This window comes from Myxocyprinus asiaticus, chromosome 32, assembly GCF_019703515.2.
Source record: "Myxocyprinus asiaticus isolate MX2 ecotype Aquarium Trade chromosome 32, UBuf_Myxa_2, whole genome shotgun sequence".
NCBI lineage: Eukaryota > Metazoa > Chordata > Actinopteri > Cypriniformes > Catostomidae > Myxocyprinus > Myxocyprinus asiaticus.
This window is the reverse complement of record NC_059375.1, coordinates 3,203,956-3,348,134: the sequence shown is the minus strand read 5'-3', so window position 1 is coordinate 3,348,134 and position 144,179 is coordinate 3,203,956. Positions and strand designations below refer to the sequence as shown.

Here is a 144,179-nt window from a genome sequence, read left to right as displayed (position 1 = left end):
AGGGTGTATCGAATTTCGCTGGTTTATAACATAGAAAGTATTAAACCAGCAAAGTGCGCAGAGCTTGCCATTCACACATCCGAAATCTTGCATGGTGTCACATGACTTCAGGAAAAAAAAAACAGTTTCTCATTTCTTAAACAACCATGTCGGAAGACATATCCTGTGGTCGTGGAAAAGAACGACAATGCCAAGATTCATCTGGCTCAAACTGTGAAAAAATGGTTCAGGAAGCATGAGGAATCATTCTCACACATGAATTGGCCACCACAGAGTCCTGACCTTAATCCCATTGAAAGTCTTTGGGATGTGCTGGAGAAGACTTTACGGAGTGGTGCAACTCTCCCATCATCAAAACGATCTCGGACAATAAGTAATGCAACTCTGGATGGAAATAAATGTTGTGATGTTGCATAAGGTTGTCGAAACAATGCCACGACAAATGTGCGCCGTAATCAAAGCTGAAGCCGGTCCAACAAAATATTAGAGTATGCTACTTTTTTTTGGCAAGGCAGTGTATCTCGCCACTTTTAAAAGACGCGGTGTCAAGTTACAACTCTGGAAGGGAGAAGCAATTATCTTTCATTCAGCTGCTGCCTGTGTTGCTTTGAGAACAAACATGTCATGGATGCGTTCTTTCGCCCATCTGTGCTATTATTAATTGTTGGTGTATGTAAACATAGGACGTCTTTCACGATGGATGTCTTTAACCATTTCGGTGTGTTTCCGGCGATGTGCACCTCAGCGCAGCTTTAGTATGAGTGTGCTTTAATGTGGTACTCGCTCTTGGTGGGGCACGTGGTGAGTTGTTCGTGGATGCCGCGGAGAATAGTGTGAGCCTCCACACGTGCTAGGTTTCTGCGGTAATACGCTCAACAAGCCACGTGATAAGATGCGTGAATTGTCTGTCTCAGACGTGGAGGCAACTGAGATTCGTCCTCCGCCACCCGGATTGAGAGCGCATTGAGAATTGGGCATACCAAATTGGGGGAAAAAGGGACAAAATCCAAAAAAACAAAAAGAAAAAGAACAATCAATACAATGCAGTCGATAAACTTCCAACTTCCAACTACAGACTAAACAGTAACATGATTAGCTATTGGAACAAATAAGCCTATAATACATGACAGGATGGTAGGTGTGTGTGTGTGTGTGTGTGTGTGTGTGTGTGTGTGTGTGTGTGTGTGTGTGTGTGTGCGCGCGTGTAAGGAGAGTAGGAGGGCACAAAATGGCGGACGTGGCTCTCGTGGAGAGTATGTCACTTGATGTTTCTGGCCAGAGAATGTGACCGCGAATGTGGGCGGAGAGACTGATTAATGGAGTCTGCCTGTTTAACGCGTGTCTCCGCTGGTACGATAACTTAGGGACAAAGCTGGGCTCTATCGGCAAGTTATCTGCTCGCCAAATGTGTGTGCGTGTATGTTTGTGAGGGGTTGTGTGTGTGTGTGCTGTTAGTACGAGAGAGAGAGAACAGAGTGACGGCACTGAAGCTGGTTTTAGCGATCGTGGGAGAGATGGCAACCATTAGTTTTATCAATCAGAGACGCAGTGAACGGCTCATAATCCGCCCGCTGCGGTTGTTGGTTCTTTAAAGGATAAACTCAGTGTTAAGGTCTCATCCATGATGGTGGAAATGCACAAACAGCCCAATGTGTTTGGACAACAACACAGCAAATCTCATTTGTGGTAACAGCAAGTTACAATAATACCTTGAGTATTATTAGCAGCAATGAGTGGACTCGGCAGTCCGTAAACTGTACTAGCAACAACTTTGATACACAAGAGTAACACACTATAATTATCTATCTCTGCCCAGAGTGAGGATGTGGGTAGAATGTGTGTTCGTCCATCGTTTGACTCTGACTCGGTTCCTTGAAGCTCGGGTGATGACGAGAGGCCGTTTCCTCGATCTGTCGGCAGGCGGTACGGCAGCTGATTCTCGGTGGGTTGGCAGAGAAATCAGCGAAGTCAACTCGTTTGAAGAAGGAAGAGAAATCTTTTTCACTTCTGCAGGCAAAAGGGTGAGAAGCAGATTGCTCGCCGGTCTCCTTCGGATCCGTTAGAGTGCTTGGTGGAACACGGAGAAATCTCAGCTTGTCCAGCGAGATGGAGATTGTATGGCCAAAGTTCAGGTACGTACCTTACTTCCTTGGACAACGAGGTTACAACTGGGAGCAGCAGGGCTGTAACTAGATATACTGTTACTGGAAGCAAAGCTTAGAAGGATCTCCGAGGTAATCTCGATGAAGTCATGGTTGAGGGACACATTCTGTCATGCATTTCATCCAATAGGAGTTGAGAGTTCGATCCTTCAGAATTTCAGACATAGGTGTAAAGTGAGCACGGCTTGAAGGGATCTGTAGTCTGTTTTGGACTCCCTTTGTTTGATTTTGGCACTGTTTGTGTTATCAGGCTTTGAGTGTTCCTACAGGCCGCAGTCAGGCTTTATGACTGTATGTAGGCCTGCTGTTCTCTCCTATCTGAGTACATGAGGCCCAACATTCCCCCCTTTGGTCTGAAGAGTTGGTTGTTATCCAGCATCTTTAGAGCAACTGAAGGGCCAAACAGTTCCTGTAGGTTCACAGTAACCTGTGAATTACGCCGTCTGTGTCTTCCTGATAGAAAAGAAAATGGTTGCACAGTCCATACAGTTCATAGAGTTCACAGAGGCTTTATCGTCTGGGCAGAGATTGAGGCACATCTGGGCATAGAACTTCTAGCTAAGTCTAAAACTACATTCATCACACATAAAGACAAACATTCCAAGTTATAGGTAGGCACAGCATTAACCATAACACAAGCCTTTGCTTTTCTTTGGTCATAACACAAAATCATAGTAGAACCTGACAATGGATAATAGGACCAAAATGTCAGAAGAAAGGAAAGGAGGGTTAGAGGTTAAAAGGCTTATCCTTGGAAATGATTGGGGTTAACCTGTGGTATGGGCTCAGACTGGTGTGTAAAATGTGGCTGTACAAGAAGGAGGGAGTCCAGTCTGGCCTGTAGGTTTTGAATGTACCTGTACATGGCGTGTGCAATAATTGCCGTGATGATCCAACCACTAAGGAGGAGCCCGAGGGTGACAAGACTGATAGGGTGTTCTTTGTAAAATGATGATCTGCTTATATGACTAGGAAATATAATGGTCAAGCCAGTCGGTTTGAGACTGAACTTCACTAATTTCATCCCTTCAGCATGAAGCTGCTGTTGAAGGGTGTCATCAGCGGTGAGGTTGTGACCTCTAAATGCATCCATGATCTCAATTTCCACATCATGTTTGTCGACGCTGAGATGATGGAGGACAATATCGTCAATGTGCATGATGGCTCCTTGGGGAACTGTTAAGAACACCATCTGGTTTGGTAGCGTTAGTTTAGTGGCTGTTTCATGGCAGTCGTATGACATTTGATCTTCGGTGGCTGGTGTGTTAATGAGCCAGCGATAGCCTGCTTGCTCTACCTTTGTCTCTGTTCCTTCATCTTTGACAGACATGGTACCTTGTCGCCTCTATAACAAAAGTGTTGCTTGGACAAACTCAATGAATGTCCTTTGTCTTGGTACACATGGTTAGGTTAGGGATAAGGTAGAGCGAGGGGAAAACCAACATTCAATATGACTTTAGTTGGTATATATTCTGATGGGTAGATTGAGGATGAATCCTATTCCGAGGTTCTGAGGATTTACATAGATTGGAATTGCACTGCCAAGACTATATGCCAGGTATATCTGTGAAGGTTGCACAACGGAGGTAGTAGCAGATCTAAGGATTTGTTCAACAAGGAATCCTTCCACCACTCTGAGTGGTGCTAGGAGTTAGTGCATGCTGACGGGATGGGTTGAGGCATGCATCTATCCTTATGGCGCTACTGTGTTATGTCTTCTCCCCTTTGGAATGAAAACGGCTTGAAGAGCTTAATCTGATTCAAATGAACCCATTTGTATACCGGTGTTGGGTTTGGTTTTGAGACCCTGATGTGGTAGACTACTGGTGAGAGCTTTCCCACTATCTCGAAGGGCCCTGACCAACTTGGTAGGACCTTTTTAGAGATTCCTGCCGGTTTGGTGAACCTGAAATAGAGTACCTTATCACCTACTTGGTACTCACAGTGAGATGCTTTCCTGTCATAGTAGGCTTGGGAACCCTTGATGCTGGCTTCCAAGTTCTTCTGGGCCCATGTGAATGTGGCCCAAAAATGGTCTCGCAGGTCTGTCACATATAGGTGCGCCGTATAGGCGGTTGCAACACTGACGTCTTCGGGGTGGTACAGAAGGTGTAGTGGAAGGGTCATTTCTATTCCAGTCATCATTTCAAACGGTGTGACTCCTGTGGAGTGGTGCGGAGTAGGCCTAATGGACTTGACATAATAGTCATGGTGCATGAGGTGAAATGGGTGCCTCGATCCGAATCAATGGAAAGGGGTAGCCCCCAGCAGCTGAACACATGGTTCAGCAGCAGGACTGCAATTGTTGTGGCTGTGTCGTTAGGGGCAGGGAGGCATTCCAGCCACTTGGTGAAAGTGCAGGTAACCGTGAGGAGGTACTTGTTACCTCATGAGGACTTGGGGACTGGTCCAATCCAATCCACCTGGAGGTGGGACCACAGGAACATGATCCCTCGGTTCTGGAGTGGGACCCGATCCAACGGTCTGGATGGCTGGAACTGGCTACAGACCAGGCATCCTTTGATATAGGAACGTGAGCTAGCATCACCCCCCTATGATCGATTGGGACAACCCAGTGAGCTGGTCCCAGGTCGGTTTGGGTATAGACCAACAAACCTTTCTCCAGTTTAAGAAGCGGCTGGTCTTGAAGCAGAGCATGTAGCTCCTTCGACTCACACGGTGGGGTTTGAGAGGCCCCTTGTGTTGCAGGGTTTACTACCCACTCCTGCATGGTGATCAGATCTGCATCACCGGGTGTCTGTCCCAAGTGCAGAGTCTGTGGGCAGGTCTGCAGGTCTTCTCGCCTTTCTTTTGCCTGACGACAGGTGATTGTGTTTACTGCATATTTTTGGGTGATTGGAAGCCACTCGTCTCGGAACTCCCAGGCCGTGCCCAGCTTGGCTAGGTGGTCGGCTTCATCATCACCATCTTTGTCAGGACTGGAAGATTGGGAATGACCTTTGACCTTTTCCAGTACACTGTCATTCCCAAGTCGGTCTAAAGTCGATCGCAAGCCAGGAAGAGTTCAGAGTGCTTGACTTCCTTGTTTCTCGCATTCCTCGTGCCGTTCTCTTTCCATGTGGGAAAGTGAGAGATAAAACTATGACGAGCATAGTTTGAGTCAGAACAGATCATCAGTTGCTCAACAGTCAACTTGGCGGCTTGCATGAGCATGATGAGCACTGCTGCAATCCGTGTACTGGCTTTTCTTGTTGCCCAGTCGGTAGTTGTTTGGTTCGATGATGTTGCGGTTGAACAAAACAATACCGGCTCCTGCCTGAGTCTGACTTTCATGGCAGAATAAACAGCCATCCATGTAGACCCTTGGGAGGTCTGCGCAGGTATTCTCATCATAGTAACGATGATTTGGTGAGAGCAGCGGAGTGGTGACAAGTAAGGATTCTGGGATTGGTTGCCCTTTGCAGTCACAGTGTTGGCATTCAGCCAGACCCTGGCCCAAGGCCATTTTATGGTTCTGGGCATACTTGACCTCAATGTCATAGCCTTGCAGTGCCATCATCCAAGTGGCAATGTGGCTGTTGGATACCCGCCCCTCCCTCAGCCATTGGCTATTCAGGATAGTGACAGGTTGGTGACAAGTCTCAGTGACTGTCTTCTTACCCCCAATGTAGCTACGGAAGTGTTCCACAGCCCATACGGTGGCCAGGAGGGCCTTTTCGCATTCAGAGATCTTCATCTCAAAAACACTAAGAGGTCGGCTCGCATAGGCAATTACACGTTTGTCTGTGTCTTGTTTCTGTTTCAGGGTGGCACTGAGACAGAGGGACGAGAAGCTTGCCTTGAGGTGAAACTCTTTATCCTTGTCTGGGTAGGCCATACAGGGCACAGAGCTGAGCTTGTATTTCAACTGGAGGAAAGACTGTTCCTGGGGCTCTCCCCACTCGAATGTTTTGTCTTTATGGAGTAGTTCTGTGAGGGGTCTGGCTATCTCTGCATAGACCTCGATGAACTGTTGGGAGTAGTTGCAGACATCTACAAAGCTTCTGAGTTCTGACAAACCTGTCAGAGCTTTGATGTCGTGGATGGCACGAGCTCTCCCAGTTTGGGGTTCGATGCCATCTGCACTCACTGTTAGGCCCACGTACTCAACCTTGGTGCGGCACCGCTGGCCCTTTGCTAGTGCAAGCTTGGCTCAAGCGGTGGAGAGTTGGTTAAGTACATGTCAGATCTCGGTCAAATGTTCCTCAAAGGTCTGGTTCCTTATGAGGATGTCATCCATGTAGATGAGGTTACTGTGGGCAATGGCTTCACTCGTGGCCTTATCGAGGAAGATATTGAACTCAGCTGGGGAGTTCGAATATCCAAATGGACAACGGTTCCAGGTGTACTGGTGGTTACCAAAAGAGGAAGCCAGCTTGTACTGGTCAGCTGGGTCGACCCTCATTGTCCACATGCCATTGGCCATGTCCACAATAGAGAAGAAGTGGGCCCCTTTGACCTTGGCCAGTTCTTGGTCCAAATGGATCATGGGGCAGCAGGAAAGTGGTACCTGCTTATTCAGAGGGCGAAGGTCAATGGTGAGATGCTACTTGCTGGTCGGCTTTAACACTGGCCAGACAGGCGAGCTGTAGGTTGAGTTGCATTCCTGAATGATTTGCTTTTGCAAAAGCTGGTTGAGGAACCCTTGGATCAAGTCATAGGCAGCCAGGGGGATTTTGTACTGCCGTACAAATGTGGGTGGTGCATTTGGATCAGTTGGAGTGTAAACGGTGTGGAGGTCAGTGACCCCACAGTCATGGGAATCTAGAAATCATGAAAGAGTTTCCAAAGTGTGTTTCTCTGATCCTCTGTTGTTAAAGCATCTTCTTTGGCAAGCTGCTCATTGACCTTGGCCTCAAAGCCAATGTAGGGTTCCTCTGGTGAGGAACAGGTTCTGTCATCACCAGGTATTGTGTCTCCAGGTTGAGTCACAAGAGAGTATACGACCATGTCACCTCTGGTGCCCAGGGTAGCGCTGCAGATTTGTTTGCCTTGTAGTGCTTCATGGTGGGCCACCGTGATCATTTTGGTTGGGAAAGTGGACAGGACACCGTCCAGGTTGTCGTCCCTGGCTAGTGTTGGAGGTCATTCTCCTATCACTGGCAGTGTCAGTTAGAAATCATGAAACGAGTTATTGACCAACATCCCTAGCGGTCGCCACGCCGTCACCTGAATCGGGACGTGCGTCAGGTTCTGAACCAACAAGTAGGTTAAGCGGTGGCTCAACTTGAGCAGGGGCATACTGCAGACGGTCAGATTGAGTTCCCAGAAGCGGGGCAAGGGTTGGAAGAACATCTGTGGGCCAGGTATGTCCTATAGGGATCACCAGGCAAATGGGAACATCTGCTGTTCATGCGGGGATAGTCATATCTACCTCGCTAGCAACACGGCACACTTGGGGAATGGTCTGGCCGGATATCATGTGTTCTACCTCAATGGTTAGAGATTGCTTTTCGGCCCAGGCTTGAGACCACATAACCTGGTTGACTGTGTCCAACTGAGCACCTAGTTTGACCAGAAGGTCCGCCCCCATGAAGAATGGGGGTTGGAGTTGAGGGACTACACATGAAATGCATGATCTGCCTTTTCCCAATCCGTACGGAGAGGGAGCATACAAAGCCACTTTGAGGAGACTTTGTGGTGACCCTTTGTAGTCACCACAAAGTCACTTTGAGGAGACTTAGTGGTGACCCTGCCGAAAGGATGCGGTGACTTCACGGTGTGAAGAACGAAGGAGGACTGTGTAGACACAAGTCATCATATAGCTCCTGGCTCATAGCTGTCTTTTCTGACCAGAGCACTACAAGCACTTCTGGTGTCGCTATGCAAAGTAACAAGCACTATTACAAAGTAAACTTTGATGATAATGGGGGGGTACATAGTCTAGTCATGCTGACCGGGGGTCAGCGCCTTGTTTGGTGGCCCTGGTGAACCACGGAGCACGTCAAGTTGCATTACTTCCTTCGTCAGGCATCACCTGATTATACCTTCCATTTCCTGTCTCAAACCTTGTCCTCTGGGGGGGTTCTTGTCTTCCCAATCGCCTTCTTGTTTGGGTTTCCATTTGAAACGTACCTTTCCTTTCGGCCAGTGAACGATTTGCCCCTTTTGCCCGTTGTGATCCTGGGGATGTGTCTGGTCACCACCTCCCTGGTTCTGTTGCCCACCCTGCTGGCGAGTTGGTCAGTGCCCCTGGGGTCCTGTTCTAACATTCACCTTAACGCGAGGCATCTCGTTGTCTTCAAGCGCTAGGTCAGCATTTTCTGAGGCTTGGATCCCCAGGACTCTGGCGTCACCTTCGTGCCCTCAAGCAGGGTGCATGCACCAGTTGTGCATACATTCTGATTTCCTGCATGGTAGGGTTGCCCATTCTGCAGTGCATCATGATGTCTTATCGCACGCTTTCATTGAGGCTGTGAAGGAAGAGAGACTTGAAAACCCAGTCCTCCTCCAGACCTGGTGCGTTACATCCTTGAAAATACACGGTTCTCAGGCATCTGTAATACTCGCGTGTGTGTCCCTGGGTTTCCTAGGGGCATATTTCTACTGTTTGTGCTAAAAGGGCTCATGCCTCTTCTGCGCGATGGCAAAAGCACCCAGGGTAGTGGAGGCTTCATCGGTATACGGCAAATACTCCTCACATAGGGCTTTACACAGAGCAGTGTAGCAGTCTCGGGTACCAGTCGGTAATGTTTCCATGAACACATGGACACTCCTCACCATGGTCTGTGGGCAAGTCACCGAGTTTTTTACAAGATGAAGCATGAGGTAAGTCAACAAGGCAGTGCTCAATTTCTCTGAGATAATCATTAATGTTTGAATCTCGACTACTCGGGTCAAAGCGCTCTATGTCCCTTGCGAGGGACTCGAGTTGTCGAGTGTGCAAGCTTTTGTGTCGGTATGACCGCGTCATCCGAAACACCATAGTCACTCAGATCAGCTATAGCGATGAGGATGACTTCTCCTTCGTGGTGGGGATGGAGTCTTGTCGACGCGTGGGGGTGGGCCCCGTGTTGCATACAGCTCCCTGGCTAATGGGGCCCTTGAGCCACTTACACCACACTGGGCTCGGAAGTAATGTTGACACAAATGCACAGGTGAGAGGCTTCAACCTGTGGCTTACAGGTTACTGTTATGCAATGTGTAAATTTCACTGCAACCTCTTCTCTCCTTTGTGGATGTTAATTAGGTGACCTCACATCTCTCTGTAACATCAAGTCGAAAGCGTTAGGAGTTAAATAACAACAACAGCAGTCTTGGAACAGACTATAGTAAACTTACTAACCCCTAATCCACTCTGAGCACTTTCACACCACACTTGCTTAAGCTTGGCAATTTGAGAGTGAAGTTAATTGTCAAACAGAACCAAACTTTGAACTAATTTAAGTTATTACTTTGGATTCTCATGCATACACACTGTGACAAAATTGGCACGTAGGATGCCTCACATGGGGCACTATTAATGTTGGGCACTTCATTCAGGAGCAGGTTTGGTTATAAGCAATAATTAATAATTATCAAAGATAATTATTAATTATTAAAATCAATAGAACATTGATTAGAAACTTATTAATCTTATTAATCCTTCAAATCAACAATCATCAAAGATAACCGTCAATTATCAAAATCAATAGAAAATTAATTATTATCAAAGACAACTATTAATTATTAAAATCAATAGAACATTGATTCATAGAATCAACATTAGCTTATTATTGCTATCAATGATCAAAATCAACAGAATATTAATAAGGATTAATATTGCCGGGACACCACCCTGGAATCAGGGACTAATAACCTGACAGTATAGCAGTCTCAATATAGGATTGTTCTCTTAGGAAAATCAATGTCCGGAGAACATCGACATTAAAAGGTAAACAATGAAGGTTTGAATCCAAGCACTGACATCCCCTGCCAGCCTTTGACACAGGTGCATGCAGAACAATACCAAAACACTTCTTTTTAAGTATAACAAAGTTTATTGATGCAGTAATATCAATTAATAATCAATACAATGCAGTCGATAAACTTCCACACAACTTCCGTGTGTTTGTGTGTGTGTGTGTGTGCGTGTAAGGAGAGAAGGAGGGCACAAAATGACAGACGTGGCTCTCGTGGAGAGTATGTCACGCAAGGTTTCTAGCCAGAGAATGTGGCCACCAATGTGGGCAGAGAGACTGGTTAATGGCGTCTGCCTGTTTAAAACGCGTGTCTCCGCTGGTACGATAACTTAGGGACAAATCTGGGCTCTATCGCCAAGTTATCTGCTCACAAAATGTGTGTGCGGGTATGTTTATGAAGGGTCGTGTGTGTGCGGTTAGTACGAGAGAGAGAGAGAGAACAGAGTGAAGGCACCGAAGCCGGTTTTAGCGATCATGGGAGAGATGACAACCATTAATTTTCTCACTCAGAGACGTGGTGAACGGCTCGTAATCCGTCCGCCGCAGTCATTGGTTCTTTAATGGATAAACTCAGTGTGCCAGTCTCACCCGCGATGGCGGAAATGCACAAACAGCCCAACGTGGTTGGACAACAACACAGCAAATCTCATTCTTGGTATCAGTAAGTTACAATAATACCTTGAGTATTATTAGCAGCAATGAGCGGACTCGGCGGTCCGTAAACTGTACAAGGAACAACCTTGATACACAAGAATAACACAATATAACAATCTATCTCCGACCAGACGTAAACCTCTTACTTGAGTCACATGAGGACGTGGGTAGAATGTGTGTTCGTCTGTCGTTTGACTCCGACTCAGTTCCTCGAAGCTCGGGTGATGACGGGAGGCCATTTCCTCACTCTGTTGGTGGGCGGTACGGCGGAGAAATCAGCGAAGTCAACTCAGTTGAAGAAGGAAGAGAAATCTTCTTTCTTTAATTCTGCAGGCAAAAGGGTGAGACAGGGATTGCTTGGCGGTCTCCTTCGATCCATTAGCGTGCTCGGTGGAACATGGTGAAATCTCAGCTTGTCCAGAGAGATTGTATAGCCAAAGTTCAGGTATGTACATTACTTCCTTGGGCAACAAGGGAGCAGCAGGGCTGCAACTATACGCGGCGCACACTGTTGCTGTTTACACTCTCGATGACGTCATGGTTGAGGGACGCGTTCTGTCGTGCATTTCATCCAATAGGAGTTGAGAGAACGATTCTTCGGAATTTCACACATAGGTGTAAAGTGAGCAAGGCTTGATGGGATCTGAAGTCTGTTTTGGACTCCCTTTGTTTGATTTTGGCGCAGTTTGTTATCAGGCTTTGACTGTATGTAGGTCTGCCTTTGTCTTCTATCTGAGAACATGAGATCCAACATAGGCAAACTAAATAAATTGATGAAGGACTTTTTCTGTATTGGTAGAAAAAATGCTTTGAAAACTGTGGTATCTCTCCTTCTCAATATGAACTGTAGAAATGCATGAAATATTTTACAGTGGCATTTTTATACTGTTGTGAATGGATGGGTTATGAACGTTTTGATTGATTTGTGACCTCAGGATAAAACAATGCTGTCAAAGCACTTGGCAAATAAATGTTGGCTTTAATGTTATGTACTTACACAATCACCTCACTTCATCACTGAGTATATACAGTTACAATATCTAGTTTCTGACATTTTGCTTTAAGAGTCCCATCTTGATACTGTTATAAAGTATAAGTGTTTGAATAATATTTAAACAATTGTATAGGTATAAGCTTAAGTGTTTGTAGTTGACTGTCACACTATTATTATAATCTTACAACCTAATGGTTTTAATGAAACACCATCACCCAATGTGAATATGGCTTATGGTGTTTAAAATGCAAATTCAATGTTAAAATTTAATGGCATTGGACAAACATGCAATAATGGCAACAAAGCTGTTAGAAATTAAATCCAAACTACAATGAAAAAGTCTTGTTTTAATAGCTGTTTTTTTATTTTATTTTATTTATTGTGGCTACTTTCTGCCATCACCATGTCTTTCTATCACCACGCCTCGGTAGTGACCCGCTTGAAGGTTTCCGCCTTGTTGCGGCATAAATCCTGCATAAATCCCTCCCACTTGGAGGTGTCTGCCTATTTGCAGCATTAGCCCCTTCCACTTGGAGGTCTCTGGCCTGCAGCCATACATACTTGGCATTTTCTGGGTGAAATGTCCATGGAGGGGTGCCAAAAGTGGGTTGAGAATCGAGTTGTTTTCAGCTGTACAGGCTGTTACACAGTAAAGAGGAATGCATATTTTATAAACTGTACCTCCCAACCCAAACCCCAAACCTAAACCTAACCAACATTGGAATAATTATGTAATGTTAGAGGGGAAAATGCAACCTCCAAATTGTGTGTCACTGATTAAGCGAATACGTTTACTTCTAGTTTTCAATGCGGGATCCGAATCCGGGTTTCACATGCTGCTGGCGCTATGTGCATCCAGTCGCCACACTAGGGAAGGCAAACAAACTTGAGCCGATGGGAGATGCCGCTTCTCAGCGTGTTGGCATAATGTGGGCCATTATAGGGTACTGGAACTCTAGGAAATAACTTGCAGACTTCCTGTGATCATGTTGGTTTCTTCAAGAGTTCTATGTCACTCGCAGGGTTTCTGAGTTGGCCACATGGTGACATGAAATGCTTGGATGGGCAGTATGTCATTCTTCCCAATGGAAAGGATGTATACTACCTTTAGGTGGGAAACATATATTTTCACAACATAAATTGTACTCATACAGTAACAAATTTAGCTGTAAAGTCATATTTAGTTCATAATCCAAATTTTGAGCAGGGTCATTTTTTTCTTTCTCATATCCAATTGACCATGATATACGTGGGCTTCAAGCTGGTGATCTGGACTTCATCTGAACACCTCAAAATGGATATTCCATTTGACAAAGACAATGCTGAAGTGCAACAGCTGCAGAATTTTTTACTTTTTACACACGCTACCTACATCAGTTGATGATTTTGCTGAGAAGATAAAGCTCTGTCATTAGTACCTGCAGACTTTGAGCTAGTAGAAAGGATGAGAAATGTAGTCTACAGTAAGTACGGCAACATAAAAGATGTTTCACAAATATATTTGTTATAAATTGTCTTCTTTTGAAACTAAAGTTCTCTCATCCTTCTCTTGTCCTTCAGATCATGGCTATTATTAACAGTGATTGTATCGGAACACACTTCACTTCTACTGGTCAATTTTAACATTTATTATTTATTTATTGTGACACGTTAAACAAGAAAAAAAATTAATTACTCTGCTAGACCTTCAAATATGGATGTATGCTTTCTATGATGGTGTCACTGCGATCCACTCTCTAAGATTACAGCAATGCAAACGGGTATGGAGCACCCAATGACATTTAACTCAATATCTCGCTGGTCAGACTATCCCTGTGCTCACAGCACAGAGGCTTAGCTGTAACCAATCCATCAATCTTACTTTACTCTTTCACACTTACACCGCATGAAGAAAGTACACTTTATTCTTGATCTTTTCCAGTAGATTTCCTTTGACCTCATGCCAAAACACATGCTTAGATTAATGCTGTCTATATAAAATAAACTGTTATTATGTTGTTATTATTAAAATAAAATTCTACAGCTGAATCCATTTAACATAATCTGGAATACCTTTAGAGTATCACAAGAATCACATTTTGGCACTTTAGCTTTTAAAGGAACCCAAAAATTTAAATTCTCTCATCATTTACTCACCCTCATTCCATCCCAGATGGATATTACTTTATTCTTCTGCTGAACACAAATAAAGATTTTTAGAAGAATATCTCAGCTCTATGGTTCCATACAATGCAAGTCAACAGGGTCCAAAACTTTGAAGCTTAAAAAGCACATAACGGCAGTATAAAAGTAATTAAGTGGTTAAATCTGTGTCTTCAGAAGTGATATGTTAGGTGTGGGTGAGAAACAGATCAATAGTTATGTCATTAACTGCATACAAATCTGTGCGCTGTCACAGTATGTACTGAATTTGGTGAAGGATGCACTTCTTGGCCGGTAAAACATTACATTCTTTAGGTGTGTATGCGAGTAGTATGAATAGATAATTCATCCAGGGAAGTTGATATTGACCCGTGACCCGAATATATGACATTAAACAACAATCATGGAAATAATCCACTGGTTTTGCTACACAAGCACCATTTTAGCACAATGAACAACTTTCTTGGTATATATAATACCTACAGTTGAAAAGAGCCATCCAATTATCTATACCAAAACTAATATTAACTAATGTGTTAATTAGATAAACATTGTTTTAAGTTCTGAAGTAATTATTCAGGACAAGGAAACAACCATACTAAACTAAGAATAAAGAAATAAATTAAGAAAACAGCACTTACATTTTCTAAAACAGTATCAATGTGTTCACAAGTTTTCACTGTATGATTATAAAACATTAATATTTTTAAAGTTACTAAAGTTATCCAGCCAAGAGCAATAGTCTTGTTTTCTTGTTATTGTTGATTGATTAATATTAACGGCATAGACAGGCAGGTCTATCAGGCTTGTATACATTTACTTTAGACGTGACTGATTGTGTTTTAATTAATGACTCGTGTCAAGACAGGCATTTTACAGTGTACCATCACACAGTCACACTGGCGCGTATCTGCATTACCGTGATCGCTCTTACCACACACACACACACACACACACACACACACACACACACACACACACCAGAGGTGGAAAGTAACATATTACAACTATTCTCGTTACAGTACTTGAGTAAATTTTTATACTTTTTTTAAGTATAAATAAATATTAGTACTTGAGTTGATTAAAAATTAAGTATTCAACTTCACTACAGTTATTTTTCACCACAATTACAAAGTACAAAAAAATACATAATATTTCGGAATTTTTTGGGAAGAAGAAAGCTATAAGCACTAAATCTGTTTATAAACTAAAATGCGCTGTGCCCGCACAGCAGCTCTCATACACAGTGTCCTCTCTTCTATAGCTTCTTCAAGACTTTCTGCATCCTCACTATACAAGAACTGTAATACTGTGATTTTCTGAATATTTCATTTTATTCTGGAAAGGAACCGTTCATTCAGGTACGAGGGAACCATCTGAACACGTTTAACCACTGATCAGACTTCACTTGTTTTTAAGGTAGGCAATATTTTAACTGTCAAACATTAACACAATGCAGTTTGACATATGTGGGGATATCTTGTTTACGTGCTACTAAACAAACAAACTTTTAAATACCTTGGAAAGATAATAGTGTCGGAAATTAACGGGGACTCGGGGCAAAAATACCACCGAAATTGACAAATATATCCCAGAAATTCAAAATATGCTGGCAAAAAATGCCCACGCAACGTGTTCTCGTGTTTTATTAATAATATCTGATGTAGTTACAATTACATACATTGCGATCTTCTTTTGACTTTTTTGAACATTATTTTTTTCCTGCCATCTGGTTCCTCCCACCATCTCACGCACAGATGGGCTCATCTCCGCTTTTATCAATCCGCATCTGTTCGGTATTATGCTCCTGTGTTAGATTCTGTAACCGTTCGCCGCTCTTATTCAAAATAAAATGTTTCTCTCACTCAAGATGCTGTGCTGTACTGTACTTACCTGCCCTGTCTCACCCACTAGATGCCAAAAGTGTGCAAGGGATGGATGTTATATAAAGAAGGTATTAGAAATCACAAAACATAATATAACCAAATGCTACAATTTACTTAATAATAATATCTCAATATGTTAAATAACCATAATGTTAATTAAGACTTTATTATTACAACTGAAATACAATAAAACATATACAGAATCAATCATATCTCTCACTAAACACTGTGTGATTTTTATTTTTGCCTTATTTTATTCAGTTGGCATGTAGGAGTTGATAACAGTTTGCTTTATAATCTCATTCCATATCTGGATAATTGCTGCAATATCATAGAGGATAAATTTCCTCCTCTATGATATTGCATTATATTAGTTTTATACAGTATGTTAACTTAATAGCCAAAATACTTGGACATACGTGAATGAGAATAAACCTGAAATAGGAATGTGTTTCAGTCACAATGCAAAATGATGTAGTTTAGAGACGATTTAGAGACATTTAGAATATTACAAATGGCTATTTTTATTTAAATAAATGCTGTATTCTTAAAATGTTCTGTTTGTCCAAGAATCCTCTTGCAGCAATGCAGGTCTTTGGCATTTAGAAGCTGCTAGTTTAGTTTAGTTTAGTCTGTTTCTCAAACTAGAGACTGTGATTTACTTGTCTTTTTGTTGTAACAGTAATGCATGGAATAGCCTTCATCTCTCTACAACAATAGACTTCAGGAGAAAATAGAATTTCAGGAGAAATGTGTTACTTTTTGCTATATGACTATATGTCTAAAACAAACTTTTAAATACCTTGGAAAGATAATAGTGTCGGAAATTAACGGGGACTCGGGGCAAAAATACCACCGAAATTGACAAATATATCCCAGAAATTCAAAATATGCTGGCAAAAAATGCCCACGCAACGTGTTCTCGTGTTTTATTAATAATATCTGATGTAGTTACAATTACATACATTGCGATCTTCTCAAATAGCCTTCATCTCTCTACAACAATAGACTTCAGGAGAAAATAGAATTTCAGGAGAAATGTGTTACTTTTTGCCTATCTTTAAAACCAAAATTTGACTTGCAAGTGTAAAGCAAATTGTAAGAACTCAATACCTCAGCAAATGGGGAAAAAAACACACTGTATTGTGATTTCTGCATGGTAGTGCAACCATTTTCAATTATTCTAATAATAAGAAACATTTCTTGAGTACCAAATTAGCACTTTCCAAAATGTAGGATTGCAGGGGATGAGTGCTTTATATTCATGAGGAAAGCAATACCTGATTGGCCGAAGAAACTATAACCCAACCCTTACCCTACCCAAAAACCTAACGTTATCCAAATAGGTATAATTTATTTCATAAACATGAATGAGTCTTCCCCTGCCATCCTGCGTTTTGGAAATTTGTGCACAGGGGAGCCAAAATACGGATATAAAACATGATCTTTAAGATTATCATTATTTGTGTAGTTTATATTTCTACCCTCTTTCCCTTTTGACCTGTTAACGAGATCGACCTGTGGTTGTTTTGCGACTGATCTGTCAATCGAGACGCAATGAGCACCCCTGTACTACTCCACTGGCATACTGTTTTTGGCATGCTATATAGTAGGGAAGTATGGATATTCTGATCCAGTGCTTTTCTTTTCTTTTTTTTTTACCGTAGATACCCACTTTCAAACAGCTCCCCTAAGCACTCTTCTCTCCTAAGAGTTCTTCTTTTGTTTTTTCCGATTCGTATTCTTCGTGCATATCACCACATACTGGGCAGGGAGGAGAATTTCTAGAAAAAAAGGCTTAAATATTGATCTGTTTCTCACCCACACCTATCATATCACTTCTGAAGATATGGCTTTAACCACTGGAGTCTTATGGATTACTCTTATGCTGGCATTATATGCTTTTTGGAGCTTCATATTTTTGGACCCAGTTGACTTGCATTGTGAGGACCTTCAGAGATTAGATATTCTTCTAAAAATCTTTGTTTGTGTTCAGGAGAAGACAGATAGTCATAGACATCTGCAGGGCTGCGTTTTCATATCACGAGTCCCTGGGCTACCATAACTTGGGGAACCCCCACATCACCCCACTGAGCCATGCATCACGGAATATGGCCTACACAATAACACAAAGTCCAATGGGTGCTGTGACATCACTGACAATAACAACATCATCATGTTGACACTACAGCAGCCTAGGCCTTTAGCAAACGATCCAGCAATCGGATGGCAAATGGGCTATCAAAGCATTTGCACAATATTTCGGATACCATTGGGAAAAAATACAGAAATGCAGACAGCACTGCACGTATAACAAAAAAGAAAACCCATCCATTTTACCAATGCTGACAACAAAAGGGTGTTCTCCTGCTTTTCGTCGAGGCTAAATCCTTGATTAAATCCTTAAAATCCAGTGCAAAGGGCTGATCATGCTCAATGGACAGTAAGGTCAACCTGTTTAATCTGTTCTCCCGAATAGGTGCCCGCATTCTGTTCTTAATAATGCTTAGCTTGGAAAAAGATCTTTCTCCTGTCACATTTGAAATGGGGAGAGTTTGGTAAATTCTTAGTGCCATATTCACATTTGGATATACACTTTGGAGTTGGTTCTCTCTCAAAAACATCAGCAGGTTCCTTGCTGACAGACTTTCAGTTGTGTCACAAAATTTAATAAATTGGACAAGCTCGTCTTAGAAAACATACTGTAAATCTGTGTTGTACTTTCTTTGACGTGTGCGACTTCCTTCACGTAACCCTGTGATAGACAACCCATTGAGATTGGCTAAAATAGTCACACGTCTCTCTGTGTAAGTCTTGTGTCTCTCTTGAAATGCACTTGTTAGCTTGTCTATGATGACTAAAAATACTTCAATATGAAAATTTTCAGCCCCAGTTAGAATTGTGTCGGGTGTACTGGATTCATCTGCCCTCCTTTCTCTCTTCACCTGCTGAGTGACCAGTGACCTGTATTCATGTGTTGGCATGATTTCCTTTGCCTGCGTCTCGAGAAATTCAAACTCATCATGTAAACCCCCCATGTAATCACAGTGATTGTAACAGATCAACAGCTGTAACAAGATCCACATCTACCTTTTGTAGAATTGTACTCATTGTTTGAATTCTTTGAAGAACTTTGTTCCACAGTATACTCAAGAAAGCTCTCTCCAGTCTGCTCATTTTGTGAGTGAGACTTGTCGCGGGTAAAAGCATTCTGTGTTTCGTCATCTGATATGCTTATTAGAGAATTCAATATATTCTTGTAATTCAGCTAGAGAGCGTTGGTGCGCTTGTTCAATTTGGACTCAAGTCCATCCATCAAAACTTTCTACTAGTGGGGTGATCCAAAGAATTTTTTTTTTTAAAGTTACTGCATAAATCTGAAAAATGTGGTTGTTTCAGCACAACAATTCACACTGCTCATTCCCACAAATTTAGGGAATGGGCTGCATGTATCCAGCCCGCCAGTGGATTTACTTCTTGAATACGGGCCAAAAGCCCTTTGTAGACACCCGACATGTTTGAAGCATTGTCATAACATGCAATTACTTATGCCAATATTAATCTCCTGAAGTGCCCCGGTGACAGACTGAAAAAGAGATTCGCCAGTGTAGCTGTAAATTGAAAGGAATTGTAAAAAGTGGACAAATACTTGGCCTTCCTGAGAGACATATCGAATTATAAATGTGAGTTGGTCACTGTGATTTAAATGGGGGGTTGAGTCAACAATTAGATGGAAATATTTCGTTTTCTGCACCATAAGAATGATTTCGGCTTGGACTTTTTGTCCCATTAATGCAATAAATTAGTCATATATAGTGTTGGATAAATAAGAGGTATGTCCAATTCCTTTTCCATGTATCTACAAATGCTCAGCAAGAAATGGATCAAACTTAATGAGTTGCTCAGGAATCCTTAAATAATTGCCATTATTGGGGGAACTGAGTACTTTGTTTCCTTTGTGAAATGCAAGGACTTTACAAGACAAGAACTTTATGACACTCACAATGCGTTTGAGGACCTCTTGCCAATGCTTCCCCTCCTTTTCACAGCACTCTTACAGTTCACGATCAATTCCGTGCTGTTGTGTGCACGCTAACCATGTGAGCATTGCATATTGATGAGGTTGTCCTGATTCGTGCTCTTCTGCCTTACATAAAGAGTGCTTCCAATTGTAAAATCCAGCATGAGAAAATGCTAATGGTGTCTCATTGAAAAGCTGACAAAAAAAGCAAAACACATTCCCAGTCGAGGGAGAATAACCAACCTCTCCCGTTCTATACTCTCCACATAAATGATATAGTAAAAATAAAGTTTTACTCTGCTCTCTCTTCTGATTTTTATAGCACCGCTGTGGTGCCTTGAAGTGGACATCCTTGTTTTGACAAGACAAGGAGGCCTTAACCCCTTTGTAGACCCAATAGTCTCACAGGTTTTCAGTTATGGGTCCCCAACATGCTACATCAGTAGACACCACACCTTGAGTTATATTGTTTTCCGAAGTTGGAGATGGCTGCTGGATAAAGGGGGGGTTTGCTGTTGGCACTTTCAGAAGCACTAGAGCAGTAGGGTTCCAGAGAAGCACTTCCAGCAGCATCTGCACCAGGGCAGAGGGGTTCGACTCCATCAGTGGTGTTAAAAGCATTAGCATCTTCGACATTAGGTTCAGTGGCAGGGCTAATCACATCAGAATCTGCAGCATCAAGGCAAGGTTTGTCCACATCATCAGCAGATTTTTCAAAGAAAAAACAAATTAACTTTGGATTTTTAGACAGAATTTGCTCTTCTCTTGGTTGTTTTTGGATTTTTTTAACTCTCTTTTGATGACCAGACTCAAAAGAGAGGTTTTCTGTCCGAAAACCTGTTGATCACATGAATCCCGCTGTACATTGATATTCGTGACAAAATAATTTGAGTTTATGCTTGCAACATAGCATGGCTGTGTATCGCGAGATGGGTAACGATGATAGGTGTGTTAATATGATAAAACTCATTAAAAGGCGATTAAAAAATCCTAATGGCCGAGGCCTGTTAGGCCCCCTAGTGGCGGAGGCCCGGGGCTGCAGCACTTGTAGCCCATTGGATAAATGTGGCCCTGCACATCTGGGATGTCATGAGGGTGAGTGAGTTACAGATGAGAGAATTTTGAGTTTTGAACTATCCCTTTAATCTTAGATGATCTTGTGGTCCCACAAAAACATCAATGAAAGAATAACTCAGTGGAAAAACTGTATTTTGGTAACATGTTTTTACAAAAACAAAAAAAGTATGATGCCATTTATTTTACAAGACTGTACCGTGCGACAGTTTTGCTTGCATTTGCAATTTAAAAATATGATATGCGATGAGAAATTGTAACCCATTCGTATGTGTGCGCGATAAGTGTCATTTCTGCCTACGAGGAGCACTGTAACAAAGAACATGTAAAATGTTCTTCCGTGATTTATTTGTATTCTGACATTATTTTCATGGAAATTAAGCACATATCCCCCCACTTCTCATTACCGTAATGTGTTGTTCGTCATTCTCATTATTCTCAATCGTGATTCTTATTAGATTTGTATTACTGTAATACAGTCATTAAAGTCATCCTGTCCGGACACAATGATTATTATGAAAAAAATGCATAAATTAATTCTACCATGATAAATACTTCTATTTAATTAAAGGTGCACTCAGTAATTGTTTGAATATGACGTCTTACACTGACACCTAGCGGCTTGGATGCAGCATCATTCAAACGCAATAGTTTTCATTTACAGATGCCATTGTAGAAAATCACTATTCACAGTTAGCCATGATTACTTTAATCAATGAGTGTAAGTGTCAAATAACAGGACGCTTACTGAGATTAAGTGAGTAGTATTTGGCTGGTCATGTGATCCTAACATCGTGGCCCCCATGAGGAGAACCTCTCCATGTAGAATAAAACAGCTTTAATAGGGTCACTGATATGACTGGAGTCTTCATCTGATGTGAGTGCTCATGATTTTATACATACAGTTCAAAATAACAATTAATTTCTTTAGAAGTAAAACTTTTTTAAATGAGGAAAAAATTACTGAGTGCACTTTTAATATGAAAATGTCATAGTCCTAAAGATTTTCTTAATTTTCTTTACTCAAAACATAATTTACTATTTTTTTACATGTACTCAATAGGATTCTCTGTGGTATCATTAATTTACATTGGAGTGAAGACACCATGAACTTTTGTTCTGACTCCAGTTTCCTTCTTCTTGCCTTACAGTGCACAAATACCCTGCACAACATGGTACAGATGCGTTTAGAGTTACTGAACCTCGTTTCTGCTGACATAGGAGAAATATTGCTGAGCTACATGCCACTGTCAGAGCTGTGCTATAACTCTATATTGATCATTCGTCAGTCAAAACTCTGTCTACAATTGTAAAATTGTCATATTTGTAACTGTTATGACATAAATCTGGCATGTGCAGGAGTATTATATAATTAGTAGTGTCACGGTAAGTAGTGCTAGCGGCTACATTTGAAGTGCTTGTATTAGTGTCAGAACTAAAAATAATCCAAGACACACTCTACAGCACAATGCAGAAAATGTTCTTTCACACTTGCTCAATCCTTGGCTATGTTCAGAATCAGTGTTGGGTGCAGTGGTGTCTCTACATTAGGGGCAGGCAGGGCTGCACCCCACCAGATGCATGGCATAATCTTACATTTATTTTAAGAAATAATACATTTTCTGCATCTTAAACTTGTTTTATGTCCACTATACAATAAAACAGTAGAAATTATTTTGAGAATTTCTATCATTATTAACCCTCCTATGGTATTTAAAAAGGGCATCTCCCTTTGGTATTCACAGTCATTTTTGACCGGAAGGGTCTTTTTATTTATTTATTTATTTTTATATGATGATGATAATAAAAAATAAAAATCTTCCCTGAAGAACAATAAAATTATGCATTTCTTTTGGGATTTTGTGCTATTTTGTTCTTATTTACATGTACATTTCTACATTTTACTGTTAATTTGCATATACAAGCAAATGTTTGAAAAACAAAATCTGAACCTACATTTCTGTAAGTTGAAACATGAAGAAAATATGAGAATGTGACATAAATTGGAGGCAGATTGCAGCCATCTGGTGAACAAAATATAAATAACATGTCATGCCAGTAACATTTTTTTTTCAAACACATTTTTTTTACTGTGAATACCATAGGTGTCACTTTTTTTACGACCACTTGGACTTATCAAATCAAGCCCAATTTATTTTTGAATGTTCAGATGGCACATGGAGGAAAAATCTTGTACTGCTCAGATAAAGGAAACCATTTTTATTAAATGAGGAAAATGTATTTCGGTAAAAAATGACAGAATATCATAGGAGGGTTAAGGTATGATGCATTAAATCCATTTAATCATTCTCATTTGCTACGCATTAGGCTAGCCCATCGTCCTCAGTGTTAATCAAGGGAGATCTGGAGAACATGCAACAAGCATTCGATTATAGCCTATGGGGCACTTTGCCTTTGTCCCTTAGCCAATAAAAAGCTTTGATCACAAGTATGTCAAGCTGACATAGTCCTCCGAAGTTACCACTCTTCAGTGCAGACCTGCGTAGTGAAATTCACTGGTAAGTTTTAAAAGCAAATTTTATTCTAATGTGTTGCTGGTTGGTTAAAGCGCAGTGGTCATTTCAATTAAGTGTATGCCATTGCTTTGAGGGGTTGTTGATGCATTGGTTTGTATTAGATTACAATAACTGCAAAATATTGCAAGTCTTTCGTTTTGATTCGTTTTGGTATTCTGTTAGTGAGATAATATGCACAACTTTTGCAGATTAAAGCACATACATACATGAACAAGTTCACTGAATTGTTTCAGTATGCCTGATAGCATTGATGAGAACACATCCCTGAAGCACAGTTAATACATTTACTCCACTAAAATAACTGAGAATTCTGCTCTAAATGTAATGTTTGCACTTTTAAATGCAAGTACAATTGACAGAAATTATGCGGCACTTTTTTCGTGCTTCCTTTTTTTATTATTATACTTTATTGCGGTTTATTATTAAAGCAATTTCACACAAGCAAGAGTGCTGTATGTCCTGCTTTCAGCTTGCGGCCAAATCACAGCCATGCTGATAGATAGACAATATGCGAGACATTCGTTTTCAAACTAAAACTTATTAGTGTTCAACATTCTGTTGAATTAATTTACACCTACAAATGTTTCTTTTTTTCATGTTTACCATGCATTCATCAGAATTCCCATACTGTGCACAGTATACTGTACATACTATGGTAATATGCTGTTTTAATACGTAATATGCAATTCTCTATGTTAGTATGCAAATGTGAATGCTTGGCCAACACATTGCTGACACATTTCGAAATGCAACAGCGCATGATGTTAGCTACGAACGTCTGTGTTCACATACTTGCGTAGAGTATGTTTCAGGCCTAACATTCACCCTTTCTCCAGTTGGCGCAGTTGTTCACACATGCCTCCACTAAAGGCCGTATTACACATTTCACATCCAAGCAAGTAAGAAGAACCCAAGGCAAATGTCTGGACGTGTGGTAAGACCCTGTTAACTCATGCTTAGTGAAGCCTTTTCCTTAAATCCACTGAAGCAAAATGACTTCAGATACATCAAATCATTTGTAGGTTATGACATTTACATTCATGTTCTTGATGTTTAGCAGTTTACAAGAATGTTCATATACAGTTGTACACAAAAATGTGGTTTCCACTGGCCAAATTATATTATTTATTAAAAGTGAAAACATATACTTCTGCTAATTTTTATGCACAGTTACTTAAAACAAAACCACCCCCCCCCCTTCTTTTTCTTCTTTTTTTCAATTTTCTGACACTTAAAAAAAGAAAATAAAAATGGTTAAAAGTGAAAACTTACATTAAAATAATAAAATAAATAATAAAATTACAATATTATAAATCAATACAATTAAAACATTAATAAAGTAATTAAAATTATGAATACAAAAATTAAGAGAAAATGTGACAAATGCATCTTCCAATTTTTTTCGCCAACCATAAACTTTAAGACGTGAAAGGCTAGTGTTGTGGAATAATCTTCCAGACTTTCATTTTTTTATTTTTTATATATATTATTGGAAAGCAGTGGGTAGATCACAAATATTCAAGAGTTTTGCTTTGAGACATTATTTATATGAAAGTTAAGTACTTTTTCCCTAATATTCACCAAAAAAATTGATATACTTTAATGTGAATCCTGTATGTTGAGGGGTGCAGCCGCCGTGGATCGGACTTGTTGGTCCAACACATCCCACAGATGCTCAATCGGATTGAGATCTGGGGAATTTGGAGGCCAGGGCAACACTTTGAACTCTTCATCATGTTCCTCAAACCATTCCCGAACAATGTGTGCAGTGTGGAGGGCACATTATCCTGCTGAAAGAGGCCACTACCATCAGGGAATGCCATTGCCATAAAGGGGTGTACCTGGTCTGCAACGATGTTTAGGTAGGTGGCACATGTCAAATTGACGTCCACATGAATGGCCGGACTCAGGGTTTCCCAGCAGAACATTGCCCAGAGAATCACACTCCTCCACTGGCTTGTCGTCTTCCCACAGTGCATCCTGGTGCCATCACTTCCCCAGGAAAACGGCGCACACGTACACGGCAAAAGAAAATGGGACTCATCGGACCAGGCAACCTTCTTCACACTGCTCCAAGGTCCAGTTCCGACGCTCGGGATAGCCTTCATTGCGTTCGCACATTGATGAGCCTTGGGCACCCAACACCCTGTCTCCGGTTTGTTCCTCCTCAGACCACTGTCGGTAGGTACTCACAGCTGCTGACCGGAAGCACCCCACAAGCCTTGTCGTTTCAGAAATGCTCTGACCCAGTCGTCTGGCCATAACAATTTGGCCCTTGTCAAAGTCGCTCAGGTCTTTACTCCTGCCCATTTCTCCTGCATTCAACACATTGACTACAAGAACTGATTGTTCGCTTACCATCTAATCTACACAGACCTTGACATGTGACCTTGTTTGGAGATGATCAACGTTATTGTGAGTGGTCATAATGTTTTGGCTCATCAGTGTATATCTGTCTACTACAGATATCAGTCATCATAAGATATATCATTCTCTTGCAGATTTCATGAATTGACGTTGAATGCAAGGAGTTTCATTTGATACAACCTGCCTCAATTTCAGGGCAAGTTGTTACATTAATAGGAAAGAAGGAAAATGTAGCTCACAAAATACAGTTTGAACAGCATTAATTAACAAATAGTATAAAAATACTGTTTGTGTGTTTATTAGTATTTTTGACATTTATATATGTTGTGTTGCTGTTCTCTTGCTAATGCTTTTATGTTACAAACAGCCACAGCTGTACACAAATGGACCAGGACACAGATAAAGGCTCAAACTCAAAACAGAGGATTCTGCCACCAAGTGGAGAGAAAGACATAACAGCTTTTGGTTTTTTTAAAGCTTTGCATATCTGTCATATGTTTTTTAGTGTCTATTTGTTCTTGTGCATCACTGTAATTTTGCATTTTTCTAAAAAAAAAAAATGTAAGGAAATACCATGGTAGATTAAAGACATTATTAACAGAATGGCTACAGAAAGGTAAACAATCTGACTGCTCAACATCAATTTATCATTTCAATGAGAATTTCACTCATTTAAAGCTGGGGTCATGTTGAAGTTACTGATTTTCAGATTCACAATGAATGAGTGCTGCTTCTGTTGACACAAAAGTATTAGACAACACTTTTAAAAGATTAAACATTAAAAACAATAATATATGTAAATTATGTCAGTTATATAGGCTACAGAGTACATAGTGCTCTTTACTCACACTTCCCAGCAATACATCATCTTTACTGTTCTTCTATAAATTAACAGATTCTATATTTCTATAGGCATGTTCACACTAATCAGTGTTTGGTTGAAAACTGTGTTTTCCATTTCCTTACATCATTGTTTCCAAAGAGTATGCTGTGCTAGAAAGCGTTTTTGAAAGTCTCCGCTTTCGGTGGAGGAAAACGTTCCAGTATGAATGAGAGGCACAGCTAAACGTAGCAAAACCCATACGTTTTCATCCAAAAACATACGAGTGTGGACATGACCTCAGTCCACTTTAGGCCACGTCCACACTAGTCCATTCAGTTTTCAGTTTCCGAATATCATCGTTTTCCGAAGTTTGTGGTTATTGAAAGTGTTTTAGAAAGTCTCCGTTCTTTGAGCTGTAAACATCGTGAAATGAATTTTTAAATGAAAACATAGTGTGGACTTGGCCTTAAGGCCGATTTATCCTTCTGCATTAAATCTATAGCATAGCCTGATATGCACTTTCACAATGCAGACCACAACAGCTGTAATTGACCACTGTGAGAGTCTGTCCCACAGCATGATAAAACAAAGATATCTGATCGCATTTTCTCCAAGATTATTTTAAGATTTATCCATCATAAGATTGACAGTGGATTTGGACTCATTTTAAATAGAGAATCTACCGTTTTATATCCTGTTTTTGCTTCACAATTCACTTATGTTACAAGCTAAAATGCGACAAAATGTCTGTTTACAACTTTAAACTCTGTTTTTTTTTTTTTTTTTGTCTGTTTATTACAGGGCTCTCTGGAATACTCGAATCTGACTAGCGGTCTAATATTTTTTGAATAATAACTGCACATCCGGAGATTGTGACCCCGTTTCCACTTGGTATTAAGATGCGTCTCAGGTGATCCAATCACGTGTGGTCAGGCGAAACATCGCTGTTTACACCTGGTCACTTAAATGCATCTCCTGTGACCACTTGTGTTCAGATTTGGAGGGGAGGTCTCTGATTTTATGATGACATACATCAATCACTATCTCAGTGTGTTACTGCAAGCACAACAAAGTCAGAAAAGACAAAGAAAGTGCAAAAAAAAAAAAAAAAAAAAAAAGACAAGTCACCCACATGCAGCTGAAATTGAATCTAAGCGCAAACGCAACATTTCAAGCTAAATTATTTGTTGTTTTAGTGTAGTACCTGTGTCAGCTGAGCATCAGATGTGTGTGCTTTTCATTTGTCTTGCTACACATTGGTATCAAACACACTGAAGGAGATTTGTAATGGTCCCATGCTTGTGTATGCATCTTCTTTTTCAAATTTCTCGTAACCGGCAGTTTAAACTCTTCTTTTAATGCAGTGGTAGATTGACAGGTGAAGGGTGGCACAAGCTGCTGTCTGGGATGCATTCAGGACAAATTAGCTTTTACACCTCAAATGCGATGTGGTCTTACGCGTTTTTGTCATATGATCACAACACCTTTTAGACCCCGTCTACACCTGTATTTAACGCTAACAATTAGTAATCTGATCACCTGAAATGCATCTTAATACCAGGTGGAAACGTGGGTCTAAGACATATCAGACCGGTCATCCGTGTATTGAGAGTCATCTTTCCTACTTCTTGTATCACTCGGCGAACTCTAAGCTAATAAAATAACTTCTACTCAAATCAATGTTTCATGTCCATTAATTAAGCAATTAGATTTGTAATAAGTGGGACAATGAGCAGTCAGATGGTCATTTTCACAAAATAAACACCAAGAGAATTCCAATGCAAAGCGATTTCTTCTTACATGATTGCATAATTTCAGTGCAAATCCAAATTTTATGTGCATTTATTTGATATGAAGCCACGTAATAAGATAACGTACAGTCAGCTGGTTGTTATCGCAAAATAAACTCCAACAGGCTGATCAGGACCCCAACGTGAACCCGACACGCCATTGATGTAAGTGAAACCATATTTGTTGTATTTTACTCAAGAACTTTCGGATCTGTAAGATGTTTTGACTGCATGTTTGTCAGTATCATGTAAATACATTAAAAGCTTTTAAAAGGCTACAGTAAATAATCATATTTCTAAAGTTATGAAAAAGCACTTGTTTAAGAGTTGGTTATATTGCCTACAGTATATGCATAGTAAAGCCCAGCTTCAAGAGCAAGCATATATGTGTGATTTAAAGCATTATTTTTAAATAATTAGTTTTTGGGGTGTGCATGTAAACGAGCATATACGTAGAGCAGAGATGCCCAAACTAAAGCCCACAGGCCAAAGTTGGCCCATGATGACCTTTGTTACTTTCGGCACACGGCCCTCAATCAAGTTTGATTTTTGGCCTTTTGTCGGAGAAAGTTTGGGCATCTCTGATGTAGAGGCTATGCTGTAGGTTTGACGCAGAAGTACAAACCGGCCTTAATACGTTTTTGTTTGAAAACGCTTTGATTTTGCTACATTTATGTTTCTCATCCACACAAGAACGGCGTTTTCCTCCACCGAAAACAGACGTTTTAAAGCGCTCTCCATAACCACATACTTTGGAAAACGATGTACGGAAACGGAAATGGCCATTTTCACATTTAAAAAGATTAGTGTTAATGTGGCCTTAGTTTGAGCTGAAGCTACATAGCATAAATTGTTTTTATTATAAATCTGATTAATTTTAACAGGGGGGGGGCTGCTTGTTGCAGGGTTTAGGTTGGCTAGGCCAAACAGTGGGAGCCTGGTGCGGTGTGGACAATTTAAAAGCTTCCTCCTTTTTGTCATCGCAGCACTGCTGCATGAGGGTGACAGCCGGACCAAATAGAGCTTGTCCAGTTTCCACTGGGGCTCCCGCAATGCGCCTCTTCTCACTGTCGGGCAGACCGGAGAGATTCAGCCACAGTGCGTGTTCATCCGTGACAGAGAGAGCCACTGCACGGCCGGAGGGTTGGACAGTCTGATGGGCATTACGAAGAACGAGGTCATTGACCTCGTGGGCAAAGGAGAGCAATGTTTGGGAAACAATGCTCTACACTGACCTGAAAGATTACATGAGAGTGCCATCTCTTGGTGACGGCTGCATTCAACAACATTTGTGGCCATAAATGTGTCAGAATTGTGCAGACATTATCTGAAGATTAAAATATAAACATGCATGCAAATGTAAATTAAAGTGCAGCCACTCACGAGTCTGTTAAATGTTTGAAAAACTTCTAAAAGATTAACAGACCATTTTTGACATCTCTTCCTTGTCTTATTATTTGATCAGAATGCCAAGAGTTAAGACCATAACTTAACACTTGTATTTCATTCCAAACATAGCCTTATTATTGAACTGATCCAACTTGTAATCATAAAGCTAACCAATCAGAATGCACCTTCTCGATCTCCAACTCCTAACCTCTCTTTATTAGTTTGACACGATTCTATCAAAACACACCAATCTCACATGAATTCACTGACATAAAACAAATGAAACACCAGAGATTTGCACCAGATTCTCACTTTATTGGCTGAATTCATAAGACTACAAAAAGAAACAAAATCTCCAAAATGTCCTTTAACTGGACAAAGTGAGTTTGCAATTTGCAAAGTGGCCAAAATCACTCAGACATCTGTGAGGAAAGAAAGAAAAAGAACGCAATAGATTTCTGCGCAAGCTGTAATAGCGATGGCACCCACTTTACAGACATTCACACTCCTAAATCGCACATGCACCCATGATTTTAATCTACAAATAAAAAGCTACAAACTGACATTCGTACTAGCAAAAAAAAAAGAAAAAAAAAAAAGGCCAAAACAAACAGAGCATTTAAACAGGCCAGTATAATTCACCTAAGAGTGGGCAGAGATTGCTCAAGGAAAGGATGTGCCAAAATATGTGGTATCTGCCAAAATGTGCAGGGTGCCGTCAGTAACAACTGTAAACAAACACGCACTCAGACAAAGTTTCACATTAAAGAGAGTGGCAGTGATTTACACTATTCAAGGACACTATCATCTCCGTTCAGATTGCTTTAGAGCTAAAAGGGAATGGAGCAGCCTGTCCCCACAGCGGGACAAAAAGCCGGACCCTGAGGCTTCATCTGAAGAGAAGTGCGTCACTTGGGTCCAATAAACATCCCAAGAAGGGTTATCAAGTTATGGCTGAAGATGTATTCGAAAGAAAAACAATCAGAACCTCTAAAAATGCAGCAAAATATGCGCAATTACTAGGAAAAAAAAAAATAAAAAATACATTCTCACACAAACTCGCACCACAATGAGACCATTTTCGATCAACACACACTTTTAGATGTTTCACATACAGACCAACACACTCCACAAGGGCATTTCAGTCTTCCACACATACAGCAATCTCATCTGGATGGAGACAGCTCTAAAAAAGCCCTGCACTGATTTGGTGTTTGGGGTGGAGGAGGAGGAAGAGGAGAGGTAGAGTGAAGGACAGGATGGATATGCGTGTTGCAGTAGTTGATGTTATTTCTTGGCTTTGCCGCCCTTGGCTGCATTTCGTGGTGGGGTCACGGGTCTGCCGGAACCAAATCCACCCGCACCACTGTAGGACAGCATCTTCTTCTCAGCCGGTTTCAGAATCTGATGGAGACGGAGAACGCAATCTACTTACCAGGTACAATGCATAATAGAGACGATCATAACCAATGTGAGAGCTTAAGCAGACCTGAAATGAGCACATGAGGGTTTCGTCTACGCTCATCATAGCACCTGCGTTGTCAAACTCCCCGCAGTAGTTTGGAGCTGAGAAAAGTGTGACTAACTGCCTCTTAGCGAAGAACTCGTAGCCATCCTCCACCACCTGTTACAAAGCAGAGGATTTATGGTTCAAGAAATCTGCACAAAAAAGGCCATTCAATTTACAATCTTTCTGGTTTAAATTAGGGCTGGGTATTGATACAAACTTCCCTATTCGATTCACAAGATCTCACTTTCATTTGGATTACATTTTGATTCTGATTCATTTGCGTAAATTTCAGATATATTATCCATTTTGCTTAAGCTGGCACCACACTAGCAGACTCTAAACAACTTGCGGAGATCTTGCTCTGTTCAGTCGGAGGTACGGCACACTTGCCGATACAAAATGGTGGAGGGATAACGACTATTTACAAAATTTGTAAATGTGTATCTTGGTGGTGAAACCTCTGACTGGTCTCAACAAAACTCCACCTTTGACGTTGACCCCGTCGCAATCGCCAATTGGCCTTCTTTGGCCCAAGAATTATCGGCAGGCCAAAGGCCATTGGCTCCGAGGAAGCACATTAAAGCACCGCATTTGGCCCAACAGCTGAAACGCGGCTAATGACCCTCATTCTGTTTTGATTAAGCATTATCATTTCCAACTACACAATCTATATGGGAGCAAGGATTTGAATCTCTTTAATGATTTTAATTACAAATAATTTTTATTCCAAATAAGACTCCAATTTAAAAAAAAACAGAGGCAAAAACAACAGCTAAATCCGGCGTCACACTAGCCAATTTTTTTCCAGTGATTTTCAGGTGTGAGCTTCATTTACATAACTGCCAGCCAGTAGGTGTGAGATGAAGTGTGCATTAGCGTCTGCCAACATTTTCATCTGCAATTGCACTCAGCAACATATCACAAATGCAGATTGTAATCCCCAGTGATTGTCACCAAGCGTTTTTCTCTACAAAATGACTAAAGAAATCAGAAAGCGGAGGCACTATAGTCTGTTTTTACTCATTGAAAGTCGCATATGGACATACCCGTTCTACGGCAAGCCTGGAGGGGATAAATACACAATAACATACTTTAACAAGGTAAGGTTTCCATTAATAACATCCTAAATCACTTTTACAATTGTGTGTGCTCACACAGTACTCCCGTTATTTCGGCGAGCTAAACATGACGGAATTAGAGAGAGATTTGCGCTAAGTTGGTATTAGTGTTGTCACGGTAACAATTTCAGTAGTTGATACTAGGGATGGGCATATTGGTCATTTTGTCTACTCGAGCACAGAGTACTCGAGGGGAAAAAGACATGTACATATAATAGCATGTCTGACAAACGTCTTTGGCTGCTGCATTGCATCTTGTTGTTCCAGTGTATCATCTATTCATTATTATAGGCTGTTATAAAATAATCTGTTACAAAATTTACAAAAGATTGTATAATCAAAATATAATGCATCATATTTTGTCATTGTGAAGATTCGCTGCCCAACTCAATGAATGTCCACAATGTGCGTCTGTCTGTTCTTCCTTCAGGTTACCGTAGTAATCTTAGTAAGCGCGCACCAGTTTTTTTTAGTGACTGTCTGAACGTCTATTTTCAAATCACGGATGGCTTAACAGGAGACGCCATAACCATCGCGTTTTAATATGCGTGTTAAATTAAAGTTCCGTTTTGAAGACGCTGCATTCTGTTGCATTTAGCTGTGCTCTGTCTAGCTGTTTGAAACACTCTCCTGCTGTATATGTGCTGCTTCAGCACGCTGAGTCCACCGCCACACGCCTGGTGTGTGTGTCCCCAAGTGTTCGCTCCTGTGGGGAAAGCCGCAATGCCCCATATTGTTGTTGCTGTAATGATTCATTAAGCGTTCCATTCAACTCGGTGTCGGAATTTCCACATTTCATTTGGGGAAAGTGCAACGGAATGACAATTTGTCAGACTTCTAACTTGGAAACTCGTGCGTAAATCTTCAACTCCCATTTCATCGAGATGCAGGAGTGTGTGTGTTACTTCACGCAAACGTGTCGGCACCCAGGGCAGGGATTACAGTCAGCGACACACTTTCACTTCTATTAAATAATATCCATTAATGAGTCAAAGTTCTTACATGAAATGATAAAACGTGTGACAAGGAGGAGGGCGGGGCTGGGCCGTGATGACACACGCCTGGCCCTGAATTGGGCTAACCAGCCGGAATGGGGATAAAGACGAGCCAGAGGCACCAGTTCGAGGGAGAGACACATGAGGCTGTGCTGAGTGTGCGTGTTTGTTTGTTTTATGTCCTCTATTTCAGGCATTTAGCTTATATTTTGACTCATGCTTTTATTATGGGGTTTGTTTTTTGACGGAAGCTTCACTTTTCTGATAAACAGTTTGCGGCACGGCCCAGTGTGATTATTGAAGACTTAAGTCACGTCTGAAATCTCATCTCTTTACACTGTCCTTTGAGTCTGACAAATGAAATGTAGGATACAGTTTTGGGAGTGTTTGTATTTTAGATTACTGGTGTTTGTGAACGTGGTAATTTTGAAATGTTATGTTTCACATTTTATTACTTTGAAGCACTCTGGTCAACTCTGTTGTTTTATGCTATATAAATGAAGTTGAGATTAAAGCGCAAATGCTGAGATTGAATTCTATAAATATATAGTTTACATGTGCTGCGTTGTTCACAATAGATTAGTGCTCTGCTTTGTCTTCTCAAACCACGTGAATGATTCTCAATATCTGTGGAGTTTCCAGAGTATGAGCAGTCGGATTTATACACAGTACGCAGCTCATCTTCGCTAAGATTGCAGCCTTCAGTGGTTTAATAAATCACACTAGGACATGTCACTTGGATTAATTGTCCATTTCAGTGTAAAAGGAGTAACAGAGCACACATTCAAATTAAGCATGTGAGCATTTTAAAGCTGTCGTGTGTCAGTCATACTGCGTGCTGGTACCGGATAGAGTCGGTGCTCAGTACTACCAAAACACTGGTATCGTTACATCTTTTTTAATTTTAGTAGCGACTTGGTCCCGAAGTACCAGTAATTTTGACAACACTAGTTGGCATGTCTGTCACACACCATTTTGTATTGCAAGTGTGTCATACCTCCGACTGAAGAAAGTGAGATCTCAGCAAGTGCGACACCTTTTGACTAAAATTGAGTTGTTTTGAGTCTGCTAGTGTGGTGCTGGCTTAAGAGAAAATTCAAAAGAAAAGGAGGTAAACAATTTACCTCAAAAAGGGAAGAAACTAGGATTGAGAAATCAAACAGTAAAATGTGTGGAGATCAGCCTGCCACAACATCTACATCTACTCCGCCTGCTGTGCTCAAACCCAGGCTTTATGCTCTGCCTGTTGACAATGATTAGATGATCAGTTTGATTGGTGCAGAAGTGGGTGTGTCAAGAATAACTGGAGGTTGATCAGGTCTCCAACCACTCAATGCTGACTACTAACACTCAAACAAATCTAAAATCAGGTGAGCACGTAACACTGGTGAGTGAAATCTAAACATTTACCGTAAAGTGGCTAATTACAGACATTTTTTGTAGCATAGTGCATATTTGGGGGCACATGTGTGTGATTAACTCACATCGTAGTGGGTTGCGCATAGAATAGAAGACTGATCTTGGGATTTTAAGAATCGTTATTGTGATTAAATAAATTGTTTAAATACATGATCGCATTTAATCAGAAAATCTATAATTTTACTCTGCCCTAGATCAAATGATATGCAAAGAAAGAAGAAAAAAAAAAAAAAAGGCAGCTTTCCATGTTTCAACAATTATAAACTCATTGCAGTGGCTAGACAACTTTTATGAATACTGGTTAATAATGTTTACTGATGAAATGGGTCTATAAATTGTAAAACATTGCTGAAATACCATGACCAACATGATGCTACATTCCTTTAAGGTACATTAAGTACATTTCTTACCTGGTGGGCCCTGCATATGAGGTCCATGTCATGTTTGTGGAGGAATTTGGCCACTACATCAGAGCCAAAGGTGAACGAGACACCACGATCATTCTCTCCCCAGCCCATGACGTCTTTATCTGGATCAGCCCAGAGCAGATCACAGAGCAAACCCTGATCAGGAACATCTGTGGGCCTCATCACACGACGGATCTGCTCCATAGACTGCAGGTCTGGAGAAAGACCTGGGAAACAGATCATTTAACTGTAGTTTATAAAGAATATTTTTACTTCACCTGGACTAATTATTAACTAATTCAAGAACCATAAGTCCACTATGCGAAGGTCTTGCCATTTGGCTTCCAAATGTTTGTTTGCGATTTCACACCAAGCAAGCTTCTGTTGGCGAAAAACAAGTTTAAATACTAAAAAAAAAGGTGTAGTTATTAAAACCTATAAGATCATATTTAAAACCTATTTTTTCCACACACAACAAAAAAATAAATACTGATTCAGGCCTGATTTTGTAAAAAACACTTTTCAAAAGAGTATATTTTCCAAATGTACAGGGAATTCCTTTATGCTAGTAGGTGCTTTATAACAAAGCTCTAATCTGAAGACATTAACACTAAAAGATACTATCCATACTGTGCACTTTAAAACTTGACACCTCACCAGGTTAGATGTGCAATGACATTAGTTTTCCTGTGATTCACAATCGATTGCAAAGTGGCAAGTTTGAATATGTGGAAGCACAAATAAGATTTGAGGCAAAATTCAGTGAATACCTTACATTGTGGTCTGTTCCTCAAACAAAGCTTTCTGGGGAACAGACCCTGACCCTATGGACTACTTTTACAGTGCTTTTCAAAGCTTGAACTGAAGATAAATCACTTTTTTATTTAATAGTAGCCTATATTAATTTGTCATTTATTTTATAATTTGTAAGTATTAAATAAAATTAATCTTTCAATTTAAATAAATATAAAAATATAAAAAGTTTTAAGCTTTTAAAATCAACAAGCCTGCATGTTCTTGTTGTGGACCTATATGAATTTACTTGTGCATTGATATATCAGCTGTTTTATATCAATTTGTTTCCAGCAGTCCTAAGCTCTCACAGCATTCACTGTGTTTCTTCTTGCTGTGTAAATGTCTTAAATTTCTTCATAACTGTACAGCGATCCCTTGTGCTGTATTAATATGTTTTAATTCTTTGTGATTTTATGGTTCTCATGTGCTGTTTAAATGTATTTAAATTCTTCATATTTTCATAATGATCGGCCGGTAAATCCCGCCGACTCCACAGAGAAGTGAATCATGCTCTCTCGCCACATTTCAAGTGATTTAATGTTCGCTGCAAAAGTCACTTATTCATGTGCACGTGTGAACTAATCATAAAGTCAGGATCAAAGCCTGAGTTGACAAAGTTGATAAGCAGTGACATGTTACCAGTTAAGCCTGATTGGTTTGGTTTTGTCACCTCAAATCCAATCCTGTAACCCTGAGTTTGTTTAACTAGCTTAAAGTGTAGACGGGGTCTTATTTTGCAGTATATCAAAGGCTAATGCACGCTGCAAAATGAGCAAATTTTCAGTGGATTAAAAAATATTTTCACAGACTTGTGTTATTTTCAACAATGTGCTTTTGTTATATGTTGGATCAGTTTTACTTGGTGAATTCTGTTTAGAACAGGCTATTAGGTTTACTCTTATTGGTCATGCACTGCCCATTTATTCAATTATTTTAAATAAATATGCCTATAATGGCGAATGTTGATTCAGTGAATGCCTGTCATATTGTATGTTTAATGTAAAATGATCATAATGCAAGCACATCAAAAATATGTCCCCCATTTTTCAGCAGTTTTTAGTATCGGATTCAGCTATTGGAATAATAGAAGCATTTCAAACTGATTTTTTTTTACTTTTAGACTAGTCGATTACAAAATTTCCATTTAAACCTCAGTGAAATTAGTCATTGCTAACATCCCTACACCAAATACCATTCAGCCATTCTGAGAACCTGACTACTAGAGCAAAACATCATGGGCTGAAACCTTCATAATGGCAATGCAGAGCTGATCTTGAAATGGGGCAACACTAAATAAAGGGCCTCAGAAAAAGACTCCCTGAAGTAAAGACAGCCAGTAAAGTGGGTTAAACCAGAACCAGAGGAAAGATTTTTCAGACCCCATGAAATCATCTTAGCTTTAAATTAGCTAAGCCACCTCTGTAAATTTACCTCTTGCCATATACACTGATCAGCCACAACATTAAAGCCACCTGCCTAATATTGTGTAGGTCCCCCGTGTGCCGCCAAAACAGCGCCAACCCGCATCTCAGAATAGCATTCAGAGATGCTATTCTGCTCACTACAATTGTACAGAGCGGTTATCTGAGTTACCGTAGACTTTGTCAGTTTGAACCAGTCTGGCCATTCTCTGTTGGCCTCTCTCATCAACAAGACATTTCCATCTGCAGAACTGCCGCTCACTGGATGTTTTTGGCACCATTCGGAGTAAATTCTAGAGACTGTTGTGTGTGAAAATCCCAGGAGATCAGCAGTTACAGAAATACTCAAACCAGCCCATCTGACACCAACAATCATGCCACAGTCCAAATCACTGAGATCACATTTTTTCCCCATTCTGGTGGTTGATGTGAACATTAACTGAAGCTCCTGACCCATATCTGCATGATTTTATGCACTGCAGCCACACGATTGGCTGATTAGATAATCACATGGATGATTGTTGGTGTCAGACGGGCTGGTTTGAGTATTTCTGTAACTGCTGATCTCCTGGGATTTTCACACACAACAGTCTCTAGAATTTACTCCAAATGGTGCTAAAAACAAAAAAAACATCCAGTAGTCACTAGACATCTCATCAACAAACAGCGAATCAGACATGCGCACCAACAGCTTTTCTTTCGTCTCGTCAAAATATAATCAAATGCGTTTCTTCAAGCCAGCGTCTACTGTATGTCTAGAGTTGCCAACCATCCCATATAATACAGAATCATCTAGTATTAAAGGGAACAGAATTGTGTTCCGTGTTAAATCAATAGCCTACTGGTCACAGTTTGTACCGTATTTTAGTGCCTCACACCCAAACAGCTGAAAACGTTTCTGTACTTGAACCAGTGAAAGTTAATATTTACAGGTTAGAAAACAAATTGAGAGAAATGGACCTGAAACAAGCACCTTTCAAGTGAGCTCTGGGAGAGCCCTTCGTCAGCTGTTGTTAAGGTACATGGACACTACACTTGACAGAAGCAGAAAGATCAAGGAAGATCAATGACAATCAGCGCAAGTCTTCTGTCATGCTTCCCATTAAAATAGAAAAATGTAGGTGATAGAGACATTTACTAATTGACAAATAATACCGTGTATAACAGCATGCTCAGATTCACAAGCAAATATCACTTAAGCTTATTTAACTCTGTAAAGCTTGACATATGAAAGAATTGTCAGAAAATTCACATTTTTGTTTTTTTTACATTAAACTGTTTTTACCATTAGACAAAATATAAAAAGAAACTTTTTTGTCTCATATTTCACACATTAGGCTTTAGAGGTCATTTTTCCTCCATTTAGTTTCTCAGATGAGTGTTTTTAATAATTGTTTTTCTTCCACAGCATTTACATGTTTATTTTCTGACACATTAGTTAATTAAATCTCTTTTTCCTGTCCTTTTGATTAATTTGACTTAATTTACCATATACATTCATATTTTGCTTTGTATTTATTATTTATATAATTTATTTGTCTATTACAGCATGTCATAATTGAAATCTGAGATACCTTTTCCCCTCTAAAAACAAATGTAATTTTCTTCGATTTTAAAATTATAACAAGGTTTACCATTTAGTCTTTCAAGAGGAAAGAATAATATTATAAATATAACACTTTGTAAAGTTTCTGTCAGATACATAAGAGTGCTAAAGGCATATTTAACCATTAAAACCTTACGTATCATATTTGATGCACATAATTTCAACTTAAACAGTGCTTTGAAACAGCGACAGCCTAGTTTTAAAAAGCAAACATTTGTCAAAAAATGTCAATAACTTCAATTATAATGTTACCTTGAATTTTTTAAATAAGCCGTCATTTATCCCAACATCGTGCAAGTCTGCCGCCAACTGACCAAAATATCCACTAGATGGTGCCATAAACATGTGAAAATGACATGGCATAGGTATTGTACACAATAATGTAACTTATACACTACCTATATAAACTTGAGTAATTATGAGCGGACTTCTCTAGTGTTAATGAAGTGCAAAATGCACCACTGCCTATTCACAAACTACTCATTTGTTTATGCAGCAACACACATAGTGCACTTCTCCGTGCGGCGCAATTCTTCACATTGCTCCGTGATGGCGCCAAACTTGAACTCGGAACACACTTGTGGAAAATAGTTTGTTAGAAAATGCAGTGACTTTTCCAAAACATTCCATTTTAACTTGTTTTTCCATGACATTCCCAGGCCTGGAAAACCCCATTTCTAAATGTCATGATTTTTCCAGGATCACCATTACCATCCAAAACCTGCCATTCCTAATATTCATTTCATTAAATCTCATCCTGCTGTGGGTTAATCATCAGAATAGGACATAATCACAATTTTACTTTGATTAATTGTGCATTTGTACCTTCAATTTATTTTAAATATGTCAAATTCCGTGACATTGTATTGTAAATTCAGTTATTATAACTGGATTCAGTCCGTGTTTTCCACATCGTGGAAGTCATAGGGCCCTACATATATATATATATACACACACACACACATACATATTTATAATTTACAGATGGCCTCTTCTCAGAAAAGACCAAAATTTGATGAGGCAAATTAAACCCTATTGGTTACTGAAAGCCCTTCGATATCTCCCATCCAAATTTCCTGTTTCAATAAAACGTATGTCAGCAAAGGAAAGAAAACTGTGCTCAAACCATTTCACTGGGTCTTCACTAATGTAGATAAACGAAATTTAGAAATGTACACAAATAATTCAGTAAAAGGAAGAAAATGCTTACCTCCATGACAGCAAAAAATCTTTTCATCCACAATAGCAGCTACTGGTAAACAGTTGAAACAGTCTGTGAATGTCTTCCAAAGCTTGATGTTATAACGCCTTTTACCTGCCAAAAGACACAAGCAGAAACCAAGCTAAACACATTAGGATAGAGCTGGGTTTTGATACAGATGTCCCGATTCAATTCGATATCGATTCATATGGGTAGAAAGAAAGAAAATTAAGAAATTCTCTCCCAGCTAATGCTCTTTATTATACAGGGGACCTTCTAACTACATACATTATGAAAATAGTAATTTTACAAATTTGCTTTTCTTTTTTCCTTCATGACACATTTGAGCTTTTTAAAAATTGTATATTGTTATATTACATTTTGTTATATGTTTATTGTTTAATGCATAATTTAGAGTATTTACAAGTTTACATTGATTTGTAGAACACGTGCTAAAAATCGGTACTGTCTCTAAGAAAACTGTCAGTTCTGTAAAGAGCGTATATTAATTAGAGAGACTCGAATGGCTTCTCTACCTCATCCGTGCAATTTGTGACTTAAATGTTTATTTTTTGTTGTTTTTGATCAACAATTGACTTTAAAGAACAGAAAGGATGTTAAAAGGGAATTTTTATTGAAAGTATTAAAAGATTTTATGACAAATGGATTGCGTGTATCTCATCTTTGGACATACATTACACGGAACAAGTCAAACCAAACCTTTACTCAACACACAGTGAAAGGATCTTGCTGCTAAACTTCACTACACTACGCAAACACTGATGAGTGAAATCAGAAAAATTTCCAGTCAGTGGCCAATCACAGACATTTTACTCGCATTGCGCAGAATTTGGTCGCCAGTGAGTGATTTACTTGCATTGTAGAGACTAGAGTTGCGCATTCAGTAAAAGATCGATCTTGGGATTTCAACGTGCACTCAGTAACACTTGTCTTTGCATCATCGTGGACTTAGTGACACCTAGTGGCTTCGATACTGAAATGATTAGTCAACGTTATTGACAAAAAATTGTCAACAAAAATTTCCGATGCTGAATAGTCGTTTGATGTCATTTAACGTAACATGAGAGCATATGTAACTAATGATGACGCATGAGAGCAGTACTACAGCTCACGCCTGACTGAGGAGAGGAAGAAAACACAGCTCAGTCCAGACGCACTCTAAACTTTCACAGCTTCAGGTGATGTAGATCACAAAGTATGAGGGAATTATACAAAAATACCAAATAAGTAAATACAGAAGCACTCTAGTTGTGGAATAAGTAGAGCTATTGCTCCACATAACACTTGCGCACAGATCATGTAAATAACTACAAACTCAGAGACTGGCATTTCTCGGTGCGGTCAGCGCCTCTTCTATGAGTTGTGTGAATGTCCCAATCTAAGGGGGAGAGATTGAAACTGCATCCGGCTGATGCACACTGTCGTGTGGATGCTCGTTCCTCAAGAGCGCACGCTTAATGCAGCTAGATTATAACGTGATGGCTCGTGACTCATTGAATCATAACATGTCACTGTTCATTTCTTATCATGAAGAAAATTAGCAATACGCAGTTCTATAAATACGAGAGAGTTTGCTATTTTTGTGAGTTACAGATGGATTGAAGTGAACATAAAGGTGAGAGGGTGGTCTTTACCCAATTATACACTGCAACAAAATACGTTTTTGATTTGTTTTGGCTTGTTTTCCAATATATAAAATCTAAAACATCCTTTAAAACAACGTACATTTACTTTTGCAGCTATACTGCAGAAGAAAAAATTGTTATCTGAGAATGTTGAATATATTAAAAATACAAATATTTTAAAATATCTAAAAATCCTTTTAAAAAATATGCATTCACCTGAGAAGCAGCATATCAGATATTTAGACTTGCTTTTAGAGAATAGATCTTGAATATAAGTATATCTGATCTTTACTGCACTCGCAGAAGTATAACCAAGTGAAAAAATACACTTATATACAATATACACTTATATTTAAGATACATTCTCTTAAAGAAAATCTAAATATCTTATATGTTGCTTCTCAAGTAAATGTATCTTGTTTTATGGATTTGACAATTTTAAATGGAAAACAAGACAAAAAACACTCTTCACCTCATGCGAGTGCTCATGATTTACACCTTTAAGAACGATATAGAAACCATCCAAATGAAGTTTGTACTGCATCGAAAAATCGATATTTTTACACAGTCCTATGTTAGAACACTCCACTTGCATGTATCTACAAGAAAACACTAACATAAACATACTCACATTCATCATAAAACCCATATATCCGGTTGATGGAGGCACATTCATGGTTTCCTCTGAGAAGAAAGAAGTTCTCTGGATATTTGACCTTGTAGGCGAGCAGCAAGCAGATGGTCTCCAGCGACTGTTTGCCTCTGTCTACATAATCTCCCAGGAACAGGTAGTTACTCTCTGGAGGATATCCTCCATACTCAAAGAGCCTGAGTAAGTCGTAGTACTGACCATGAACATCGCCTGGAAAAAAAGACACCATCTTGAGTTAGTTCAGATGAAATCAGCCTTTAAAAAAAACATGCATTTAAAACAAAGACTGAACAGTGCAGGTAAGGTTTGGCAGAACTTTACCGCAGATCTTGAGTGGCGCCTCCAGCTCCAGCAATATCGGCTGACTGAGGAAGATTTCCCGAGATTTCAGACACAATCCTCGGATTTCGTTCTCCGTTAACTGAACGTTTTTCCCAGGCCTGGAGCCCTTCACTAAGAAAGAACAAGATAAAATATACGAATAAATAAGTAAGTTATTCTTAGCTGTCAGACATAAGGGATATTCAACCTAACACAATCCGCATAAGAAAATGAACATAGGAAAAATTTGACCATTTACAGACAAAACCCATCAATACACTCTTCTAATTCTGATGAAGTGTGTTTATTATATATGTGTGTGTGTGTGTGCATTATCATGTCTTGCGTTTCTCGTGATGGCGTTCAATCTGGTCACGTGTTCGAATGTGATGCGTCTCCACTGATCGTTCTTTGTCAAGTCTTCATCAGTGTAGGAGCTTTATCATTAAACAATAGGAAGATATGTACAGCTATTCCATCACATATGTACGACACTACCGCGATTTCAGGAAATTAATTCGATTAATTTCAAACAATATGAGAATAGATTATTAGTACCGTTGATTAATATAATTATTAGTAAAGTTATTTCATATAAAACCATATAGTTAGTGAGAAAGTATAGAGGTTTTTTTTTACCCTCCAAGAGGCGCTGAATGATCGAGTCGATGTTTAATTTGTCCGATTCAGCCATTTTGTCGCTCGCTGGAGATTAGCCGGCTTAAAGCCAGGAAACGAGACGAGAATCCGCCCAACACAAACACACGACAGTTACTTAAAAAAATCTCCTATGTACAAAACTTTCACACTGCTGGTAGTATTCCTGAGTTTATATTAAGGTTATATTGCCGCAAATGGTCCTTCAGCAGTTCGTTGTGTGAGGTAAACTCGCACCGCGAGCGCCGACCGTTGTAGGAAACACTAAAAGGGCGGGGCATACACGGAAGCGCGTGTGTAATTGGGTGTTTTCGGCTCATGACGAGCGCTTCAAATCTCCAACCCGAACAGCCTATTGGATATTCTTCGCGTCACTCATTTTCTATTTTTTTCAATGATTAGAATCGTGTTTATAAACGCATTTAAACCAAAGTTTTCTCGTATGAAATCATACTGAGATGTAAATCCAAGTCACTGGACCCTCTTCGTCATGTTGCCGGTGTAAAACTTACATCTTCTTAGGTTTATTGTTTATTCACTTCATTAACACCGATTCTCAAGTTAGCAATACATTGATAGGTAAAGAGATAGGCACCAATCAATATATTAAGAAACGAAAGTCCAAAATAAACCTAACGTTCAATCTTTAAAATATACAATCTATTCGTTCATTCAGACTACGGAAGTAAGCGAAGATATTTGCAAAGATGTTTCTATATTGAGATAACAACCTCCACGCTTTTACCGTTGGAGAGAGCGTAACGGTCAACTAGCGTATTACGACAGTAAGCCGCCGTTTGCGGATACCATACAAATCAATGGGGGAAGCCGTAAACTGACACCTACTTGTCGCAAAATCGTCCGTGGCTACCCTTATAAAACAACTATTTTATCGTAGTAAACTCCACACATAGTTCAATATAAATTGATTTTTTAGTGTAAAACATGTTTAGTATTGGCGTACAGGTGGTTAATGTATTAAGTTATTAACTGTTTCCTCACAAAAGCAGTTTATTCAGCGTCAGGGAGAATCTCTTCCATAGACATCTATTGAAAAAGAACGGCCTCTTGTCTCCTCGCCAGTGTACCGCCCATAGGACCGCTGCGTTATGCTGTTCTATGTTAATCTTGTAGGCTCTTCTCCAGACGGGCTCTGATATTTGTCCTCGAAGAATGACGCAATTAGACAGAGACCGCTTGAATCGTGTGATTCATTCCAAAGTGAGGGAATGTGACAAGACTGACAACGCGAAAAACTCACCAAAATCGACGATTAAATGGATTAAGACAGTAAAAAAATGAAAGATGTATTTTGTATTTGAATAGCTGAACCTGTTTGAACATGAAGTTGGTTAATAAAGACATCGAGAAGGATAATGCCGGGTGAGTGTTTGAGAACACATGGGCTGTGTGTGAAAACATAGTGAGCTGCCTACTTATACGGCACTTTTAGTGCATTTATAGGTGCGTTCCGAGTCAGCTGACTGCTTACCATGGAAAAATGGTATCAGATCGTAGTACCACGGTACTTTGGTGTATACCGTGGTACTGAATGATTACCATAGTCATGTACCATTATTTAACATGGCACTCCTAGGTGCTTCATAGTGGTACTTGTACTAAATACATGGTATGACCATAGTACTATGTCAGTATCATAGTGGAGCTGACTTTTACTGAAAATATAATCATCAATATGAATAGCAAAAAGGTGCCAGCAATGACAAAAAAAACAACAAAACTAAAAACATACAGTATACACTATAAAGATAAACAGACTTTAATGATCCTGTGGACACTGATACAATTTGTTTCTTCCTTTGGTAGCCATGTTTGTCTATGTCTGCCCTTTTCTATGGCTAACAGTGACTAAATAGAGATGTCAGGTTTTGGGACACAGAGCGAGTGTCAGCTTAGTGGTTTGTTGGAGCTTTCTATGATGGCTTTATCACAGGGAGTGTTATTTTCTGAACACGCTCATTATATGGCTGTGGACATAATGTAATAGCAGGTACTATAATTAAACTAACGAGTGTGTTATGTGTAAGGCAGCTTTACAGTGATGATGGACTATTTAAATAGCCTACTACTACTCTCATTTGATTAAGTAGTATCTAATAATATGTCTAGTATATGTCTCCAGTTACAGTGGCAAGAAAAAGTATGTGCCCTTAGCTGGAATTAGCTGGTTTTCTGCATTAATTGGACATAAAATGTGATCTCATCTTCATCAAAGTCACAAGTAAAGACAAACACAATGTGATTAAGCTAACAACACACACATAATTATAATCTTTAATGTCTTTATTGAACACATCCCTTTAAACTTTAACAATGCTGTGGAATAAGTGAGAGCCTCTAGGCTAAAGATGACCAACAAAAGCTTATTAGAGTCAGGAGTTGGCAAACCTGGCATCCAATTAATGAAACGAGATTGGAGGTGTGGGTTAGAGATACTTTGACTTATAAAAGCACTCAAACATTTTGAGTTTGCTATTCACAAGAAGCATCTGCTGATGTGGACGGTGCCTCACAAAAAAAAAAAAAAGAGATCTCAGAAGACCTATAATCAAGAATTGTTGTTATCTCGAAGAGCTTAGATATTCAGCTGTCCACAGTTAGACAAACTGTCTATAAATGGAGATGATTTAGTACTGTGGTTACTCTCCCTAGAAGTGACCGTCCAGCCAAGATGACTCAAAGGGCACACTGAGAATGCTCAATCAGGTAAAAAAGAACCCTAGAGTGACAGCTAAAGAATTGAAAGTATCATTGGAACTGGTTAACATCTCTGTTCATGGGTCTTCTATACAAAAAATATTAAACGGCATAGTGTTCATGGCAGGACACCAGGAAGGAAGCCGCTGCTTTCCAATTAAAACATTACTGTTCGCCTGAAGTTTGCCAAAGACCACCTTGACACTCCACAACGCTACAGGGAAAATGTTTTGTGGACTGATGAAACTAAGGTTGAATTGTTTGGGAAGAACACGCAGCACTACGTGTGGCGTAAAAATGGCACCACATACCAACATGAAAACATCATCCCAACGGTTAAGTACGATGGAGGGAGCATCATGATTTGGGACTGCTTTGGGGCCTGAACTGCTTGCCATCATTGAGGGAAAAATGAATTTCCAAGTTTATCAAGATATCCTACAGGATAATATCAGGATGGCTGTGCTCCAGCTGAAGCTCAGTAGAAGTTGGGTGATGCAGCAGGACAATGACCCTAAACATTGAAGTAAATCCGCTACAGAATAGCTTAAAAAAAAGAAAATCCACCTTTTTGTGTGGCCCAGTCAGATCCTAGACCTTAACCCAACAGAGATGCTGTGGACTGACCTCAAGAGAGCCGTTTACACCAGACATCCTAAGAATATGGCTGAGCTGAAGCTGTTCTGGAGGAAGAATGGTCCAAAATTCCTTCTGAACGTTGTGAAGGTCTAATACGCAGCTACAGGAAACATTTGGTTGAGGTTATTCTTGCCAAAGGAGGATCGACCAGTTATTAAATCCAAGAGTTCACTTACTTTTTCCACAGCACTGTTAATGTTTAATGGGATGTGTTCCATAAAGACATTAAAGATTATAATTATTTGTGTGTTGTTAGTTTAAGCACATTGTGTTTGTCTTTACTTGTGACTTTGATAAAGATGAGATCACATTTTATGACCAATGAATGCAGAAAACCAGCTAATTCCAATGGGTTAACATACTTTTCTTGCCATTGTATGTCTATCTCACTCATCTAATTTGTGTGATTCAGATGACTTCTGTATGCTTTTAAGGGATCATGTTCTATACATATAATGTTAGTTAAGGTTTCTTACACAAAAAGGTCTTAATTGAGTTTTTCATGACTATTTTGTACCATCTCTCTGACCCTTACAATAAAATATGCTTTTGCTACTATCATTTTTAGACTTCTAGATGTAAATGTCCTATTAAGTTTCTTGTTACATTGGCTCCAAGTTTCCCAAATGTTAAATAGCTTGTTTTGTCTTCCAGTCAGGTGACGCTCATACCTGAGGAGGCAGAGGACATGTGGCACACCTACAACCTGCTGCAGGTGGGAGACAGTCTCCGAGCCTCCACCATCAGGTGAGACCCATACACGTTCATTCATTGACATGTTTACCACACAAACCTAAATCAACAGATTACGGTTTACAGTATTTTGCTCATCTACTCACTCAATAACGAGATTGAACTGATGTCACACACAGGAAGGTGCAGACGGAGTCATCCACAGGCAGTGTGGGCAGTTCTCGAGTACGCACCACACTCACTGTATGTGTGGAGACCATCGACTTTGATTCTCAGGCCTGTCAGCTGAGAGTGAAGGGAACCAACATCCAGGAGAACCAGTATGTGAAGGTCAGAAGTCACAATGGCATGGGCCTATTTCATTTTGCAAGCAACATCATTTCTGGAAATTTGCTTAAATCCTTAGAGACCCAAGCACAGAGATTGATGATATATATATATTTTTTTTGGGGGGGGAGCCACTCATTATAAAAGTCTTGATTTTTAAGCATATTTTGTTTTGGGGTGAATTTGTGTGACTTCAGAAAACAATGGCAGTCTAGGGGAAAATCTTGATTTTTAAGCACATTTTGCTTTGATGTGACTATTGTTTGACTGTAGCAAGCTGTGACATTCAATATGCAAGTTTTTCCAACCAAATCTGATATAGAACTGATCAGAACTTTATATAGTTCAGAGTGTCAGCTACTGTAATATGTGTTTTTATTTATTTATTTTAACAATTTTTAATAAATACTTTCAAATGCCTATCACCCCTCTTGGGGTATAGGCTGCCAACGAGGATGATGGTGATAGATTTGGTCGAGAGCAGGGTGGTCTTGACCACAGTCTTTGAGCAAGGCACTTAACTCCAGGTTGTTACAGGGGGATTGTCACTATAATAAGTGCAATGTGTGTGTGTGTGTGTGTATATACAGGTGCATCTCAATAAATTAGAATGTCGTGGAAAAGTTCATTTATTTCAGTAATTCAACTCAAATTGTGAAACTAATTTTTTGAGATAGTGAATTGGTGGGTTTTTGTTAAATGTGAGCTAAAATCATCACAATTAAAAGAACCAAAGACTTAAACTACTTCAGTCTGTGTGCACTGAATTTATTTAATACACGAGTTTCACAATTTGAGTTGAATTACTGAAATAAATGAACTTTTCCACGACATTCTAATTTATTGAGATGCACCTGTATATATTTGTGGCTTCCAGTGACCTCTGGCTTTCACAATAAGGTGTCATAAATCGCCTTTCAGGAGAGCCTTCTCCTCCCAAGGCTGGGATGTCGTTTGGTCTTTTTGGCATTTCTATAGCTAGCAGGTTTTACAAGAAAGGGTTGCTAGCCCCACGCAAAACCCTACTCATTTCACACATAAATAAAGATGAAAGCCAAAATATTAAATGACATGGATGAATATTTACTGAGTAATCCACTGTTTTGTAGAGGGGGTTCAAAATGGCAATTTTAATCAAATTTTCACCACAGATAAAAAAATAACTTTAGAAAGGTGGCATCATTTTATTTTTACAAAGATTGGTAGGTCTGTTACTAAAATCAGTTGACTTTAGCAATCCTTGTTGCATTATATGACAATGGTGACGGTTCAAAAATGGGAAAAAGCACTTTTCGTGTTCTTTTTCCAAAGTTGGCGTGCTTGTACCTCAAGAAGTATTTAAGATATCTTAATATCCTTTTAGATTATGGATCAGAACAAACTTTTCTTTGGATATCTTCATTATAAGGCTCTATAAGGATCAGTCCGAGAGATATGGGGATCTCAATGTGGCTCCATGAGTAAATTATTGAATTGCACCCATTTTCAATGGTCGAAAACCAAATGTGGGTCACTTTGTATGAAACTGAGACTTATTTTATTTAAAGAGGAATGTCTGAAGAACAAGAAATGTTCCTTTATTTATTCAACTTGACTATTTCAGTGTATTTTTGGCATTCAGACGTTGTTAAAAATTGGTATGTTCTATGCAATTGTTTTGATAGAGGGAAATAAGATACAGTTCTAGTTTCAACATTATTTGTACTTCAGACATTTCTCTTTAAAAGACCAAAAGTATCAGCTGTATGCAAAGTGACCCACATTTGGTTTCTGACCAATGAAAACGTGTACAATTCAACAATTTACTCATGGAGCCACATTGAAAGCCCCATATCTCTGGGACTGAACCATATAGAGCCTTAAAAATTCAGATACCAAAAGAGAAGTTTGTTCTGAACGAGAATCTAAAAGAATATTAAGATATCTTTAATACTTACAGGCACGGCAACTTTGGAAAAAGATCACAAAGTGCTTTTTGAACGGTCACCATTGGCATATAATGCAACAAGGACTGCCAAAGTCAAATGATTTTAGTAACAGACCTAACAATCTCTGTGTAAAAATAAAAAAAAATGATGCTGCCACCTTTCTAAGGTTATTTATTTTTTTTAATCTGTAGTTTTGCTCCAAAATCACATTTTTATTTTTTTTTTTTTTTTGTTTTCTTCCCAATTTGGAATGCCGGACCAATTTGGTTGCTTAGGAGACCTGGCTGGAGTCACTCAGCACGCCCTGGATTCGAACTCGCAGCTCCAGGGGTGGTAGTCGGTGTCAATATTTGCTGAGCTACCCAGGCCCCCACAGAATATACTCTTATAAAATGTATATAGGTATATAGATGTGCATCAAAAAGTCACATGACTTTCCCTCAACAAGCCATGTGAATACATAATTCACTCAGAGAATATAATCAATATCATCACATGTTGCTCTGGTTAAGTCTGATTAAAATGATTGTCTACTATTGCCTCCCAGAATTGTGTTGCACGCTTTCACTCCCAGAAATAAGGCATCTACATCTGAATGCTAGCAAACGGATGGATTCAAATGTTCATCAAGACATTTTTTTTTCTGCACGCTCTAAACTGCAAGTCATTTATTATGTTTCTTCTGCAGATGGGTGCCTATCACACCATTGAACTGGAGGTAAACAGGAAGTTCACACTCGCCAAAAAATGCTGGGACAGTGTGGTGCTGGACAGAATTGGTAATATACTCCTTTGTTTTTAGCTTCTTTACTTACCAGAGTTGCTGTTGTCTGCCTAAAATACTTTCACTTGATATTTAATGAGACCTAGTATACAGCGTTTTTTCAGGATTTTTGGCTTTTAAAGGGTTAGTTTACCCAAAAATAAAAATTCTCATCATTTACTCACCCTCATGCCAACCCAGATGTGTATGACTTTCTTCTGCTGAACACAAATGAAGATTTTTAAAAGAATATTTCAGCTCTGTAGGTCCATACAATGCAAGTGAATGGTGGCCAGAACTTTGAAGGTCCAAAAAGGAGATAAAGGCAACATAAAAGTAATCCATATGACTTCAGTGGTTTAATCAATGCGATCCAGTTGGTTTTGGGTGAGAACAGACCAAAAAAGAACTCCTTTTTCACTGTTCATCTTGACAGCAGTCTCCTTGGCAATCATGATTTCAAGCTGGATTACATTTCCTATTAGAGGTAGACAGATATATTGATTTTACCCATCAATCGGTGTCGATACTTGCTTTTTGGAACTATCGTTATTGGCAAAAATCTATGCCGATAATTTTTATTCCTCATCAATAAACCTCATCTGGTGAAATATATACATATAAATTCTTTGTCTGGTCAATATAAAGACTGTAATTTGGTGAATACTTGCATATAGAGCATTGTAAGTTAGACAAGTCTTTGTCATTTCAAAATAATTCCCCGGTATATTTTGGACTTGTTGAAAGTCCACCATTGTATGCAAGTGAATGGTTTCCAGAACTTTGAATTTCCAAAATCAAGATAAAATCAGCATAAACATAATCCATCAGACTCCAGTGGTTTAATCCAGTGATTCTCAAGTGGCGACCCACCAAAGTAAAAAACATAACCTGTTTTTAATGGATCCTGGGTCACATTTGATCTTGCATAGGTTTTTTTTTTTTTAATGGTCTTCATGGATAGGGGCAGTGACATTTATTTTTGTTGTTGATTTCAAAGAGAACATACATTACACAGGAGGAACACTGTCCATAATTTATCTATAAATCTTGGAGGTCCAGACTTTAAAGCCTTGGGTCACATCAGTATTGTGGTCTGTTCGCAAGCAGCCAATGAAGACCAGAGTGGCGGGTTTTTTGAAATTACGTAGGTTACTACAGGAAGTAAGTCTGGAATTACTAGCAACTCCATTTGTCGTGCACTTTGACTTTTGAAACTTTGCAGACTTTTTTACATTCACAAACATCTATATAATACTCTACTTGAAAGGTAATATTTGAAAAACCAAAATAGGTGCTCTTTAAATAAAAATGGTTTCCTTTATCTGAGCAGTACAAGATTTTCCTCCATTTTCCATCTGAACATAAAAAAATAAAGAAATTGGGCTTGATTTGATGTGTAAGTGGTCGTAAAAAAAAAAACCAAAAAAACAACAACGACACCTTATGGTATACATGGTCAAAATTGGCAAATCATTAAAAACGAATGGGAAAGACCAAAATACAGAGCATTTTTGTCATGATCTGTCAGATACAATCAATAAATCAGACACAATGCAGAAAAAACCTACAGAAATTACAGGGTGAGAATCTAAAACATCCTCAGTGCAAAACATACACACCCACTTACACACACACACACCCAAGAATGAACTGGTGTGACAATAACACAGAGCCTTTTTTTACATTTGTCAAAAAACAAAAACAATAAATCAGTCATAATGCTAAACACACATACTCAGAAATGAAGGGGTGAGATGAGAACACATACACACAGAACCAGGGCATTAATAAGTGGAGCTCTACAGCCATCTTTTGGTCATTGTTGGCATTACAATCATCTGTTGTTTTCCAGCTGATGACAGCAATCTGATACATTCTCTCACACACACACACGTTTGCAAAATACATTTTTAATATAGAAAGTTTGAAATTGCAAAGTGTGTACTCTGATTCTTCTGTTTTATATTTGAATAGAATTTTTCAAATGACATTATTATGCATTTACTTTGAGTTATTACATTTTTATGTTTGAAGTAAATTATTGGTTGAAAAATGTTTATTCTGTGTCTTCTGTTTGTAACACCATGGTCAGGTTTGATTGCAATCATAATGACATTTAACTGCAAAAACTGACACTTCAAATCAATTTAAAATGCTAAACTTTGACAAATAATAGTTTGATAATGTTTAAATATATATCTAAATGCAAATCTTGTGATAAAATATAAAATTAGGTTACAACAAGCCATCAAGTCAAGTCAACCTTTATTATAGAGCACATTTTTAAAACAACAGAAGTTGACCCAAAGTGCTTTACAGGTCAAACAAAATGACAGGGTGATATAAAAACAGATTGATTTAAAGTTAAATATAAAACATAATAAAATAAATAAAAACATTTAAATACAACATCATGTATTTATCCATTTCAAACTGTTCAATGATCTATTGAAAAGCTACAGAATAAAAATATGTTTTTAAAGAAGATTTAAAAATGGCTAATCATGATGCTGACCTTACATGGAAAGGGAGAATATTCTATAGATTAGGACCTATCACAGTAAAGGTACGATCATCCTTAGACCTATAGCGGCAACGAGGAACCCTCAATTGAAATTGATCAGAAGACCTGAGCGCTCTGGTGGGGGAGTAAGGGTGTAGAAGGTCACTGATATATTGGGACACCAGACCAGATAGTGCCTTGTAGACAGAAATCAGAATTTTAAAATCAACCCTGAATTTCACAGGAAGCCAGTGTAGTGATGCTAAAACCAGGGAAATGTGATCCCTCTTTCTTGACCCTGTTAAAAGCCTAGCTGCCACGTTTTGAACCAGCTGTTGGCGGGATAACGCAGTTTGGGGCAGATCAATGTACATTGAGTTACAATAGTCTAACCTTGATGTGATAAGTGAGTGGATCACAATTTCCAAGTCTACACATTAGGTGGCTACAGCACCAACTGGCTGTTACTAGCGTGACATGGTTTTCAAGTCATGTTATTTATATTTTGTTCACCAGATGGCAGCAATTTGCCTCCAATTTATGTCACATTCTCATATTTCCTTCATGTTTCAACTTATAGAAGTGTAGGTTCTGAATAAAAAAAAATATATATATATATATATAATGTATACAAATAAGCAAATATATATATGCAAATTAATGGTAACATTTAGAAATTTACATGTAAATAAGACAAAATAGCATGAAATCCCAAAAGAAATGCATAATTTTATTGTTCTTTCTACAGGGAAGAAAATGTTTTATCATCATAAAAAAAAAAAAAAAGAAGGGGGTTACACATCTGACCCTTCCGGCCAAAAATGACCGCGAATACCAAAGGGAGATGCCCTTTTTAAATACCATTGGAGGGTTAACTACATCTAATTACAAGTTAATCTGTTGATGACATCAAACCCATCTCATCACTGGTGAATTTGAACTCTGATTCCCTGTTCATCTACAGACCAAGCATGTGATCCCGCTCAGAAAGCAGATGTGGCCGCTGTGGTGATGCAGGAAGGTCTTGCCAACTTGGTGCTTGTGACCCCTGCCATGACCTTGCTGAGAGCAAAAATTGAGGTCACTATTCCCCGCAAGAGGAAAGGCAGCTGCACACAACATGACAAGGTAATATTACAATCTGATATTATTCAATATTTTTTTATGGGAGAATGGATGCAACTATAAATCTAAGGGCATCATAGACCTGTTATTGCTCCATCTCGCGTGGCTAAACGCCACTTGCCCCATAAGAAGTTGGACGCTGTCCACACGGGGCTGCTATCTATTTAGCATGCCAGAGTCTCGTTCGTTATCAGACTTAACCAGACAAATTGCTCCACCAACTAAGAACAGCCATGTACCACCACCCACAGAATCGAGAAAGAGCTATCAATCTGTCTATTCTTTCTGTGTCCGGGAAGTCTGACAAACAGACTATTCCATTGTTTATTTGTGTGTTTGACTATATCGAACGATTGGCAGTTACTGACATTTGCAAAATTATGTAATATTAAGTTCACACAAATCCATATTCTTCTGGTGATATTGTATGAATATTAATTACACTGCTAAGCTAACCAAGGATGTGCCTAGCTTGAATTTACAGTGGCTCTGTTTGAACTGGAGTCCTCCATACTTCACAGTACACTGCCTACTATTTAAACAAATGCATATGTCAAGATATGATGTACATGGTGAACAGTGACTCTGATGTGTTTACTTGCAGGCATTAGAGCGCTTTTATGAGGCTGTTATGCAGGGGATTCTCAGACACTTCAGTTTTGATGGTGAATTTCCTAGTTTTCTCATTTCTGATTTCAGAGAAGAGGATGAACAAATGCTGATGTTGTTGTTTTTTTTTATGTATGTGTTTGTCAGTGGTGAAGTGTATTCTGGTAGCCAGTCCAGGCTTCGTGAAAGATCAGTTCATCTCGTACATGTTCAAAGAGGCAGTAAGACAAGACTGTAAAATCCTGCTGGAGAACAGACCCAAATTCATGCTGGTTCACTCCTCATCCGGACACAAATACTCACTAAAAGGTCTCTGACTTCCTCTCAGCTTTTCTTAATTCACCTTTTAATGTTCATTGTAACTTTAAAGATCCAATAAAATGGTTTGACAAACATAATTTTCTGTCCTGTGTTGACGTATTTCCTATTTGAACTGGAAGTTGTTGGACATATTAAAGAGCTATTGAACAACATATTTAACAGCCAATAGCCTTTAGTCTTTAGTTTGTCACATTCTGGCAAAACCATGATTTGCTGCTTCCTATTGCTAGTCGGTGAAAGGTGGAATTAGGGGGAGGGACATTCTCTCAATAGAGAGCATTTAAATGGACAAAAAAATTGTATGCGCCCGTCAGTGCAAGATGATGTCATAAATATTTTTCTTTTGTTTTACTGAAAGAGAAAGACTGCAAATCTGCTAAAAGTGTGTTTTGTCAACATATATGTTAGCTTCAAAGCTAACAGACATGGACTAAAAGATTTCATGGGGTATTAAAACCTACAAATATAATGTTATTTCCACAGAAGTTCTGTCTGATCCAGCAGTCACAGCTCGATTGTCTGACACAAAGGTTAGATTTTATTCTTCATTTCACGGATGCATAATGTTTTTATCATTCTGTGAGTACAGTGCGGTGTTCATTTGTTCTGTGTGGTTTTCTCTGTGTTTTAGGCAGCTGGAGAGGTGAAGGCTCTGGAAGACTTTTACAAAATGCTTCAACAGGAGCCTGATCGAGCTTTCTATGGGTAAATAAAATCACTGCTGTTGAAATCATTGGAGGTCAACTGATATTGGATTTTGCCCATTTGTAAAGTGGTGTAAAAAGCTTAGTTTTTCATCATCGGGCACAGACGTGGAGGCTACAAGAGTCCAAATTGAATGAAATCCCAGATGCAGTTTATTGTGCAACCAAAAACCCAATAACAACCAGAAAAAAAATGAAGATTTGGTGAATAACGTGGTGCTTTTAACCATAAACAAGCCTGAAATACATGCACACTCACACTCTTACAATCATCTATAACTTATTACAATATAAACACTATAAAGTAGTGCTGTCAGTTATTTAAAATATTGAATCATGATTAATAACATGATTTTTCATAGTTGATAGTTAATCGCAGATTTTGAAATAGCTGAAATTTGACTTTTCCTGTCAAAATGCATTTAGTTCCTTCATAGAAAAGAAAAGAAAACAGTATGTAACATTTAACATTTTCCAAACAAAGCCTTCCACAGTATAAAGTTAGAAATATACTAAAATAGTACCAATTCAAGTAACATTAAACATTTCCCAAAGTATAAGTGGGAGGTTGACAAATTAAAATACACTCACTGAGTACTTTATTAAGAACACCTGTTCATGTGATTATCTAATCAGCCAATCGTGTGACTGCAGTGCATAAAATCATGCATATATGGGTCAGGAGCTTTAGTTAATGTTCACATCAACCATCTTAATAGGGGAAAAATGTGATCTCAGTGATTTGGACCGTGGCATGATTGTTGGTGCCAGATGGGCTGGTTTGAGTATTTCTGTAACTGCTGATCTCCTGGGATTTTCATGCACAACAGTCTCTAGAGTTTACTCAGAATGGTGCCAAAACATCCAGTGAGCGGCAGTTCTGTGGACGGAAATGCGTTGTTGATGAGAGAGGTCAGCAGAAAATGGCCAGACTGGTTTGAGTTAACAGAAGGGCTACAGTAACTCCGATAACCCCTCTGTACAATTGTTGTGAGAAAAATATCATCTCAGAATGCACAACACGTCGAACCTTGAGGTGGATGGGCTACAACAGCAGAAGACCACGTCGGGTTCCACTTCTGTCAGCCAAGAACAGAAAGCTGAGGCTTACAGTGAGCACAGGCTCAGCAAAACCGGACAGTTGAAGACTGGAAAAACTTAGCCTGGTCTGATGAATCTCGATTTCTGCTGAAGCACACAGATGTTAGGGTCAGAATTTGGTGCGAACAGCATGAATCCATGGACCTAACCTGCCTTGTGTCAACAGTCCAGGCTGGTAGTGGTTGTGTAATGGTGTGGGGAATGTTTTCTTGGCACACTTGGGGCACGTTAATACCAATCAATCATCGCTTGAATGCCACAGCCTATTTGAGAATTGTTGCTGACCATATGCATCCTTTCATGGCCACAATTTACCCATCTTCTAATGGCTTCTTCCAGCATGATAATGCACCATGTCACTAAGTAAAATTCATCTCAAACTGGTTTCATGAACATGACAATAACTACGTTTCCATCCAGGGATTTTTTGCGAAACAAGTTTTAGCGCGTCAAAATAAATCTGTTTAACTCTAGCGCATAAACTCTTTGTCAATACTTCAAATGTTGCAAAAACTGGTTTGGAAACCATTTTGTTATTAACGCAATAATATAGTCACATGACAGAATTTACCCCAATCGTTAGCCTGTGTTAATCATGACGACAAGGAATACATCCTTGAAAGCCAATTTATTGTACGTGATTATGGATTGATCTGAACGGCATAAAGATCCGATCACTGCAAGCATGACACTTCCAGGAGTGCCAACACAAATATCTTGTATCAAGACATGCACATTGACAGATGTGCACAGAGAACAAATAAATGGCCACTGTTTGTGATTAATCATGGTAGTCATCTATTTATTTATTAAAGCTGCTTTTCCACACCATTCAAAATAATAGACGACGGTCATGGAATTAGCCCACAATACAAAAAAACATATCATTTCTGTGCACAAAGATGTTTTAAATACAAAATAAATACACAATACTAGGAGAAAAACATCAGTGTGCTTTTTTGGAACACTAACATATAGCCCAATTCTTACTTTTGTTTATCTTACTTTTGAAAAAATGCCGGTGAAATTCCCTGTATTAAATAAAATAAATTAACAAATGAATAAATAATTAAATAAAATAATTAATGACCGAATGAAAAAAATTTATATTTTTAGACCTATATATGCCTTTTCTTTACACAAACTTAAATTACCCGTACCCTGTTCTGTAGATGAATAAAGTTGGCTGAATGATATTTTCAGAATGTTCTAGACGTTTTCAAGGCTATAAACTATCAGAACTATTTTTCCAATGCTGAGATCACTTTCAGAAAACTACCTTTTGAACATTTTAAAACGTTTAAATATTTGAAATCTAACCCTCTTTACCTTGGATCACATTTGCTGAGCTTCTTCAGAAAATGTAAATTGCATTATGACGCTAAAATTAATTTTAGATGACAATCAAGTTCAGTTGGTCGTTAAAAGTTGCTAGACAAATATGCGGGACATAATGCAGTTGTGATGGCAATGCTTTATATTAGATGATTGTTCAAAATAGCCAATTGAATATCAGGAATGTATCATATGTAAACCCTGATACACCGCATCAATGTTTCTTTAGTAGCTGTGCACACAGCATTTACACATCGATGGATGGTCCTTATACTAAGACTGAAAGTTTCCCCTGCTACTTGGTGCACTTTTCCAGCTTGAACAGGGCCATGAAGATTCGCTTTCGGGTCAGAACCGGTGGCAACCTGTGATAGGCACAACATCAGGACCAATATTACAGTCCTATCAGAAGTGACAGCTGCTCCCTTTTGATTGCAATTCCTCCTCTTCTGATTGCATTTATTTGTGAAATTAAAATGACAGTAAGCTGATTCATTTCAATGAATTCTCTCAATACTCTCCCCATTTTACCAAAACTTCGGAGGAAAACAAATTAGGGACATCTGGGAGGCGAAACGTTCACAATTAGCGATAAACACACATTTCTGTATAGAAACGGCTTAAGGGCAGATTTCTTTTGCGATAAACCAAAACTTATGTGACAAAGTGTTTTTTAGGCATGACGTCATCACTCACACCATTTTTATCGATAAAAGTTCATTTGAATGGAAACAGGCAGAAATGTTTTACGCATTTTCACTTTGTCGATAACAAAATGGCATGAAAACTGGATGGAAACTAGGCTAATGAGTTCACTGTTCATCAGTGGTCTTCCCAGTCATCGGATCTGAATCCAGTAGAATAACTTTAGAATGTGGTAGAGTAGGAGATTCTGCAGCATGAATGTGCAGCTAACAAATCTGCAGGAATTGCGTGATGCAATCATGTCAACGTGGACCAGAATCTCAAAGGAATGTTTCCATGCTTGTGGAATCCATGCCATGAAGAATTTAGGCTGTTTTGAGAGCAAAGGGAGGACCTACCCAGTATTAGTATAGTGTTCCTAATAAAGTGCTCAGTGAATTTAGTCCTTGTAGTTTGCGTATTCATTGCAATGGGCATTAATTATCATAAACTCTTACCACAATATTTATAGTGGCTATCCACTTGGCAACAGCAATCGTAAAGCCACATTTACATGATTTCCCCTTTTGAACTCCACATGAAAAGGGCTTCCAGAGAATGTCTTGTTTTGTAAGCGCTGGCATTGTTCACATAATGATACTTTATCCGAATTGTCTGGAATGCGACGCCAGGGAAATGCTGGTCCTTCACTCCAGTGGGTCATCTGAATGTGGTTTATCACATCTGGGTTAGTTTTGTACAAAAAATTACAGTTAAGAGGTGCTTTCTCCATCACTTGATCACTGACATGGAATCGCTGTTGTCTGTGTGTTTGAGGTGTGTGCATCAGTATAAAGACCCCAGACAGTGCAAAGTTTCCGCCCTATTCCAGCCAGTTTTTAGCATTCACACGGAGCTCAGAATGTAATGTGAAGATTGGTAAATGCGTTAATCACGATTTAAGTAAAATGTACACAAACATTTTAAACCAGATAAAGTTTTTGTATTAATAGTCTATGTATTCACCAAATGAAGGATTTTTACATACATTTACATTCACCAGATGACTTGTTTGATTATTATTCATCAGATATGAAGTTGGAGATGAGATGTTCTGAAGAGACATGTTTCCGTACGTGCAATTTTATTTGCATGTCCTCGCTTTAAATTATAACACTTGATTATTATCTGTTTAAAATATGTGTTAAAGTGTGGATATAAATATGGATGAATATTGTCAATGATGACCGATTTTAGGCACAGTAAATGCTCTGATATACTTCATATGAAATCGAAGAACGAATGGGTATGATGTCATATAGAACAAAATCTGGCCAAAAATAGGGTGTTTTAGCATTCGTTTCGGTGGTTTGTAGCGTGTCGCCTGGGTGAACCTTTAGGAAAACTTCTAACCGGCTGCTAAACTGCTACTTACTGCCATTGGTCTATGTCAACTTTGTCAACAAGCTCCACCTACAACTTTGTTTCCGTTTTTCAGTCAGTATTCTACATGAACACGTGCAGAGTTATTTGCGAGCTGGTGCAAATGTACCTACATCAGTACGATCGTTCACATAGAGACATTTTTCCAAGAACATGTCATGCGTTTATTTATTTATTTTAATTAGTCTACAAAAGGAATCAAATCTACTCCGATACTCTCAAGTGCACATTCACTCATGTGCCATCTGAAGTGAAGTCCATTCACACATTTGCCCAAAGGAAGATATGCCTCTATCACCATTGTTTTGTCTGTATTCTGAATATGAACACTCTTTTATACACCCATCTTTGCAGTAGTATCAGTGTTATCATAAATTACAGTAACAGAGTGTAATCGGAGCATATTATGGCCGCGTATTAGCGTCATGAATTCACAATGTAAACAAGACAAATTAAACATTTTCTACTGTGCATATATTACTTTAAATCATCATCGAGTGGTTAAAACAACTTCTTTTACTGACTTCATGTGAATTCTACTCATAGAATGAGGCATGAAGTCGTTGATAACACATTTTAATGTCACATTATTTAAGGTTTAACGGAGCGTCCTCATGTTTAAATGTAGTTCTAAATGCCACCCACAGTGGTGTGGAGGGTATCTGAATGTCTGCAAACAGTATACTGTTGCTCGGCTGTTTAGAACTTCTTTTTACCCCTGAACGAAGAAGAACTTCTCCGGAAGTATATTGGGGCCTTAAATCCCATCGAGGTATCAGTAATTGTTTATATTTTACCTCCAAAGGTTGCAGTCGTTGCAGCCACAACCCTCCAACGCCATCCACAGGGGGAAAAAACTATCATTGTCTATTTCTGCCAAAAGCAGATAGTTCCAAAAGTAGCTGTCTGCACCGATTAATTGGCAAAACCAATATATCGAGTTGACCTCTAGGAATAATTTCTGAAATTCAGTAAATTCATGCTTCAGGTTAATCAATGACGTAACATCCATGATGTCACTTCTGAGAGTCTGTGCATCAAATAATCAACAGCTTTTGTTCTGTGCAGGTTGGCTCATGTGGAGAAAGCGAGTGAAGCTTTAGCCATTGACATCTTACTGATCAGTGACAAACTATTCAGGTACTTTGAAAATAAATAAAGCACTTATACGTTATCACAGTATTTTATAGTGTCAGATTGAGCAATACATCAGTGAAAACATCCTGTCGTTATTGAGGTTCTGTCTCTTTTTATAATTAGGTATCTGTCCCCTTTTTGTTACGTGTAAACTGAATAAAACTATCAAAATCTTCAGTATCATGCAAGCCTCGAAAATCGGTCCTTTGATTACAGCAGAAGGTCTCTGCAGATTAAACTTGCCAAGAACCACGCACAGGAAGAGCCGTCTGACTGACATCTAAAGTGATAAATCACAGCTTATTTTATTAATTGATGATTAGGGGCAGGGGGTTATTTGAGATGTATTATACCACAATAAATTACCAGCTTATAAACAGTTAATTTAAAGAATGGTGTGGCAATTGTGTGATATATCAGCATTATATCGGCCTATCGGTCAACTTGCTCTCTGGATACCAGCATGGGCCATTAAAAAACAACTACATATCAGTCGACTACTACTATAAAGTAAATCTATTAGTGTATGATGCCTTGAATCTGATCAGCCAATGAAACTCAAGAAATGGAGATAGCAAACAAGCAGTCGAAGTGGAGCTCCGTGATGGCGGAACAGTTCATTCAGTTTTGGCAGGTCAATTAGTGCCTCTACAATGTCAACGAAAAGAGTTAATAGGAGTGTGTGAGTTTGTTGTGATCGGATCAACTCGTCAGTCGAAGTATAGGTCTATAATGGGTGTTTATTAACAATTATGGGTGTTTCCCAATCTGTGGGCATTTTGAAACCGGGATGGGCATTTCTATACTATCCAATGAAAGTAGGCAAAATGCCCATCCCGGTTTGAAAGCACCCACTGATTGTGAAAAGCCCATTTTTATTCTGCAGAGACATACATTTCTGTCGGTCAGGTAGTGAGTGATTCTTTGTCATTTGGTGTGTGACGCCCAGTTTTTATCTGTATCTGTGAGACGTACTCCTTTTGGATTTTAAAAGTCGTGTAGTGTAAATGTAAAATTTTTTTCATTTTTTTATTTTCTTTTTAATGGCAGGCATCAGGACATAGCCACACGCAGCCGTTATGTTCGGCTGGTGGACAACGTCAGAGACAATGGAGGAAATGTCAGGTATCTGCTACATCACAACATGACTTTTACGTCATATTATAATGCTACCTGTGTTATGGAAATATTTAGCACTTGACACAAATAATAACTCATCTTTTTTTTTTCTTCATTGCTTCTGTGGAAGAATGTTCTCAAGTCTGCATGTATCTGGAGAGCGTAAGTTTAGTTTTCAAAATTTTCCAGAAAAACATTTGACATTATTCATTTTGACTGATCCGTGTGGTGTGGTGTGGTTTGTCTTTGTAGAGTTGAATCAGCTGAGCGGTGTGGCAGCAATCCTGAGGTTCCCCATCGCTGACGTGTCTGAGGCTGAGGACGACAGCAGCTCTGATGAAGACTAATGTTATCATCATCTCTCTGCTTTCATGGGTCTCATGCTAAAGAGATATTATACGAAAGATTGGAGACACGTCACATTTAGGACTGCATGGAGTTAAGACTCCATAATTGCCTTAATAAAGAATCTGAAAGCAATTGAAACATGACAACAAAAAAAAATTAATGTGTCTTAAGAGTAATTATTAAGCCGGAAAGCACTAAAGAATACTTAAATGCCAAACAATACTTTAATAATCCATTAGCCATAAAACTAAAATCTTTTGTATGTACACAGTACTTAAGAAACATAGAATTACACCCATTCTGTGACAGTAGAGTTAAAGAAAATAGTTCACTAATTTCTTAATCTTTCATTTATCAAATTAACAAATAGTGATAGATGGATTGATAGTTTCTAAGCAAAAGATGGTTTTGCATCACTATGTAGCAACTTCAGCTTGTAATTCGTCCCACACTATTTGTTCTACAAACATGAATGTACCTCAAATTATGCTTTTTGTGGAGAGGTGCAATTTGACATGAATCATAGAGATTTGAGGGGGAGCTATTTTGACTGGCAAGTAAATCAACCCAGAACACCCTAGCAACTGCATAACAAACATGCTTAAACCACTCAGTAAAACTATTTTTAGGTAAAAGGTATTTACATGCAATAATCAGAAGTCAGTGTAACCTGGAAGTACTGGAGTAGATGGGTTTCCAGTATCTTACCCTGAAGGAAGCAGCAGTGATCTGTTGAGTAATGTGAGATTAGCTGAGCATGTACTAGCATTCATGCCAAATTAAAGTGAATGGTGCAATGATGCATACCAAGTTTCATCTTGGTATGCCAAACTGTTGGTAAACTACAGCGTTTTATGAAACAATTGCAGTGTGCAAAGACATTGGATATCGTTCAATTTAAAGAGATCAGTCCCAATATTTAAGGCCAAATTATTCAAAAGTTATAAGCAAACAAAAAATGTGTATCAGGTCATTGTGGTGATGCCATATACCAAGTTCCGTTTCAATATGCCAGAGTGTTGCAAAGATACACAAATTTACACTTATATTTCTGCTCATAACTTCTGAACCGTGTGGTCAAAAAACTAGATATTTTTTCTTGGATTCTGTGGCTCATGTTGAATGCGTACCCTGATTCCAATTTCTGCCCAATTTTTTTCCTTCAAAATTTTTTTTGCTACTACAAATTTTGTCAAGTCTTTCCCAAATTTGGCTCAGATGATCTTCAGAGCAAGACGCACAGAATCTCACATAGGTGATGGCAAGCAGGCTAAACACAAAGTGAGGCTTTAGCTAGGCAACACTTTGGCGTATTGAATCGAAACTTGGTATATTTCATTGGCACCATGACCTGAGGGTATCACCAGTTTAGGGCCAACGCCACCTATTGGGGAGAAATGTGGAAAAGGGCTGCTTTTGCTTATAACTTTTGAATAAAATCATTGTGGCCTAAAATCATGAGCTTGGCCTCTTTAGATTCCTTGGGTCATACAGAGTATGATGATGTCAATTTCCATGGCCGGCAATGTTGTCCGTTGGACATTTTGTTGTAAAATTCTTTATTTAAACAATGCTTTGGCATATCGAGACAAACCTTGATGCATATCAATATCACCATGACCTAAAAATGTCTTAGCAGTTTGGAGACAGCACCACCTAGTGTTTGCAATGTTATAAATAAATGCTTATAACTTTAAAAATCTTTGTCTACAATCATGAGTCTCCTTAGCAGTGGCGGGCCGTGCATTTAAAGTCTAGGCCTTCAGTGTGATTCATGCCATTAAAAAAACACAGTTTCACAATGAGTAAGACACCCTATGCCTTTGGGCATCATACATTATTTTGCAGCTAATAATACCAATTGACATTTTAAAAACAAGTCCACGCACGAAAGCCAGAACATGACACTTAATGCTCAAGCAAGCCTAATTTTAACTGCAGCATGACTGTTTTGTGAAATGAACATCTCCCGAACAGACATTCAAAAATCATAATTTTTCATATGCATCTACCAATGAGGTCTATAATACCTGGAAAAATCTATCTAATAATATTTGCGATTTAAATGTTGCTTGCAATAAATTTCATTTCGTCAGGGTACACGGTTATGCTGCGTTCCATTCAAGTTGGATGAGGGATATTCCTACCTGATATCTCCGACCATAAATGCATTCCATTCCCCGATATTCGGAACTGCAATGCTCCCGTTAGCTTAGCAGGGGTTTGACTCTCATTAGAGATGTCTCCTAGCAACCCAACTGATAAACAATGCTGCAGCACTAGCATTTGTGCTTCAGGTGTACGATTATTAAAATAGATTTTAATGTTTTATACACCTGTTTCTGCAGGCGTTTGTTAAACAAGCTTTAATATCATGTAATGTGGAAACAAACTCATTTATTGATATTACTTAATAAAGTGAATGTTTATCACTTTGTATATCTCCCTGAGTGTCGACATGTTTGTGTGACATCATGCCCCTGCATCTCGGTGAAATCGGAGTTGAGAATTTCTGCACGAGCCTACAAGTTGTAATTCTGACTTCAAGATGCATTCCATTGCACTTTTCCTAGTAGGAAGTTGTAAAATCCGACTTTCCGAGTTGAATGTAATGCAGCACTACTTTTCAAAACATTGATCCGACACTGAATGCTCAAGCAGCCTAATTTACACTTAGAAAACTCCTGATGTTGCTATAACAATGCAAAAAGCACTTACCAATTTACTTGAAGTGAAAATCAGCCCTCCTTTCCTGTTTCATAAATTAAGCAATCACATGGTCATGCAGAACATCTCGTGTTTTTAAATCCATAAGGATCTCTTTCTCAACGGCAATACCAGCAGTGATGACAGCCGACTCGTCAGACAGCTTGATCTCGCGCTCTTCGCTTTCAAATTACGTACATCACTTAAAGCGTGACTGCGTCACTCAAGGCCAGCTAGAAGGCCTCGACCGGGACATATCCTAAAGATCACACCCACCAAGAACCAATAAATCAATCTGATTGGCTGATGAATCTGACAATCTGACTTTAGTTGCTCATTCATTTGCACTGTTGAGGGATTCTGTGGAAAGGCCGGACAGGATGGAGCTCAGACTCACGTGCGGCATGTGATTTGTGAAACAGTTGTCACACTTTGCTTGTAAATATCAAGGCATAAATTCTGACTGGATAAACTGTTTGTTTTTCTCTATTTGTTTGTAGATTAATTAAGAGTGGAAAGCGATTAAAAATACATAGGCAAAAAGGTGACTGAGAATGAAAGAATGAAAAATATTTATTTATTTGACATGTTACACCAGCAGAGAAGGCCCTGAGAATTCGCCACTGCTCCTTAGATATTGTATGCCTGAAATAATGCTTCTGAAATCACTTTTTTGGGCATTATTTGACTGCTTCAGTACTAAGGAGCTATATTACTACTAGTATTACCATACTCTTACTGTACCATAAAGTACCACCCTATGGTGACCAAAAATACTGTCTAGTTAGGCAGCTCACTAGATTTGGGGATGCGTGCATATCAGAGTACCATAGTATTACCATCTGCAGCAATATTTTCGTTATTGCCTTTGACTTCATTGTGTCATGTTCTTGTTGCTTTACATGTTCATTGTACTTTAATTTTAGTTAGTTTAAAAAAACAAAACAAATATTTTGTGTTGTAACAACAGCTTTTAAAAGACTTTCAAGTCCAGCTTGTTTAATTCACGTATTTGTATAGTATTGTCTCATTTTTAACCAATTTCACATCAATGTATCTGTATTTTTATATAAATATTAAAGATACACAGATGAGCATTATGACCACCTGCTCCGTTGGTCCAGCACATCCCACAGATGCTCAATCAGATTGAGATCTGGGGAATTTGGAGGCCAGGGCAACACTTTGAACTCTTCATCAATGTTCCTCAAACCATTCCTGAACAATGTGTGCAGTGTGGCAGGGTGCATTATCAGGCTGAAAGAGTCCATTACCATCAGGGAATACCATTGCCATGAAGGGGTGTACCTGGTCTGCAACAATGTTTAGGTAGGTGGCACATGTCAAATTGATACACACACACATACATTTCAGATTTCAAATATGTAGCACCTTTGAAATAGAAAAAAAAAAATCATATGGTTTAATAACATTAATGTTATAAATTCCAGGATACAGTTTTATCAGGGTTTAAATTTTGAACCTCAGAAGGTAAAAGGGTGTTTAAAGCTTATCATTTGACATTGTATTGGCACTTCCCTAAATCAAAACACAAATACATCTTATTTCATTTCAAACAATATGATGCCACATACTTGTTAAATAAATAATTTAACACTATTTTCAGAGCTTTCACAAGTACCATTGCTTTACCATAATTTGTTTAGACACGGTGCCACTGTAATACCATGGTTTTCTACTATATGTATGTACATATAGAATGTACATATGTACACCTCATGGTATATGAACATAGTATCAAAATACTGTAGTATTACCATACTCTTACTGTACCATAAAGTACCACCCTATGGTGACCAAAAATACTGTCTAGTTAGGCAGCTCACTAGATTTGGGGATGCGTGCATATCAGAGTACCATAGTATTACCATCTGACATCCTCAATGTACCATGGTACCACCAAAATACTTGTTTTTAAGGGCTCTGCAACATGCATTTTCCCACAGTTTGAGTATCATCTAATCAGTCTGAGATTTATTCACTGGGGCAGTGGTATCCCTTTAACCAGGTTAAGTCCTCTAGCACACCCCAGTGTAAGTACAGTATAGAGAGGATAACCATGATGTGCATGATCTGGTGACTGTTAAACCAGTAGTCAAACTGCCCAGGACTAAAACGCTCAGGCAGGCGGGAAACATTCACCAGTCCTCCTAGCAACGCCAGAGTATCCATGGTAAGGTAGAGGCGAAGGGAGGCAGGGCTTCCTCTCCCTGCACCAATCAGACGCAGCAAGAAGAGAAAGAAGCGGAAGAGCGCCTGCCAGGTGAACGACTGAAGGCGGTGCATGTTATTCCGTGCTGTGACTGCGCAGTGAACACCATAGCCGGAGAGAAGGAGATATGCTAACATCACTGCACGGTGGGATGAGGGGTAACATAGAAGAGTGATGTAAATGATGGGCAAAGCACCTGCAAAAACAAAAGTACAAGGACATTTAGGCACTGAGAGACACCTTGCAATGATACAGGTGCTGTAAACAATGTGCCATTCTGGAACATCAGCCAGACTTACTACTGGTTTAGACTCTCCAAACAAATTTACAATAGTACACTGTAAAAAAAATTACTGTCAATTTACAGCCAAATTTCTACAGCAATCTACTGTGATATTTAAATACGACAGTTTGCTGTTAAAAATTTTGTATTCTGGGAGATCCGTGCATGAGGCGTTAAGGACATACTTATTAATATTATGCCCTTACCCAAACCCCTTATCTAAACTTAACCAATCAGTAGAGTGTTTAAACACGATACGAAGCTGTTGTGTGTGACAGAAGCAAGTAATTGTCGCATATTAGATGGAAACGATGTCCAGCAACGTCATTGGTTGTAGCAAGTCAAATTAGAAAAGTCGTATGAATCTTGACGATTTCGCCGTGAGAGTGTGTTGGTTTTGTGTGAAGTCACCATTATGGCGATTAGTGTTCTCTTGAGCTGGCACCTTGGACCTTCTTTATTTTTATGTTATGTTCTTCCAACCAATAAATGTTTAAGTAACTCACAAGTTGTTGCACTGTGCTACTTGGAAGACAAAACCTAAGATCAGCCTGAATGTCTAATCCTACCTTGCAAATGGCACTATATGTGGCAATAGTGATGCATTACAAGTGGCGGGCTGTGCATTTAAAGTCTAGGCCTTCAGTGTGATTCATGCCATTAAGAAAACACAGTTTCACAATGAATAAGACACCCTATGCCTTTGGGCATCATACATTATGTCGCAGCTAACTAGTAATACCAATTGACATTTTAAAAACACATCCACGTACGAAAGCCAGAACTTGAAATGAATGCCCCTGCATCTCGCACTCTTCGCTTTCAAATTACGTACATCACTTAAAGCATGACTGCGTCACTCAAGGCCAGCTAGAAGGCCTCGACTGGGACATATCCTAAAGATCACACCCACCAAGAACAAATAAATCAATCTGATTGGCTGGTGAATCTGACAATCTGACATTAGATGCCTATTCACTGCAGTGTTAAGGGATTCTGTAGAAATTCTGAAGGCCTAATGGGGTGGAGCTCAGACTCATGCACTACTTCGGCTAACGAGCTTGGCTTTGGGCATGTGATTTGTGAAACAGTTGTCACACTTCGCTTGTAAGCATCAAGGCATAAATTCTGACTGGATAAATTATTTGTTTTTCTCTATTTGTTTGTAGATTAATTAAGAGTGGATAACGATTAAAAAAACAAGGCAAAAAGGTGATTGAGAATGAAAGGTTGAAAAATATTTATTTATTTGGCATGTTACACCAGCAGAGAAGGCTTTGCTGGTCCTGTGAATTCACCACAATGCATTACATATAAAACATAAAAGCAAAAACAGTAAAGGATATTTCAGCAAACTGATTGTTTGATGTTTTTGATGAACTTACAGCATAACACTAGTTGTTAACAAGACACAAACAGACAGAAATCAACTCTCGGCATACAAAATGCAACAATGGTGACAGTTAACAAACATACTTTTACGTAAAAATGTAAAAGCTGAACATTAAAATACAAGTAACTTAGACGGCAACAAAAACAACATCAAAATAAACCAGTAAATAGTAAAAAGGTAATTTCTTCATGCCTCAGTGCATGCTGGGAACTTAGCTGTTAATTTCAACAATAATAGATAGTATGTCATTTGACAGGTATATGCTGCTAAATTACAGTTGTATACTGTAGCTGTAAAAACAGTATCTAGCTGTTAATTTCAGCAATAGCAAGACACTGTTAATTTTACAGTAACTTGCTGGCAACCCTGCTGCCAGTTATTTACTGTTTTTTGACTGGAAAATCTTTAACAGTGTACCATAGATTTTTTAAATTGTAGAAAATAAACGGTACTATGCAATGCTAGCATTTGTTCTACAGGTGTACAATTACCAAAAGAGAGTAGGCCTATATTTACCATGTTTTAAATACCTGTCCCTGCAAATGTTAGCTTAAAAGTGTTATTATCATGTAATGTAGGAACTCTGACTCATTGATAGATCCCTTACAAAAAAAACGCACCACAAATTTGCAGCAAATTTACCGATTGTTATTTTCACATGCAAATGAGCTTTTGATTCACCACAAATGTTTGCCAGAAGTTTGCAACACTTCACCAGTAGTGGTAAACCTCCGGTAAACCTTTGGCAACAATGGACAATTTGCTGCAAGTTTACCGCAAAGCTCATTTACATGTGAAAATAATCGGTGGTGAATTTGCGGCAAGTTCACTGAACTCTCGATTTTCGTAAGGGATATTATTTAATAAAAGTGAATGTTTATCATTAACTCTGTAAATCTCCCTGAGTGTAGACAAGTCATGCACCTGCTTCTCTGCGAAATCAGAGTTCTAGATTTCTGCACAAGTTTTCAAGTAGGAAGTCCAACTTCATGTGGTATTATATTGTACTTTTAGTTTTGAGTTTACTGGAATGCAGCATTATCCCTTTTTTAACCATTAGTTAGCATCAGTAGTCTTTAGTTAATGTCAAACTCTGGCAAAACCACACTTGATAGCATAGATGAAAGCAATGAAGACACCTTCAAAATGAATCAATTCCAACTTTTTTCTTCACAACTAATTGATATTTAGGAAAATATGAGCGTTAACACATTCTAGGACATACTGACAAACCACAATTTGTGACTTGCTGTTGCTAGTCAGACAGAGGTGTTGTTTATGAATAAGAGGTATGGTCATTCTCATTCTAAAGAACAAAAATGTAAATACACCCCTGAGCAGGAGATGATGTAATCAGTATTTTTGTCTATTAAACCAATGGGTCAAGGTTTAATCTCCATTTATTATCATTCAAAAGTATCTGTGTATTGTGATTATTTTTATTGGAACATGTAATTCACAAATATTTGAAATATTTTCTAAATATAATTTATATTATACCAGATGTTTACCAATGCCTGATTTTTTGGAAGGCTTTTAAAAGCATGAAATGGACTTGGGTGAAGGGTTAGGACTGTACATGCTCTTGTAGTGCCATCAGCCAACCAGTGGCATGACTTCATTTTCCTGCACCAGAGGGATTAGTCACATGGCATTTACGGCTCAGGTAGTTGGCTCAAAAAGGTAACTAGCCAGTAGCCTTTAGTTCATAGCCATAAATGATGATTTACTTACTACTTGTCAGTTACAAATGGTGGAAGGATGTTCTCATTCTAACTTAATGGAATATAAATCTGTTTGGTGCAAGATGAGTCATCAATACTTTTGATCCATTATCCCAGAAGAAAAATACTGTGCATTTTAAATGTGATGTATGTCTGCTGTTCAACATGTTTGTGTTGACATTGCATAATTTGGCTAGCTTCTACCAAGCAACTAATACATTTGCGGCAAAATACTGAGGTTGACTGATTGCATGGTCTATGACATCAACAACAAAAGATATGGAAAGCGATTTCTCCATTTTAAAAGTTATACTGTATGATAAGCCTATTCCTTTTTCTATCCACACTATGCACAATTATTTGATTAGATACATTTAATTATTTGCATTTATAATTGTTTATATCCTGCGGTCTGCAGCTATTCATTACAGACCTCTGACCCTTTGTCAGGTCACGACCCTCCAGATGACAACCACTGCTGTACACCAGTGTGTATGACTGTCATCACTGTATAATCCTAAACTTGGTAGTTACTTACCAAGAGTGTTTACGAGACAGACGCCAAACATGTCAAAGCACAGCAGCGTGTCATATATAGGTGCTCCATCTTCATGGTTCATGAAGAGATGATAAAAGACTGAACATATGGTTGGAGAAAGACAAGCCAGATAATGAACCACACCGATCCACCACTCATCCACTTCCGCCCAGGGGATACTGAGAGGCAGAAACATCAGAAAACAGATGAATGGGATACCTGATGGAGTAAACAACCAGAAGAGAAGTGTTGCAATCCCAGACTGGTTTGATGTAAGCAAAATCAACCACTGTGATAGAGTGCACTCAGAGTGAGCCAGCCAACTGTGTTTGTGTGTGTGTGTATGTTTGTGTGTTCACTAACATTCTCATTAGCACTAATGTTCTATACACAACACAAGCCTTTGAATCACACGATACTGGACATTCAGATTGGAAACCGAAAGATTTGTTGGGTAACACTTTTATTAATGTTCCCATTGTTAAAATGCAAAAAGGGGTTTATTAATTACTTAAAACTCATTTACAAATGCATTATAAATCATTAATATGTGTTTTTAACAACATGCATAAACAGGGTGACTTTCACGCAATACCTGATAAATGATGAGCCATTTTACCTCATGTTATAAATGCTTAATAACACTAATTCAACATTCGCGACCTATGAAAATGTAACTTAATGTAAAGTGGGCACATATGAAGCATTTATTTAAGGAGTTGCCAACATTAGAAACATATGTACATAAAGTTGAGTATGGTTTAATGGTCATCAGGCTTTATTATATGATATATGCTGTAAATGAGCTTGAAGACCTGAAAAATGTTTTTGCAGAGGACAGCGCTTAGTGTATCACCATTCTTTTGACAGTAATGTGACAAGGAAAGTGACAACAGAAGTGAATCAAGACATCACAGTCATAAAAAAAATAAACACAATAACATTATCTCTCATTTTAATCTTTCTATAACAGTCTATTTGTGCCGCATTGTGGCATTTATCAGAAATTACCTATATCAAAAATATCTGCTCCATTTTCTTCTTCGATTATTATAAGAATGAAAAAGTATTTATCAAGCATTTATAACATGTAAGTTAAAATGCTCACTAATTGGCAAGTATTGCATGAAAGTTGCCCTTTTTATCATGTTGTAATAACTATATAATAATTATTTATAATGAATTTGTAAGTGACTTTTAAGTCATTATAAACTTTATTAACCTTTAAAAAATAGGAACACGATTAATCATTTAGGAACTCGACTTCAAAATGTATTTTCGGTAACACTTTCTATAAATCCCATATTTATAATGCATTAGTAATTTCTCATAACACTCCTTATAATATGCTATAACTTCTCATAAATAAATGTAACCACAATTATAATACATTATAATACTTACAACCCCAATTCCAAAAAAGTTGGGACAGAGTGAATTGTAAATTATATTCACCCTTTGCTAAATTGAAAACACTACAACTACACATACTATGATGTTTTACCTTGTGAATTTTATTATTATTATTATTTTTAAATGTACAGTATTTTCAAATCAGATGATTGCAACACGCTCCAAAAAAGTTGAGACAGGGGCAATTTAAGACTAATAACAATTTGACAAGTTGCAATACCAAGGCGATGTGAAACAGGACATGTTAACCAGGTGAGGCAATTGTGTCATAGTACTGTATACTGTATAAGAAGCAAATAATCCAGCACTTTGAGAACAATGTTCTCCAAAGACAAATTGGAAGGATTTTGGGCATTTTACCCTCTACAGAGCACAATATAGTTAAAAGATTCAAGGAATCTGGTCAAATCTCAGTGCGTAAAGGGCAAGACGAAAACCACTTCTGAATGTGCGTGATCTCTGATCCCTCAGATGTCACTGTCTTAAAAACATTATTCATCTGTAATGGATATCATGAACATGGTCTTGGGATTACTTTACCTTTGTTAGTCAACACCACTCACTGCTGCATCCACAGATGCAAGATAAAACTTTACTATGTAAAGGAGAAGCCCTACATCAGCACTGTCCAGAAGCGCTGCCGACTGCTCTGGGCTCGGTCTCATCATAGATGGAAAGTAGAACAGTGGAACTGTGTTTTTTGGTCTGAAGAGTCCACATTTTAAAAAGCTTTTGAAAAACAAAGCTGTTGTGTTATCCGGGCCAAAGAGGAAAAGGGCTATCCAAGCTGTTATCAGTGTCAGGTCCAAAAGCCAGTGTCTGTATGGACCAGGGGTGTGTCAGTGCCCATGGCATGGGTAACTCGCACATCTGTGAGAACACCTTGAATGCAGACAGATGTGTACAAATTTTGCAGCAACATATACTGCCATCCAGCACCATCATTTCCAGGGATGTCCCTGCATTTTCTAGCAGGGCAACTTCAAACCAAATACTTCCCGGATTTCAAGAGCATGGCTGTTTAAGCAGAGGGTGTGGGTGCTAGATTGGCCTGCCTGCAGTCCTGACCATCTCCAACTGAGAATGTGTGGCACATTATAAAATGCACAGTATGGCAACAAAGACCCCGTACAATTATGCAGCTAAAGACCTACATAATGGATGAATGGGGGAAAATTCCACTTTCTAAACTTAACAAACTTGTGTCTTCAGTGCCCAAATGCTTAATAAGTGTTATTAGAAGAAATGGTGATGTTACACAGTGGTAAACACTCGACTGTAACAACTTTTTTGGAGCGTGTTGCAATAATCTGATTTGAAATGACTGTACATGAAAAAACAAATAATGAAATTCACAGGGTAAAACATCATATAATGTATATGCTACAATATAGCAAAGAGTGATTATGATTTACAAATCACTAATTTTTGTATTTATTAGCATTTTTAATACTGTCCCAACTTTTTGGAATTGGGGTTGTACCTATTTATAGTTCTACCTTAGAGTATAATGCATTATAACAGAAGCAACATCCAATTTTATCTGCAGAAGTTATAATCAGTGGCGTCGCCAAGGGTGGGCCTGACCCCACCCAAACCAGAATATTTGAGATTATTCTTTGACTTCAAATATATATTTATAAAATAGTTAAAACAAATGCATAAATTCTGATTTCTGAAAGTATGAAAGAACTGTTTGAATGCGCTGCTTCTCTGATGTTAAGGAAAATTTGGTAAAAAAAAAATAATAATAATATTTGGGCAAAATCTTGGCCTTTCTATTTTTATTGTGGCCCACCCAAAAGTAATTTCCTGGCAATGCCCTTGGTTATAATGTATAATGCGGAGGAGGGCGGGGCCGAGCCGGAATGACGCACGCCCGGACCCCAATCAGCCTGATGAGGCGAGCGAGGTATAAAGGCAACCGGAGATGGCAGTTCGAGAGAGAGAGAGAACTACAGGCTGCTGCCCTGTATGTGTTTATGTTTGTGTGTTTTTGTTTAAGTCATTAAACTTGATTTATTGTGTCAAGCCGGGTCTCGCCTCCTCCTTTCCCTTATATGCCTTTTCAATGCATTATAAATATGGGCTTCATAGAAAGTGTTACCGTATTTTCTAAATACCACGTCATCTGTTTAATCTAGTAATAATCAAATTATATTTGCTTGGATTAAACTGTAAAACTGTAAAATAAAAAGAAAAAAGAAAAAATTTTAAAAAACCAAATAATAAAAAAGAAAACTAGTAAAATTAAGTAAAATTCCACAAACGAATAAATTTGATAAACTTCCACAAGCAGGCCTATAGAACGTTTACTGCAGATGTTGTAATAGATGATTACAGCAATTATTATAGCATCACTTCAACGACAGTAATTCCCTAACTAGGATTACGTGTAATCCCACATAATGCTATTTACGTGTCCTTGTGAAGTGTGTTAGGGGGTGATCAACAGAGAAAGTAGCCCTAAATGACAAGTTCAGCAGGTTCCCCTTCTCTGTGAGGCAGCCAGTGGATTTTCTATCCCTTTTCTCAGGAATTATGCCATCAGTGGCACAATCATATTTACAAAATTCCTGTGCAGATCTATTAATTTACAGCAAATAGCTGGTTATGTATGTTGAAAAATGACTATAACAAGACATTTAATTGCAAATGGTGCAGTTTGTTTTTCCATACCGTGTGTATATATGTTCCCAAATTCATTGTGCAGATAGAACAAACTCCGCAGACAGTCTCTGTAGGTCGATATCGGCCGGTATCCTGTCAGAACATACTTATTAAACTGAAGGTGTGCTGGTGAATTTTTAAAATCCATTAGTTTTGGCCCACTGAAAAAAGCCATAGCGAAAAAAGAAAACAAAAATGGTCAGGTATGGTTGACCAACTTCCTGGCCTTCCCTTGGGAGGAAAGCCTGTGGTCTCTTTGAATGATACAAATCAGGTTATACATGTATCATTTGTCATTTGAATGCCTTAGCTAGAGACTGCAAAACTTGGTAGCCATAATCTTGGAAGTGCCGGTATGTACTGCTGTAACTTGTTGCTTGAGACAGGCTGAGGGCCAATTTACTGATACTTAGTGTTTTAGCCAATCAGCATTCAGGCTGAGCAGAGGTCAGCTCACGAAAGATTACAGTTCCTTAACTCCAAACACTGGCCAACTGACAGACTTTGACACATGTGCTTTGCATTTCTCTAGTACTACGGCTAGTACAATTTTTTTCATAGATTTTTATCAATTTTTGAAAATATTACAATCCCAATATGTGGACCCAAAAAGTATTTGGACACTTATAAATGTCTGAGTGTCATTGTATTAGATAAAAAAATTAGGCTAGAGCTTTTTTTAAAACTGACTTTTTGGAGCCATTTTTGCAATGACTTTTAAGCAACTGGGGACAGTTGCACCAGCCATTACAACCTAAATGTGCATAAATAGGCACCAAGTTACAATTTATGCACTATTGAATATCTGAGCATTGCACTGTTAAACTTAGGTGAAACGTAGAGCAAATAATCTACTAGCTGTAAGCTGTACTAGCTAAGTCTTGCTTTAAAGGTGCACTCAGTAATTTTTGTGTTTTTGTCATCTTGGACTTACACTGACACCTTTGGGCATGGATGCAGCATCATTCAAAAGCAATAGTTTTCATGTACAGATTCCATTGTAGAATTGTAGTATTTACAGTCAGCCACGATTAATGTGAGACCTTACGCACAGCTCTTGCAACCCTATCCAGGTGTGGCAGTGATTTGTAGTGGATGTATGAAGTCAGTTTACCTCAAGTTCACACAGGTGTCCAAGCAGAGTAACCAGTGTCACAATACTTAGAGTATAGAATATGTATTAATACACAATAACAGTATACACCGATGAGCCAAAACATTGACCACTTACAGGTGAAGCAAATAATGTTGATCATCTCCTAATAAGGCCACATGTCAAGGTCTGGGTAGATTAGAAGGTAAGCGAACAATCAGTTCTTGTAGTCAACCTGTTGAATGCAGGAGAAATGGGCAGGAGTAAAGACCTTCGGGCACACATTGTTCGGGAGTGACTTTGACAAGGGCCAAATTGTTATGGTCAGATGACTGGGTCAGAGCATTTTTGAAACAGCAAGGCTTGTGGGGTCCTCCCGGTCAGCAGTGGCAAGTACCTACCGACAGTGGTCCGAGGAGGGACAAACCACAAACCGGCGACAGGGTGTTGGGTGCCCAAGGCTCATCGATGAGCGAGGGCAACGAAGGCTATCCTGTCTGGTTTGAACCGACAGAATGTCTAATGTGGCACGAATAACAGAAAACTTTAATGATGGTTAAGGGAGAAATGTGTCACAACAACTAGTGCATTGCACCCTGCTGCATATGGAGTTGCGTAGCCACAGACTGGTCAGAGTGCCCATGATTACCCCTGTCCACCGTTGAAAGCACCTACAATGGGCAATGAGTAGTGGAAGAAGGTCACCTGGTCCGATGAGTTATCTTTTACATCATGAGGACGGCTGTGTAAGTGTGCACCATTTACCTGGGGAAGTGATGGCACCAAGATGCACCGTGGGAAGACAACAAGCCAGTGAAGGGAGTGTGATGCTCTGGGCAATGTTCTGCTGGGAAACCCTGGACATCAATTTGACACATTCCCAGTGAATAGTGAAGCTATTAGCTTAACTACATTTCTGAGTAGCGAGACAGTAGTTTCGCTAGTTTTTAAATCAAGTAGCTTTTCAGTAGCTTAGCTATATTTTTGACAAGGTAGTGGCGTAGCGTTGACAAAAGCTACACTGCTACATCATGCCTTGTACCCGGTGTTTACTAATGGCAGTTTTGCATCAGAACTAAAGATGTCCGATCACAAATGAATCGCTCATTTGAGTCAGTTCTTTACAATGAATTGGTCACTCATGATAGAAAAGCAGTCTGAATCGGTGTGCGATTCAATCTGAATGACTCAGAAAGCTTGCGCTCATGCTGCTGAATCATTTGGTGTGCGCTCTCACTTGTCACAAGCTCATGGAATATTTCATAACACGGCAAATAAAGATAACGCTGGTTGCAGTGGATCTACAATCATTCAATGGAAACCAAACCTGCAAATACATCTTATCATTTGCCAGCTTGTAAACGACTTCTGTAGGTAAAGACATTTTCCAACCAAAAGAGTATCAAAACACTTATTTGCCTATGCAAAAACACTTAAAAAAGTACCATGACATTACCATGTTTTTTGGACATGTACCATTACCTGGGAGCACCATGTTAATACAATGGTATATGAATGTGGTAATATAGCGAAGTACCATGGTATTTTTTTTAATTAACTTGAAGCACCACGTAAATACAATAATATATGAATATGGTAATCATATATCAAATTACCATGATAGTAACATGATATTCTTTTTTGTTATTAACAATTTTATTGATTTCAAACATAAAACATAAAAACACAACATACAAAATGGAATCAATTATTCACATTAAACACCTTCCCCCCACCCCACACAAACACGCACTACTGTGGTCACCAACAACTAGATCATCAAAATAAAAATAAATAAATAAATAAAATAAAAAACAAGATATACATTCAAACAACATCAGTAAAACACATACCCAACTAAACAACAAATCCCACTCCACAGCCCCTTCTCGAGAGCAACATGGTATTCTTTGAAGTACTTTGAAGCACCATGCAACTACAGAATGGTACATAAATAGTTGTATATCAAAGTACCATGGTATTACATCTGATACCATCAGAAATCACATTGTTATCATCCAGATGTGCTCTCTCTCTCTCTCACACACACACACACACACACACACACACATTGGTGTGGCTATCATTATGAGGACTCTCCATAGACATAATGATTTTTATACTGTATGAACTATAGATTCTATCCCCTAACCCTAACCCTACCCCTAAACCTAACCCTCACAAAAAACTTTCTGCATTTTTACATTTTCAATACAACATCGTTTAGTATGTTTTTTAAGCGATTTAAATTATAGAACAAGTATAGAACAAATTATAGACACTAGATATGTCCTCATAAACCACATTTATAGCATAAAACCCTTGTAATTACCAGTTTGTAACCTAAAAAAATATCCTCATAAACCACCCAAACCTGCCCACACATACACACGGAATTTGGCCTCTTATCAAACAAAAGATAGACACAGAATTACAGGATAAGATGAATAGTATACTGTATGCACGCAGTTTTTATACAGAAATGTGCAAATGAAATTACGTTTAAATGGGTATGGGTTTGTAGAGGTAGTAGAATAAATATAAAAAATAAAATGTAAAAAAAGTTATTTTTCATATTGAACACTTGTTTGTAGTGGTAGTAGTATAAATATGAACAATAAAATGTAAAAATATGTGATTTTACATGTTGAACCTGTGTTTTTATAGGTGGCATGTCTAAATATTAATTTACATGTTTGTTTGTTTTTTTATATGCACATATGTATTGCACCTACTGTATATTTACTGTATACTGTATTGCACTAAACTGTAATACACTGTACCATGGCTTTGATAAACATCATGTGAACATGTCTTTTAGGTGCTTTGTCTATGACAGTATGCTCTGTGCATCTGCAGTTGAAAAAATGTAGCAAGCTACTTTTGGCATGTAGCTTGTAGTGTAACTTGCTACTTTTTTCTGAAGTGTAGCTTTTAGCTTAGCTTAACTAATTTTTCTGTTGAGCAGTTGGTAGCTTAGCTTGCTAAATTTTTTTGAGTAGCTTTCCCAACACTGCACAAGCCACCTACCTAAACATCATTGGAGACCAGGTACACCCCTTCATGGCAATGGTATTCCTTGATGGCAGTGGCCTCTTTCAGCAGGATAATGCGCCCTGCCACACTGCACACATTGTTCGGGAATAGTTTGAGGAACATGATGAAGAGTTCAAAGTGTTGCCCTGGCCTCCAAATTCCCCAGATCTCAATCTGATTGAGCATCTATGGTATGTACTGGACCAACAAGTCCGATCTACGGTGGCTCCACCTCGCAGCTTACAGGACTTAAAGGATCTACTGCTAATGTTTTGGTGCCAGATACCACAGGACACCTTCAGGGGTCTTGTAGAGTCCACACCTCGGTGGGTCGGCACTGTTTTGGCGGCCATCGTAGGACCAACAGCATATTAGGCAGGTGGTCATAATGTTTTGGCTCATCAATGTATATCTTTATATACTGTCACTTGGTTTGATAATTTGACATCTAATCCAATGACATTCAGATATTTTGAAGTGTGACTTAATTGTTCAACATTTTTGGGGCCACCACATATTCTTTGATGCTATCCTGCAATTAAAGACAGTTTAATACTCCAAAGAAAGCTCTAAAGACAACAACTGTAAGCATAGGTTGGGTTTAGAGGTCATTTTTATTTTTTCAAAAGTGTCTAAAATCAGACATGGCATTTTGTACAGAAATAAATAATTTGTCTTCTAGCAACAAAATATCACAAATGTGCAAACACAATAAGAATTCAAAAGTTACAGAGAAAAGAAAGCTTTAATATATAAAGAACTATCTATCATAACTCATTCAAAGTTTTACATGTAACTATTTATTTTTGTGGCAAGAGCCAAATGTTATTACATATTTTGCATAAAAAGAAACTCTTATAGAATTAAAAATACATTAAAAACACATAACTACAGGTTAAAGAGAAATATGACTAAAATTGAGATATAAAAATATACAACAATTCACATAAACGTCAACAGTGTAAAAACAAGAAAGAAAAAAATGAAGATACACCTTTGCTCTGCACAATCATCCAACTCAATATTATCCTGAGATGAGAAAAAGCAGAGAGGAATAGGTCATAAGGAAGCATAATAGTGTCATATTATTCATATGATTTAAGTTCTAATTTATCAGAGACATTATGAGATGTTTATTAAATGTGTATAAACCCATACCTCGGTGTTTATTTCCAAAGAACCCATTCAATTCATATTTGCCCTCCTTTCCTCCTAAAAAGAAAAGTCTTTTAATGCTTTGCCACAAAAAAAGATTTGATTAAATTAAAGGTGCACTATAAGTCAATTTTGCTGGACACTTGTTGGCTGCTTTTCATCTTTCTTTTTTCTTATTAATTAATATTATAGTATTATACAATTTTGTACAGACATTCAAACATAAGCACCATTTATATTTGTCTACATAACTAATTAATAAACATTTAAGCACTTCTAGATCAGAAGGTTTTTAAGATCATGAGAAGCATAAATTCAGTCAACAGTGTCCAAACTTTTAACTGGTAGTGTAGAATAAAACAGCTTTTTTAGAACACTGATATTATTGGAGTTTTTATCTCATGTGAGATAATTTTATCAATGGAGAAGGTTACTTAATGCACTTTTAATCTTGACAATAGAGAATACTTTCAGATGGAGTCCCAGTGCTCTCTGTGTAATCAGAGTAGATTACCTGTGTGAGAGCTGTCGTGCGGTTGGAAGTGTACTTTGAGGTGTTGCTGTATGTGGATCTGTTGTGGTGGAGCTGGCTGCAACATTAAAGTGGGCAGCTCATGCTGGGGGGGCACAGGTGAGCCGGGCCCCTCGGGAACACCGTCAAGAGGCCCTGCAGACACAATGGGCACTGAGACAGGGGCCAGAGAGGAGCCGTCTGGTGAGAGGGAGGAGTCTAATAAGGTAACAGCGGGGATGTGAGGGGCAGGGCCTTCAGTGGGATTGGCAGGGAAAGAGACTACTGCAGAGAAAACAGACAAGAGCGAAAGAGAGAGAGAGAGAGAGAGAGAGAGAGAGAGAGAGAGAGAGAGAGAGAGAGGGTGAGAATAAGAAGAGAAATCAAACAAACTGAGATTTAATGAAAAAAATAATGGAGGTTGATTTGATTTTATAAATATTGACTTGTCCCTCCATTTGTAAATTTGTTCACATTAATGTACTTACTGCACAATAAAAGTGTATAGGGTAAGTGTACAGCACCAGAATAAGTGCTTACTTATTAAAACTTATACAATTACCATATTGTTATGAAATTATAGCCATCGCACTTTCCACGTGTTGACTTTGAGACTTGATAAAAATGCTTACTAACCTAGCCTGTGAAAAGTTATAACACAGGGCACGTTGCCCCTCAGATTATTTAATTATTTAAGCTTCGATAATTAAGACCCCGTTTCCACCTGGTATTAAGGTGCGTTTCGGGTGATCCGAACACATGTGATCAGATCACCCGAGACACATCTTAATACCAGGTGGAAACAGGGTCTAAATTGAATGATTGTGGCAGAAATCTTTATTCACGTGTAAATTTGGTCAGTCCAATCTGATCACACCTTCCGGGCGACGGCCCATGGGTAATCAGGCAGACTGATCTCACAGTGAAATCATAAAATTTGTCCTTGTTTACCAGAATTCAAAACACTGCCCCTGGGGGCCAAAGTGGTAAGTGTTGTTGGGCGTATGGGCACGTGTGAGCTCCATTTTCTGGGTGAAATGTGCACGGAGGGGTGCCAAAAGCGAGTTGTTTTCAGCTGTACAGATGTAATACAGTGAAGAGGAATGCATATTTTATAAACTGTGCCCCCAGCCTAAACCCCAAACCTAAACCTAACTATCAGTGGAGTAAAAATGTAATGTTAGAGGGAAAAATGCAACCTCCGAATCACGCTTGTCACTGATTATGCAAATAAGATTAATTTCTGGTTTCAATGTGGGATCTGTACCCAGGCCCCCATGCTGCAAATGCAATGCGCTTCTGGTAGCGCCAAAGCTTTTAAAGAAAGCAGCAGCTTGTTATCTTATTGAATTCCTTTCTTTTTAGTTATTTCACAGTACACACTAAGCACAGGTTCTCTATTCATTTTCAATGGGAGAGAGGTGAAGGGCGGCTGAACAGAACGAGGCGGCACCATGCTCATTAACGAGAAATCTGCCGTGTTGTCGAGCATGACTACTTACTGTCATACGATAAAAAAATATATATTTTCGCCTTCTGCATGTCATTGATCAATCAACCAGCATTTAGGGCCTATTTACACTTGGCCACTTCATACGTTTTTACTGATTGAATAAGCTCATTCCATTTACACTTGGCTACATCATATATATATATATATATATATATATATATATATATATATATATATATATATATATATATATATAAATCCAATCTTCAATTCCCGCGCTATATGCAAATAAAACACAGAGATAACTTCTGTGATTATGCCAATTCCGGTCAGTGAATTTAAAAGATGTGCTTTATTATTTGATTCCAAGTGAATTTGCCCAGTGAGCGTGTGTCTGTTTATGGGTACACTGTCTGTTTTTCCCCTCTGGGCTTCCCGTAGTTAAGATGCATCATGCGCATTTAGTTTCAGTTTCATTAGTGATCTGCATCAAATAAATAAGGAAGAATGTTCTGTCTCTCCTACAACATGCATTTGTCTCTTTCTTTGTTATTATTTACGGCTTGACACGAGCCCAATGCAAATATTCAGTGACAGCTTTTATGTTTCGCATTTTTCCTATGCTAACGTAGCACTGTTTGGGCAGGGTGAAGTTTACATACAGTATGTGACTTGAACTGCCAGATACATTTAAACTTGACCAGTTTCGTCTGGAATGTGTCTCAGACCACCTCCTGAAGTGGTTTGAGTGATTGGATTGCAATCCATCTCAAATGTGTTTTGGAGGGCATTTACACTTAATCTTTTCATGATCAGATAGCTATCCGATCAATGAAAATGTATGAAGTGGCCAAGTGTAAACAGGCCCTTAGCTTTTATGTAGACATTTCCCTTAATCTGATCGCTCCCTATTCCCTGTATAGTGGACTACTGTAAGTGGCATTCAGTGAAGGGAATAGTTAATGAGTGAGAAGTAACAAATTTATGGAGAAATACAAACCATTTTATTTTGTTAACTTTGTTTGTTCTTTTTTAGCTATCACTTACATCCAACACCATATATAATATTTACAAAAATTGCCTTATTCAGAGATAAATGTTTTCTAGGCTTGGGATCGATGCAGTTTTCAGGTATTGATAATCAGAAGATTCTCCCGATGATTATTATCAATATACATTACTGGTCAAAAGTTTTGAAACACTTGACTGAAATGTTTCTCATGATCTTAAAAATCTTTTGATCTGAAGGCGTATGCTTAAATGTTTTAAATGAGTTTTGTAGACAAAAATATAATTGTGCCACCATATTAATTTATTTCATTATAAAACTAAAATTTAATAAAAAAAAAAAAGGTTTTTGAAATTGATGACTTGGACCAAATAATAAAGAAAAGCAGCCAATAAGTGCCCAACATAGATGGGAACTCCTTCAATACTGTTTAAAAAGCATCTCAGGGTGATACCTCAAGAAGTTGGTTGAGAAAATGTCAAGAGTACATGTCTGCAAATTCTAGGCAAAGGGTGACTACTTTGAAGATGCTCAAATATAACACAGTTTTGATTTATTTTGGATCTTGTTTAGTCACAACATAATTCCCATAGTTCCATTGATGTTATTCCATAGTTTTGATGACTTTACTATTATTCTAAAATGTGAAATAAAAATTATAATAAAGAATGAGTACGTGTTTCTAAACTTTTGACCGGTAGTGTATATCAGGATTCTTTTCAGATATAAATAGGGCTGTTTGTTGCACAATAGTCTTTAGGGGTGTTCGATTTAGAGTTTTTTGGAGTCGACTGCAATTCCCGACTCCAGCCGTTGGACTCAATGGAACTGACTCCTCAACTCCATTTATTTTTAATTGGGATTGTGTCAAAATTTAGGGCTGTCATGCTTGTCAGGCATGAGCGGAAAATCAATGCAATTAAAAAAAGAATCATTCATTTTCACTCGTATATAGCTCGCTCAATCCACTGCTTACTGTGTCCAAATGCTGCTTTGTAATTTGAAGTTTTTCTGTAACTCCTGGTCAGTTTCTCCTACCCAAATCATAACCCTAACTGTTAGTGGGACAGGAGAAGCTGACTCTACATGGCTTCCATGCCGAAGGAAAAACAAATCACGCATATATTCTTGCTCTATTCACTTCAATAATTATTAATAAGCGTAGTATGGAAACGTTATCAAATAAGAAAATAATTTGGACCATTGTTTTTAAATGGAACATACAGTATAGTATGTGAAATCGCTTTTTTATGGAATTTGGTGAAAAATTGTACATTCTCGACCTCAACGGATTAAATAGCAAAGGGTTTAATTAAGAGATTTTGGTGTGTTTATTGCTTTGAAAAATATCACTAGCTTACCCGTACGTTTAAGATAATACTGTTTCCTATTCCATATGTTCTGGCAATGGCCCTGTGAAGATTGCAGCCTTTATCGCACACTAACTTTAGTTTTTACTTTCTCTTAAGAGTTTTTAAAATATATGACATGAAGACATAAACTCTGGCTATTATAACAGTGCACTTTTAGTGTTCAAATTAGTCTAATTTAGAGTTGCGTAACTGTGCCTTAAAATGACCATTAACAATGTCATTCCCTATTGCTACTCATATCCAATTATAAGAGCCCACTAACCAACAGGAATTTGTAGAGTATGTGATTGGTTCTTAAGAACGCTAATTCATTTATTTTAGCCAATCACAACATCCTGTTTCTAAAGTTACAGAGTCGAACAAAAGAGTCGATTCCTGTATTAGAGTCGAATCCGATTCTAGGATGAGTCAGAGTCGAGGAATCTACTCTTTTGGAGTCGACTCCCCATCACTTATAGTCTTTGTCTAACATTCAAACATATTTCTCAACACAACTTTGGTAAAGTATGAACAGCAGGGTTAATTAAAGTGGGTCACGCACCGGATGCATCTGGCAGATGACATGGCGCGTTCTAAAATTCTACGAAGGTATGTACGCATACAGTGTGGTCTCGCCATTTTAGCTGGCTGTTAAAAATTCTGCAGCGCCAAGGAGCTCAACTCGCATAGCTTTCCATTAAATTCGACCCAAATCCTTATCAAAGGACATCGATTATTTACTCTAGTCATTACTGAATGATATATATTGTGTAAATGTATCTTTTATAGAGCCTACAGAATGTATTTTCAGTCACAAGTATGTCTTTTTGTGGTTTGACATCTTTAAAGACCTAATTAAAGACCTATTCAGTGCTACATACAGGGAAATTGCATAATAAACTTCGCCATTTCTAGTTGTTCAGTTTGCAGTTACATCAGTTTCATACACTAACCTGCAAACTCATCAATGTCACTTTGTGAATTCTTGAGGAAGTACAAAAACCTTCGTAACTGTGTGTGATATGCCGCGACTGGCTTCAGTCGCCCCCTTGTGGTCTCTCAAAGCTATTACATCAGACTACATTGAATGGAATGCAACTGGCAGTGAACTGAAAGCACACAAATTAGGCTTCTAATTTAAATGTTGGCTGATGTTAATATATCGATGCCCCAAAAATGTATCAATAAAATAACGTGCTGATCAATTATCGATATTTTATGACACCCCTAATGTTTTGACTCTCTATCGTTGAGCTGAAGCAGTTGCGGGCATCATTGCACTTGTGCTAGCGCATCTCGTAAGTATGCAAAATACCTGTACAAAAGAAAGGCAACAAGATCACAAGAAATGTAAGCGATCCATGTAAAACCACCTTAAGATTTCAGACCCTAACACTAACCCATTTACTGAATAAAAAATGTAAGAAATTTAGCAAAAATACAAGCTTCACTACTCCCCCTTGTACTTACATTGTATGTGAATAAGTGTTAACACATTTTACAATTACATGAATTTAAAATTCTGTCATCATTTACTAATTGTTTTATCATGTAATTTTTATTTTGTTGGCTGCTGGACACAAAGGGAGTTTACAGAATATTTGTGTTGCGGCTCAAAAAATAAGAAAAGCACCATAAAAATGATCATAAAAGAAAGATCTTCCGATGCTGTGTGATCGCTTTGCGTGAGGAACAGAAATTAATTAGAAATTAATTAGTCTTTATGTAACGATCAGCGTTCCCATCTGTCTTAACAAGTGTTGGGTGTAATTGGATACAAAGTAATTAGTTACTGTAATCGAATTACTTTTAGAAACAAAAAGTAGTGTAACACATTACATTTTAAATTCTTGTAATCAGATTACAGTTACTGACTTTCAATGAAAGTAATTACTTTTAAGTACATCACTTGGGTTACAAATATTTCTAAAGAAATATTATTTATTTTTAATACAATTAAAATATGAATTCATGTGTTCATATGCACAGCTGAAGTGTGTGCGACAATGAACAGAAAGAAAATAGACATTTTGAACTTGTGAAAAAAATTGTGACAAGTGTTTTAGAAAGTAACTTTAAAAGTAAAGTAATTAGTAATGTGATTACTTTTTAAATTAAGTAATCCACAAAGGAATCTGATTATAATTTTAAAGAAGTAGTTAGTAATGTGTAGTGGATTACCTTTTTTTGTAACTTACCCAACACTGGTCTTAACAATCAGATCATGACACGCGCTCTTTTGAACATTAAAAAAACCACGGCCTCAACAAGCGTTATAACAGCTTTGACGTCAGTGATGTCAATTGCCATTGGCTATTGCGTGACTTATGACCATTTGTGACATTCTTATGTTTGGGTGTATTTTTATTTTCATAATATATGATGCCATTCACGAAAGTGGAATATTTTCAGTGATAAAAACTTTCAGTTTCCCTCTGTTATTCACATGGAGCTATCGTATGGCTTCAGACTAAATTTACCTGACTGTTATATGCCTTATATTGTTGATAATTGCTACGGTTTAGGAATGGGGTTCGGTTAGGCAATTTTAATTATATTCTAATTATATTATGATTGCTATGATTGTATAATGTATCTAAAATAATTATTTCTAAGTATAATAAAACATATTGCGGTTACATAATAATACAACATAATCGGACCGTTTAGTCAGTGACGATTTCATTGTGCAGCAAATGTTTCTAAGGTGGTGCCTTGCTTATGCGTCTGCCCTGCAAAGATGCAGTCCATTGAGCTTAAGTTGTTTTTAACCAGAAAAAGAGTTCTGCTGCATTTTTATCATTTCTTTTACCTTCTGCTTGTATTCTTCCATCGATGTAATCATTCGTTCCTGGAAAAAAGACAATGGAATATGAGAAATGTTATAAAGCACATCTGTCACACACACATACACCTGCAGTGGGCATACATCTGTGTACCTCAGCAGAAATAGAGATTCATCAGACCAGGCTATGTTTTTTTAGTCTTTAACTGTCCAGTTTTGGTGAGCCTGTGCCCACTGCAGCCTCAGTTTTCTGTTCTTGGCTGACAGAAGTGGAACCCGACGTGGTCTTCTGCTGTTGTAGCTCATCCGCCTCAAGGTTCAACATGTTGTGATTCTGAGATGCTATTCTGCTCACTACAATTGTACAGAGTGGTAATCTGAGTTACCGTAGCCTTTCTGTCAACTCAAACCAGTCTGGCCATTCTCTGTTGACCTCTCTCATCAACAAGGTATTTTCATCCACAGAACTGACGCTCACTGGATGTTTTTTGTTTTTGGCACCATTCGGAGTAAATTCTAGAGACTGTTGTGTGTGAAAATCCCAGGAGATCAGCAGTTACAGAAATACTCAAATCAGCCCATCTGGCACCAACAATCATGCCACGGTCTAAATCACTGAGATCAAATTTTTTTCCCCATTCTGATGGTTGATGTGAACATTAACTGAAGCTCCTGACCCCTATCTGCATAATTTTATGCATTGCACTTCTGCATGAATAAGTAGGTGTACAGGTGTATCTAATAAAGTGGTTGATGAGTGTATATCAAATCAAAAAGTTGTAAATGTTATCATTAGTACATTAAGTAATGTTAACAAATGGAAACTTATTGTAAAGTGTTACCATACTGTATTTGTCAGTGGATTTTGCATTCCCCTCTCCAGTTCCCAGTATGACAGGAGCATCAGGCTGGGGTGGGATGTCTCCATCACCTGAATCAAAACAAAGAAACAACAAGAGTTCAGACTGAAATGAATGTAGTTACATATATCTGAAAAAGCATTAAAATGACTAACCAGTATGATTTTCACATGATTAGATTTTTTTTGTATGATTTTTTTGGAAAGTTGCTTTGAAACTATGTGTCTTATGAAAGCACTTTACAAATAAAAATAACTTAAATGACTAACCGAACTGGTCGATGGATTTCTGTCCATCAATAACTGGGCCTTCGTGCAAAACTTCCAGACTTCTGCGTTCTGTTCAAATAAAAAAAATAAAAAATAAACGTGAGTAAGGGCTCAGCTGGTGCATAGAGCTCGTAATTTCTGTGAGTTTAAAGTAAAATGATAACAATCTTGGATTTGCATCATGAAATAATTACACAGCGTGTTACACTGTAAAAAGTGTGAGTTTCAGTGTGAGTTTACAGTAAATTCCTGGCTACCAGCTGCATCACAGTATATTTGACAGTAGTATTTCTACAATTTATGAAAATTAATTGAGAACTGTATAATGTGACTTCACAGTGAACAGGACCAATAAATGACTGTAATGTTGCACTGCTGTGTTGTAGAATCACAATGATCATCTGTATTGTTTTTTATCTATAGTGTTTGTTTCTTGTCACCATCATTGAGTTTTGTATGCTGAGTGTTGATATCTTGCGTGCCTGATTGACAACTCATGATGAAAAGTGCATGAGCGATAAAACCAACCATGTTATATAGCCTAGCTTTGCAAATATTTCTTCCTTATTGTTTTAAAATTTAAAATGATACTATTTATTTACTTTCAAATGCATCACATAGAAAAGTTTATACAACGTACATCATGGTCAAACATAAAGTCAACCACTAAACTGATGAATTTTCTCCATAGATAACAGTACAATAAATTGTGTTCTTAAACACATTTGTACCAACTGCGAGAAAATTAATTAGAAATAACTAAGATAAGGTCCCATCCAAATGGAACACTAAACACCATAATGGTGACTTCAAACAAAACACAATTTCCCCATAATGCAGTGCGATATTATAATGCATTTTTTCACAGTAATTTGTTGTGTTGTGACAGAAAATGACATAGCCTACATTGATTTTACAGTAAAATTCTGAAAACAGCAAATTACTGTTAAATCAATTTTTTACAGTGTATTCTTACTGGAATAATAGCGTAATAAACATAATGTTGCAGTGAATGAATGTTATGGATGAAGATGTATGTACCATCAACAGACTGGCCATCCGTCACTGTGCCGAGGAAATCATATGGCACTGCTGGATTACCTGGAAACCATGTAGACAAAATTTTACATTGATGCTACTGATACATGATTTCTCGATTTGATCAGCACTTGTGTTGTGATCAGCTGTGTTTAACTATGTTTGTTTTAACTGTTTAATTGAAGCTTGAGTTGAAGACAAACTGTTAATGCTTTTGAAAACAATTTCTTTCTTAATGGGATATAATCTTAAATGCACTTTATCCCTTTAATGCATACCATGGGTCTTTAGTGACCCATGACCGCATGCCTTCACAAACACCACTGAGAAAAAGACATGAAATAAGAAATAGATCGCACCATATTTAGCTGGTTTGGCACTGCCACCAAGATTAACAGATTCTGGATTATACATAGATTCTGGAGACCCTGGAGAGATCAGAGAGTAGGGACATCCTTATTAGTACACTTATATATTAATACAGAATTATTATGTTCACAATACTGGCTCTCACCGTATTTTCCAGACTTTGCATCAGGACTGAGGCCAAATGGCTGACCACCATATGGAAGACCTCCAAGACCTGAGAGTATATATATATATATATATATAATGTATATAAATATACATCTTAAAATACTACTACAGTTAAATATAAATGTATAGAATTTGTTAAATACGATTAAAGATATTGAAGTTTAATTATAAAAAGTAATATTATTTGCCATTACCACCATATCCAGTGGGCTGTCCACTGTAGGGTAACCCTCCAAAACCTGAATATAAAGAAAAGATATTTAAAACTATGAAGACAACTGAGCTGTTGTGTAAAAAAAGAAAGCGGTTTATCAGCTCGCCATGTTTACCAGGTGATTTGGCAACAGATTCCAGACCGAGAGACTGAGGGTTGTAAGGTACACTACCATACCCTGTGTTGGGGTGAGATTGAAGCATTATTAGATAAAACAACAAACAATTCAGTATATGAATAATTATACTGTTCTAAAGATCTAATGAGTAATTCACCATATTTTCCTGCTGCTTTAGGATTGTAGGGTTTGGCTCCATTACCTACAAGAAAGACACAGACATATATAGTACACCTGCGTTTCCAGTCACAAACAAATAAACATGTACGTTTGATAATATTTCAGAAAAATTATTGCAGTATCAATAAGACAAGCCACACCGTATTTACCAGAAGGATTCGTTTGATAGCCATTGGGGGAACCACCAAAAGAAAGCCCACCAATGCCTGTTACGCCACGAGAGGGACAAAACAAGAATGGCATAAGCATATAAACTCATGATGAGTATTTCTAATTGGATTTGCCTCAAACTGACCATATTTATTTTGCGATTTTCCTTTAGATCCCAAAGCTGCTTGTTGTCCACCCTGAGGTACAGCTGTCAGAGCAACAGAGAGATATTTAACTAAAATACAGATTCTTAAACAATGAATTTCTATGAGGATACATTAAATAATTTGTTTCTTTTAAATGTCTACCATAGAAACAAAGGCAACAAATATAAATTGTTGCAAAAAGTTATAAATGAACTTACTTCGTGCGACAACAAAGTAGTATACTATTGTTTGACACATTTACACTGTGAATACACACATACACACACATATATACTGTATATATATATATATATATACACACACATATATAAACTGCATTCAGAAACTGCATTCATTTTGTTATTTTGCAGCCTTATGCTAAAATATTTTAAATTATTTATTTTTTTCACATCAATCTACACTCCATACCCCATAATGACAAAGCAAAAACCAGATTTTTTATAACTTTGCAAATGTATTAAAAAGTAAAAACTGAATATCACACTGACATAAGTATTCAGACCCTTAACTCCATACTTAGTTGAAGCACCTTTGGCAGCAATTACAGCCTCAAGTCCTTTTGGGCATGATGCGACAAGCTTTGCACACCAGGATTTGGGGATTTTCTGCCATTCTTCTATGCAGATCCTCTCAAGCTCTGTCAGGTTGGATGGGACCATCGGTGGACAGCCATTTTCAGGTCTCTCCAGAGATGTTCTATCGGGTTCAAGTCTGGGCTCTGGCTGGGCCACTCAAGGACATTCACAGAGTTATCCCTAAGCCACTCTTGTGTTGTCTTGGCTGTGTGCTTAGGGTCATTGTCCTGTTGGAAGGTGAACCTTCGGCCCAGTCTGAGGTCCTGAGTGCTCTGAACCAGGTATTCATTAAGAATATCTCTGTATTTTGCTGCATTCCTTCAACCCTGACCAGTCCCCCAGTCCCTGCCACTGAAAAACACCCCACAGCATGATGCTACCACCACCATGCTTAATCGTTCAGATGGTATTGCGCAGGTGATGAGCAGTGCCTGGTTTCATCCAGAAATGATGCTTGGAATTGAGACCAAACAATTCAATCTTCGTTTCATCAGACCAGAGAATCTTGTTTTTCATAGTCTGAGAGTCCTTCCATGCAGGCTTTCATGTGTCTTGAACTGAGGAGAGGCTTCCGTCTTGCCACTCTGCCATAAAGCCCGGATCGGTGGAGTGTTGCAGTGTTGTCCTTCTGCAAGTTTCTCCCATCTCCACACATGATCTCTGTAGCTCAACCAGAGTGACCACTGGGTTCTTGGTCACCTCTTTTACCAAGGCTCTTCTCCCCCAATTGCTCAGTTTGGCCAGGCGGCCAGCTCTAGGAAGAGTCCTGGTTATCCTCAAAAATTCTTCCATTTAAGAATTATGGAGGCCACTGTGCTCTTGGGAAGCTTCAATGCAGCAAAACAATTTTTTTGTAGCCTTCCCCAGATCTGTGCCTCCACACAATCCTGTCGCTGGGCTCTTCAGGTAGTTCCTGTGACCTCATGGCTTGGATTTTGCTCTGATATGCATTTTCAGCTGTGAGACTTTATATTAGACAGGTGTGTGCCTTTCCAAATTATGTCCAATCAATTGAATTTGCCACAGGTGGACTCCAATCAAAGTGTAGAAACATCTCAAAGATGATCCAGAGAAATGGGATGCACCTGAACTGAATTTCAAGTGTCATAGCAAAGGGTCTGAATACTTATGTCAGTGTGATATTTCAGTTTTTTCTTTTTAATACATTTGCAAAGTTATCAAAAATCTGGGTTTTGCTTTGTCATTATGGGGTATGGGGTATAGATTGATTTGAATTTTTTTTTTCTTTAAGCATTTTAGCATAAGGCTGCAACATAAAATGAAGGGGTCTGAATACTTTTTGAATATACAGTATATATATATATATATATATATATATATATATATATAGATAGATAGATAGATAGATAGATAGATAGATAGATAGATATAGATTATTAGTATTTATAGATTATTGTATTGTTTCGAAACAGATTATACCAGGTTTGCCTTTTACAGCTCCATCAGGTACAGTTTGACCTTAAACAGTAAGAAAAGAAATATCTATATTTATATAATGTCAATAAAATGTTTCATAATGAGGTCCAGTACTGTCTGTCAATCACACTGTCTCACCGTTTCCATATCCATTGGCATATTCTGCACTCGGGTAAGACCCTTGACCAGCACCAAACACTAGATATATGTGCAAACATATATGAATATGAGCAGTTTAATGTAAAAATCTATAAGAAATGTATGTGAATTGTGTTGACAAATGATATTTCAGCTGAAGAAAGATATATGCATACCAGGCTGTTTGAACTTGTTTCCATATTGTCTTTGAACTTCAGATAGTAATGCAAAAGGGCAAAATATTACAGAATTTTACAAATATACTTAAATGCTGCTTAATTAAGCATTTTCCAAATAATTAAACTAAAAGCTAATAATAAATAAAAATTACAATATGCGTTGATTTACCTCCTTTGTAGCCATTGTTCATGCCTGGCACAGGATAGCCACCCATTCCTGCTCCAAGGCCTGGTGACATGATTGATAGAAACAATAAACACAACAAAAGTTTTGTAATATGAACTGTCTTTATTGTTTGTTGTATAGACCTATACATATATTTATACATTTAATATAAAGTGATTTGACAGTAACAACAGGCTTATTCTAAATAATAATCACTTAATACTTTAGTCAGCAGACATTATTTCTACTGTACATATACAGTGTATACAGTATAGTTGCACTAGTGTCAGTGTTGATTATATGGCTCTGTTATTTTATTGACCTAGCGCTGAAAGGTATCTAATGTTTATAGCTATTCTTAAATTAAACTAACTTAAATTTGACTTTACCTGGTTGTGATGGCTTCGCCCTGTTTCCATTGGAGTATCCCAACCCTTCAGAACAATTACATCAAAAGTTTTTTTTAAAACAACACTAACAAAAAACATTTTGGTAAGTGTTATTAAAAAAGATGACATTCTTGTTATTCATGAGACAACAATAAACAAGTGATAAAAAGAGTTTACCCTGATTTGACAGTTTGATCCACTGTCCATTAGCTCTTCCTCCAGGTCCACAATCTAAATTCAATTTGAATTAGAAGTTTATTTACATTCAGTGCTGGGTAGGAACAGATTACATGTAATGCGGATTATGCAATCAGATTATTACAAAAATCAAGTACTGGTAATTAGATTATATTACATTATAAATTGTGTGTCACATTACAAACAGATTAGTTACTTTTTAATGAATTACTATACAAAAATTGTCCAATCCCTATTCCTAATTTCCTAAATAACAACAATTATCTTACAAATAAAAATACAGTACATGCATGTCATCAGTGTTTTCCATGTTGAGTAACAGTTAGTTACTCAAAACCTTTGAAAATTACTTCTGTAACCAAGATGCCATTATTGTCCTAACAGAGGTTTTTAAAATGTTTTAAATTCATTCAACACATGAAAAGAAATTGTTTGGATAATGCCTCCAATTAAAGTTAGGGTTTTAGTAGAAGGGACAGCATTTTATTAAACATGCTTAAATAGAACAGAGAAAAGGGTATGAAAGGGGTTCATACATGACAAAGATTAAAGAGTCTTACAGATTACACATGAAGTAATAGAAAAGATTTAAAAAATGAAAAATAAAGACAGGATGTAACCTAAATAACATGTTGCCACAGAATGGTTTGTTGGTTCTCAAACCATTTAATTTTCTTTCTAGACTTTATTATTTAGGTTATGAAAATAGCAAATTGCTTTTGAACCACTTCATTAACATACAATGCACCCCGTTTGCACACATACACCCACAGACAGCGCAAGCACTCTACCCTACGCCCACTTGCACTTTGCTCTAGCACGAAAATTGGGCATATAATTAGTACTCTCATGAAAATAGAGCCAGACTGTTTAGTGCTTTTGGTACACCCTTTCACCATTTTAAGATAAAACCGACATTTGACATATATTTTAAGTAAAAACTTGAACAAGTATGAAAAAAGTATTTACCAGGATTATTTGTTGTTGGTTTGTTCAATTGAGGCAAAGCTGGGTTTGGTTGAAGAGCTGGTGGAATCTTGGTTTGTTGTGTCTCTGAAATTGGTTGAGGAACAGCTGGTTTTGGAGCTTTAAATTGTGGAATTGGTACTAGAGACTCCGGTGAAGAAATACCAGCGTGTGGAGTCATTGGTTGTGGTTCCGCTGGTCTGAAGTTCAGTTCCTGTGGAATGACTTGCTCCAGCGCTAGTGGAGCTTGAGGAAACGGTTTTGGAGCTTTACCTTGAGGAAAATGAGCTGACTCTGGTGCAGCAAGAGCTTCTCCATGAAGGACTATAGGTGCAAATGGTTTTGGAGCCTTGCTTTGTGGAACAACAGGTGCAGGTGCTACAGGTTTATAAGCTTTAGCTGGTTTATAAGAGGCTGGACCCTGCCAAAATGGCTTTGGACCCTTTCCTTGAGGTATTGAAGCAACTGGAGCAAGCTGAGCTGCCACAGGTTTGGGGGCTTTGCCTTGTGGAAGTGGTGATCTTGGTCCCTTCATTTGTTGCAGAACTGGTGGAAGGCCTTGAGTTGGTTTTGGTGCTAGAGGTAATCCTGTTCTTGGCTCACGTTCAATGAATGGTAAACTTACACCCTTGGTGTTAGATGTTACTGGGAGACGACTTGATGCTTCAGGGTTAAAAGTGTGCCCTTTAGATCCCTTGCTACTGGAAACACCTCCCTTTCCATTTGTCATAGGGACATATCCTAGAAAACCAAAGCAATTTTACTACAAACTGACAAAACTCAATGGCAATGAAAACTCGCATTTCACGTAGATCACCCAAATAACAAACACGCATAAACATACCTTTATTACTAAACGACAAATTACAAAAACACGAGAAGGTAAATAAAATTATGTTGCTTACTAATGCTGTTTCAAATGCCCTGGTTGCAAGGAAGTTTAAAAAAAAAGAGATTGTGTGACAACAAGAGTGCACAGAAATTGAAGCCACATAAACCTAGGGTCCGTTCCAGAACCTAGTGACTTTAAAGGGTTAGATCACCCAAAAATGAAAATTCTCTCATCATTTACTCACCCTCATGCCATCCCAAGTGTGTGTGAATTTCTTCATCAGAACACATTTGAAGAAAAATTGAAAAATATTTTAGCTCATTAGGTTCTTAAAATGCAAGTGGATGGTGATCAGACCTTTGAAGCTCCAAAAAGAACAGACAGTCATTATAAAGATCATCCATATGACTCCACTGGTTGAATGAATGTCTTCTAAAGTGTAATGATTGCTTTTGCTCCAGAAAAGATCAATATTTAAGTACTTTTTTAAATATAAATCATCACTTCCGGTCAGCAGCAGTAAGCATGTCAGGACTTGATATTAACATTCTCCCACCCACAAAATGCGGGTAGAAATCAAGCACTAAATATGCCTCTCATAACTTGAACGTGTATCTGTGTGGGTGAAAGAAGCGTGATTTCACGCGAATTGCCGCAGCGCACATCAGTGTGCTTCAGAAAAGACACAGAGGTTTGGGACACTGCAGAGCAAAATTTGCATGATTAATTTTGGCTTTTTTTGCAGCAAAAGCGATCGTTTCACATTAGAAGACATTAATTTAACCAGTGGAGTCGTACAGAAGATATTTATGCTGACTGTCTGTTCTTTTTGGAGATTCAAAGGTCAGATCACCATCCACTTGCATTTTAAAGACCTACTGAGCTAAGATATTTTCCTATTTTTCTTCAAATGTGTTCTGCTGAAGAAAGAAAGTCATCCACACCTGGGATAACATGAGGGCAAGTAAATAATAAGAGCATTTTCATTTTTGGGTGAACTATCACTTTAAGGCTTCATAGGTGTCCTCCCGAAGTGAAGACTGTTCCAAAATGTACGTATCTTAATTATGTTGCCTTCTAAGATGTCAAGTTTTGGCCAAATTCTAAGGTATCATCATATGTATCCTTCCCTGGGTAGTTAATCTCAGAATGCACCGTGATAAGCTCGGTGGAAAAAAATATTCAAGGTGGTGGACATAAAGACAGAAAATGCAAATGTACTTAAAATCCATTTAATACTGAAAAGTATCTTTACATTTTTTTGTAAAAATGATACGTGAACTGTGATGCTCATTAGAATATCGTGTTGTTCCTCTCGCGTCCCCTGTATTGAAATGCAAGTCGAGGAGCACTATTTGAATGACACATGGAGTTGCTGCCTATGCAATTTATGACTAATCTTATGAGTTTCCATATAGTTTAGGATACTTATAGATGTACATACGTAGATGCCTTATTCGGCTAATTTAAAAACGTCAACTGCGGCGCCATCTTGGAACGGTCAACAAGGAGAGCTGTTTGAATGCAAGAGAATGGAGAAGAAGCCTCAGACCGCTGCATAAACTGCTTTTGTGTGGAAATATTTCATCGTGTAATGAATTGACTGACCGGATGCTAATTTTCAGTATGTTTGCCATGTCATTTTCATTTGTAGACGACTTTATTTGCAGTTTACTATGTAAAAAAAAAAAAAAAAAAAAAAACAGTTTTAGAAGTGAAGGCAGGAAATTGCATCAAGTAAGATTTATTTACAGTAACTTACTAACATCAAACTCTGAAAAGTTCTATATATAAATACAACTTACTATGTGTAATAATATGACCTTAATATTGATGTTATATAATATTTTGGATGTTAGATTAAAAAACTAATTCATGATAAGCAAACATATTATGAATGTTTTTGGAGCTGGATTCCTTTATGGTTATGACCCATCTATCCCACTGCGTTTATGATCACCACTTATATATTTGAAGCTTTATCATCAGACAGTGCTCTGATTTTTACCAATATTCAGTATAATTTGGAATTTTATATCATCTAAAATGTTGCCCAATGTTTATGGAAAATCAGATAATGTGAACGTCGGCTGGAAAATACTCCAGACTGTTGCGGACTGTATGCTTTCATGTGTTGACAAACGGCTCCTGGCCGTTCCAATATGGTGGACACGCCAACATATAGCGGTCCATTGGAACAGCTGCTAATAAGGTATCTAAATATGTATATCTATGAGGACACTGCAATAGAAGGTAGATGGACATGTATGTAGGAGGCTACAAGGCAGCTCACTACGTTTTGGAACAGACCCATAGCCATTTGTTTCCTGATGCTCATAACAAAAATACAGTTCAATGCAATAAAATGATATATTTTACCTGAATTAGCAGCTTTAGTATAAGGTCCTTTCGACATACCGCCAGAAACACCATAACCTATAGATCACATAAGTATTCATAATTCTGGTTTTTATTAGTTTTTTGCTGTACAGGTCACAGGCACTATATATAACTTCCATTGCTTCAGTTTTTTTATGTGGCTGTGCTGTAAAACCAAAAGCATTCCGCTACGAAGGCTGTACATTGATAGTGAATATTATGTGTTGTTATTAGGCATGAATCGAAGTGGACAAGAGTTTAGTAACACCAATGTTCAGGAAATAATTAAATGCATTAGTAATAATTACCACAAATATAGCTGCAAGTAGCAATTTTGGGGCGAAGCATGGCAGCAGATACATTACGATGATTCGGCATCACTGAACTCAACAGAAGGAATTAGAGAAAGGAAAAAACGATTCTATTTCTAGAATCTAAGCTAAAATGTATGTTAAAATTGTAACTGTTGGTAGGGGCTTGAAGGTATAACATGGAGACCACAAATTTGGCATGATAAATGCTGAGTGTGACAAAAACTATCCAATAGTTTCTTGGCCCCTAATTAACAATACTTCCGGTAAGTAACACCATTTTTACTGTGTCCTAACCAATGTGTTAAGATTGCAGCAACTAGCAATCTGTCTGTCCACACTGAACATGACACTGCTGTGCGACAGGTTACAATTAAAATCACTCAAAACATATTTGATGTTTAATGTACAGTTATGAGGAGCGGGATTTTGGGCCAATGAGAGGTCTGTAGAAATAAAAACCAAGCAATCGAAAAATTATCCTGTTGCTTGTTGCTTATAGTGGTCATAGCTGTTAGAATAAAAACTTGCTTTATTGCATTGCCTGGTTAGAATGCAGTACAGTATAGATCATTCACCTAACTGAGGGCTACACAAAATTGGCACATTATTAAAAAAATCCATTAAATGTCGCTCTTCCTATCAGATTTTAGGTTGAACTATCTGTTTTATAATAGTAATAATCACAATCTTGTAATTTACCATTAGGCTTGGCTCTTTGTCCATCTGAGGTTCCAGCCTTAGCACCATATCCTATGGAGGAACCCCACACGCAAGAGTTTCAAATCATAGGCACAACACACACAAACATTAAAAACCTTTATCACACACAGTTAAGTTTACCTGGTTTAGGTCCCTTGGCCCCACCACTGGGATACCCCATATATCCTAGAGAGGAGCCTAATAAGAGAAAAATACACTTTAGATCAACTAAATATCTGCTAAAGTGTCTATTAAAGAGATCCTCAGTTCATTTAATTAGTTATTTCCCCCCATAATGCGTAGTTTACAAATAGAAGTCTACCACTTGGTGACATGGTGTACTGTAGATAAAAAAAACAAGAAACACATTTAGAATAATAGCACTGTTGAATCAAATTAAATAAAGTAGTTCAATATTTTACCTGCATTAGGACCTTTAGCTGCTCCTCCAGTAGGATATCCACCATATCCTGATAACATAACCAGCCCAAATCAGTTTATAGCTGGTTCCTTCAGTTTAGGAATATGGAGCTTAAAGGTGCTGTAAGCGATTTAGCAGTCTGAAGCTTTCACGTGACTGAGCCGTTGAATTATCCATGCCCCCTCATTCCAAAACCCGCCCTCCAAAGATCATTTTGAGACAAAAACCGAGCAAAACAGCAGCATTGTTTGTTCCTGTGGCTGTCAAATTCAAATACAAAACAGTGGCACAATAGCACCCTCAACTTAATTCATAGCCTCAATGATCCACTTTAAATGGAAACGAGCAAAATGATTGACAGGTGAAAAGCGTTAATGTCTGGTGTCCGCGGACACATTTTTGTTTGCTGTTTACAGAGTCTAGAGCTGTCACAGAGACCGGTGAGATATCTCACGACACTTATTTCATTAATATCGTACAGGGAGTAGGAACATTTTTTTGCATACTTTTCTATGAAAAAAATCGCTTGCAGCACCTTTAAGGCCACATCCACACAAATCCATTTTCGATGGAAAACTCATAGCTTTCCAAAGTACACGGTAATGGAGAGTGTTTTTAAAACACTCTGTTTTCTTTTGTCGGAAAACAAGTTCCAGTGTGGATCAGAGCTGAAACCTTGCAAAATCAATGCGTTTTCAAACAAAAATGTGTTAGTGTGAACGTGGCCTAAATGAAACTATATGTACCTGGTTTAAGTGCTTTGGCTGCTCCACTGTTGGGGTATCCAGCAGGTACATTATATCCTGTAGGTGAGGTGGACATTCATTAGACATTCAGACCTGATGTGCCCACCAAGGACTAGGTTGCATCTGTCTTTAAGTAAAACTCAAGCCTATACTATTCAATACATTTAAAATGACAACATTTTATTTACAACTGCTACAGACAGACAGTGTTGGGCAGTAACAGATTACACGTAATCTGATTTTTGTAATAAGATTATAAAAAGCAATTGCTTATAATTAGATTGAATAACTTAATTTTAAAATGGGTGTTATAAGATTACATTTACTTTTTATGGATTGCATGATTACATTTTTTATTACATTACCAGTCAGCCAACGGTAATAACTAGTGTGTAATTGACTGATTATGCTCCTAAATTTTAAGAGAGCAGTCTGAGCTAGAGCCTGAAATACGTGTCATGTCAAGTCTGGTAACCCGGCGTCATGCCTCGCTCACACCCCGGTCACGGGCGATGCGCCAGGGGTAGGCAGGGTGTAAGTGTTCTTTTTCCTCTTAATATTAATTGTGTTGTGATTCAAAGTGCTTTGACTCGCTTGTTTTCATTAATCAGAGATTGCTGCTCAGTTTCTCCGGTGCTAACACAACCAGCAGAGTAGTTAGTGGGTGTGTGTGTGTGTGTGTGTGTGTGTGTGTGTGTCTCAACCGCAAGCTCACATTCAGATCTGCCTCCGTTCTGGTATGCAACAGCAACTTTTTATAATCCAATCAACAACCAATGAATAAAACCAAGTAAAAATAAGCCATTCCACTTGGATGCATGTCACAATACAGAAGAAAAGATCGGTCGCAAATTCTGTTTCATCACAACTTTAAAAACAGTGTCAACAGAAAAGAGTTATAGTGAAGAATACTGCAGTGACAGTCTTTCAGTTAGGTATTAATCAACAGACTCACCTACACCGGCTCCATTTTGAGGATGAGTGCCCATTAAATTGCTGGGGCCTTGAAATTACATTAAATAGACTTTTAATAAAAGTAAACACACAATGAGACCAGTTTTACATTTAAAAAAAAAAAAAAGCACAATGTTAGCTATACAAATTCTTAATAAGATTTTCTTTCATTAGAAAGCAAAATTAAACTCACCTCCATAAGACAGAGCTCTGTAGCCATATCCATTACCATTTCCGTAACCTGTAACCATGAGATCACACAATACTACAGTGTGATATAGTTTAAGACATAAAGGACAGTGTTGCCCTAAAAACAAGATGCAGCATCATTCAAAAAACAAGATGCAGCATAATTCAAACACAATAGATATGTTGGCTTGAGAAAGCCAACATACTGATATTCTATTTAAATGTATTATTATTCTTCCGAGACTAACATTTCTGACTCTAACTCCTCCTAGAGCTTTTAAGCTACATGCACCAAACTCACCACAGACCTTCAGACTGGTCTGACACGGATTGCTATATCTTTTCTAACTGATCAGACTTCCGGTATTCCCGTATCGGACTTCCAAACAGGACTGATTCTAAATTGACTCCCATTCAAGGTGTGAAAACTTTTCCCTGTAATAACTCCTTTAGAAGATTCCACTCTACCACTCATACTTTCTATCTGTCACTCCATCACTCTCTGTTCTATCTTTCCATCACTCCACTCTTTTTATTCTTTCTTTCACTCCATCACTTTAACACCCTAGCAACTGCATACAACCTAGCAACCATTTAGTGCACCCTAGCAACCAAAACCCATTGACTGCCATTCAAAATGGCTTAGATGGATATCTCCTGATCAGAATATCCTACAGACATGAGAGTTGGCTTGTTTGAATTGGGTGAGCAATCAGTCTTCAAGTATCATCATGGAAACTACTTAGCCACGCCCTAGCAACCATTTAGAGCACCCTAGCAACCAAACATCATTGACTTCCATTCAAAATCACTAAGATGGGTATCTCAGGATTTCACTCAGAATGGCAAGGAGCCATGTTAAGTATCACTCTGGTAACTGCCTAGCAACCACATGGGCTTACCAAGCAACCAAGTAACAAAACATATCATTGCACCAGAACATCGTAGAGACTTCCGGGTTGACTTATTTCACTCAGGATGGCAAGTAGCCATGTTAAGTATCACCTTGGTAACTGCCTAGCAACCAAGTAACAAATCAAATATCTCTGCACCAGAAAATCATAGAGACTTCTGGATTGACTTACTTCACCCAGGATGGCAAGTAGCCATGTTAAGTACCACCCTGGTAACTGCCTAGCAACCAGATGGGGTTACCCTAGCAACCAAGTAACAAATCACATATTTCTGCAACAGAACATCATAGAGACTTCGGGTTTCTTTCATTTGACTAAGGGTAGCAAGGAGCCTTTTGAGTATCACCTTGGTAACTGCCTAGCAACCAGATGGGGTTACCCTAGCAACCAAGTAACAAAACATATCATTGCACCAGAACATTGTAGAGACTTCCGGGTTGACTTATTTCACTCAGGATAGCAAGTAGCCTTGATAAGTATCACCCTGGTAACTGCCTAGCAACTAGATGGGGTTACCCTAGCAACCAAGTAACAAATCACATATCTCTGCACCAGAACATTGTAGAGACTTCCGGGTTGACTTATTTCACTCAGGATAGCAAGGAGCCTTTTGAGTATCACCTTGCTAACTGCCTAGCAACCAGATGGGGTTACCCTAGCAACCAAGTAACAAATCACATATCTCTGCACCAGAACATTGTAGACACTTCTGGTTTCGTTCAATGGACTCAGGGTAGCAAGGAGCCTTTTGGGTATCACCTTGTTAACTGCCTAGCAACCAGATGGGGTTACCCTAGCAACCAAGTAACTAATCATATATCTCTGCACCAGAACATCATAGAGACTTCCGGTTTCATTCTTTTGACTCAGGGTAGCAAGGAGCCTTTTGAGTATCACCTTGGTAACTGCCTAACAACCAGATGGGGTTACCCTATCAACCAAGTAACAAATCACATATCTCTGCACCAGAACAACATAAAGACTTCTGGTTTCCTTCATTGGACTCAGGGTAGCAAGGAGCCTATTGAGTATCACCTTGGAAACTGCCTTGCAACCAAATGATCTATCTGTCTGTCTATCTATCTATCTATCTATCTATCTATCTATCTATCTGATAGACTGAATGGTCTTATAATCTTTAAACTTTGAACTTTTAAAACTACTATTTAAACTTGTAACTATTCAAACTTAAAACCTTCAAACTTCAAGCTTTTACAACTAATTCAAACTTTCAGGCTAGGCTTTCTCAAGCCAACATCAAAGTTTGTCTTGACAAACTTTTTTATCTAGTTTTCAGTTGCAATACCATTGTAGAACTTCACTACTTGCAGTCAGCCAGGATTACTTTAAGCAATGAGTGAAAGTTTCCAATAACAGGGCGGTTACTAAGAATAAGTGAGTAGTATTTGACTGTCATGTGATCATAAGATGGCAGCCTCCATGAGGGGACCCTCTCCATGTAGAATAAAACAGCTTAATTACAATTCATGTCTTAAGGAGTACAACTCTTTTAATGAGAATATATATATATATATATATATATATATATATATACTGAGTGCACCTTAAAGTGTGCAAAAGTGTCCTGTACTGTATATGGGTCATGGACAAATAAGGTTGTCTGAGAAAATGAAAATGAGAAATCTTTAAAAAATCTAGTGTGGAACACATGTATCAAATCTATAGAAATACTTGTGTCCAATTGGTTTCATACATTTTTGAACTAGAAATAAAAAAAGTCAAATGGTGTAACCATCAAGTAATAGGAACTAAAATAATTTTCATACATCTTGAATACACTTGAGTGTACACAACTTAATCTTTACTTTCAAAAATAGGTTTCAAACATGTTTTCAAAAATATGTTTTACAAATATAATGTATTTTTGAGTCACAAATATAAAGATGTTTTCTCAGGGTTACACCATATGACCTGAACAAAATGTGCCTTTTCATAAATATCTCAAGATATCTAATATTAAACATCACACACAGACATGAGGGTTTCTGTTTTGTTTTTTTGTCAAAACTGCATGTTGGTTACACCACCTGACTTTTGGTTTGGTGGACAAAAGTTTTTACAATATTTAAAAAGATTTTTTTAAAGAAATAGTACTGAAATATTATTCAAAATTACTTATGCCAAGAATTTTAGCTCTTAATGAGACTTTTATATATTTATTTATTTTGCATTTTCAGATATATCCAACTTATACAGTTCCATAAAAAAAATATATATATATATACAAAATGAAAATGCAGTTTTTTTATAAGGGTATAATGATTTCTGTAAGTGTCTGTCATAGATTACAGATCACATACCTCCTCTCTGTTTCACAGCGTGCTGATTCATCATTCCCATACCCATTCCAATGCCACCTGAAAACAGAGATACAAACACATTACATGGCCATAAAGAGAAAAACAGAAGTGAACACGTCTACTAGAGCAACAGGCAGTTCATACCATATGGGGGACGGCCTCCATATATGGGTTTATTTGGTTTTGTCCCATAAGCACCTGAATGACAGGAGACAGATGCGTGATGGTGTCATTCAAAACAGCCTGACATTTGTCTTCACTAAATATATCTTACTGTTTCCCGCTTTCCTTGAGTGATATTTACCTGTACCTTTGTTAGCAGGATAACCTGAAAATAAAGAATGAAATAGAATAAAAACTTTATTCTAGTGTCTGTCTGTCTATCTCTCTGTCTGTCTGTGTGTCTATTGACATACCGTTGGGTTTGGCCCCTTGTCCATGTGATCCAGCAGGCACAGCTCCATAGTCTGTTGAATATTTATAATAATAATAATTATTATTATAAACAATTAAACAACTCATAAAACATCAAGACTCCATTTTGTCACTATTACAGTAATAAAATCAATGTACTTACTCTTTCCTGCATATGCATTACCATCGGACTTTGCACCATAGGCATTTTGTGCGGCTGCAGCTGAAGTTCCATAACCTTACAAAAAAAAAAAAAAAATTATATATATAATACATATGAGGTAGACACAGCAAAAAATCAGTGTCACAGACTCTACAGCAAATCAGATGTACCTTTGAATTGAGCTCCATGTGCATTTGCTACCGGAGGAGAATCACTCTGACCTGCAGGAGATTCAAGAAGGATGAGGCAATGAAGGAGCAATCATACATGCCACTTAATTAATGAACAAGTTATATTGCCACTAGAGCTAGATAAACACTACTGGTTGATATTGGTTTATCAGTGGGCTCACCATTATTTTCAGGGGCTACGGCAGGTGGGCTTCCATAACCTGAGCCATATGACAAAACCAGTAAACAAACAAATCTTTAATAACGCACTCACAGAATTTTGTGAAGAATTAATAGTGGATTTTTCTCCAATAATGCAAAGATCTGTGTTAAATAATTAAAAAAAAATTTTTTTTTTGAGACTTGAGAACCAAACGATGATCTAACTGACATTAATCCATAACCAGCCCACAAACGTTTTCTTATTTATATTTTTTGTGCAGCCGGAGGTTCCTCGGGATGTACAGCTCGAGTGAGTGTTTTTTATTCTTTATGTTTACGTGTATTGTGATTCAAAACATTGAGATATTGGGATCTTTTCCTCACTTGTTTCTCATTCATCTGCATTGGACTTGCACAACGGCTCCAGCCTCGTCGTAAGCAAAGACCATGATTGTGCTGTGTGCATTTGTGGGTTGGTTATGGATTAATGTAGTCAGTTAGATCTTTATTCTCACGTCTTTGGAAAAACTGGCCGGTATTGAGATCACTTCTCAAGTTTTCCCGGTAAATGGCTCTGACATAAGCAGCACAGTGGAAAGGGGTGTGTGTGTGTGTGTGTGTGTGTGTGTGTGGCTGTAAACTAAAGCCTTAGCTATTTTAAAAAATCGGACGAGTCGTTCAACATGTCCTGCCTTCACTTCCTGTTTCAGTAGGAAATACGTCAAAACACCAAATCAAACTGCACTCGTCAAGGCACTTCACGGGAACTTTCGAAATAACTTTAAAATTAAAGCACTCAGAAAATCAAGTTAAATATTTCAAGATAATTTCATGATTACTTCAAAATTAATACATAATTCTGATACTGTTGGGATAATAATCATGTAACTAATCCTGCCTTGATACAGTATGTGTTACATGAACATACAATGATTAAAATTACCTCTGGGTGGCATTTGTGCTGCACCACCATTTGCATTCTGAGGTTTGTACCCTGAAATAAAAGAGACATTGTAAAATCAGAGGATAGACTACAGCAGATCAGTCAGCTGTCCAATTTAAAAAAATTAAAATAAAAAAAAAATAAAGAAATATTCAGTTCAAATAAATGTAGGCCTGTCAATTTAACTTGTTGATTTAGTGTGATTAATTATATAAAAAATAACCCGTTAACAAAAATGAACAATTAATTATGCCTCTTGACCCATATGTAAATTCTGTAATAAAAATATATATTTTCCAATCATCGGAACAATTCAAGCATAAAGTATATGTAGTCTCAGCCTCAGACAGCACGCCCCCACAGACCGCCCACAGTCTGTGCACTAACCGTCTGATGCTTATAGCACACAAAACAGGAAAACGCTTTCTCGAACAATTGGTGAAAATCTGATTGGCAGGTTTGATGGAACTTCCATGAGGTGACGCACACAGGATGTTTCATCAGTCCGCCTGGAAGCAGAGTTGCATTCACAAGGTTCAGCGTTATGATTGGTGAACCTTGTGAAGTGAACCAACTGTGATTGGTCCCTTTACATGTCAGTTAGATTGCATTTCTGTTCTTGGCCAATAGAGCGCAACAGTCTGGTTCCGGAAGTAAAAATCCCATTCATTTATACCATAGACGAATTGATATTCAATGATAACTTATAAATCTTTAAAGACAGACCTACCGTGAGCTACGAGGTTGTTCATCGATGGATGGTATATGCTTCTGTTGAATCCATCCATCTGTGTTATTTCAACTTCATTGTTTAACAATCGTGTTTGATAGTGGAATTCATGGTAAACATCTACATTACTCATGGTACAGCAGAGAAAGATCCACCAATCAGAGAACCGTGGCCAATAAAACCCACACAACACATCTCGGAGCGACTGCCAACTATGTCGTAGTCATAGGTCTGGCTATGAGAGACTAAAGTACATGTAACTTTGTTTTTTTTATGAGGCGCGTCAGCAGGGGGCAGTTAGCGCGCCTCAATAAACCTCACAAGCAGTGCAGCCACATAACAAGAGCAAAAGTTTCAACTACTTTTAACTTGATACAGAGTCCTAAAATGCAGAGTTTATGATGCTAAAACCAGTAAGATGCTCTAAAAGCGTCCGTCTGATGCACATGTACATATACTGACAATTAAAAATAATGCAGATGGAGAACAGGACCGATTAACAAACTCAATTGCAAAATGGATTGATGTTGACTGTAGGCTTATGTTTAATGACATGGGAATAAAACAAACAATATATTGAGTTCTAAAACCACTTTTTGTATTGACTATTCAATGCTTAACTCGCCTGCTACAATAATGCAATCTATTTCAATCTGGATATCTATATTATGTACAAATTATATTTAGGATTATTTGAATTATTATGTATTATTTATTTATACTGAATTATCTTTATTTGGTGGCCAAATATTAATATATGCAATTAATTATGATTAATTCGATTAATTACCATGCATGTTTAAACAGTTGAAAGCCCCTAAATAAAAGAAATAAAAGAATATCAAGAAAATATCAACATTATATAAGTGTAGAATAATACGTAAGCAAACAAAATAGAGAGCTGAGACTCCTGGATGCTCCAGTTGGTTGGTAACATATACACATTGCTATATCAATATTTAAAAAAATTTTTTTTCATATACATAATATCAGTTCTAAGCAGCATTCTTACAACTGCCAAGATAAATAAAGTGCTTTATATTTCTGTTCACTTGAAATCGAAGTTCATGATTTATCGTTATTTCCTTGAACAATTTACTCTGTTTTTCTTGGTAAAGTGTGTACAAATGAAACTGCTGTGTAATGCCATGCTGTTGGCTGAAGATTTTAGGTGGATGGCACAAGGCCATGGATGGAGACAGTGGGGGAAGAGCATCAACAGAGCGACTGTGTACATGTAATAAAATCTCATTCTCACAGTGAGATGTTACTTTCAGACGGGCCCTGCAGGAAACCTCACTCGCTTTGATTTGGTGTTAAGAAGCCTTTGGCAGAGAAAAGATGTTTCACGAAATGCCGTGAGGATTTTCAGGAATTGAACATGTACTTAGGCACAGATATTGGATACCTTGAATGTGTAATTCTTCTTGTGTACATTTATATATTTGAGCATTAACTATTAGATTATTATGTAGCAATAGGTGACAAAAATTGTTTAACGAAAAATCCGTTATTCTACTGTATGTTAACTAGTACGATGTTTCTCAATCCTTTCCTAAAGTACCACTTACATGCCACGCTTTGGTTTTCTCTTTTATTTAGCACACCTTGTTCTACTGATTAGCTAATTAGTAATGATCTGAAATTACTGTTTCAAATAAGACATCCAAAATGTGTAAGTATTAGTGGTACAAGTACATTTGCAGAACAATTACACACACACAAAAAAGATTGTTATACAAAAATCAATCACCTTTTCAATCGTGTTTCTAACCATTTATGAACAAGTTGAAGACCACAAATGTGGAAAAATTATTGAAACAGAAGACAATGAAAGTTTGCTTAAAACATTATTAGTCTTAATTTGTGATATTGAGGTAAAATAAAAATTGGTGGCAAGGATAGACAAACGCTAGAGTCTGATCAATTAAATGTCTAAATGTCTTGACAACAACACTTGACTGCCTGTATATACAGAATAATGTATTGTATATTCTTAATCATAAATTATAAACACCTGATTATCACTTGTATACTGTTGTGAATAATTATAACCCCAGTATGTAATTATTAAGTGTAATAAATGATCAGCACCTGATTTCATGTGTTATATCATGCGTTATAGTCAGTGTTGGGTAAGTTATTTTTTATAAATTGTAATCACATTACTAATTACTTTTAAGTTACTTACTAAAACACTTTTCACAGAAAATGTTCATTGTGTCTCACACTTCAGCTGTTACGGAAATGCAAACAGATGTACATATGAACATAATAATTCATATTTTAAATGTATTATACATAATATATTTTTAGAAGGATTTGTATCCCCAAGTATTGTACTTCAAAGTAATTAACTGAAAGTTATTGACTGTAATCTGATTACAAGAAATTAAAATGTAAAGCATTACACTACTTTTTGACTTAAAAAGTCATTAGATTACAGTAACTACTTTTGTAGTCAGATTACACACAACACTGATTATAATGTATTATACTAGTTAAAGGTACAACCAAAAATAGGTTAGTATTATAATATAATTGTGGGTACACTTATTTAAAAGATGTAATTATAAGGCATTCTGGATGTCTTTATAATAATCCATTAAGAATACTTTATAATACATACGATATACTGGCTTAATATAAAGTGTTACCACTGTGTCTTTATGAAATGCATGTAAAAATGGTTATGGAACTGGATACCCAAAGAATCCCAATTAAAGAACACCATTTGTATCAAAAATGGGGGAATACATTTCTGTGGTGTCATTTAATACCTTTATGTCTATATCTACACCAAGAGCACCTTATGATGCAGAAAACCTCTTTTGTTCCTCAACAAATTAAGGAAAAAATGCAGTTCTTAAAAAATGAACTGTTGGCAACTGTAGACATTCAAGCAAAACTTCCTCCAAATCACAACATAGTGTTTAAGTAACAGATATACTTTGTTTTCTTATCTGCACTCTTACCTGTACCACCTTGAAGAGTCACTCTTGTCATCCAAAGAAATAACAGCATCCGCTGAAGCGTCCATCTCAACATTATGCAGACGACTAAATGAAAGAATCAAGAAAAGAGACTGAAAAACAAATGACCCAAGATGTACAGCTTCATTAACAGAATGCACATACAGCACTGAGCTGAGCTTTATAAACCCCTCAGTGGCCAGCAGCACCTCCTCTATGGGCCACCCAAATAAAGACAGCAACTTTCATTCCCCCCCTCTTTGGTACCATAAAACTTTATAAATGTGCTAAATAACTGGTTGAATAAGGTTGAATTATTGAATTAAGATTTTCTACATAGCTGTACAATTTTCAAGTCCCTTGTATCACTCAAAACAGTATTTGATTTCTATATATTTATGTATTTATTTGCTAAGTAGCTGTGTAATAATCAGAACAATGTACAATCAGCTGGTCATCGTCACAAAATAACCCCTTTCCATATTTATATTATCGATTACAAATTAGCTGATTACTGTCTGATTGTCAGTTGTTAATTTAGAATCTAATCATACTTTCTAGAAATGTACTTTTTGACTCAATCAGTTTACAAGGAAATTGTCTGATGTCACATATGTTTCAGATGATAGAAGTAAAATCAGGTGTCAATGAAACATTTTTATTTGAAAATGTTCCTATGTGAATGTTAAACAAAGCTCAACTGCTGCTGTTCAAGCAGGAATTCACTGTATGCTTTTCAAATTAACCATTGCATCTGCACTAGGTAGCGAAAAGTCTCGCCGTAGGTCTTCTAGACATAGTGAATATAAAACCAACTCACAGTCAGACACTATGTACACATGAGTCTTGTCACTCAAACGCTAATGTACTTGAAACACAATGCACAAACACACAGTGACGCTCCAATACTTTCCAAGTGGGGTTGGGGGGGGGTTGGTTTAGAATGAATCCAGTTTTAAAAATAGAAATTTTGCTATATTAATGTCTGATATTAAAGGTGCTGTAAGTGATTTTAGCCATTCTACAATTTCCACAAGATGTCAAACTGAGCAATTGGATTAGCCACGCCCCCTTTTTTCAAAATGCAGCACTCCAAAGATACCAAATTAGCTTTATTGAGACTGACACCAGCAGAAAACAACAAAATGTCGAAAACAACAGCACCAAAATAGCACCCTCAACTGGCAACTGTTATAAGCAGCAGGGCATAAAAATGGCATTAGGCTTCAATAATTCGCTGCAACTACAGTACTATGAGAACTAGCAAAATGATTGACAGGCAGAAGGCGTCATAGACCGCGGACATATTTTTGTTTGTTGTTTACAGAGTCTAGAGCTGTCACAGAGACGGGTGAGATATCTCACGACACTTATTTCATTAATATCTTTCAGGGAGTAGTAAAAATGTTGCATACCTTTCCATGAAAAAATCACTTACAGCACCTTTAATGCTGAGGGATCACTATATCAATAACAGATACAATTTTAGATAATGTTTAAAAAAATAAATAAAAAATAAGATACAAGAATATGCAGCAGTGCAAAAAATTCAATTTTCCAATAGAAGCCAAAACAAGAGCTAGATTAAGGCCATGTCCACACTAATCCATTTTCATTTGAAAGCTCACTAATTTAGCTAAATTCACCTTTCATCCACTGAAAACTGTGACTTTCAAAAAGGCTCCATAACCACATACTTTGGACAATGGCGACATTAGGAAACTGAAAACAGGTTTAAAAAAAAACGGAATTAGTGCAGATTACTCTGGACGTGGCCTTAATCAGACTGTAGATGTCTGTTGAAAATAAGATATAAAATAATACATTTTGTGAGGGTTTTGCTCAAACTAGTGAACAAATCTGCCAGTTGGTTGGAAGGTTGAGTGCATACACATGCTTTAGGCTTGGGCTTAGTGGAACAGTATAAAAAATTGAATCTTCGAGTCAAATGTTAAATTCTCTAAAATGTTGTTAAATGTTAAATTATCTAAAAAAAAAGTCACTTATCGCAATATAAGCTTTGTATTATCTCTCACCTCCCTCAATATTCCTCTAAGAATGTCACTTAAATGTATATCTCTGCTCATGAGAAAGTACAACAAAGTGGGTAAAGTAAAAGAGAAAAATCCAGCAGTATTTCACTTAACACCGACATTCCACATGCTGCACCTAAATCCTCAAATCAAGAGGTCAAGGGGAGTTGAAAGCTCAAACTTTAAACCCTCAGTCTCCTCTTTTCCGACCTCACATACACTTAACTGATGCATAAAATTACATCACCATGACCTACCCTGACACAAAGTCATTAACAAACAAAAGGCAGTCTGAAACCATACGAAGGCAACAAGCCGGTGTGCCACACAAATAACAATCCTCATGAGAAGCCCACGGGTACAGAGCCCAAAGAATAGTTTTCAAATACTTCTGAAATAGTTTTGTGTTGCCTCACAATAAGTTTTGTTTCCTCACAATTATTTTGGGTTCCTCACAATAACTTTATCTATCTCTTTCAAAAATGAACCATGGTTTTACTACATAACTCATATTTTAACCATGATATTTATAGTAATATCATAGTACTAATACAGAAAAAAGTACATGTACCACAAATTAACCATGGTGTTACTATAGTACAACTAGCCATTTTTTTTTTTTTTTTTGGCAGAATGATTTTGGCATGAAGTTGTGGTTTTCCTGTATTATTACTATTGTTTTACCATGAATACCATTGTTAAATTATGGTCACTGTAGTAAAACCATGGTAAATGTTATGGATTTACTACAGATACCATAGCTGAACCATGGTTAATTTTTGCAAGGGACAGATAAAGCTACTGCGAGGGAAACACAAAACTTTCTGCAAGGGAAAGGAAACTATTGCGAGGGAACGTAAAACTTTTTGAAAGGGAACACAAACTATATTTGAGGGAACGGAAACTATTGCGAGGGAATGTAAAACTTTTTGCAAGACAATGCAAACTATCATGAGGGAATGTAAATCTTTTTGAAAGTGAATGCAAACTATTGCAAGGGAACACAAAACAAAAACTATTGCGAGGGAACAAAAACTATTAAAGGGAAAGTAAACTATTGCAAGGGAACGTTAAACTTTTGTAAGGGAACGCAAACTATTGCAAAGGATACAAAAACGATTGTGAGGGAACGAAAACTTTTTGAAAGGGAATGCAAACTATTGCGAGAGAACAGAAACTAGTGGAGGGAATGCAAAATATTGCGTTGTACCAAAAAACTTTTTCAAAAGGAACTGAAAATGTATTATGAGGGAACGCAAATGTTTTTGTGAGGGAATGCAAACTATCGTGAGAAAACCATTTCAGAAAATAAATTCCCTCCCTGTCCTCTAATGGGCTCCATACTATGGGAGACTAGACACAATTGATTACTAAAGAGTTTGATGTTAACATGTTGCTAAGTTAACGCAATACTCTAATAATAAGCACAAAAATACACAGCATACAAACATATTTGGTATAAAAAAAATCTATTTTAATTAGATTAAATTGTTTATTGATACTTTTCTCTATTTAATGAAATATATGTGGCATTTCACTCAACTTGTCTGGATTTCTTTTTTTTTTTTTTTTTTTTTGCATCATGGATTGTGTCCCCCACAAAGATGATGCTGCTTTAAAGTTTGGCCAAAATTACGTTTCTTAGAAGAGAGCATAATTTTGCAACCTACCTGTTGGAACAGCCACAATTGAAACAGATCAATCTGAACGATAAAGCAGAATTTTAGCAGACCAACTGGATACTGGAGAATGTTACTTCCTCAGCAATAACAGTCTTGTCTGTACAAACGTTAAAATTCTTATACTTCATATAAGTTGCTATACCATGACAAACCACACATAAACCACTTGTGTGAAATGTAGAAATCCAGACATTAAGCCTGTGGGAACTATAAGCATTGTCTGAGCAGCTATAGCATGGCATAAACATTTAGACTACAGCTACAATCAATATGACCCTCATTCACCATACAGGAAACCCATAAACTAAACCATTTACTGATAAACCCTAAAGAGAAGTTGAGCTACTATGCTGTTTTCTTTTTACTTTAGGATGCTCTATCATATCTGTTTGGCTCCATTTTTCATTTATCAAAGAGGTGATGCAACCAATAACAGAACAGGATTCATTACTTCCACGCTCCTGATCAGCAGTGGTAAGTACCTACTGACAGTGGTCCGAGGAGGAACAAACCACAAACTGGTGACAGGGTGTTTGGCACCCAAGGATCATCGATGTGCGAGGGCAACAAAGGCTATCCTGTCTGCTCCTAACTGACAGAAGGTCTACTGTGGCACAAGTAACAGAAAATTTTAATGGTGGTTACTGGAGGAATGTGTCAAAACACAGTGCATTGCACCCTGCTGCGTATGGGGCTGCGAAGTCACAGACCGATCAGAGTGCCCATGATGACCCCTGTCCACCATCGAAAGTGCCTACAATTGGCACGCGTGCATTGGAACTGGACCTTGGAGCAGTGAAAGAAGGTTGCCTGGTCCGATAATTCCCGTTGTCTTTTACAACGCGTGTACAGCGTGTACATGTGTGACAAATACCTGGGGAAGTGATGGCACCAGGATGCACTATGGGAAGATGACAAGCCGGTGGAAGGAGTGTGATGCTCTGGGAAATGTTCTGCTGGGAAACCCTGGGTCCGGCCATTTATGTGGACATTAATTTGACACGTAACACCTACCTAAACATCGTTGCAGACCAGGTACACCCCTTCATGGCAATGGTATTCCCTGATGGTAGTGGCCTCTTTCATTAGGATAATGCACCCTGCCACACTGCACACATTGTTCGGGAATGGTTTGAGGAACATTGATGAAGAGTTCAAGGTGTTGCCCTGGCCTCCAAATTCCCCAGATCTCAATCCGATTGTGCATCTGTGGGATGTGCTAGACCAGCAAGTCCGATCCATGAAGGAAGGATCTGCTGCTAATATCTTGGTGCCAGATACCACAGGACACCTTCAGGGTTCTTGTAGGGTCCATGCCTCGGCAGGTCTGTGCTGTTTTGGTGGCACGAGGGGGATATTAGGCAGGTGGTCATAATGTTTTGGCTTATCAGTGTAGTGCTCATTTGTCTTGTAATAAACAAAGAAATATATATCCTGTGATAAACTCAAATATGAAATAATAAAAGTATGATTTATGGAATCACAAATACATCGTCACACCATTACATTTCTCGGGTCACTAAAGACCCTATACACTTTTGGTAATTAAGCAATTAGAAAATAATAGTAAATTTTTTTGTTACACTATTTATGAGATATGAAAAACAAGAGGTGGGGGCATAACTCCAAATAATGGATGAAGGGGGTGGAATGAGCTCCCAGGTCACTAAAGACCTGAGGTATACATTTAAGGCTTAATGGTAATATTGTAGATGTAATCAAAGCACACACCACACTCTCCCAGCTAATTTGGTGCCAAGACCTATGTATCAATATGAAAATGCAAAAAAGGTCTGCACTCTAAGAATACTTTTATTAGGTTTAAGCAGGAGATAAAAATAGTACAAACGTTTTGGCTGTCTGCATAAGTGTAACAATTCACTTGTTCTAAATAGTTATATAAATGAGCACGCTACAGATCTTCAGGTGATCATAATCAAACAATCAATCCAGAGTTGCAGAGTGCAGACCTTTTTTGCACTTCAATATTGTAGATGTAGAAATCCACTATGGCAAGGAACATTTGTCACCTTCAGTCTGGTCATTTACCAGCAATTTAGCAAATGTATGTGCCATAATATGGAATAGAAGTGCAACTTAAATTAAATCAATTATCAATTTGACAAATTAAAGGCAAGGTAAATAATGGTTTCATTTACTTTGTAATAAAATGCATAGTAATGTTTTTGCATTAATTTATATTTACCCATTTTTTGAAAATCTTAAATACGTCCATTTATTCATACATTAACAATTCACATTCTCTCCTCCCCCCATAAACTAAACATGTTGCAATCTTTTTCAGATTTTTATTTATTTTTCATTTGCAAGTGCTCTGCAACAGTGAAATTACACATTGAATAACTGAAAATGACAAAATAAAACAAATTAAACCATAACACAAACATCAAATTCACATTTTTCTAAATTAACATTAAGGTTTCCAAATTAACACCCAAAACCTTTCTTTGAAAGACATAGTTGAATTCAGTTTTTTTTTTTATACAATTACAAATTAAACCCAAAACCTTCTGTGCAACTGTATAATTAAATCAACCCCAATGGCTCACTCTGAATGACCTGTAGACCACAAATCCGACATGAACGACTTCATCTGTAACATTTCATATGAAGCTTCATATGGTCACAATTAATAACTGAATATCAGCCACTTTATCTGCCAGTATAAGTGCTAATTAGTGTGCAAAGCAATTCTTGATTGAAATGACACTTAAAACTGACAGTTTAAAAATTAGGAATAAAGAAAAAAAGGTTATGAAAATGAATACAGATCAAGCTTGGAAGGATATCTTCTGTGGCGGGATTCAGGTCACTTCAATTCTTTGAGTCGTCCAGTGTTTCAGGTTTAGTGTAACAGAGGTCATGAGGTCACATTTATGATGCTACAGCCAGACAACCTGTAGCTGATCTGCAGGGGGAAAGACAGAGTGACTCAATAACTGTTTTTCTCAAAAATCAGTGTCATTTGACAACAGTTTCATTCTGTTCTCTGCAAGACTGGTAGAAATATTGGGCCTCATTCATGAAACACGAGCAGAACAAATGTGTAAATCATTTGTAAAGCCAGTCTGACAAACCTTTGGATTGATGAAAGTTTTCGTATTTTCAAAATGTTAGTCGGTACGAACAAAATTTACACCTGCCATGTGTAAATCTTGCGCAAGACATCTGAACGTGTTGTGTTCTCAGACAAACTGTCTTGAATACATTTTGATAGTACAATTATAGTAATTAATAAATTAAACATGTAAAATTAACCCTCTGGGGTCTGAGGGTGTTTTGGGCCCTGGAGAAATTGACATGCCTTGACATTTGTAAACACTATGACATCTGAAAACACTGTATTCAGCACAAACTGGGCTACAATAATATGTGAGCAACATGTACGTACATGTTTGTATTTGAGAAAATAACATGTGGTTTTTAAAAAAAAAAAAAAAAAAAAAAACTCTAAACATTTGTTCACAAGACTGAGAACTGGATCTTGCAGCCTAGAGTTTTTGCTACAAAATGTGAAAACCATCCTGATCACTCATTCTTACAAAAGAATACAGTAATTTAACTTTTGTAAACACACTTTTAGAAAGGCCATATGCTAGGAGGCGTGGATGATGAATATTGATGTGATTCACACCTGAGACAAAGACCCCTCCCCTGAGAGAGAATGAATGTTTGTAGCTTATACACAAAATCAAGTTTAAGTAATTTGACTATACATTTTCTTTAAAGACTTAAATGGTAGTGTAGGTCTAAAGTTAAGTTTTAGGTCAGTAATATTTTTTTAATGTTTTTAAAAGAAGTCTCTTCTGCTCAAAGCTGCATTTATTTTATCCAAAAATACAGCAAAAACAGTGATACTGAAATATTTTTACAATTTAAAATAACTTCTCTTTGAATATATAGTAAAATGCAATTTATTCCTGTGATCAAAGCTGAATTTTCAGCATCATTACTGCAGTCTTCAGTGTCACATGATCCTTCAGAAATCATTCTAATATGCTGATTTTCTAATATGGGCATATTTACAGCACATTTTACACATTTACACCTGAACAGATATTTGCGAGCACAAGCTTCAGCTGATGATAATGATGCAGCATAAACTAGTTAAAACAATATCATATTACATATCATATGTCATACAGCATACAATTTAAATACCTGCTTTAGCTGATACAACATTTAAAATGTAACAAACTTGCCTATTAGGACATATTTCAAATTTCAATACTTTGAATACTGGCTGGCAAGTCTGGAAATAGTCCAACTAGTAAAATATGTACATGTTTATATAAAATAGTATGTCAACTAATGTAAGTAAAACTAAATGACTTCCTCATCCGAAATTGTATCCTCGGCTGGATCAAGTGAAGAAAATGTGAACTCTTCCTCTCCTGTGTAGCGTGCCATCTTCCAAACACACAGAAAAGTGAATGAACTTGCTTTAAGGCACTGTTGGGGGCGTTCACCATTTGCATTGATCGCCTCAGCACACTACTGTATGAATAGCGCACACTACTGGTGGGTGGGATCACATTAGCGATAATTAGCTGAGCCCGGAGAAACTGTACATTGCTTTGTTTCATACAGATTACACTGCAGGAGAATATCTGTTTTAAATTTGATTTTATTTAAAAGTAGACATTTTAAGCTTTCTCCAGACACGTTTCATGTTTGTGTGATAAGTATTCACGGAGTTTCAGTTCATTTGTGACGTGTTTCAGAAAGATGCTCGCAGAGACAGAGACAGCTGAAAGCACACCCTGTTTATTTTCTTTATTTACAAAAGCACAAGGTTTTGTTATTGTGAGTGTACACAAATAATAGTAGACCCTTTATAGTCTCTACATGTCTTACACTTATCTGTATGCCCAAAAATGACGGAATATTTTAAGTTGTTTCCACTTATGAGGAAAGAATCCAGCAGGACGCGCCAGTGCGTCCGTCCACCCCAGAGGGTTAATGCCACAGTAATGCAAGTACGTCAGTCAAGTGTGTACAACAGAACTGCACATGTGCAACATGTTGGCCAAATTTCTGCTCTTAGTCACAGAAATGCAAAGTGTGAAGTATACTCACTCCAAATTGCTCTTCAGTTGGTATACGGTCCGCTTGTCAAGATATCGACAGAAGAGTGTTAGCAGGTTGGATGGCAGTTGAAGGGGCTCGACAAGTGTTGTCTGTGATAGCTGCCGGGCCACATGGAATACTGTATCCGTCCTTAAGGTTAGGAGAAACAAGTTTAAATATTGAATTTACCATTCAATTCATGCCTCAGAAGAGCTGAGAAGTATGTTATCCTACTACTACACCACATTACCAGAGAAAGATCAGAATTTAAATCTTTTCATTGAAAATCTTGTCATCCTCCTACCATGCACTTTTAAGATACAAGAATGTCACTGTTTGCGTAAAGCTGGAAGTGCAACACTTAGTTTATATAAAAATGAAACCTGTACATGTATTGTGAACAAAGTTGGGGATGCTAGTTTGAAACTGTAGCTTCATTCAGTGAAAGTATAGAATCGCGCTGTAGAATTCAGTACCGTAAAAGTTAGCTACATTACAAGCTACTAACAAAAAGTAGCGTTTTGTGACTACAGCGCTACTCATTGGAAGATTTAGCTGGTTACTGGAAAAGCACTACTGAAAAATGAAGTAGCGTTGCCACTGTGTCAAACACTGATTGTGAATGTGCCAGGTCTAAAGGTGCACGATCATGAACAGGGCTTGACCATTTATAAAAGAACTGTTCAATTTAATTGCATGAAAAAGAGCAGCTGGGACAAAAAATAAATAAATATTCAGAGTGACCATGTTTAAACCATCAACACACACACACACACTACCAGGTCTCAAAGTCTCCAATGCTGGGCTCCATGGGCAGGTCAGAAGATAGAAGCCTTTCTCCCTGTGAGAGTAGAGCGTACAGCAGGGACAGACCAAACTGCAAACAAAATAATTTAGAGAAAATGAAATGTCTGCAAATCAATGTAGTCTGATAAAGATGACACAGCATATGTAATAACACACCTTGTTCTGGCAGGCCAGTGTTAACCGTGTGTCTTTTGAGTCGGGCAGTGATTCGGTAAACTCTTTCAGAATTCTGATCAGCTGACTGAATGTCAGTCCACCAATCACAGTGCGGAGAGATGGATACAGAACAGGCAGAGCCTGTGAAGAGGTAAAGCTGGACTTTGATTGAACATTCAACAGTCAAAAGTGATAAAATGCATACAGGGGAGACCAGGGCTAGGTGTAATTTGAAGTTGTCATAAAGAGCCCTTAAGTAACAAAGTTGTCAAAAGTCATTACGTAGCAGTGCTTTGTATGTTGCTTTCAAACACAGTCAAAACCTCAGTAATCTGTGAATCCTGTCATCCAAACCAAGTTATTTTTGCAATAGCTGTTGGATAAGTGAACTAGGGCTGCAACAACTAATCGATAAAAATCGATAATGAAAATCATTGACAATGAATTTCATTATCAATTAGTTGGATATTTGCAGTGAGCACAGATAAGCTCTCAGTGATGTCACTTTACAGCCCAGTGAAAACTATTGCATGATAACTCATTTGAAAAACGACTGATACAAGTTGAAGCGGAAAAAACATGACCCAAGTCGCCCATCGCACGAGAGCACTTTATAAACACTTCAAAAGAAAATCATAAGTTTAAAGTGGTTGCTGCATAATATGCATTGAGAGCTTGTGCCGTTTCATGCACTTAAGACTTGTTTCTCTCCAGTGCATAACTTACATTTTACTGCTATTTTCTGTTTTGTAATATATACACGTTATGAATTCAAAATCAGGCGCGTACTCGTTTCGCCAAACCGTCCGTTAAACTTTCCTGAGCACGCAAGAGCGAGCATCAACGAAAATCAAACCAACTGCAATGGAGAAAGGGAGTGCAATCATTTTAAAATTACATGCGTGCAACATTATACCGTGATTTCGGTTTCATTGTAATCAATTATGCAGCTTTCATGGATGTCACAATGTCTCAAGAGGTCCAAGTGTCCTGGCTTTTAGTGTTTTAGATGGTTTTTCCATCATGTATGCGCATGTAAAACAATGAGCTTAGGATGTCTAGACAAATTCTAGGATGAGACTTTTCAGCCCGAGAGCGAATCTGATGATTGTCCTACATAAACTGTTTGCTGAATATAATTTATAATGCTAGAGGTCCTGATATTTAATAGTCCTGATAATGCCCAATGTCAGAATTTACCAGTAAATTTATTCTATGGCAAACATTTTTACTGGATAAAAATACACTACCATAAGTGTTTGCCCCCCCCCCCCAAAAATAGTTTAGAAACATGTAATGACAAATTTACACTTTTTACATTTGAATTTTAAATAATGTAATCAGTAACAATCATGTCTTTCAGCTGGGCAGAATTATTTATATTTTTATTCTGGAGTCATTTTGCCCTCTGCTGGTCTGATTTTTTTGTCCCACTCCATCCCTGATGGATAATTTTACTCTAAAGAATGGTAAAGGAACGGTTTTGCATATGCCCTGAAAGTAATATTAAAACAAATTCTTAACTTTGATGATTCAGGCTTTGTTCAAAGTTCTGTGAAAGTATAGAATCGCGCTGTAGAATTCAGTAACGTAATTTAAAAAAAAAAAAAAAAAAAAAAAAAGTTGCAGCCCTAAAGTGAACATAAAACCACAGGCAAAGATTAACTATATAAAGTGTTCACCCTTTTTGACAAACATTTCCAAGAATATTCCATAATCTTTCTGCAAGCAGCAATTACCGAGTCGAAGCACTTTAACAGCATAGTCGAATAATCCAACGAGACAAAAATCATAATTTTAAATGAAGCAGTTAAGGTTTGTAGATATAACCAATTCTTAAAGCTTTTGACCACTAGGTGGTGCTGTCCAGAAACATCACATGGAATCCCAAGACACGATCATGAGGTCAAAATCCAAGTTTGGTATTGGTATCACAATTTTAGTGCAAAGTTGAGCAAAAATATACATTTTCCAGATTTCTGCACCACTAGATGACACTACGCCCAAACTGCTCAGGTACCCTCTTATGGAATGGTGATGATATACCACATACTTTTGTCACCAGTGCTCCCAGATGATATATGCAAAATTTTGTGCAAATCGGTCGTACAGCCTAGGAGAAGTTGAAAAAAGTAGGTTTCCAGTTACATTCAAAATGGCGGACAGCAAGTATGGCTGACCATGGCAAACTGGATATCATACTTGGCATCACTCAAGGAATCTAAAGAGAGCAGTCATAGGAAAATAAGGCTAAATTAAATAAAACATTAGAAGCATTTTAACATTTCGTAATATCTTGACCACAAGGTGGCGCTGGCCCCACACTGATGATGCATAACAAGTTTTGTAATGATATGCCAATGTGTTTGTAAAACAGCATTTTATGACAATTTAAAATGGGAGACACCCAAGATGACCACCATAAGAAAATTGGAAATCATTCAACTTGTTAGGCCCCAAGGAATTGATTTTGGGAAGTTACATGCAAAAGTAGCAAGTTTTCATATTTTTACCACTAGGTGACGCCGTGCCGAAACTGTGCAGGTACCCTCAGGTCATGCTTGTGATGACATACCAAGTTGTGTGTCAATATGCTAAAGCATTGCGAAGATACAGCCTCACATTTTAGTGTGCTCGACGTCAAATTCGTTGAAAAATTTGTGAACAGTTTGTCTTTGGTTTAAAAGGCTTTTGATAACTTTGTCACCAGTATCCCTAGATGATACAAGACAAATTTTGTGCAAACCTGACATAAGGCTTAGGAGAATATCAAAAACAGCGGAAAATCTAGAGGCCGGAACTTGGAAACGATGTGACCCTTCAGAATCGGCCTGACCCAAGGAATCAGGAAAAAAAAAAAGTCTATGTCTTTAGGATCAAAAGTTATAGGTCGAAACATGTGCAACTTTCAACTGGTGGTGCTAGAGGGTTTGAGTTGCATATTTACGCTCGATTTCATTATACTTGAGACTTCAGAAGACCTAACATTTCCGGTTAGGGAACAGTGAGCAACAATGCTCCCTGGTTTTTACAGTGCATTCTGGGAAATTTTATGGGGCGAAGGTTTCAGTGCACTGGAATGATTTTACGATCGAGAAAGCCCTAGAAATGGTCGCTGATCAGTGCCCCGACTACTGAACTAGGGAGCTGATTGAGACAGCCCCATGACTTCCAAGCCTGGAATTCACCATTTTAAAACTCCCCAGTTTTCATGACCATGGGAACCCAATCTATAATGAAGGTAGTTTGTTCTCAGGACAAGAGTATTTCATAAATGTCAAGCCATTTACAAACATTGTATTGCCAAAACAATGATTTGAAATTTTTGTACTCCGTCCTTTACATTTTTGCAGTTCCATGACATTTTATAATAGGTTTACCGTTTACACTGTAGGCTTTTCAGCCAAGTCTTGACTGTTTAATGCCAGGTTCCCATTGTGACAACTTGCCCCATTTAGTCTGAAAACATGTTCCTGGCTATTGGTAACATATAAAGCATGACAACTGGCCATGGCCCAGTCTATTCACATTCCACATTTGTTCCAGACCTCATCTGCATCTCTGCTCATTAACACTGGCAGGTGTTTGGTGACCACGCCCAGAATATTCAGAGCTGCATCATGTGACAGGAAGGGGAGGAGTCTGGCCAGCATTCTCTTTCCTTTAGAGATGAGAAGACAGGATAGAAACTCTTCACCTGAATCCCTGAAGGGTGAGATACCACAGCAGAGTGTAAGAGATCAGAAAAGCCAATCTGAAGTTGCTTATCTTGTGAATGTACAATATGTCTTCATCTTACAGGAGAGTAGGGCAGCGCAGTCGACTGTAGATGTGCTCCACCCGCCTCTGTATGTTCTGCATTAGTCTCCTCTCCTCCTCTTTATTAGACACTGTCACCTTCACCTTCTCTGACTCTTCCACTTCTAACAACACTATGTACAACTGTACAGGGATCAGAATCATATGGGCCTCATAGTTTAAACCACAAGACCAATTAATTGCACCCAATTCCATAGCAGTTAATACTGTATGCTATTTGTGTGGAATCTTCAAGACCTCCAATTAGAAAGGGTATTGTTTTTATGTATTAAATGCACAGATTGCCAATGTGTCTCTTAAAACATTGTCCCTGTAATCAATTAAATCAAACTTGACTCACTTTAACAGAACTTTAAAGGTGCAATTAGTAACAATTTTCATGTAATATTCGCCCTTTTTGTTTGCCAATGTGTGAACGGCTTGTAATGCAACTTAAAAATTGAGCCCTTCCCAGACTTCCTAGGTTGCCTATTAAAGCCTGTAGACTGATTTTCATGCGAAGGGAGCGGTGCGCTTTTGCCAGGAAAATCCAAAGGATGGGAAGATTACGCGTGCTCCCGAGAGCCTTGCCTCAGTTCTTCTCTTCTGCTATTCAACAGCGACAACAAACTGCAACACTAGGTAACGTTATCTTAGAGATGGAATCCAGCAAACATCCGGCTCCCAGCACAACACCGACTCCTACACAAACTCAGAGTAAGCCAAAAAAAAAAAAAAAAAAAAAAAAAACAAAAACACATTTATCTACTGAATCCAGTCTGGCTAAGCGGGAACGTGATCGAGCAAAAACTAGAGTGAACATCGGCAGGGCATTTGATTCCTGGAGGGACCTACGTTTGGTTTTGGGGATCAAAACTGACCCTGAATTGGCGTTCTTCTTATTGGACAGGTAAGCTTACATAACTGCAAAGCATGTGAAATATAGTGCCATAAGGATTCATCCGTGTAATTTTAGCTAACGCTTAATTGCAAGCTACCTTTGCTTCGTTGAAATTATTTGAAAGTTACGATCTTCTCTTTATACTAAAAGTCAGGTATACAGGATAAATTTAAGCAAATACATTGGTTTCTTAATTGTAGCATAGCATATGACATACAAAACAGTGCAACAGTAAACTGTCTGGTATAGTTCAGTAGTATGTAGCTGTGTGTGTGTATCAGTATGTTATGTTAGCTGATAAGTAGTTTTAGTTTAGTCTCAAAGTTTGTAGTAAAACAATCATAACTGTGTAACTTTAATTATGCTACCTCATCTGTCAGCATGATGCCGGTGAATCACGTTCAGTCTGTTTGTACGTTACGTTATTGTTCTGGCTGATGCTCACTCACATTCCTATGGAGTGTGTGCACGAGTGAGAGCACGAGCAACAGGTAGCTGGCTGCAGTTCACTTAAATGGCCACAGGTATCATTAATAACAAGGGTTTCTGAATCTTATCTTTAAAGTGAAGTAGCCTAATAGTGACACTAGCAGCAGCAAAGGAAATTACAATGGACTCAATGGCTGAACTGATGGTGCGAGTTTGGGGCAGGACAACCCATTTGCCTGACCAATGGCAGATGGGGAAAGTGTTTGTGAAACCAGTTAAAAAAAAAAAAAAAAAAGTGCAATTCTGTTTGGTGGCACAAGTGGTACTACCCCTTTAAGAGTAAGGATGACCAGTGTTGGGGTGGCATGTTATAATTAATGTGCATTATGTAATCAGATTACTTCTGTACAATGTAACATGACTTCAGTTACTTCAAGTTATGCATGTTGCTTTTCCATTCAAATTAAAGGCGGCTCCAAGGTTGGTCTGTGCCAGACCGTATCTAGAGCAGTTCCATTATAACATAACAGACGGGCATGTCTTCAGTTCCAGCACGGTTGAGGACATGATACAATTTGACCCTTTGCTTAACTTGGGCATGGGGGGGGGGGGGCGGCATAGGGATAATTTGGGCTCCCCAGCACCCCCCTAGACCTGGCCCTGGTGCTGCCCCTGAATTCTGTATAAATATGCAATGCTGCAAAGTCTTACTAAATCTAGCTCTGACCTACCTCAGCCTTTAATATCATAGCTTTTGTTCTGTGCCCCCTTAAAAAGTTTAACATTAGCCGGCCAATTATAAGGCGCATCAGAGCTGCCTTAAACTTTGTTGTCATGACGCATTAATTCAGTGCGATTAAATTACATGAGTGGAAAAAAAAAAAAAAGAAAAAAAAAATCATGCCACTCAGACCATAAGGACTGTTCACCTTTGTTCCCTGCTGGAAAATCCAGTTTAAGCTTGTAGCTGGTATCTAGCTGGGAGACCAGCTACCAGCTTGTCATACCAGCTCAAGGTGGTCATGCTGGTTTTTGGAACATGGTAACTGGTCGACCAGCTCATGACCAGCTTGGACCAGCTATCATGTTCCAAAACACAACAAGCTTGAGCTGGATTTTCCAACAGGATTATAAACCAGTGGTTCTCAACCCCAATACTGCACATTTTGTATATCTCCCTTTTCTGACACACCCAGTTCAGGCCTTGGAGTCTCCACTAATGAGCTGATGAGTTGAATCAGGTGTATTTGATTAGGAAGATATCCAAATATGTAGTGTTCCAGGAACAGGGTTGAGAACCACCGTTATAGACTAAAGCCACTTTTTATATTGTCTAATCAATGCTTTACTTGTCAGCTACAATAATGTAATATATTTGAATTCTAAATGATCTATTAAATATTAAAATATAAATTCTAGGGCTGTCAATTCAACACGTTAATTCAATGTGATTAATCATGTCCCAGGACCATAATAAGGAAGATTTCTGAGCATTTTCTGAGCAATTCAAGCTTGAAGTACCACCTGTTTTCTCCAGAGGGCAGCAAGCGAAACTTCAGCTGTATAAGCAACGCGCAGCTTATGAGAACGAACTAACCCTTCAGTGGACATGTCTAGAAGGTACCTAAAATCTCGTGGGAGTGCACTGAATGTTTACACACTGTGTTTTATGTATTTAGAGTCCTACCCCAACACTAAATTAAACCCTAAACCAAACCATAGTATCAGAGAATGAGACTCTCACAAGACTTGGCTGCCGGGGGGGGGGTTACCTTCTAGACACAGACCCCCTTCAGAAGACAGCACTACACGAGGACGCGTTCAAAACACAGCTTGATAGATCGAAATCTGAACTTAGGGATCAAGACATGTTTTCCGAGTATTAAACTGTTTTGACACAGTGACCTTAAAATGTTACGTTTATGACATGATGCAAACAAAGCGAGACGCTCCAAAAGCGTCCGTCTGATGCAGGTGTATATTGGCACGTCCAATATACCTTAGACAAGCCCTCATAATAAATCTTGCACTGACTGACAAATTTAATTGCAAAATGGATTGCAGTGAACTGTAGGCCAATGATTGGCTTAGGTTCAGTAATATTCAAATAAACAATACATTGGATTCTAAAGCCAATTTTTGTATTGTCTCAATGCTTAACTCCTGCCACAATAATATAATGCATTTTAATGATCCGAATACTATCATTTATTTTATATGTTATGTTTTATTATTTCAAAATAACTAATTATTTCAGCATTATTTTAAATTGTTATGAGGGCACACCAATTAATTTTTAAAATCGACTGACAGCCCTAATTCAAACATTAAAGTTTTTTGACTTTACCTTCTCAATGGTGCTCAATACCTCCAACCTTTGCTGTTGACTGTCTTTGTGCTCCTGTACAAAAAGGAATTTTGAAAAAAAAAAAAAATGAATAAAAAAAAAAAATAAATATATATATATATATATATATATATATATTTTGTAGGCTCAACTTAAGACAGTCAGTCTCACCTCATCATGTGTGTGTGCATGAACAGCATTAATCGCTCGTCTGGGAGAGAAGCAAGTGGATACTGCGACTTGTCCAAGCGAACCTTCAATGTGGACAACTGAAGCAATACAAGAATTACTGACATTAGTTCATAATGTCAATGAATAAACATACAACAGTTTATGTAACTGATGTAACAGTAGGAATTCATTAGGTGTGTTGTGCCAGACCTGGGATGTAAGAGTCAGTTTTGGTCACATAAGGTGTGGTGAGTTTAGGTGGTTCCTTCTTTAACCGGTCACCCATCTCCTCCTCAGCTTGTTTAGCTTCCATTCTCTGATAGTATTCCTGCAGAGAACCATCACTACTCTGGACATCCGATAGCTTTGTCAAAAAAATCCATACATTTCTAAACTAACTTATCCAAAACATGCTGAAATGCTTTGGCATTTCTAAATTTTGACACCTTTAAAAACCTAAATGCTTGCTGTCAAAATTAGACTACAATTTGACTGATTGGAAGATTTGGGAGACATGCCACCTCTTAAAAATACAGGACTCGTTTTAGACAGTAAAAGCAATGATACCTGTGCCCCAACTGACCTGTTCATAATGGAACAGACTCTCATACAGCCCTTTTCCACTGGAATTGCGATGATTCTTGTGCCGAACCTGTGCTTGGATAGTTCACGGCCAGGGTAACCTGGAGCCTATCGTAAATTGGCTGCGCTTTTCCACTGACTTGAAACCCAAATGGTGACGTCACAGGTTACGTGGTAGTTTTACATGACTACCTTAAACAAACATGGCATGTCACAGTGTTTGTTTTCAGCTTTTACTTCTGTTTTTGAGGACGTATGCTGCCTTCAAGTGGCCCTAGGAAACTCGTACCTCTGAGTCCGGCATTCGTTACAATGACATGTCACGCATTCATGTGGGAAACAAAATATGGAAGCCAAACTCAAATACACAATGAACGATGGCAAAAGCTCTTTTTGTGTTGTACCAGTGAATAAACAAATGAATACACTTGCATCACTAATTCACAACATATGATTTAAAAATGCATGATATCCAACAAATTAATTTGCTTAAAACAAGCCACGAAAGGGGTGTCATTAGTTGACTAACAAATGTATTTTATTAAAAGTACAGAAGTTGAAATTTTTGCAAAATCACTGGCTTCCATCATCTTTCCTGTCAACACGCCCCTTCCAACATCCCATCTTGGCAACTCATGTATCATCTAGAATTCCGAGTTGCCCACTCGTAAGTGTTACTTTGCTTGACTGTTCATGTGCATGGAACTTGTAAGTACGATATTTCGACTCCACTTGAAGGGCACAATATTTAAACAAAAGATAAGTGCAACCCAGCATTATTATATTGCTCAAGATTGCCAGAGATGATACTATGCTCAAGACAAGCAATGAAACTACATTATTTGAACTTTTAAATGTGGCTTAACTTGCTAAGTTCTATAAACTGTAACAGTGTAATCATTATTAACATTGTAGCAGATGGTTATGCGATGGCAAAAATCCAAATATACGTTTACATCTTGATTGAGAATCCCACCAGTTTACTTAACAGATAGCCGCAATCTTCCAAACTAAGTGACTAGCTGGTCAAAAATCCCCTTGCAGAAGAGTTTGAGAATTCGCACCGGCCCAGGAACCCGCACTCGAACCATGTCGGTGGAAAAGGGCTAACAGAAGTCATGCCTGCAGATTTCAACAAAATTGGCAATTTCTGCACATGCCTCGCCTGTTGAGTGTTAACATGATTTCAGAAACATTTGAAAATGGACCTACTTGAAAAGCAGCAAAAAACAAAAAAACAAAAACAGCAGCATAGAGCACTACTCTGGAACTTTATTTCCTGAAAATAAAAAAAATAAATAAAAATAAAAAAAACCTACCCACCCATGATGTCATGGCGGTTCTCGATTTACAGGTTCACAACATTTAGCAATTGTATTTGAAGACCCAATGTATTTATTAAAAATGGAAACGATTAGTTTTCCCCAAGCTCTCAAGGCCCATTCTCATTAAAGCCCGACCAATATGGGATTTGAGACCAATATGGATTTTAGAGAAAAAAAAAAAAAAAAAAAAAAATTCACCGATTACCGATATTGTGGCCGATATAGCTAATTTTTGAACTGGAATGAAAACAGATCTTTTCTGTGTGGATTTTTCACAGATTTTGCACTGATATGACTTTGCAAAAGGTACTCAGGAGGCTGCTTAATTATCTTTTATCAAAGAATAGTTAACATTATTATTATACATTGTCAACAAATTCTAGAAATGAACACTGAGAAAATATACAATAGCTAGCTTAATAAACATTACCGTATGTTCAGTATCAGTCAGTTCCTGACCATTTAAATAAAGAATAAATAAAAATACAATAAATAGCTAAAAAAAATCAGTACTGTATATTTAGTATCAGTCAATGGCTGACCATTAAAATAAAAAAAAAAAATATAAATAGCTAAAACATCAGGGGCTGGTTGCACCAGCTATACGTATGTTACAACTTAGCCTAGTTGTGGCGTAAATGGGCACGAAGTCAATTTATGCACTACTAAATATGAGCGTTGCACCATTAAATTTATGTAGGACATAACCTTACCTATAAACAAAATATTTACGGAAGCCTCCAACCAGGAGTAACTGATGGAATAAAAAAAGCAGACTCATTTAATGACAATGAGCTCATGTTTTGGTTGACAGGCTTCAGTCCTTTCGACATATGGTGTTGGTATTTACACTCCCTTACGCAAAAAAAAAAAAAGAAACCTGAAGCAATATGAAACCAATCTAATGCTGCAGTTTTTAGGGTGCGTCGCCCAGTGTCAAGTTTCAACATTCAAAATACAGTATATATATATAGGATATTAAAATGAATAAATGTCTATTTTTTCCAGCCTACTGTATTAGTATTTATCACCCCTTATTTTAGATACAATTCCTATATATTATTTACACAGGGCAAATATACTATTTATTAAATCTACTTTTATTACGTATCCTATTTTAATGTCTGGAAAACCAGACTTTTCAATATTACATTTTATAAACGCAATGACTGGAATTGTTCGGATGAAGGGAGTACCAATCTGTGAATCCTGAACAAAACAATTTGGTGAATACGTTTACTCATTAGCTTCCACTCAGCTGACAATGAAAGTAGCTACATGGTTAGCTAGTTAGCTATAAGCTTGCTGTCATGGAGATGGTCTAGCATTGCATCACCAACTAGGTAACATGGCGTGAAATCAACACTCAGGCACAATTCACCACCGCACCGTTGTCTGCTGAGCTGCAAAAAGATGCTCCATTTACCTTTCAATCTGCTACATTACTGACTGAAACTATAGCTGGCTAACAAACATGTGATCAACATGAGTGACACGGTTGTCAGGGACAGGGTTAACGTTATATTAGTTATATAAAATGATGGGGTCATTAACTTTCCAGTATGCATTTCACAAACTAGTTAGCAATTTACCGAGAAGAGACCGCTCAACTTCACACCGCTGAACTCAGCTCTGTCTGCAGAGCCAGTTCAGAGTCAGCTCTGTAAACAATGGAGACGGAGCACGCTCTTCTGGACAAACTACGTAATGACACCAATTCTAAAGCATTGTTTTGTGCATTATATGTTCTGGAAAAAAAAAAAAAAAAAAAAAAAAAGTTTTCATATCGGTAAACATATGCCGATACAGATATCGGTGGGGCACTAATTCTCATGCATCATTCTTCAAAAAAATTCTTCATTACGTCTGAGAACGCATACCAGATCTTTTAATCATGAGAATTCCTCCAATTTTGTTTGTCAAACATGCACAGATTTTATTAGAATTCCTGGATTGAAATGGAGATAATTGCACACTCTTGTAAGGGCATATGTATCGATAGTCGATGATGCTATGATCAGCAATGCAGCGATTGGTTGGTGACAAGAGACCAATTTAATGATGTCATTAACTTATAAAAAATTATATGCATTTAAAGTAATATACTTATTATATACTGGTACATATTTGAAATGAATATAAAAGTGTATACACTAAAAACAAATTAAATAAGATTACATCCATAGTTACTCCGTTAACCTTGCCCTTAAACCTAACCCTAACCCTGCCCCAACCCTAACCTAACCCTAAAGCCCCTTTCATACTGTCAGCGATTGTCACTGCAAGCAACAGGAGACCATTCATGTTGAGAAGTTCAACTTGATGCAAATGCAGAGCGATATCACGCAGCGACAGCCAATGAGAAAAGACAGTCAAGCTCCTGTGAGAAAATGGAGACAAGTGCAGGAAAGATGGAGTTGTTGTCATCGATTTCACTGTTCTATATCAGGTTTCTGTAACAGCTTAAATGGATATAAAAAAAGTGAGGCATGGAAAACGGTGTCAGAAATTGACAGCATTCAGAGTTTGATGCATTGAAAGATCGATCTGTGTGTTGATATAATGCATTGAGTATTGATGTAGTTTATAACACTTTCCTGTCCAGAATGCTCATTTTTAGCGGCAAGTAAACTGATTTCTTATTAAATTAGATAATGTACCAGAAATTGTCACTGTTAGTTTAATGCATACATGAATAGATTGTTCATCTGGTTCATGATAGTATGAATTGAGCACTGCTGTAGTTTATATAAAAAGCACTCTCCCCTGCAGAATGTTCATTAGAGGCAAAACCAATTATTCCTTGTCAAATAAGAATGCCAGTAAAACGAATATCAATCTAGCTCATCTGTGATCAGATTTTCTGAAGCTACGGCCAGGTGTGCAGCAAACCAATAATGTTAGAACGGCCAATAACAACGAGAAATACAGAGACTAGTGACAAAAATCGCTGACAGCGTGAATGGGGCTTAACCCAATCATAACACCTAACGCTACTCCTTAACCTAACCTCAACCTCAGTAGCAGCAAATGTGAATCTTAAGAATTTTGCAGAATGCGCCACGTACGGAAAAGAGCCCTTAATTTGGCAGCCGAATTATTAAGAAACTGGATCTTTTACGAGAGCCACATATTCAACATCTCAAAACCTGCCATCTGGCAGGCTAACTGTTCTAGTAGATATCGCAGATTTATACCAATATCCTGAAATGTATCCAGCTAACCAAGTGAACCATGTTCAAAGAACAGGACTGTGGTGTGTGAAAGTCAATGCTCAGCAGCTATTACATCGAACCACAAGATTAAACAGTTCATGGATTCTTGTTTGTGCTCACCGACCTGGTAATAATAGTCATCTAGATGTGGATTCTCACTCTGCAGTTGGATCATCTGCAGTCGGATTATCCACTCCTTCTCTTTATCAGACATGATCTGTGAATAAGGGTCCCAGCTAACTGGCTTCCTGGAAATCACACATCAGTTCTCCATTTATAGGGGAGCATCAGCTTTATTGTCCATTATAGGCATTGCTGCTTGCATTCACCTGTGCGGTCTTGGCTGTCGTTGACTCAAAATCCGTTTGTGCTGTGGGTGGAACTGAACGACAGGACCTGGAGGTCTAAAAGTCAATGTGTGACAAAGGGATATTCAAAGTCTGTTTACTAGACTGTTTAAGTTATAGCAGGCTTTAAGACAAGGTCACATTTATCTTTGCATGGTGAAATTCCGTGGGCAAAGGTGTGGGCAGAAGGAAAAAGAATTGGGAAAAAACTAATTAGCAAGCCACCTCTTTTTAATGCTGCACTTAGTATACTCTGTGAGAGTGAAGTTAAAAAGAAACTTGCCGCTAAAATTGTCGTCCTCCATTGTGAATATTCAATGTAGCTGTGTACGAAGCACCGCCCACATAGGGGTCACTGCCAAACCAAGAAACTTCCTATTTGTCAATGCGTCGAATTTGCCCGTCAAAGTTCAAACTTGAACTCCACGTGAAATCCGAGGGGAAACTCTTCGCCACAGGAAGTCTATCACATGAATTTTACAGTGTGGATTTTCATTGAGAAGACTTTGACCTGCTGAATTTCACCGTGCAAAAGATAAATGTGACCGTGCCTTGGAACATAGCACACAAGTCATATAAACTTGTGTTCTGATATTTTTATGGTGCTCTTTTTCCATTTTTGGAGCCTGAGAGCTTCTTGTCACTGTGCAAATTTCATTGCAAGGAAAAAAGCAAAGGTTTAGAATGACATTTATCATGAGTAAGTGATCCTGTAAAGAGTAGATCACCGACCTGAAGCCCTGCATAATATTGGAGGATGGGCTGTAAAATGGAGCAGGTCTGGGGGAGTCAGTTCCGAATCGCAGGTGCATGTGTTTGGGAGTGAGGGGCATGGGGCTAGAGAGACGAGGACGGGACAGTGACAGGAATCCTCCTGGCTGTGGAAAAAAAAAAAAAAAAAAAAAAAAAAAGGTACTTAAGTGTGGAAGAAACAAGATTTATAACTTCCAAAATTGTATGAACATGGCACAGGTTACCTGGTTGTAACGCTGCTGGGGTGTAAAGAGTCTTTGGGGTCGGAATGGAGAGCTAGGCATCATGGGACTCATTTGTGCCTTGGCAAAAAAACAAAACCCCACACACACAAACACTTGTAACGGTACATTCATTTCTCAAACACAACAGTAAATATTGCATCTAGATTCAAAATATTCTATTGGCATTCAGTAATGTGTCGTTTAAGGAAAACGACAGTTACTATGAGCCCCATTCCTAAAGTAGGAAACAACTCAACCCACACCACTTAGGCTGTAGACATTTTCGGTTAGAGGGGTGAAGTAAATCCCATTGTCCTACACTGCAGGAGGCACCTGAGCCATATGTAGAGAGCAGAAAATCATACTTGTGGGGTGGATTCTTGACTTGGACCTTTAAGTAACTAGGGCTGTCAACAGGGCAGAGAAACTAATTTAGAAGTTTTCACTGACTTTTACAGAAATCCAAATTATATTCAAATTTTAAAGTCTTTATTTCAGGTAGGGGGGAAAATCTAAAAGTCATCCGATTAAACTGACGTTGTCTCCTACGTATAAATACATAGTATGAGTTTCTTAATATAAAAGGCGATCGTTTATTGCAACAAACATATCCTGCTGTTAACAAATGTGCGTAAAAACGTCACATTTACTTCACCTGTAGCTTTTATTTTGGCGAACCACTGAAAGCGCACTGTAGTGTCATTGTGTATTTGACAGTTTCTAGTTAAAAAAATCTGGTGAAACATGATCACCTCCTTTGTGATAATCAGGTTTTTTTTTTTGTTAAATATATAACTTAGTGGCTTCAAATGTTTGGCATTGCGCAAATGGGTGAACCTGCAGCACTTCAGTTCACACGAACCACTCCAAGACAACTGAAAAAGTGTATCATGAGCCCCGCAAGTGAACATAGAAACGCATCACTCCTTGAGCATTTTATGGTCCATCCGAATGCATGCTCAAGATTAGCATAGATGCTTAAATTAGTCTTATCAGTAATGACAACTGATCCTAATGTTCTAACTTTACAGTCCAATTCCCAGGTGTTTGCTTTATTTCACCTGTTTGCGGTGGCACACAAATTAATGCCGAAGAAACATCACCTGAACCTTGAAAAAAGCTTTTGAACAAATGTGGAAAAAGCATAGTCGGTAGTCAATAATTTGGAATTATTTTGAATTTATGCTGCTTGCTTGCAATGTAAATGGTAAGTACACTGCAAAGGAGCAACACGACAAAACTAAATGCTCCTCATAATCAAGAAGGCATAGACATGGTTTGAATAAGTGGTTCATTGTGTCATGTAGACTGCTTCATATTTAAAAAAAAAAAAAAAACACCACGCATTTGAGAGAACGTAGAAAGGCGTCTATAAAGCATCATTGAACTCGTGCTGAACTGCACGGCTCTGTGTAAACCTGCAGTGATTCACAACTTCAGTCGCTTTGCTCGATTTCTGTGTACAATTACAAATTTGAATACGTTTATTTGTCATGACTAAGTGGGCCAATGTGAAGTTGATTTACTGATGTAAAAACAATAAATTTGTCCTGCTCAGCAGTTTTCAGCTTTAGTATGTGTAGCCACATAACTTTCCTATACTGTTCAGTCATTTCTGACCGAAATCACTTTTTCCAAATGTAATAAGTTTCCTTTATCTGAGCAGAACAAGACTTGGTGACTTTCTCCATTTGCCATCTGAACACACACACACACACACCTCGATTCGATAAGCCTAAGTAGTCGTAAAAAAAGCATCACATTTACAGTTTGCGGTCAAAATAGACCAACCATTGGAAATGAACAGGAAAGACAGCTTTTTTTTTTTTTTTTATGTCGAATACAATATATAAATCAGCCAGTGCAGAACAAACACATACAGAAATGAAGGGTTGAGACTAGAAAACATGGGAGTGCCAAACACACACAAATGGTGGTGACACCAACACCACTTCCTAACCAGATAAGATTGAGATGCCGGCTGTAATATACTGTTAAAAGTATCATTTTAGACCCATTTGTTGACTGTCCTGTCCGACGTCACAGAAATAAACCATTCCAAAAATAAAATCAGCAAAAGAGTCCCTTTTCAGGACACTATATTTTAAAGAATTTTGTAAAAATCCAAATAACTTTACAGATCTTTATTGTAAAGTGTTTAAACAATGTTTTCCATGCTTGTTCAATGAACCATAAACAATTAATGAACATGCACCTGTGGAACGGTTAAGACACTAACAGCTTACAGACGGTAGGCAATTAAGGTCAGTTATAAAAACTGAGGACACTAAAGAGACCTTTCTACTGACTCGGAAAAACACCAAAGAAAGATGCCCAGGGTCCCTGCTCATCTGCATGAACGTGCATTAGGCATGCTGCATGGAGGCTTGAGGACTGCAGATGTGGCCAGGGAAATAAATTGCAATGTCCGTACTGCGAGATGCCTAAGACAGCGCTACAGGGAGACAGGAAGGACAGCTGATCGTCCTCGCAGTGGCAGACCACGTGTAACACCTGCACAGGATCGGTACATCCGAACATCACACCTGCGGGACGGGTACAGGATGGTAACAACTGTTGTTACACCAGGAACGCACAATCCCTCCATCAGTGCTCAGACTGTCTGCAACAGGCTGAGAGAGGCTTGACTGAGGGCTTGTAGGCCTGTTGTAAGGCAGGTCCTTACCAGACATCACCGGCAACAACGTCGCATATGGGCACAAACCCACCTTCACTGGACCAGACAGGACTGGCAAAAAGTGCTCTTCACTGACAAGTCGTGGTTTTGTCTCACCAGGGGTGATGGTTGGACTCAAGTTTATCTAAGCAATGAGCATTACACCGAGGCCTGTACTCAGGGGCGGGATCGATTTGGAGGTGGAGGGTCCATCATGATCTGGGGCAGTGCGTCTCAGCATCATCGGACTGAGCTTGTTGTCACTGCAGGCAATCTCAACACTGTGCGTTACAGGGAAGACATCCTCCTCCTTCATGTGGTTCCCTTCCTTCAGGCTCATCCTGACATGACCCTCCAGCATGACAATGCCACCAGCCATACTGCTCGTTCTGTGCATGATTTCCTGCAAGACAGGAATGTCAGTGTTCTGCCATGGCCAGCGAAGAGCCCAGATCTCAATCTCATTGAGCACATCTGGGACCTGTTGAATCGGAGGGTGAGGGCTAGGGCCATTCCCCCAAGAAATGTCCGGGAACTTGCAAGTGTCTTGGTGGAAGAGTGGGGTAACATCTCACAGCAAGAACTGGCAAATCTGGTGCAATCCATGAGGAGGAGATGCACTGCAGTGCTTAATGCAGCTGGTGGCCACACCAGATACTGACTGTTACTTTTGATTTTGACCCCTCTTTTGTTCAGGGACACATTATTCCATTTCTGTTAGTCACATGTCCATGAAACTTGTTCAGTTTATGTCATAGTTGTTGAATCTTTTTGTTCATACAAATATTTACACGTTACAGCTAGGGTGTGCAATCTTTTCCAGAAACATTGTTATACTGGTTGAAAGTCTCTTCACATCCTGATATCAAATCAATAATTTAAGTGGTCTATATATAAAAAAACAACAAAAAAAACACGACCAATCATTGCATTCAGTCCGAATGTAGTGATAGGATATCCTTCCTGTCTGTCAATCTATATTTGCATACTGCCATGCAATTTGATCACGCAGACAATCACATATCATCAGCGCGGGTTCCTTGACGCTGTGCAGAGAGAGCCGAATAGAGAGAAATGGAAGGCGAACCGCAGCTACCTTATGTTCCTCCTGAACCACCAGTAAAAGGAAACAAGACCGTATTAGAAACTTCTACAACGAAAAAACGTCTGGATCAAGAGTGTGCTAAAAGCAGAATTAACTCTGTGTGCGTTCATGTGTGATAGAGGCGTGGCTTTGGAGACACCTCTGAAGCAAAGGCGGGCACTATGCTTTCAAAGCTAACTTGCCAACTGCTAGCCTCTCTGGATTACACATCCTAGCTTTAAGTTTGCTGAAAATAAAAGCAGTTGAAAGTGAGGAGTTTAGAATGCCCTGTCGCTCATCGTGTGTCAAGGGTGACTAGGACAAAAACTGTTTAACATGGAAAAGATAACTTATTGCGTATTGTGGTGTAACAGTGTTCAACTTTTTACTTTTTTTGATGTTACATAAATGTGCATATTTGCATGCAAATTAATTGTGAAAGAGTAATGTATATAAGATCTTAAACTTAAAATCCCAAGTGCATAGTTTTATTGTTTTTACTTCAAGGAAGATGTTATCATTTAAAAAAAAAAAAAAAGAAAATACCTGTACTGTTTCCAGTCAAAAGTGACCACAAACAGTAAAGCAGCATTTCTTTAACAGAATTGGAGGGATAAGTTAAATTATGTATTTAATGTGACATTAATCAACATTAATATATCGTGATAATAAAAAAGGGAAATAACCAACAATTAAGATTCATAATAATCGTGCAGCCTCAGTCACTTTTGGTAAAGTTCTCCAATTAGGAAATTTCGCTAAATATGTCCCTTTCCAACATAATAGGACACAATGTAAAACCTTCAAGAACGCCTGTGCTTTTTAATGTTCATTTTAAGGAAGAAAAATTCCAGATAACCTGAAACCCCCACTACCTGGTAATGACATCTTTGGTTGAAGGAGCCCGTGAAAGGTTGACCTCTCCTTCCCCGACTCGTGGAATAAGGCCGCAAAGGGGACATGAAATTTGGAGAGACAGGTGGGACCCTGCAATGTGCCGATCTGTCAATCACTCCAACGATTGCCTGGTCCTGATTAGGCAGAAAATCAAAATGGTAAACAGCGGGACATTCTGCATAGCTGCAAAAGACACGTGAGATTTGCACCTGAAGTATAGATGGTGAAGATGATCTACTGGAATTTAAAGATGCTATCATCCACTGTGAGGATGACAGAGACAAATTACACCCCAGGCTGACTCAAAGCGCAAAATATTGCAGAATATTGAAGACTACACACTGTTTTTGAATTGAGATCCTCCCAGTAGGAGCTGAGGCTGCAATCTACAATAGCACTATCAATACTCTGGAAAAACAAAAGCAGAAGACAAAGTTACCACCCACATTTAGATCAAACTAGATTCGCATTTCCAGAAGGAAACTTCAGTGCTTGGAGAAGATGCAGAAGAGGAAGGAAGGGTGGTGGAAATAGAAGTTCAATACATTGCTGCGGTTTATAAAGCAAAATGACGTAACAGAACACCACGTGAACCTTGAGGCTGGGTCGACCCTTCACAGTCTTCACCACAGCTGGATCGTCAAACAGCTCTCCTCGCCCGGCTCTCCCTCTCTGAGACCGTCCCACTGAAGTGTAGGGCTGAACGTGAGGTTCAGGTCTGGAGGGTGAAGGGAAACTGCGAGGTGAAGGTGAGCTGGGTGGTGGTGGAGGTGAAGACTGTGGCGTTGGCAAGCGGTCATCACACAGAAACAGGAGATCCGTTGGGTCAGCCTCTGGTCCATCAGCACTCACGCCTGCATCTGAATTAAGTATTATGCACAACCAAGTTTGAGTGTTATACACTATTCACTCAAGTGTGAAGTGGTACTGTCAAGCAACAAACTATTGTATTTCAAGGTATCCAATACTGAACTCTCATTAATAGTTACTGAGAGCCCAAAGCTAGATTAAAAAAAATATATATATATATATATAATATATGCAATGGCGGGGCAACGCCAAGCCAGTTTTCACAAAGCCAATGCAAAGAGTTTGACTTTAAGACTAGGCTGGGTGGGGTTAGCAAAAGAAGTCAAACTTTCAACTCATGGTGGTGCTAGAGGGTTGGTCTGGGAGATGCCAAAGTTGGTCAGAAGACTATTGAGGCCCATCCTAGTAACGTGCCAAATTTTACAGCTTTTCTCCAAACAGTTCTAGGGGCTGCCACAGACATCAATGATGGAGGAAGAATAAAAAAAATTAACAGATACTATAGGGGCTCCAATGGTTAAAATGTTTTTTCCTTCAATTATTATGTGTTATCTTTTTGATTAAAGTTAAAAATTTCAACTTGTCCCTCAATTTAAAAAAAAAAAAATCCTGGGTTACAGTGAGTTTGAGTCACTTACAATGTGAATTGGGCCAATCTGTAAACATTAAAATACTCAGTTATAAAAAGTACAGCCACAAAGCCTAAATCTGCATGTTAACATGATTTCAGTATAATAAAATGCTTACTAAACTTTTCTGTGTAAAGTTATATCCAATTTTACACATTTGTTGCCATGACCACAAAACGCTGTAAACCCTGAAAACATCCATTTAAACAACTTAGCACAAATAATTCACAAATTTTAACAGAAGAATTAATGTAATGTAAGCACTTTTATAAAATTATAAGCTTCACATTTCTGCCTTTAAACCCTCCAAATATTGGCATCATTCACTTCCATTGTAATTGCCTCACTGTGACCTCATTTTTTGCCTTTTGTTTTTTTTTGTTTTTTTTTGAGGAACAAGTCAAAATTATTTTTTGTGGTGCACAACATGATTTTTAAGTAAACTGTCCTGCTTTAGACCATTGGCTCAATTTGAAATGATCAATTCTGATTAACTAATCCTAATTGTATTACAAACCATTCCACAGCAACAATTACCACAGTTTGCATGTTAGCAATCCAACACCACAAAGTTAATGTCTTTTAAAAACAATAAATGAATCAAGTCGTGTAATTAAAAGAAAAAAAAAAAAAAAAGTTACCATCACCACCCACTTTGTTTGATTCTACTTTAATATACTATATCATATATAATGCAAAATGTAATACAATAGTGCTGCTGTTAAACCTAAGCCAAATGTCTCCTCGTTGTAGAAGTCGATTTCCTCATCTTCTTCAGCCATTTCCTGCAGAAGTCCACAATCCTCCTCCCCGTTATCGCTCCACTGATCTCCATCCTCTGGCCAAACAGCATCAGGAACAGGGTCCCCCGGTTTCTCCTGAAAACACAGAAACACCTGATGCATAATAAAACACTTCAAACTATCATTTACACAGCACTAAAGAGTAGTTGACATGCTAAAATTATTTCACATGAAAAAATGGGTCATATATTTAAGTGTTAATGTTTTACAAAATACAAGAATTAGATAAATCTGAAACTTTTAATCTTTTCTGAATGTCAAACTTCATAGAATGTTTGTACTGCAAGTAAACCTACATTTGTTTCACCGCAAGACTATTAAAGACGTGAACTGCAAAAAGCTAAATGTGATTAAAATAGTGGGAACTAGAACATTCTTACAGCATATTCATTTTCACTTAAGACATTTATATTAATTTCAACCTAAAAACGCACTGCTGAAAACAGTTCAGGTCCATGATATCTGTCAATTAAATTAACTAGAAACATAAACCCCCCACTTGTCCTGTGTCCTGTATTTATTCATGAAATTGTATTCATAAAATAACAAAGTCACTCCAAACTGCTCAATCCTTCCACAATGATATTTCATTATCTACTTACGGGATGTTCAGAATCACCCATTGAAATCCTGTTTCGTTCACGCTCTGTGAAGTATTTCGTCTCGATACTGAACTCGTTGCGCGTCTACAGCTCCGTGTGCTGTCACACGTGCTTATCAGTGTTTGTAAATGAACGCACCTGCGCGCGTGCAGGCGGTAAAAGCGACTTCACGTGCTCCACGCGGAGGGGTCGAGCTGCTGCGAATATTTTCATAGGTCAGATACGTCTGAGAGCAATAAGGAATTCCAAGATATTCCCGAATGGAAAACATTATAATTTGTGTAATATAATTTTATCGTGTAGCCTATAAAAAACAAATCTAAGTTTTCTATTTTATAAAATCAAAAAATTACATTTAATAAACTTGCTGACTAGCTGTACTGATCAGTAGTGTATTTAACCTTTATGTATTGATGCAACCTCCTTGATTGTCCTGTACAATTAAATAATTGGCAATAGGCTCATATAGAATGTGAATTATAAAATCAGGTAAAAGTGCAAGATAGAGGCTATTAAGGTTTTCTAAGCTTTCTCGTATTCTCGATTCGTCTTTCTCGTGGATAAATAAACTTGCTTAACATATTTACAGGGTTATTTTGTTATTTATTTGTAAAATATGAATCATTTCAAACTTTTCAACTATACAATATGAAATATTTAGTCCACTGAATGATATCAAATACATTACACTTTAATATCAAAAGGAATTTGTTAATGTTGATGTGGTGTAAATAAAATGAAGTATTGTAAATAATAAAATTATTGTAAAATAAAATATTGTGTTGACAGATACTAATGGGGTAATATATGTTTTATATTCTTATAAATAAATGGAAGGAGATTCACAAATATAAAATGCCATAAATAAAATATAAAATACATAAATGAACCCTTTAAGCTCTGAAGGTGTTTTTAAAGATTTCCTGTTTCAGTGGCATATCCAAAATAAAGGCTTTACAACTCGACAAAAACAAAAAAAAAAAAACAAGGAGGGTCAAATGTTTGGTATCATTGTAAAGAAAACGTTAAAAAAAAATAAAAAATGATAGAGATTATTATAAATTCTGAGACTCTCAGCCTAAGAAACCTAATCGCACAAAAAAATTAAGCCAAAAATTTAATTTTTTCACATTTTTCTGATTTTACATTATATATCTCTGGGTGCAAATAAGGTGGCTATGAAACTGCTTTTGTTTTGTTCCCAGTCATGTCAACGGTATCTGAGAAAGATTTTGTTTTTATATGACAAAGCAATCAAAAGTTATAGCATTACAAATATAATTTATCATAGTGTCCAAAAATGTTTCCATGTGTCCAAAAGCCTCTCCAAACCAATAACATATGAACAAATCACACACGCAAACACAACAATGACTAAAGGTTTGCATAGCATGCAGACATGATTTTATTAATGAGATTTAACAGAATGAGTTTCATTCTGTGTCATTTGAGTCATCATTGAGTCTGTGTCATGTATTTGGTGCCATCTCCTGGTGGCCATATGTAACATTGTTTTTCGTGAAGTTATAAGCGAAAAGCAGCACATAAGCAATTACTCGTTATGTTTTTGTCTGTGAGTAAAACTAATAGGCTGGTTGTATTCTACTCTTTGAGAGCTTTCCAATGACAT

General features: G+C 37.9%; 5 protein-coding genes across 5 annotated transcripts; 1 reads left to right on the top strand and 4 right to left on the bottom strand.

Annotated features, from left to right (window-relative positions):
- Positions 1-30,040: 30,040 nt before the first annotated feature.
- On the bottom strand, positions 30,041-43,771 carry ppp1cab (protein phosphatase 1, catalytic subunit, alpha isozyme b). The gene is made up of 7 exons (XM_051666983.1): positions 43,471-43,771; positions 42,832-42,963; positions 42,490-42,720; positions 40,222-40,326; positions 35,193-35,416; positions 31,230-31,364; positions 30,041-31,144 (listed from the first exon to the last, which is right to left on the bottom strand). Exons 1-7 carry the CDS (start codon positions 43,523-43,525, stop codon positions 31,028-31,030), a joined length of 999 nt encoding a protein of 332 aa, XP_051522943.1. The 5' UTR covers positions 43,526-43,771; the 3' UTR covers positions 30,041-31,027.
- An 899-nt stretch (positions 43,772-44,670) lies between these two features.
- On the top strand, positions 44,671-64,389 carry pelo (pelota mRNA surveillance and ribosome rescue factor). Its single transcript, XM_051666978.1, has 13 exons — positions 44,671-44,871; positions 47,500-47,592; positions 47,718-47,868; positions 50,482-50,572; positions 54,027-54,190; positions 54,792-54,852; positions 54,944-55,105; positions 55,601-55,647; positions 55,749-55,822; positions 61,393-61,464; positions 62,512-62,586; positions 62,711-62,742; positions 62,833-64,389. Exons 1-13 carry the CDS (start codon positions 44,831-44,833, stop codon positions 62,925-62,927), a joined length of 1,158 nt encoding a protein of 385 aa, XP_051522938.1. The 5' UTR covers positions 44,671-44,830; the 3' UTR covers positions 62,928-64,389.
- Positions 64,390-67,570: 3,181 nt separating this feature from the next.
- On the bottom strand, positions 67,571-76,063 carry paqr4b (progestin and adipoQ receptor family member IVb). The gene is made up of 3 exons (XM_051666987.1): positions 75,898-76,063; positions 71,806-72,024; positions 67,571-68,063 (listed from the first exon to the last, which is right to left on the bottom strand). The coding sequence occupies exons 1-3, from the start codon at positions 76,061-76,063 to the stop codon at positions 67,630-67,632; spliced, it is 819 nt and encodes a 272-aa protein (XP_051522947.1). The 3' UTR covers positions 67,571-67,629.
- A 4,978-nt stretch (positions 76,064-81,041) lies between these two features.
- cmn (calymmin) lies at positions 81,042-111,262 on the bottom strand. Its single transcript, XM_051666667.1, has 32 exons — positions 111,190-111,262; positions 107,485-107,535; positions 106,380-106,430; positions 106,210-106,284; positions 106,049-106,099; positions 105,937-105,960; positions 105,777-105,830; positions 105,633-105,689; positions 102,402-102,449; positions 102,210-102,257; positions 101,255-101,311; positions 100,510-100,557; positions 100,229-100,285; positions 100,088-100,138; positions 99,075-99,131; positions 95,867-96,604; positions 94,314-94,373; positions 93,966-94,025; positions 91,794-91,856; positions 91,639-91,704; positions 91,476-91,520; positions 91,316-91,378; positions 91,184-91,225; positions 90,964-91,032; positions 90,809-90,877; positions 90,453-90,512; positions 89,412-89,480; positions 89,130-89,213; positions 88,310-88,348; positions 81,687-81,968; positions 81,176-81,226; positions 81,042-81,046 (listed from the first exon to the last, which is right to left on the bottom strand). The coding sequence occupies exons 1-32, from the start codon at positions 111,260-111,262 to the stop codon at positions 81,042-81,044; spliced, it is 2,667 nt and encodes an 888-aa protein (XP_051522627.1).
- Positions 111,263-117,773: 6,511 nt separating this feature from the next.
- Positions 117,774-142,657, bottom strand: patl2 (PAT1 homolog 2). Its single transcript, XM_051666962.1, has 19 exons — positions 142,550-142,657; positions 141,872-142,022; positions 140,300-140,565; positions 140,048-140,113; positions 139,915-139,968; positions 139,684-139,839; positions 135,048-135,125; positions 134,803-134,948; positions 134,053-134,127; positions 133,848-133,971; positions 128,812-128,929; positions 128,602-128,699; positions 128,431-128,481; positions 124,755-124,897; positions 124,504-124,660; positions 120,956-121,096; positions 120,772-120,869; positions 120,002-120,142; positions 117,774-117,830 (listed from the first exon to the last, which is right to left on the bottom strand). Exons 1-19 carry the CDS (start codon positions 142,568-142,570, stop codon positions 117,797-117,799), a joined length of 2,118 nt encoding a protein of 705 aa, XP_051522922.1. The 5' UTR covers positions 142,571-142,657; the 3' UTR covers positions 117,774-117,796.
- Between the last annotated feature and the right edge of the window lie 1,522 nt (positions 142,658-144,179).

What these genes read in the sequence shown, in the direction of transcription:
- cmn (XM_051666667.1), bottom strand. Translation starts at nt 111,262, where the DNA reads ATGTTGAGATGGACGCTTCAGCGGATGCTGTTATTTCTTTGGATGACA. An exon ending in CAGAGCTCTGTCTTATGGAG is followed by an intron (nt 102,258 to 102,401) that starts GTGAGTTTAATT and finishes TGTAATTTCAAG; the next exon opens with GCCCCAGCAATTTAATGGGC. An exon ending in TACTAAAGCTGCTAATTCAG is followed by an intron (nt 96,605 to 99,074) that starts GTAAAATATATC and finishes TTGGTTTTCTAG; the next exon opens with GATATGTCCCTATGACAAAT.
- ppp1cab (XM_051666983.1), bottom strand. Translation starts at nt 43,525, where the DNA reads ATGGCTGAATCGGACAAATTAAACATCGACTCGATCATTCAGCGCCTC. An exon ending in CATTCAGCGCCTCTTGGAGG is followed by an intron (nt 42,964 to 43,470) that starts GTAAAAAAAAAC and finishes GTTCTTTCTTAG; the next exon opens with TGAAGGGCTCCAGGCCTGGG. An exon ending in ATATGGGTTTTATGATGAAT is followed by an intron (nt 40,327 to 42,489) that starts GTGAGTATGTTT and finishes GTCTTTTGGCAG; the next exon opens with GTAAAAGGCGTTATAACATC.
- patl2 (XM_051666962.1), bottom strand. Translation starts at nt 142,570, where the DNA reads ATGGGTGATTCTGAACATCCC. An exon ending in TGGGTGATTCTGAACATCCC is followed by an intron (nt 142,023 to 142,549) that starts GTAAGTAGATAA and finishes CTGTGTTTTCAG; the next exon opens with GAGAAACCGGGGGACCCTGT. An exon ending in TATTGAGCACCATTGAGAAG is followed by an intron (nt 124,898 to 128,430) that starts GTAAAGTCAAAA and finishes ATCCCTGTACAG; the next exon opens with TTGTACATAGTGTTGTTAGA.
- pelo (XM_051666978.1), top strand. Translation starts at nt 44,831, where the DNA reads ATGAAGTTGGTTAATAAAGACATCGAGAAGGATAATGCCGG. An exon ending in AGGAGAACCAGTATGTGAAG is followed by an intron (nt 47,869 to 50,481) that starts GTCAGAAGTCAC and finishes TTTCTTCTGCAG; the next exon opens with ATGGGTGCCTATCACACCAT. An exon ending in GCTGCACACAACATGACAAG is followed by an intron (nt 54,191 to 54,791) that starts GTAATATTACAA and finishes GTTTACTTGCAG; the next exon opens with GCATTAGAGCGCTTTTATGA.
- paqr4b (XM_051666987.1), bottom strand. Translation starts at nt 76,063, where the DNA reads ATGGCTTTTTTCAGTGGGCCAAAACTAATGGATTTTAAAAATTCACCA. An exon ending in TGGGAACATATATACACACG is followed by an intron (nt 72,025 to 75,897) that starts GTATGGAAAAAC and finishes TTACTCCATCAG; the next exon opens with GTATCCCATTCATCTGTTTT. An exon ending in CTGTCTCGTAAACACTCTTG is followed by an intron (nt 68,064 to 71,805) that starts GTAAGTAACTAC and finishes TTGTTTTTGCAG; the next exon opens with GTGCTTTGCCCATCATTTAC.